Genomic DNA, 144,179 nt, shown 5'->3' on the forward strand with positions numbered 1-144,179 from the left:
AAAACAAATAAATTTTTAAAATAACTAGGGGGAAATGTATGCTACCATTGAAAGAAAAATAAGTCTAAAACCTTATTTTTAACTTAGCAAATAATAAGTAAAAGCCAGAGGCATAGAATAATTTCATAAATATATGGTGAAAAAAAATGTGCTTACCGAAAATGCTACATTCAGAAAAAAACAAACTTCAGGAATAAAAATGAGATGAATATTTTCAGACCAAACCCCACAAACACACACAAAATTAAAAAACAAACAAACAAACAGAAAACAGTCAATCAATTCAGTATATGAACAGGGGATCCACATTCAAGAATAAATGAATTTTCTTTTTGGTGGGGGCATGAGAAGGGCAGCGCAGAAACCCATGATTTCAGGTGGAAACTCAGGCATAGAGCAAAAATAAACAATAAAAGGTAAAAATTTGTGTAAATATAAATATTGGCCATGTAAACAATTGTAATAATGTCATTTTGAGTTTACAATTTAAAGATGAGTATACAATCTCATAATGCCATTCAGGAAGAAGGGAAATAGAATGGAAATGTTCTAAGTTAATTACATTCTCCTTGAAGGGGCAAAAGTAATAATTTATATTCCACTTCGAATATTTAAAGATGCATGTTTTCATCTCCAGGGCAATTACTATAATAAAAAATGTAAAATTGTTATAATATACAAAGAAATGTAATATTAAAATATATTCTAAGATGAGAAAAAATAACATGAAGAAAATTTACAAACCAGTTTATGACAGTAGTTTGTTCATTTAAAAGAAGTGGATGAATCTCTATAAAAATAATACTTCTCATCCTGAAAAAAAAGACTATAGGGTGCAAATTACTAGATTTATACTATTTAAAAATTCTATATGTAAATAAAATATTTTCCACAATTAAGCATACACATAAGATAGGTGCAAGCAGTTGCAATCTTGGGCATTTACCCCAGATAAATGAGTACTGTTTTTTAATGAAAAACTCCATACATGAATATTTACAGTAGATTCATTTCTAATTTTAAAAACTGAAAACAATAAAAATATACATTATCAGGTAAGTAGGTAAAGTGTGATAGATCAATACTGCAAATACTATTTAGCAATATAAAATAAAGACTTAAGTAATAATACATGAAACAATTTGTGTGTATTGTAAAGGCATTTTCCTCAGTGAAAAAAGCAAATTTCACTTTAAAAATATAAGTTCAACTTTCATTTTAGATGCAGAGGCTACATGTGTACGTTTTTACACAGATATGCTGTGTTATGATGAGATTTGGGATACAAATGATCCCCTGACTCAGGCAGTGAGCATAATACCCAACAGTTAGTATTTCAACCCTTACTCCCATCACTCCTTTCCCTCTCTAGTGGTATGTATTACAGTAATGTCTACTGTTGCCATTTTTATGTCCATGAGTACCCAGTAGTTATCTCCCACTTATAAGTGAAAATATGCAGTATTTGATGTTCTGTTCCTTCATTAATTTACGTAGAATAATGGCCCCCTGCTGCATCCATGTTGTTGCAAATGACATTATTCTATGATTTTTATTGCTGGGTAGTATTCCGTGGTGTATATGTACCATATATTCTTCATCCAATCCACCACTGATGAACATTTGGGTTGATTCCATGTCTTTGCTACTGTGAATAGAGCCTCAAAGAACTTATGAGTTGATGTGTCATTTTGGTAGAATAATTTATATTTTTTGGATATATGCCCAGCAACGGGACTGCTGAGTCAAATGATTGTTATGTTGTAAGATTTTTGAGAAATCTCCAAACCATTTTCCACAGAGGCTGAACTAATTTATATTCCATCGAAGAGTATATAAGCATTCCCTGTCTCCATAGTCTCTCCAGAGTCTGTTTTTTTGTTTGTTTGTTTTTGTTTTGTTTTGTTTTTTTTTTTGGCACTTTAGAAAGAGCTATTCTGTCTCTTGTGAGATGCTATCTCATTGTGGTTTTGATTTGCGTTTCTCTGATTGTTGATGTGGAGTATTGGTTTGTCGGCCATTTTTGTGTCTTATTTTAAGAGGTGTGTCTGTTTACATCTTTTGTCCATGCTATTTTAACTTTTATTTTAGGTTCAGAGGTACATGTGAAAGTTTGTTATATAGGTAAACTCATGTCATGGGGGTTTGTTGTACACATTATTTCATCACCCAGGTATCAAACCCAGTACCCAATAGTTATCTTGTCTACTCCTCTCTCTCCTCTTGCCCCCCTACCCTCAACTAGATCCCAGTGTCTGTTGTTTCTTTCTTTGTGTTCACAAGTTTTCATCATTTAGCTCCCACTTATAGTTGATAACATGTGGTATTTGGGTTTCTGTTCCTGCATTAGATTGCTGAGGATACTAGCCTCCAGCTACATCCATGTTCCCACAAAAGACATGATCCCATTCTTTTTAATGACTGCACAGTATTCCATGGTGTATATGTACCACATTTTTTAAATGCAACCTATCGTTGATGGACATTTAGGTTGATTCCATGTCTTTGCTATTGTAAATAGTGCTGCAATGAACATTTGTGTGCATATGTCTTTATGGTAGAATGATTTATATTCCTCTGGGTATATGCCCAGTAATGAGTTTGCTGGGTGGAATAGTACTTTTGCTTTCAGCTCTTTGAGGAATTACCATACTGTTTTCCACAATGGTTGAACTAATTTACATTTCACCCAACAATATATAAGTGCTCTCTTTTCTGTGTGACCTCTCCAGCATCTGTGATTTTTTGACTTTTTAATAATAGCTATTCTGACTTGTGTGAATTGGTATCTCATTGTGGTTTCGATTTGCATTTCTCTAATGATCAGTGATGTTGAACTTTTCTTCATATGCTTGTTGGTTGCATGTTTGTCTCTTTTTCAAAAGCCTTCGTGTCCTTTGTCCATTTTTAAGGGGTTGTTTCTCTTGTAAATTTGTTTATGTTTCTTACAGATGCTGGATATTAGACCTTTGTCAGATGTATAGTTTGCAAATATTTTCTCCCATTGTACAGGTTGTCTGTTTACTCTGTTGATAATTTCTTTTGCTATGCAGAAGGTATTAAGTTTATTAGATATCACTTGTCAGTTTTTACTTTTGTTGCTATTGCTTTTGGTATCTTTTTCATGAAATCTTTCCTCGTTCCTTTGTCCAAGATGGTATTGCCTTTGTTGTCACCCAGGGTTTTTATAGTTTGGGGTTTTACATTTAATTTTTTAATACATATTGTTCAAAATAGTATTGAAAGTCCTAGCCAGAGTAATCCGGCAAGAGAAAGAAATAAAGGGCATCCAAATAGAAAGAGAGGAGGTCAAACTATCTCTGTTTTCAGATAATGTAATTCTATATCTACAAAACTCCATAGTCTTGGCCCAAAGCTCCTTTAGCTGATAAACAACTTCAGCAAAGTTTCAGGATAAAAAAAATCAGCATACAAAAACCACTAGCATTCCTATACACCATCAACAGCAAAGCTGAGAGCCAAATCAGAAAAGCAATCCCATTCACAATTTCCACGAAAACAATGAAATATCTAGGAATACAGATAACAAGGGAGGTGAAAGATCTCTACAAGGAAAATTGCAAAACACTGCTCAGAAATCAGAGAAGACACAAATTGAAAAACATTCCATGCTCATGGATAGGAAGAATCAATATCATTAAAATATTCATACTGCCCAAAGCAATTTAGAGATTCAGTGTTCTTTCTATTAAACTATCAAGTGCATTCACAGAAGTAGAAAAAATGCTATTTTAAAATTCATATGGAATCAAAAAAGAGCCCAAATAACCAAGGCAATCCTAAGCATAAAGAACAGAGCTGGAGGCATCATGCTACCTGACCTCAAACTATATTACAGGGCTACAATAACCAAAACAGTATGGTACTGGTACAAAAACAGGCACTAGAGCAATGGAACAGAATAAAGGGCCCCAGATAAGGCTGCACACCTACGACCATCTGATCTTCCACAAAGCTGACAAAAGCAAGTAATGGGTAAAATATGTAATTTAATAATTGATGCTAAGATAACTGGCTAGCCATATGCAAAAGACTGAATCTGGACACCTTCCTTATACCATTTTTAATAGGGTTATTATTGTTATTATTTTGTTGTTGAATTAAGTTTCTGACAGATTCTAGATTATAGACCCATGTCAAGTGCATAGTTTGTGAATGTGTTCTCCCATTCTGTAGGTTTTCTGTTTATTCTGTTGATTTCTTTTTCTGTGTAGAAACTCCTTAGTTTAATTATGTCACATCTTATTCTTTAATGCAGCTTGAGTTAATTTTTGTTTAAATTTTGTTTTGGCTCTTTTTTGGTTCCATATGATAAAAAGCAGGAGTCCAGTTTCATTCTGCATATGGCTATACAGCTATTCAAGCACCATTAATTATTGAATAGGGAGTCATTTTTGTTGCTTATTTTTGTCGATTTTGTCAAAGATCAGATGGCTGTATGGATTTTTTTTCTAGGTTCTGTATTCTGTTTCATTAGTCTATGTGTCTGCTTTTGTATCAATGTCATGCAGTTTTGGTTACTGTAGCCTTATAGTATAGTTTGCAGTCAAGTAATGTGATGCTTTGGCTATGTTCTCTTCACTCAGAATTGCTTTGGTTATTCAGGTTCTTTTTGAGTTCATATGAATCTTAGAATAGTTTTTTTTTTCTAATTCTGTGAAAAATAACATTGGTAGTTTGATAGGAAATAGCATTGAATTAGTAGATTGCTTTGAGCAGTATAGCCATTTTAACAATATTGATTCCTCCAATCCATGAGCATGGAATATTTTTTCTTTTGTTTGTGTTATCTATGATTTTTTTCAGCAGTGTTTTGTAGTTCTTTTTACAGAGATTTTTCACCTCTTTTATTAGATACATTTCTACATACTTTATGTTTTGTGGCTACTGCAAATAAGGGTGCATTCTTGATTTGCTCCTCAGTTTGAATGTTTTTGGTGCATAGAAATTCTACTCATTTTGTACATCAATTTTGTATCCCAAAAGTTTACTGAAGTCATTCATCTGTTCCAGGAGCATTTGGTGGAGTCTTTCGAGTTTTCTATTCATGCATGTGTGTGTGTGCTTGTGTGCATGCACAGAACAATAAAATGGAAAAATGAATATGTAGAATCCACATTTTTAAAAACTATACATTTTTAACTAGGTTATTTTAAAAGCTATACCAAAGTTTATTAATAACCACACAACTAATTATCTCTAAATTATTTTAAGATAAATAGACTATTGACATTTGGGGCTTACTTTAAGTCTTTCCCCTAAGCACTCTGAGTATTCCTATATTCCTTGATCTTTTAAAAATTTTTCTCTCTTTTTAATATATACGCTTACGGCAGTGGTGCTCTAATTCTAACCACTTTGTTAGTTGTTTTCCTGGCAATTTGTACATTATATTCACCAATATCTTGGGTTACTAAACATTTTCCTGAAACATAAGTTTATTGTCAATTCAGAATAATGCTATTCTATGAGTTTATTTAATCAATATTTTGTCATTGATCAAATACAATCTGGACTTTTAAACATTATGTTAAAAATGTTTCCAATGATTTTTATATGTCTTTTCTATGATACTTAGTAATATATCTAACCAAGGAAGTGAAAGCTCTCTACAACAAGAACTACAAAACATATAGTTTTGGAAGTTCTTGGAACTTCCAAATTTCCATCTGGAAAAAATCATAGATGACATAAATAAATGAAAGAAAATATTCAATGCTCATGGATTGAAGTAATCAATATCATTAAATGGCCATACTGCCCAGCAATCAACAGATTCAATGCTATTTCTTTCACACTACCAGTTTTCATAGAATTCATTTATCACAGAATTAGCAAAACTATTCTAAAATTCATATGAAACATAAAAGAGCCCAAATAGTCAAAGCAATTCTAAGCAAAAATAACAAAGCTGAAAGCATAACATTGCCACAAGCAGATCGATAGTACAGAATAGAGAACCCAGAAATACAACTGCACATTTACAATCATTTGATCTTTGACAAAGTCAACAAAAATAAGCAATGTGAAAGGACTCCCTATTCAATAAGTGGTGCTGGGGTAGCTGGCTATTCATATGCAGAAGAATGAAACTGGACTCTGACTTTTCACCATATACAAAAATTAACCCAAGAGGGATCAAAGATTTAAATGTAAGACCTCAAACTATAAAAATACTGGAAGAAAACCTAGGAATATCATTCTGTACATCAGCCTTGACAAATAACTTATGGCTAAGACCTCAAAAGCCATTGCAACTAAAACAAAAATTGACAAGTGGGACCTAATTAAAGAGTCTCTGCACAGCCAAATAAACTATTAATACCAACAGATTACACAGACAGCATGCAGAATGGAAGAAAACATTTTCACACTATGTATTTGACAAAGGTCTACTATTCAGAATATCTGAGGAACTTAAACAATTCAAGAAGCAACAACAACAAAAAAAACATTAAAAAGTAGACAAAAGACCTTAACGAACATTTCTCAAATGAAGACATACAAGTGGTCAACAAACATATAAAAAAAAGCTCCACATCACTAATCATTGGATAAATGAAAATCAAAACCACAATGAGATACCATTTCACACCAGTCAGAATGGTTATTACTGAAAAGTCAAAAAATAACAGATCCTGGTAAGGTTGCAGAGAAAGGGGAAGATTATACAGTGTTGGTGAGAATGTAAATTAGTTCAGCCACTGTGAAAAGCAGTTTGGAGATTTCTCAAGGAATTTAAAGCAGAACTACCAAATGACCCAGCAATCCCATTACTGGGCATATACTCAAAGGAAAATAAATCACTATACTTTATTTATATACTAGATGTGTACTCGTATGTTTATTATAGCACTATTCACAATAGCAAAGGGATGGAATCAACCTATATGCCTATCAACAGTGAGTTGAATAAAGAAAATATAGTACACATACACCATGGAATACTACACAGCCATAGAAAAGAATAAAATCATGTTCTTTGCAGCAACATGGATGCAGCTAGAGCTCATTATTTTAAGTGAACTAACACAGGAACCAAAAACCAAATACCACATATTCTCATTTATAAGTGGGAGCTAAGTATTCAGTACACATGGATATGAAGATGGCAATAATAAACACTGGGGACTCTAACAGGGGAAGGTAGGGAGAAGAGTAAGGGTTAAAAACTACCTATTGGGTACTATGTTCACCACCTGTGTGATGGAATCATTCATACCCCAAACCTCAGGATCATGTGATATACTCATGTCACAAACCTACACATGTACCCCTTGAATCTAAAATAAAAGCTAAAATTATATATTAAAAAGTAATATTAAGAGCCTGGTACAATTTAAATGTGTATGCCACATTTCCTGTGTTGGAAACTTAATTTGAAAATGCATATGTTGATGGTATTTGGAAGTGGGACCTTGTGAAAGTAGGAACTTTGGAAGATAATTCTGGATTAGATAAGGTCAACAGTGTGTGGTTCACATGATGGGACTAGTGGCTTTAGAAGAAAAGAAAGAGAGACCTGAGGTGGCATGCTCTTGCCCTTTTGCCATGTGATGTTCTCCACCATGTTACGATTCAACAAGAAAGCCTTCACCAGATGCGGCCCTCGACTTAGGACTTCTCAGCTTCCAGACTGTAAGATATAAATTTCTTTTCCTTATAAATTACCCTGCCTGTGGTATTCTGTTATAGCAACAAAGATTAACTAAGATTTTAAAAAAAAAACCAAACTCCAATACTTTTAAATCTTGAATGGATTAATTAAAAAATTTTGTTTCAAACCTAAAATTTATGCATTTCATGTAGACAAAGATTTTCAAAGATTTAAGCAGCCTGAGTGATATTTAAACATAGATATTCAAACTATTTTGTTAATATTATGTATTCTCTCCAATTATGGTCCCTTCATATGGAAATTTTCCCTTGGAAAATAATGTGGATACTTTGGGTCATGTTCATTACAATAGTTTTACATTTAGGTAATTTAGGTATCTATAATTTGTGGTATTAAGTTGCTTAGCTAATTTGGTGTTTCTCTTTAAAGCATATTTTATATATTAGAAACATGATGCTCACAAATGAATATGTGCTTAGGCATTACAGATATTTGCTTTTAATATAAGATATTTCTCATATAGAGTGCTATATTTTATAGTATTTTATAAACATTGCTCGTCAACCTTAAAATGTACATAGGGAGAAACAAAACCTAAGAAAACCCAACAGTAGGATTCTGTGCTTTAGAGTCTCTAAGATGTACACCAAACTAGATAAAGAGTTTAAAGTTGCCCTACTTTACCATCATTATGAAGTCTCATCATTGTTTGAATCCTAAATAGATAGCAGGCAGCCATTATGTAGCATATGGGATTGCTATGGAAGTCCATATGCCTTGTAACAGTTGGTGTTCAAATGAAAATGTGTGAAGTCAAATAAGAATGTGGCCCAGACAACAAAACCTAATTACCGTCAGCAGCATCAAACTGCAGGCTTTCTTTCAAATTACCTATATCACTTTTTATGCTGCTTTCCAGAAATTTTCTTGGTAATGTAATTTTTCTACAAAACTATAGATTATAATAACACATTATTCTTTGATAAAGTAAAATGTGAGATTAGAAACATAGCTTTCATTCTAATTTTATACTTCAGATAAAAGAGATGGTTTCCTCTTGTCGAAAAACCACCCCAAAGCAACACCATATATAGAAAAACCCATAATCATCATCCATGAGACTAGGAGATGTCTGTATACCAAAGTTCACACACACACACACACACACACACACACACACACACACTATTTATGTCTATGTTCATATGGATATTTATCTATATGTATCTGTGTGTACATGTAGGTGCCTGGGAGCAAACTCTGATGGGAATTTTATGCCGAAATTTATAAAGTAAGGCTGACAAAATATTGTTTTTTAAAGTAAGTAGGCTCATCTGAAATTAAAATACAATAATCACACTTTGGAAACATACAAACATATATGCAGCCTAGCTGGGTGTATTTACTGAACCAAATTAAGTATGAATTCTTGAGAAGCAGGAAAAGTCAGCTTTTTGTTTTGTAAACAGAAAACCTTTGCCAGGACTTTTCTGATTGGAAAGAGATAAGGATAAAGAGACATTCTGCATTATGAGTAGTCTTTGTGAGTAATATTTGTTAAATGGAAAGACACAAATGTTAAAACAGCTCACAGTAAATAGTAGGTTACAAGAAGACATTTTATTCTGGAAGACATCCTTGTCTCTGCCCTGACATAAATATCTGGAAAATAACTTGTTCAGAAAACAATATCATGGCAATCAAATAAGAATTAGCCAAAGGACACAAGTAAATTTATCACTGCAGAGATGAATATTTTGACTGAACATACTGCCAGCGATTAAATAATAATGTGGAAACAATCTCTCCTATAAAGTAAGGAAGAAAAATGAATATAAAAATAGTCCTGGCTGTGTGTGTGTGTGTGTGTGTGTGTGTGTGTGTGAGAGACAGAGAGAGAGAGAGAGAGAGATAGCAAGAGAGAGATTGTGAAAAAACAGAGTTGGAAAAATACAGGCCTAAGAAGAAGGAAAGCAAACAGCAGAGAGACTTGAAAACATAGTAATGACTTAAACAACAGTGTTGAAGAAACAGTACATCGAGAGGGTAAACAAAAAAGTTCAACAGTTAATAATTAAGAGATCAAACTTGGTATGCATTCATCACCCATCAATTGTTTGTGAGGGTATTTTTCTATATGAATATTGTTTCATGTTTGGGAAAATAGTAGCAAAATATTTCATTGTCCCTCATCTGCAAAAGAAACATAATTCTTCTTTCTTTGCTTGTAATCATTAGATCATTGGTTTTATCTATATTGGCATTACTTCTGCCTTCTTCAAAGATCAGTAAGTTTTGTGAAATCACAATATATATCCTTTTATCTTGACATATTTGTAAAGTTGTATTGTAAATATAGTTTCTAATTATGGGTATAAAATTAAATGTAATTTTAATTTGAAAAATTCAGTAAAAGCACACTAATATAGAAAACAGCTTTAAAAATTTAATAATTTTGATATAAAAGCAGTGATATCCAAGATATACAGAACAGATAATTGCCTTGAAGTAATAAAACAATGAGACAATAAAAGAGTACAATTTATCAAAATTCAAAAATATTAACTCTTGAGTTTTAAAGTTTTTATACTATCTCAAGACAATTGATATGAAATTTTCAAAATACACACATATTTTAAGGTACACTTAGGCAAAGAAGTCAGAGTATTAAAAGAAATTAACAAATTCTGTGAGGTATGCGCATTTTTATACTAATATGTATTTATATTTTATTCGAGGAAATAAAATGTGGTTAATATTATTTAGACCCAATGTATATTTATCGAACCCAAGAAATTTACCACAGGAAATTAAACCTCATGAAATATTCATAACATTTCATCTTACTAAAATTACAAAAAATCTTAAATTATAGACAAAAATTAAAGTTACAGATAATTCTATTTGATCATAATAAAATAATATTTAAAATTAGTTTCGGAGAAAAAATCTGAAAGTGAAAAAATCTATCGTCTGGAAATTAAATGTGTCAATACATAAACAAACACACATTCTAAATTTCAAAATGAACTCAAAACTCAGATTGCAGAATATGTAAGGGAAAGAAGGTAGAGAAAGCACTATAAACAGAACCTAATAGCTATAGCTAAAGGAAATCTCAGACCCTTGAATATATATAATTAACTAAGACAGAATTGAAATACATGTTAATTATCCTCCTAAATAAATTTAAAAATGAAAGTCAAATCTGTAGAAAGTAGAAGAAAAAATTAAAGTCAAAAGAATAAAGCAAATCATAAAGTGGCTGATATGATCTTTTTCCTTGGCAGGGATTGGGTGGAGGCAAGAGAAGAATATTTAGAAGCAAAAGGGAAAGACATGAAACCTCAAACTAAGTGACAAAGTGAGCATAATCACTGTCAGAGGAGAATGTTAAGAAAACACAAAAGAGGTGAGAATGTTAAGAAAATACATAAGTAAACTATGCAATTAAATGATCTGCAAAAAAATGGACAATTTTAATAATGTATATAAATCAGCAAACAGCTATGTAGAAGAAATAGAGAAATTTACCAAAAGGTACCAGGTCAATCTATTTTTATTGTGCAATTCCACCATAACTTTAAGAAACAGGAAATTCTAATACTATTTAAACTTAGTTGAAAGAATGATTTTTTTCTAAACTTTATGGGGGTTATTTATGCCATGAATCTCTTTTATAATTTAGAGAGCGTATAAATTGTTTTAATTACAAAATAAAATTCATAAGATTACTAAAAAATCATGCCAAGGTACAAACGTATTTTTAAAGGTAATATTAAAAGTACATGTTTCTTTATTAACACATTATGAAAAAGTCTAACATATGGTTGGCTGGGCGCGGTGGCTCACGCCGGTAATCCCAGCACTTTGGGATGCTGAGGCGGGCGGATCACAAGGTCAGGAAATCGAGACGATGGTGAAACCCCGTCGCTACTAAAAATACAAAAAATTAGCCGGGCGCCGTGGCGGGCGCCTACAGTCCCAGCTACTCGGGAGGCTGAGGCAGGAGAATGGCGTGAACTCGGGAGGCGGAGCTTGCAGTGAGCGAAATCGCTCCACTGCACTCCAGCCTGGATGACAGAGTGAGACTCCGTCTCCAAAAAAAAAAAAAAAAAAAAAAAAATCTAACATACGGTTTAAAAATACTTATAATTTTAATGTAATAATGAGAGTCAACCATAATTCAAAATATCCACAATATCTGTAACCACACTTGAAAATATATCCAATATATGTTAGTGAACAAGTCACATTTACTTCTAACATTACTGCAGTTCATTGCCTACATTCATAATGAAATAGTGAATTTTAGATTAGTACAAATATAGGTGTAATTCTTTCCACTGAAGTTTATTGACTTCCTCATTTTCCTGATGTAAGTTACTTCAGATCATAGAAAGAAAATAAAGCTTTTTAGCATAAGAGTTGTAGATGGCACACATATAGGTGGCACACAAGTACAGTTATAGAATATCAATTAACGATCTAAGCATTACCTGTCATAAGGGCTATAATTAAAAACATGCATATATGTACTGATATGGGAAGATTGCTGTGATTTGCAGAACATTGAGTAGAATACGCTACCATATGTGTAAAACAATAGTGATGCAAACACACCCATATTCATATGTATATGAATAGCTCTCAAAAGGGACATATGATGAGGAAGAAGGTAACTGGGTGACCAGGGAGGACAAGGCTTGCGTTCACTGTTCACTATGTACCTTTCTTTCCTTTGTATGTTCTAAAATGTTCAATAATTATCTCTTTAAAATCAACAAAACAATTAAGAAGCAAACAAAGCCCTAATGAAAACATAAATACTATTCTCCATTTCAATAATAGGTTGTCTAAATGAGTGGAAATTATGAAGAGAATAATTTCGATATAAACATACCATTAAAACTGTTGGAGCATTTTCTTTGTGCCAAAATTTTAAACAGACATAATTCAGACATAAATCCCAAGCAAACTGACATACCAGGGCATGTAAGACAGACATATTTGAAATGGATAAGTAGCCTAGGAATTATTTAAAGTCCCTATCAACTGTGTATTTGGCAGTTAGATGATAGCAGAGAGTATGGCTTAGGGATATGTAAATATCTCCACGTGTCACTTTTCTGCAAGCCTGCAGACTTCAGGTTAGTGACAGTAGTAGGCAGCTGGACTTGTTGATAGCTTTCTGACAAAAATAAAACATGGCAAGGTACATATTTTTCCTGTGTCTGCTCTGCCAAAGTCCAGAGTGTCAATGGCAGAGGAAAGATACTTTATGGCATTGGATATTCTTCATAACCAGGAGCCTATAGGAGTCATGAATACAGCATTACAGTGAAAACCAGTGGAAGTAATAGCTCACACACATTGATTTTCTTCTGCTTAATAGAATATGAACTGTTTCAGCATGAGTTAAATTTCATTAAACATCCTTCTCTCTTTTAGCAGAAAAATATGCTAAGGAATCATTAGCCTCCTTTACTACCTGACACAGTGGCCTAGTCTAACAGCTTTGGTTTTATATCCCAACTATGCACTATGTAGGTGTCAGCCATTTCAAAAATTACAGGAACTCTCTAAGCTTCAGTAATCTCCTCTGTAAAATAAGGGTAATTATATATACATCATGTTGTGTTAATGAAAATTAAATGACATAATATATATATATAATCTACTTAATTTTGTAGCTGACACTTTGAGAGCTTTTGAGAAATGGCAGACATGTAGATAGAATAATACACTCTCCCCTTAGACTGGCTGATTTCGAACCCTTGCTTCACCAGTTACTACCTGCATCACCATGGTCCAGTTGGTTAACCTACCTCTTACTCAGATTACTTTTCTGGATTGAAAGGATAATAAGAGCATATTCCCCTTAGAATTGTTAAAGTAATTGAGATTACACACATTCATACAAACATAAACAGACACACACACTCACGAGCGCACACACACACACAAACATATGCCCAGAGTGATTAAAGCAAAATCTGACACACAGTAAATGCACACTAAATTCCATTACTTAAAATGCAATATTAAACTCTTAATATTTTCATTGTATGTAAATTTGATTCAAACCTTTGACTCTTCAGCTTAAATTTTTTTTGAGTTTTTGCCACTATTTAGGAATTTTTAAATAATTTTTCAATTATTGTTAAAATTGAAGAAAAAATAAATACATGGTACAGACAAAATATTAATGACTTGTAGGAATTGGAAATAAAATTTTTCAAAGCAATAGGTATTGCCAATATTGTGGCTCTTTTACAAAATATTTATCTGATAAATCCAGGCAATAAAACATCCTTCCAACCTCGGGTGCACCAAAGAGAAATAAAAATGGTGTAGTCCTACATCAGTAACTTATTAGTTTTCTGTAATACAGTCCTTTAATATATATTTTATAAACTGAAGTGTGATTATATGTAGTTTTCTTTATATTGCTGCTATTAATATAGTCTTATCACACAACATTTATATTATGATTATGGTAAAATTCCATATTATGCATAAATAAAGTACCTTGCATTTTTGTTTTTCATTATGAAGGACAATTATCTACTTTCAGAGATCCTATTTAAAGTTATCTTCCCTTATTTTAAAAATAAATAATTGCTTTGCAAAATTCCCAAAATAAGTATGACAAGAGAATAAGTTGTATTACAAACATATTATTTATATATTTTAAAATAACACAAAAATGAAAACCCTAAGCACAACAAGGCCCTCAGCTAATCTCCTGGCAGGGGTTTGGGGGTATGAAGCTGTGATTGTCCTCCAGTGTTATGCCAGATTGAGGAAGGGGGCCAGGCCTTTTAACCCTACACTTCCATGAGGAGTAAGTATTTAAACATGGGCTTTCCCTGGGTTATTTTATGTAAACTTAAATAAGGCAGTTCCCTTTGGAAAAGGTCAATTCCTAGGGAGGGACCCAGCCAACAACACACCTGACAGCTGAGAGAATGAGTGTGCAGGCATGAATCTGGAGGCACACAAACAACATTCACAGCATAGAATTCATCTGCTGAGCATATGGACTCTAACTGTGATTGACATTGGTTCCTGAAATGGTGCACTGCCAAAACAATTCTACAGGAGGTGGCATCAGTTTTGAGATTGGGCAGCAGGTGGTGAGGAAGCCATTAGAGGCTATACATTCATATCATTTAATGCTAAAACATGTGGCAAGATTTGATCTGCTCTAACTTATAAAGCATACGACTGTGGTTGTAGCTCTGAGGGAAAAGATTTGAAAAAACAGTAAAGAGTAGGTAAATGCTTTCTATTATTGGATGGTACTGGAAGATGTAAGAAAGACGAAAGGAGGAAAGCACTGGCCAGTTTGTAAGCAGGAGTTACAGATAATAGAGGTAATCTAGAATTTGGGGTCTTTACAATATCAAAAAAAATAAAATACAAATAAGCCTGGGTCTTAGAATCATAAGAGAAGGAATTACGGAAGGACTTTAACAGATTAAAACCTCTAACTAATTTAAGTGTTTCAGGGCAAAATTTAAATTAAGGGTATTATTGACACATAGGACAACATAGAACAACTAGATCAGAATCTATGTATTTTTGGAAAGAGTAGCATTGCCAATATTAACCAGATTAAAAATGCTGTAATTATTTAAGAAATAAAACAAGATTTTCCTATTCTATTTGAGCAGGAGTTCAGCTGCTTAATTAGGCCTAATTCCTAAGCTCCAGTAATAAGTGTATGATAGATAGATATTAGATAGATAGATAGATAGATAGATAGATAGATAGATAGATGATAGAGATAATTTTTATTGCAAATGTTGATGATAGAAGAATATTGTAAACAAACTGGTTAGATAAAATATGGTATATGCTTAAAAATTAAATTCTAGAAAGTGGTTAAAAAATAAAATCTTTAAGAAAACACATATAAATTAAATTTTCAATTAAAAAAACAAGTTGATATAGTTATATGCTACAGATAATCCTTTACTTTCTTCTCTAATCTTAAAAATATATTGGATAGCAAATTTTCAGGTCAGAGAACCCTACAATTCATGATTTAAATAAAACAATAATACAGTACTGCACATTCAAAAATTACATTAGTATTATTACTCTTGAAATGTATTTTACTTCATCTTTTTTTATTTCTACAAGTATATCATTAAACTGTGAGCCTGTAGCACATTTTATAAAATTGTCACCTATAAAAACAGTGATATAAACTGAAAAGATCATTTGATAAATCAAAATTGAGATCACAGTTCAGTTTTAGTATTTGAATGAGGACAGCTTGACTAAATCTCACTTTATTCTTCACAGCCGATTACTCTCATTGGTTTATAAAAGTAAGGTTTTAGCCTGAGGCAGGTATTAATACTGTTACACAGACATTAGAATTTTCTGCCACCAATACCATTTTTTATGCCAAGGATATGACCTCATCCCAAAGTACACACTAAGTTGCTCAAAGTGAGTAAATATGTTAAGAAATTGTGTAAGGCTGGTAGTCATGGGGCTGTTTTCCTGATTTCACCTAGTTAAGGGTCAATTTTTATCATTGTTGTAACAATTTTGTTTTCCCTTATCATTGACCCACAACTAGACTACTTTCCCAGCCTTACTTTAGTAAATGCAGGAATATGTCAAAATTTGAAATGGTGCAATATTAGCAGAGATCATGTAACCCACTTCATAAAATTGTCCTATGGATGATCTCTGTGCTCTTTTCTTGCCTCTGTATAGGTGCCGATCCACAAGACAAAAAGTGAGAAACACACTCACTCGTCCAAACCCAAAGAATGGATTTAGAGGCATGAAGAACAGCAAAAGTGAAACTATTAAATAATGATTTTGCAAGATCAGGTGTCTGGTGAGTAGGCACATCTGGAGAAGTCTCAACAGGTAGTTTATCTCCTATCATGCAAGTCCCTCCCCTAGTTCCTCATTGGTCAAGTACTGTGGGGTTACAATCTTCCTGGATGTTACCTAAGTTTCATTATCTCCCTTAGAAGGTTATATCCCATCTCCTTCCCTGCCTAAGTTTTGATCTCCCAACAACAAAACTTTCTTCCCTTTTATGGGCTGACCCCTCCTCTACATTCCATTTGTTTATTGTGACCTTCTAGGTGCATGAGCCGTGCAGTTTGTTACATTTGCAGGCTAGCTGCCCGTACTTAGATTTATCATGCCTTGAAAATGGACCATTTAAAATGTTTTCTCACGAAGGTGTATCTTCATTGACTGAACCATAAAAAGAAACTGGGTGCTCAAATTGCTGCTTGGAGAAGAAACAACCTCTGATTCAGAATACCAAATTGGGATTTTATTGGAGTAAGAGATAGACTCATCATTTCTGATTGATTATACATTTTAAAACTTGTTTTCTACCTTACAGTTTCTGGCTTAGTGCTGAATTAGGAAGCATATGAATGCATGTGATAACTTTTCCATTCTTTAATTGTATTCTGTTCTTAATTGACATAAAATTACAAATTCCTAGTTAATATATGAAGCTGGCAGTTAGATAACTACTGGAGTAATACGGTTTGGCTCTGTGTCCCCTCCAAAATCTCATACTGTGGCTCCCATAATTCATACATATTGTGGAAAAGACCGGGTGGAAGATGATTGAATCATGGGGATGATTTGTTCCCCTGCTCTTCTTATGATAGTGAATGGGTTTCATGAGATCTGATGGTTTTAAAAACTGGAGTTTCTCTGCACAAGCTCTTTTTTGCCTGCTGCCATCCACGTAAGATGTGACTTGCTCCTCCTTGCCTTCCACCATGATTTTGAGGCCTCCTCAGCCATGTGGAACTGTAAGTCCAATAAACCTCTTTATTTTGTAAATTGCCCAATCTCAGGAATGTCTTTATCAGCAGTGTGAAAATGGACTAATGGAGTAAATTGGTACCAGAAGAGTTGGGTGTTGCCGAAAAGATAACTGAAAATGTGGAAGCGACTTTGGAACTGAGTAGCAGGCAGAGGTTGGAACAGTTTGGAGGGCTCAGAAGAAGACAAGAAATGTGGAAAAGTTTGGAACTCCCTAGAGACTTGTTGAAAGGCTTTGACAAGAATACTGATAATGATATGGACAATGAAATCTGCACTGAGGTATTCTCAGATGGAGATTAGGAAGTTTTGGAGAACTGGAATAAAGGTGACTCTTTTTACGTTTTAGCAAAGAGGCTGGCAGCATTTTCCCCCTACCCTAGAGATTTGTGGAACTCTGAACTTGAGAGAGATAATTTAGGGTATCTGGCAGAATAAATTTCTAAGCAGCAAAGCATTCAAAAGTTGACTTGGGTGCTGTTAAAGGCATTTAGTTTTAAAAGGGAAACAGCATAAAAGTTTGGAAAATTTGCAGCCTGACATTGTGATAGAAAAAAAAATCAAATCCCATTTTCTGGGGATAAATTCAAGCGGGCTGCAGAAATTTGCATAAGTAACAAGGAGCCCAATGTTAATCCCCAACAAGACAGGAAAAATGTCTCCAGGGCATGTCAGAGACCACTGTGGCAGCCCCTCTCATCACAGACCTGGAGGCCTAGGAGGAAAAAGCAGTTTGATTTTGTGGGCTGGGCCAAGAGTCCCCACGCTCTATGCAGCCTAGGGAGTTGGTGCCCTGCATCTCAGCTGCTCTAGTTGTGACTAAAAGGGGCCAATGTAGAGCTCAGACTGTGGCTTCAGGGGGTGCAAGTCTCAAGTTGTGGCAGCTTCCATGTGGTGTTGCGCCTGCAAGTGAACAGAAGTCAAGAATTGGGGTTTGGGAACCTCTGCTTAGATTTCAGAAGACGTATGGAAATGCCTGGATGCCCAGGCAGAAGTTTGCTGCAGGGGCAGAGCCCTTATTGAGAACCTCTGCTAGGCAGAGCAGAAGGGAAATGTGGGGTTGGAGCCCCCACACAGAGTCCCTACTGGGGCACTTCCTAGTGGAGCTGTGAGAAGACGGGCACCATCCTCCAGACCCCAGAATGGTAGATCCACTGACAGCTTGCACCATGCACCTGGAAAAGCCACAGCCACTCAACACCAGCCAGTGAAAGCAGCCCAGTGGGAGGATGTACAAAGCACATCCTACAAAGCCACAGGGGTGGAGCTGCCCAAGACCATGGGAACCCACATCTTGCGTAAGAGTGACCTGGATGTGAGACACAGAGTCAAAGGAAATCATTCTGAAGCTTTAAGATGTGACTGCCCTGCTGGATTTTGGATTTGCATGGGGCCTATAGCCCCTTTGTTTTGGCCAATTTCTCCCATTTGGAATGGCTGTATTTACCAAATGCCTGTACCCCCATTGAATCTAGGAAGTAACTAACTTGCTTTCGATTTTATAGGCTCATAGGCAGAAGAGACTTGCCTTGTCTTGAATGAGACTTTGGATTGTGGACTTTTGAGTTAATGCTGAAATGAGTTGAGACTTTGGGGGACTATTGGGAAGGCGTGTTTGGTTTTGAAATGTGAAGATATTAAATTTGGGAGGGGAGAGTGGTGGGATAATATGGTTTGGCTCTGTGTCCCCACCAAAATCTCACATTTTAGCTTCCATAATTCTCACTTGTTGTGGGAGCGACCCCATGGGAGATGACTGAATCATGAGGTGGGGGGTCTTTCTTGTGCTGTTCTCATGATACTGAATGAGTCTCAAAAGATTTGATGGTTTTAGAAAAAGGAGCTTCTCTGCACAAGCTCTTTTTTTTGCCTGCAGCCATCCACATAAGGTGTGACTTGCTCCTCCTTGCTTTCCACCATGATTGTGAGACCTCCTCAGCCATGTGGAACTGTAAGTCAAATAAACCTTTTTCTTTTGTAAAATGCCCAGTCTCAGGTATGTCTTTATCAGCAGCATGAAAATGGACTAATACATGGACTCCCCCATTTAACCTAATTTGCTTTCAGAAGTTTCCATCTATAACTACAAAGATCATGCTCTGTAAAGTATCCTTCTATATTGTGACTTTAGAGACAAATGTTAACATGGCATTGCTTATGTCTGTTAAGAAATGAAAAATCAAATATTCTTCTAGATGTTATTTCATATCTGGCCTCAAAGACAAGGTACATATAATTTGGAGAGAAAAATGGAGAATTTTAAATGATTAAATAGGTCATGAGCAAAAAATGGTTAGTTTTAGTAATTTCAGAAGTCTTATATGTGAACTTAAATATGTAGTTCTCACTTTTAGTAGACAATTTAGCATTCATTTTTTCTTTCCTCTTTTCTAACAAAACCTTAAAGTTTTCATGTAATTCCCCACTTAAACTAAGGTCGTGTGATTTAGGGTGAGTGTAGACCAGACCTAGCAACAGAAAAACAGCTACTAACAGTATGCAAAATAATAACAGCTAATTAATTTTTAAGCACTTACTGTATGCCTAGACTACTCCTTCTATAGCAACTCAGGAGTGATTACTATTATATTCACTAAACTGAGTCCTCAAGATAATCTGCCAAGCAAAGTTCTGAATTGAATTGAGGTAGTCAAATACCAGATAATTTTTTTAATGTTGAAAATTTTAAAATTTTTATTCCATATCATTGTAAACAGTGTTTGAACACTTTCCAGGAAACAAGTCATAATATAACAGCAAGGATTCATAGCATGCATATAGTACTTATGTGACAGTCCTGTTTATAGAACTGTATGTGCATTAATTCATCTAATCCTCACAATAACTCTATGAGGTTAGGTCTTTTGCTCTTCAATTTTGTGCTGCATGGGCCAATTAAAATATTGTGATTACTTTTTCTATTATTTACTGCTATGGTTTCATATGGTTTGTTCTCTCTGAAACTCATATTGAAATTTGATGCCCAATGTGGCAGAGCTGGAAGTTGGGACCTAGGGGAAGTTGCTTGAGTCATGCGGAAGGATCCCTCTTGAATAGGTTAATACTCTCCCACTGGTGGAATAAATTAGTTTACTCAAGAGCTAACAGAAATAAGAGTCCTGCTTCCTTAGTTTCTCTTTCTTCCTTTCTCTCCTCCATATAATCTTTGTTCACATTTCCATTCACCTTCTGCTTTTTGTCATGAGTGGAGGCAGGATGAGACCCTCGCCAGATACACCTGCCCAATCTTGAAACTTCCAGCCACCAGAATCATGAGCCAAATAAACTTATTTTTTTGTTTATATTAATAATTTACCCAGTCTCAGGTATTCTGTTATAGCAACACAAAATGAACTAAGACATTTACTAATTTATTCCCATGATTGTTCTCAAACACTCTGATCTCAGGACACTTTTATACTCTTAATAATTAGTGTGGACCCCAACAACCTTTTGTTTTTGTGTCTTATATCTGTTGATATTTATCATATTAAAATATAAAACTTAAACAATTAAAAACAAAGATTTATTAATGCACGTAAAATAGCAATAACAAATTATTAAATGTGCTCCTAAGCACTTACAATACCATTTTTATTGCTTATTGCTTGGTCATCTAGTTCCTTTACTAAACTGCAAACACTTATGAAGGCAAGATATATTAGTCTGTTTTCACACTGCTGATGAAGACATACCCAAAACTGGGCAATTTACAAAAGAAAGATTTTTTGTTTGTTTGTTTTTTGTTTTTTTGAGACAGAGTCTCACTCTATCACCCAGGATGGAATGCAGTGCCTCGATCTTGGCTGACTGTAACCTCCATCTCCCAGGTCCAAGCGATTCTCTTGCCTCAGCCTCCTGAGTAGTTGGGATTACAGCCATGGGCCACCATGCCTGGCTAATTTTTGTATTTTCAGTAGAGATGGGGTTTCGCCATGTTGGCCAGGCTGGTCTCAAACTCCTGACCTCAAGTGATCCACCTGTCTCAGCCTCCCAAAGTGCTGGGATAACAAGCATGAGTCACTACGCCCTGCAAGAAAGAGGTTTAATGGACTCATGGTTCCGTAGCTGGGGAGGTCTTACAATCATGGTGGAAAGTGAAAGGCACGCCTCACATGGCGGCAGACAAGAGAAGAGAATGAGAGTCAGGCAAAAGGAGTTTCCCTTTATAAAACCATCAGATCTCATGAGACTTACTCACTACCAAGAAAACAGTATGGGGGAAACCGTCCCATGATTCAATTATCTTCCACTGGGTCTCTCCAACAACTTGAAGGAATTATGGGAGCTACAATTCAAGATGAGAGTTGGGTGGGGACACAGCCAAACCATATCACAAGGACTATATTTTGGCCACTTCTGTATTTACAGCACCTATCTGCTTTAAAAATTTTTAAATCTATTTTTAATAGAAAAGTAAAAATTATATACATAGCATGTGGTATACCAAATGAATATTTGAATAATATTATAATCTTGTTCAATTTTATTTTGGTCAGAATATTTTAAATAAAAAGTTTAAAAACAAAAAACAGAAATAACATTTTTGCAAAGAAAAAATTATTTTTGAAAACAAACAATGGAAAAGTGATGATTTTTAATGACTTTGCAAATCTTTAATTTCTGGCTTAATAACAGTAAATTTCTAAAATCTTCTTGTGCACTCAATCTTTTAAAATATGTTGTTTTGGTTTATTTACATGATGAAAACATAGCTTAATTCATATATCTACATAGAAAAGGAAGGAACATTTAATGGAGTTTTCAGATAATTGTGAATATTTTTCTTAGATAGTACACCAGAACTCAATAAGTGATATTTTTTACTTTTCTGTGATATGGAAACTGAAACCATATCAATGACAATATATAATCTGTTATACTGTAGTCTATTTGTCTATCTTGCACATTAAATTGATCTTTTATTCATATAACTTTGAAACATCATATTTTTATCACTTGGAAAATATTAGTTCAGACTGTTCTGTGGCTCTTCCACAAGTGTATGCAGGTCAGCATACAAATCAAAAATAACATTTATCAAGATCACCACCAATTTTTTCAGTATAGTCTTTAATTATCCAGAATCTCATAAGTTCATAGTAGCAGTTTTCAATTTTTTTTTTTTTTTTTTTTTTAGACGGAGTCTCTCTCTGTCACCCAGGCTGGAGTGCAGTGGCTTGCAATCTCGCACTGCAAGCTCCACCTCCCGGGTTCATGCCATTCTCCTGCCTCAGCCTCCCGAGTGGCTGGGACTACAGGCGCCTGCCACCACGCCAGACTAATTTTTTGTATTTTTAGTAGACATGGGGTTTCACTGTTTTAGCCAGGATGGTCTCGATTTCCTGACCTCCTGACCTGCCCGCCTCGGCCTCCCAAAGTGCTGGGATTACAGGCGTGAGCCGCCACGCCCAGCCTCAAATTTTTTTTAACTCAAGTTTTGCCTTTGGCGAAATGTACAGTCATTAATTATTTTTCTTAGAATAACAATTTATTCATTTGCAAAAACTGATCGCTTAATACCCAAGTCTGAACAACCATAGTTTGTCTGTCAGTGATTCTTTCAAGTAAAAATGATGTTCTATGTGAAGGACAGCTAGTTCTGTCGCAACTAAAGCAATCACAATAGTGCTTTTTCTTGAGACACCATGGTATTTTGGCATGACAGAAGTGCTATATGCAAACTTTCATTATATTAAACAAAATATTTAAACAAATATTGTGCTCAAGTTTATATAAAAAACCTCCTAATTCATAAGTCTAATATATAACAATTAAATAATTTCAATCATTTTCTCTAAGACACTTTGCTAAAATAATAATCCTAAAAATATATAATACAAAAGACGGTGATTTTTCAAGAAAATAATGCAACACAATTTTAAGTTGATACCTTTTTGTTAGTGTTGCCAAACATAAAATAGAATTTAAAGTACTTAAGCAATGAATTAATTATAATTAAGTCTATTTCACTTCTATAATTAACAGTTATTTCAGCTAAGATTTTTAAAGGACATAGTACATAGTAACATATTTTACTCTCTACAGAAAAAGAATAAATATTGCTACAATGTTTTGCTTGTTGAACAGATACGTAGAGAAAAGAAAAACAAAGTACAATTGCATATATGTGTCATATCAAATTAGAACATGTATATGAAAACCTGAGTAGTCCAATGTCATACAATATATGTAGTTATAGTTATATATTTACTTGAGGTATTTTAAGAAATATAGGAATTCTTATTTTGGGAATAGTAGGATTCATATTTTCCAAGACAATGTTCCATTTTAGACAAAACAAAATTTTCACACAGAGTGGTTAATAATATGACCCACAGTGACATTTTTTATCCTTAAATAAAATTGTTTAAAACAAAAATGAGTGTGTAAAACCAATGAGGGTGTAAAATGTGTAGCATTTTAATAATGTATCTCCATCATAAATTTATGCTTTTGTCAAATTCCAGTGGTCAAGCTTTAATATCATGACTATTGTATTTTAAATCTTTATATATAAATTTTGTTCATCTTACTTTAAGCATATACATGAATGTTTCATAAATGTAAAAGTAAGATCATAATTTAGTAAGGAGAGAAACATTCAAATCTTTATATAATCATTTCAAAAGTTATCAAAAAGATTAGAATTTCTTTCATATACTATGTTATAGGAAGCAATAGGCCAATGCTTTTGCTGAGCACTGGAAAAAGTAGGGGGACTTATTAAATTATATATTTAAAGCCATTAGCAACTTGTGAAAGATGCACTAAAATTTCACGGAGGGAAGTTCTAGTAAGAGATGAAATGATAACAGGTAGACATTCGTTTTTATTTGCTTTGTTTTCTGGGATCATTTGGCAATTCTTCCCCTGGGCTATGAACAGAAACTTGGCCAGCAAATAAAATGCTGCTAGAAGAAGTAAAGATATGAAGCCTATTAGAGGTTTGTAAGCCTAGAGTGATAAAAAAATACAAGTAGAAGTGTTTCAAATACACGAATGGTTTTTCAACAATACTTTTGTTGAATTCAAAGACTGTGCAGGACGCTAAAGAGCTAGAACCAAAGTTTCTATGAGGCACAAAATGGATTAAAAGACACAGTATTTCAACATGAAATGAGGAGTTAAAAATATATAGAATATTTTCAGCTCTCACATAGGAGTTAAGAGCATGTGGTATATCTATGCATGTAACACACTCACATACCCTCAAATATGTAAATTTATATATCAATAGACAAAAATATGTAAAATTTTTTAAAGCACCTAATAATTATACTAGAATTAAGTCAAATATCTAAAATTATAAACTCATTTTACAATTAATGTAAAAATGCAAAGATCGAGAAAATCCAAGAAAATAATGAAGACGAACAATAAATTTAGGGCTTAAAATAGAACTTGGCTGGGCTACCTCCTGTAATCCCAGCATTTTGGGAGTCCGAGGCAGGTAGATCACCTGAGGTCGGGAGTTGGAGACCAGTCTGACCAACATGGAGAAACCCCATCTCTTCTAAAAATACAAAATTAGCCGTATGTGGTGGTGCATGCCTGTAATCCCAGCTGCTAAGGAGGCTGAGGCAGGAGAATCGCTTGAACCCGGGAGGCGTATGTTGCGGTGAGCCTAGATCACGTCATTGCACTCCAGCCTGGGCAACAAGAGCGAAACTCTGTTTCTAAATAAATAAATAAATAGATAGATAGATAGATAGTAGAATGCAAGACCTATTTTTAAAATTCAGTAATGAAAACTGTATTTTGTTGCAAGGATAATAAATTCATAAATATATCATAATATGTAAGTTCAAAATACCTTCCTCCAACTCATCACCCTCACCTAACCATACACAGTACCAACTGATTTATTCCAAAGATGATAGAGCAGTATATTTAGGAAAAGATGGTCTTTTCCAACACAAGATATAGGATCAATTGTAAATAAAATAAATCTTAATTTCTGTCCCACACCATTAACAAAGCTCAATTTCAGACAGATTGAAATAATATTTTTAACAAAAATATACATATTCTTGACTTTGGAGTAAGCAAAGACTACAAATACACAAAAAACAGTATCTATTAAAAATGATACGTTGTACAGATTAATATTTAAAAACTTCCGTTCATCAAAGAAGAAAAAAAATAAAAACTCCAGAAACTATAATCATAGAGTGGGAGAAAACATTTGTAATATACATATCTGACAAAAAAAAAACTTGTCTCAGAGTACATTCCTAAGGCTAGGGAAAACGTGGAGAAGGATGGGAGAAATGAAAATATTGGCAAAAAATTAGAAAGACATTTTACAAAAATATATATACAGATAGACAATATATATAGGAAAAAGTGGTCAATTTTGTTAATTTTCAAGATGCAAATTAAAACACCAATGAGATACTTCTCTACACATACTATAATGGCTAAAATGAAAATGATGGAAAATAGCAAAAGCAGGCAAGGATATGAAATAAAATAATGTATAATGATAAAAACTAGTGCAATAGAACTTTTTAAGAGTACATTGGTAGCAGACTAGAAATTAGATATTTACAAATATAATATCTTTTTAGTGAATGACATAAAAATGATTAGGATATTGATATGAGGAACTTTTAAAAAATGCTATCTTCTTGAAATACAAAACATTCAAAAGGCTGGGGGTGGTGGCTCAGGCCTGTAATCCCAGCACTGTGGGAAGCTGAGGAGAGTGGATCACCTGAGGTCAGGAGTTCAAGGCCAGCCTGGCCAACATGGTGAACCCCATCTCTACTAAAAATACAAAAAATTAGCTGGGTGTGGTGACAGGTGCCTGTAATCCCAGCTACCTGGGAGGCTGAGACAGAAGAATAGCTTGAACCTGGGAGGTGGAGGTGGCAGTGAGCCAAGATGGTGCCATTGCACTCCAGCCTGGGCAACAAGAGCAAAACCCTGTCTCAAAAAAAAAAAAAAAAAATCAAGAAAAAAATATTTAAGTAAAAAATATATGGAGAAACAGAGCCATTTATGTTGAATCTGCCTTTCACAGATATAGAATGTTCTTAAGCATTTTTAACTTACTATTTTGAGACTCATTACCAATAAAGTATCCAGTGTCAAGTTTATCAGACTAGTATTTTTATTCAGAAATAAAAATTAGTATTTGAGGGTATGTTTAGTGTAAATACATTCCATCTGCACAATATTTCCTAAACTGTTTAACAATGTGACAAAACTTTTGAGTATCTAAGCACGTTTGTGTTATCAGATCAACAAACTATTTTCTACTAGAAAAATGATTCAGTGATAGAACACAAACCCAAATGATGTGAGAGTTTAGTTTTCTCTGCCCCTATTTTTATAACATTATTAATTGCTATTTTTAAAGTCATTTTTTAAACTTTCCTATAAATATTTTTAACTTAATATCTGCATTAAAACGCTGTGGGAATTTTAATGTATCATGTGGACTAAGCTTTTATAGCATCTTTATCAATATATAGCTAGAACTAACTACAGTCACAGCAAGTTTAGCTGGTAAAGTCTCTGATAGGGAGGATGTGGTAGAGCAAAAATTATACTTATTTACTAAATGCAGTTTGTCTCCAAATTAAAGATACCTGGAATCTAATCTTCTTTCTTTAGGTCAGTTTTCCCAGCTAGATTGTCTTGAAACCTTTCCTAATATTTCCCTTTTCTTCTTAGAAAATAAGAAAAGGGAAATATTATTTTCTTCTTTTCCCGCTTCCTGCTTTACACATCTATTTGGATTATAATCCTTCTTTTCTCTGTAACCTCTTTGCCCACTAATCACTTTATTCCCAAGTACTTCCTTAAGTAATTGATTCAAGATTGATGATAGGATGTCTTCTGGAGGCAGAACAGCCAGTGAAGAGAAAAAGAGCAGATAGTAAACAAACACAGAAGTTCCCCTCCCTACTTTATCTTTATCAAGTGACTGTTTCTGGGCAGTCTCACTTATTTGGTCTTATCACTTTCTATTATTATCATTTTCTTCTAAAACTCCAATAATAAAATCCTTAGAATAGCCTTCTATAATCAAGGAAAATGCTGTCAAGTGCCTGTATTTCCTCTGAAATTAGAATGACTGTATCAGTCCTTCTGTACACAACACTGGTTATTCAATATATAACTAATGGAGCTCTACCGTACACCTCCTACTGAAAAAAATACAAAATTAAGAATAAATAAGCAAAAAAATGTAAAGAAAAATGTATTCAGTGAGTAGGTAATTTTGGGGAAAATTTAAAAAGGTATATAAACATGTATAAACACGTATGGACATACATATACGCACATATACACATCCTGTATATGCACACACATACACATATATATACACACACATACATATATCTATATAGCTGTATCTGCCTATCTGTCTATCTAGCTAGCTAGCTATTCATCTAGCTATCAAGAGAAACATAATGATCTCTAGAATGGTTTAAAGAAGTTTAATGAGGATTCTACAGAAAGTGGCATAGAGTGAAATTACATAAAGGTGTACAATGTAAACTCGTTATCCTTTACTTTTTTAAATATAGAAAATATAAAACATATTTTTGGAATTAAAGAGAGAAGTTTTTGCATTTCCTCTCTTTCAATATAGTACTTAATTAGGTATATTTAAAGCATCTGTCTTATAATGAAGATAATTATGTAAATAGATAACTTCTGGTAGGCCACATAAAACAGCAAATAATTTAAAAAATATATAATGTGAAACAAATGGATCTTAAGCTAGAGGCCTGCATTTTTTATCATATCCTTCTATCAACCTTGGAAGGCCCTAAAATATGTTTATGTAAGCACATATTTTTGTTAAGTATACAAAAATAATATAATAGATCTGCAATTGGTTAAGACCATTGGGAGAAGGTTATGTAAAGAGTAATAGCAACAAAATGACTAAATTCTTATTATCAGAAATTTTACAAACTTGGAAATATGTTTAAAAAACAAATGTTTTCATGAGAAATGTTTAGATTATAAAAACAATATCATACTAAAATAAAGTTTAGTAGCAAATTAAACATTCTGTTCTATTTATTTTTAAAATATTTCACTGTCATTTTTGTAACATTTTGCTGAATGTACATTTTTAATTTGGCAGATTTTTGTTTATTTGTTTTACTTTTAACACTTTTGAGTATGGCATTCTATTGCCTATAATTTTACATAATTCCTAATGAGAAAAATGTAGTCATTTTGTCCATCTTGAATGTAGTCATTTTGTCTCTGTTGTTTTTAGTTTGTCTGTAAATTTCCACCTCATAGCTACTTTTCAGATGCTCCTCTTCTTGCTGGTTTTTAATAAGTTCATTGGTATATTTATAGCTTTCATCGTATTTGAAAAAAAACATTATCATTCAATATGTTTTTTGTTCTACCCCTTCTTTCCTCTTAGTTCTGCAATTGTACATGTTAGACCACTTGATAATTTTCCCAAGGTAGATGAGGCTGTGGCCATTTATTTTAGTCTTTTCTCTCTATGTTCTTCAATTTGGATAGTTTGTATTGATACATATTAAAGTTCATTGATCTTTATTTCTGCAGTGTCTATTCTTCCAATAATTCCATCTATTAAATAAAATATTTTGATACTATATAGTGAAAAAAATTATGAAAAAAATTATCCTAAAGCAGATCATAAACTAAACTAAAATATATATAATAGGCTAGGAACATATATACTTATATATATGTATATATAATAAATGGTTGTAAAGATTCTTACATAAAGTACTCCTTGAAATAAGTAAAGAAAGGGAGTATGAAAAAGCAATTCACAAAAAATGTGAAAATTATTTAAATCATTGTAGTAAGATAAATATAATTTAGAAGTATAATGAGATGACTGCTTTTAAATTATTTACACAGTGTACATTTAATAATATTTATTATGAAAATAAAAATACGTCCCAAAAGGCTACATTCATGGATTAATTTTGAGATAGCAAAATGTCAATCTTTTAGAAGGCAATTGATAACATATATAAAAATAATTTTACAATGTATACACTTGTCCCCAGAAATTCTACATCTACAGATACTCCCTACTGAAAGAGGCAGATAGTAAATGTGTTAGTAACATTCTTAGAAGTTGCAGGAAGTTAGAGTCAAAAGTGAATAAACACGTCTACTTTTCATAAAGGGAGGTAAAGTTGTTTCTTTGAGCCCAGAGAGGAGGGGGGACAGGGGAAGATTAGATATGTATCTGTATTGACAGTGATAAATTGAACATCTGAGATATGTGAGCTAACTTCTTCTGTGGATTCCTTTGCTCTTTCACTTTTTAGAAAAATCTTCAACGGGAATGTCATCTATTTTTTGGATCTTAGTCCTTTGTCAGATGTATAGATTGTGAAGATTTTCTCCCACTTTATGGGTTGTCTGTTTACTTTACTGACTGTTCCTTTTGCCCTACAAAAGCTCTTCAGTTTAATTAAGTCCCAGCTATTTATCTTTGCTTTTATTGCATTTGCTTTTGGGTTCTTGGTGATGAAATCCTTGCCTAAGCCAATATCTAGAAGGGTTTTTCCAATGTTATCTCCTAGAATTTTTATAATTTTAAATCTTAGATTTAGGTCCTTTATCCATATTGAGTTGATTTTTGTATAATGTGAGAGATGAGGATCCAGTTTCATTCTCTTACATGTGGCTTGCCAATTATCCCAGCACCATTTGTTAAAAGCGTGTCCTTTCCCCACTTTACATTTTTGTTTGCTTTGCCAAAGATCAGTTGGCTATAAGTATTTGGGTTTATTCTGGGGTTCTCTGCTCTGTTACATTAGTCTATGTGCCTATTTTTAGACCAGTACCATGCTGTTTTGGGGACTATGACCTTATAGTACAGCTTGAAATCAGGTAATGTGATGCCTCCAGATTTGTTCTTTTTGCTTAGTCTTGCTTTGGCTATGCGGGGTCTTTTTTGGATTCATATGAATTTTAGGATTTTTTTTTCTAGTTCTGTGAAGAATGGTAGTGGTACTTTGATGGGAATTGCATTGAATTTGTAGTTTGCTTTTGGCAGTATGGTTATTTTCACAATATTGATTCTACTCATTCATGAGCATGGGATGTGTTTTCATTTGTTTGTGTTGTCTATGATTTCTTTCAAACAAATTAACAACAACAACAACAACAACAAAAAACAAATAACCCCGTCAAAAAGTGGGTTAATAACATGACGTGACAATTCTCAAAAGAAGATATATAAATGGCCAACAAACATATGCAAAAAATGCTCAACATCATTAATGATCAGAGAAATGTAAATCAAAATCACAAAGTGATACTGCCTTACTCCTGCAAGAATGGCCATAATCAAAAAGTTTAAAAAAATAGATGTTGACATGAATTTGGTGAACAGGAAACAGTTCTACACTGCTGGTGGGAATGTAAACTAGTATAACGACTATAGAAAACCAGTGTGGAGATTCCTTAAATAACTAAAAGTAGAACTACCATTTGATCCAGCAATACCACTACTGGGTTCTACCCAGAGGATAAGAAGTCATCATATGAAAAAGATACTTGCAGACACATGTTTATGGCAGCACAGTTCACAATTGCAAAATGTGGAACCAACCCAAAGCCCATCAATCAACAAGTGGATAAAGAAACTGTGATATTTTATATACATATATATATGATATATATATGCATATACCTATATATGTGTGTGTGTGTATACACACACACACACACACAATAGAATACTACTCAGCCATAAAAAGGAATAAATTAATGGCATTCACAGCAACCTGGATGAGATTGGAGACTGCTATTGCAAGTGAAGTAACTCAAGAGGGGAAAACCAAATATTGTATGTTCTCATTCATAAGTGGGATCTAAGCTATGAGGATGCAAAGGCATAAGAATGACACAATGGACTTTGGGGACTCCAGTGAAAAGGGTAGGAAGTGGGTGAGAGACAAAAGACTACAAATTCGGTGCAGTGTATACTGTTCGGGTGATGGGTGCACCAAAATCTCACAAATCACCGCTAAAGAACTTACTCATGAAACCAAACACCACCTATTCCCCAATAACCTACAGAAATACATTTTTTTTAAAAAAGGAATGTCATCTACTTTCAATATTTATGTGTGTATATGTGTATCTGTGTGTTTGAATGTATCCTGCAAGTCTCTGATAGAAAACTATAAAAAATGCAAATATATCATTAGTTCTAGCACTCCCAAAAATTATTTATTTTGTGAAAATCTTTCATACCCACTGTTCACTGAATCAAGAAAAAAAAAACTCTCATGATGATGACTACTTGGACTCACAGTCTTCATGGAGTGATCTTGTGCCAAGGCTGAATGAAGGGGTAGAAGCAAAGCCATTCATCTCTGCTGCCCTCCCAGATAAAAAGGATAGATTAACATTCACTATGATATTCATCTATAGCCATGAAGATTCTTTGAGAACACCTGCCAACAGTGAGGAATGTCATCTTTTGTATTAACTATCTTTTATAATACACTACTTCAGAGCCCCATAGTAATCGTCATAAATGATGATCAAAATCTTTCAACTGTAGCAAGGTACAAACCCATTAGACAAATTTTATGAAAGAATTGCAGCTGGTTCCCTCTTCTGTAAAATTATTAATCACAATTCCTTCATTTTTGAACTGTTTTGATTCATTGTTCAACAAGTATGCAACAATAGTTGTATATACGATCATTCTACATTTCTGTTAATTGAAATCTTTATATTATACAAAACTTATATTTTGGTTTTGAAATACTTTTGTCACATAATGCCATTAAGTAAACATTAAAGTTTTCAATTTCATTTATTACATAGAGAACACTTTATATTGTTTCTAAGACACCTACCCAAAACATAAACATAACTAGGGCATATAAAACATTACAGTTTTTCATGTTTTCTTTTACTATCGCTACATTTCACCTCTGATTTCATGGAGTGATAAATTATTAAGGAACTAGAAAACATAATGTTTTGAAGAGTCATAGATTTATACAAGTACACCATTTTTCACTTTCTCCTTGGACATGTAGCTCCTTTATTCTTAACCCAACACTCAAAAAAATCAATTATATATTATGTAAATTATACTATCACATCACACAACTAACACATAGTTTCTTTGCCTTGAGAGTGTGTGTTAAGACCCACTCTTCTTTACATCTATTCAAATCATTCCCTGATCTCCTGAATCATAGCTTCAACCATGACCATCTTTCTTGCCCACTCCTCACATTTTGCTATGGTCTACAATCACATAAGTTTTTGATATCCAATATTATTCAGAAAAAACAAAGTCATATTCCCTATGTAAAATTAATGAATTTTCACATACAAGATCGACTGATTCTGCAGAATTCAACATATAATATCACAAAAATGATGGTGGCATCACACGTTATCATTTCTTGCTTTATGGTATTTTTGCCCACATGGAATTAGCTTAAATAGAATATATAGTAAACACAAGAGTCTGGAAATAAAACCATCATAGTATGGTAAAATAAGAGCACCCTGCAGTCCCAAACATTTCTAAGGTGATAAATGTGCAATGAAATACATGAACATAATGTTAGTTGCTGCCGGTGTTTCAATCATTTGAATCATTTCAACTCAACTACGTTTAAATCATTGTGATAAGAAAAATACAAATCAAACAAGTGCTTATTATCCTTAGGACTTTTAAAATGTAATATAAAACAATTATCTCATTTTCTTTTTGCTTAGTGTTGTTACCTATCTCAGACTGAATTTGTTTCTTCTGAATGATCCAGTTTGTTCAGACTATAACATGTAATTGACACCGGAGGGGGCAGGGAAGTGCTCCGTAGAGAAGAGAAGGGCTGGGTCCCTGGAGAGGGCTCCACCCTCGGGCCTGTGCCCAGGGACTTAAGTGAGAACAGGCACTCCCGTTTTCACTCCCGAATGTTGCATTTTCCAAGGCCACTCTAGCCTGACACGTCCCCCATCGTGTGCCCACATAAACCTGAGACCTTAGTGGACACAAAACACAAAAGCGGCAGAGAGCGGCGGCAAGCAGCAGAGAGGAGCAGGGCGCCACGCAGAGGAGAAAAGGGGCATCAGAACGTCATGAGGAGTTTGGCCCAGAACAGCCAAACTCCAGGGTAGGATTATCTCCCCCAACCCACCTTCCCACTCCAGCTCCCCATCTGGCTGAAAGCCATCTTCGCTGCTCAGTAAAGTCTCCGCATTCATCACCTTTCAAACAGTTCATATGACCTTATTAGTCCAGGACCGCGACAAGAATCTGGGGGTTAACAGTCAGCCATCCCCAGAAGGCAAGGCTAAAGGAGTACATTGTGTAACATACGCCTACTTGGGCTTCGGGAGTCGTAGCCACCCACCCCTAGACACTGCAGTGGGGCCGGAGCCCAAAAGCGTTCTCCCTGGCTCCTACACCTGCCAGTCTGCATGCTGCCCTTGTCCCATAACGGGTTTGAGATCTCAGTGGCCGAACAGAGAGCCACAGCCATGTTACACGTCCTGCGAGGGAGGTGGGCAGGGGACTCTCCTGTTTCATAATGTGCATGTGTATCACTGTGTATTTCCATGCATTTATGCTACAATTAAGCAGCATTGCCTTAAGTTTTGTAACCTACCCCACCCAAACTTATTATAATCTAACATTCAAGATACCTGGGATCTCCAGTTTATAATGAGCTCAATGTTTCCCATTTCTAGAAAATCTTACTACCAATCATTTTCTCTTTTATATCACATTCTTATTCTAACAAGTATGTACATTTTAAGGTAAATACAGTCCTCCCTCACCCTGAGGGATTGATTGCAGGACATCTCACAAATGCCAAAATTCATGGAGGCCCGAGTCCTTGATATAAAATAGTATAGTATTTATATAGACCCTATACACATATTCCCCTATACTTTATCTCCAGATTACTAATAACACTTAATATGCTGTAAATACTATGTAAAGAGTTGTTATACTGTATTAAGAAATAATGACAAGAAAAAAGTATATATATATATGTTTAGTACAAATGCAATTTTTTTGGAATATTTTAGATCTGTGGTTGGTTGAATATATGTAGGTGGAACCCACAAATACAGAGGGTTGACTATGTTTATTTTTATTTCTCAAAGTATGCATAGGTTACTCTATGTTAGAATAACCTGTACCTCTCACTATATCTCTCTGTTATATTGTATATTTACTTTAACACTTTATGCAGAATGATGTATTCTGAAATGCATCCTTGAAGAGAAGAGCTCTGTCTATATAGATTACTATATATACAAGAGAGTCCATTACATTATGGTGATGATTAATAACAAACACTTAAAAGTAAGGAAACCACAACCCTTTCTAAGGGCTCGGGACTTCATAAACACTGAGTAACATTAATATGCTATTAGTTTATAAACACCAGAATGTGTCAAATATAGTAATAAATCCAAAGCTCAATGAACAATAAATTAGGATTGATAATATTACATCAAGGAATATATCAAAGGAATATAAGGGAATCATTTTTTATTAGAATTCCAATAAAATTTGAAGCCCTTAAGATTTCTGCATAGTGCTTTGTAGAGATAAGTGCTTAATTTTTTTTTCTGTTGATTGAGCAGTTGCATTCCTCATAAATGCCTTCTGATCTTTTGATAACTGTCCTCATATAAAGGATGATTTCACTAATCACACATTTCATCATTTGAATTGCTCCTTATTTTCATTTTATGACTGAATTTTCGTGACCATGTATTTATATTTAATTACTTCTTATAAGCCCTATTCCATACTTGATAAGGCATTTTGCACAGTTAGTAAATAAATTCATTAACGTATAAATATCAACATGTAAAACATTTATTTAATATAAAACAAATGTGTAGACTCACTGAAAGAAGGTCTACACATTTAAAGTGTTTTCTTCCCAGTATTAACCAGGCTTATTTTCAGATTTTATCTCCTCGGTGATGCCCAAAGCAACCTGCCAACATGCAACTGTTTTTATTACCTGAGTAGTAGATATAGCAACTACTAGAAGTTGAAAAGAAAGCCCAGAAAATTTGAGAATAAAATGGTTTTTTTATTCAGTCCTAGCATAAGCACAAATAGTGCTATGTGAAACTTCTTACTTTGAAACTTAAGCAAGTCTGTTTCCAATGATAGCTCTGAATTATACTTTATCTTTCCATTCAGTAGGTTGTAACTCAGATATGTCTGGAAGACTAAACTGGTTTTTCTAATTTGTTCTGTTTCTAGCTCCTGAATTGGATAACAAGAGGTGATAGCTTTCTTCTGCCTTTTGTCTTGTATAACTGAGTTAGTTTTTTATTGTTGCCGTAAAAAGTTATCAAAAAATTAGCAGCTTAAAAGAACACTCATTGATTATCTCACAGTTCTGTAGATCAGAAGTCCAGCATGTGTCTCACAGGCCTCAAAATCAAGATGTTGGCCACATTGTCTGTTTTACTGAAGGCTCTGGGGATGAACCCAATCCCGAACTCATTGAGATTACTGGCAAAATCGAGCTTCTTGTAGTTAGAAAGCTAAGGTCTCTGTTCCTTGAGAGCTGTCAGCTAAGGATCAATCCTGGCTCCTTGAGGCCTCTCTCTGTGCTCTGCAAATGAACTCCTGCATCTAAGGGTCGATAATGGCACACTGAGTTCTCACGCTTGAAATCGTTCCGACTTTGCCTTCCGCAGCGTCCCTCTTCTGCCACATCCCTCTCTCTTTTTTTTTTTCGCTCTGTCGCCCAGGCTGGAATGCAGTGGCACGATCTTGGCTCACTGCAGCCTCCGCCTCCCGGGTTCAAGCGATTCTCCTGCCTCAGCCTCCTGAGTAGCTGGGACTACATACAGGTGCATGCCACCATGCCCGACTATTTTTTGTGTTTTTAGTAGAGACGGGGTTTCACCATGTTGGCCAGGATGGTCTCGATCTCCTGACCTCATGATCCACCTGCCTCGCCTCCCAAAGTGCTGGGATTACAAGCCTGAGCCACCACGCCTGGCCATATCTCTCTGTTTTTAAAGGGCATTGTGACTAGATTGATCCCAGCTGGATTATATAGTATTACCTTCCTAAACAAAGTCTATATCCTTAATGACTGCTGCAAAGTCCCTTTGTCATGTAATATTACATATTTACAAGTACCAGAGATTAAGACATGAACATCTTTTGGTGAATTCGAACTACCACAATAACATATTGTATTCACGTACTTTAAAATTTGTATCCATAGTGTGGAGAAATAAAATGTTAAACTATTGGTAGTATAAAAATTACATAATTATATCTTTACTAAGTATAGCTAGGACCAGGCATGCACTACCATGCCCACTAATTTAAAAAAAATTGTTTATAGAGGTGAAAGTTTCACTATGTTGCTAGTCTTGAACTCCTAGCCTCAAGGGATCCTCCTGCCTTGGCCTTCCAAAGCACCGGGATTACAGGCCTGAGCCACCATACTCAGGCTATAGTCATAATTTAATTAGTACAATCAGAACTTAAAATGCTACCATAATTTTATGTTGTTTGTATGAATGTGCCAATCTTTATTGCTTTATAAATAATTATCACAGTTTGTATATTTATCTTGTAAACAAACCTTATTAGAATTTATACTTTCTCTCCTTCCTGTGAGAATCTCATTTCTATTAGTTTCAAGGTTATCACTACCTGTGGGTTTACATTTCATGATCCTTACATACCAAATTCAGGCCACTCAGAGCCAATTCACATTTCTTCCAGGTCAGTACAATCATTTTATAATAAAATTTAATGTTTCTTACAATGGATAAATTATCACAATCTTTTCTCTAAAGTGATTTATGACTTCAAAAATGTCTTTGTCTAATCCTTTGCTAGGTAAAAACAATTTGTATTTTAATCACATTTCTTTATAGCTATTATATTTTTGATTAAATAACATTTTTCATGAAAATCCCTATATTAACATTATATGCCAGAAATCATTTTTATATTTATTAACCATGCTCCAATTTGTTAAATATATGTTATATATATGAGACAAAATTTTGAGTTAAACAAATACTTGAAATCAAGAGAAGATCCAGCATAATTGTCATTTTGAAAGTTCCGACTACATGCATTTCACTCAGATCTCATCTTACCACTGAAAATGATAGAAAATTATGGACACATTATATATTACATGTTATAAAATATATTGTTCTGTAAAACATATAATTTTGTATAATTTCAATGTACTCTCTTGATGCTTGCACTATTAAACAGTACCTGTGTTTCTCCCAGATTATTATACAGTGTTCTCTCAGTATCCATGGGGGATTTGCTCCAGGTGCTCCTGTGGGTACTTGAGCTGTGTATGCTCAAGTTTCTTATATGAAATGGTATAGTATTTGCATATAACCTATGTACATTGTCCCATATAGTTTAAATCATCTCAATATTACTTATAATACCTAATATAATGTAAATATGTAAACAGTTGTTATACAATTTTGTTTAGAAAATAATGGCAAAAAAAGATTTGACATCTTCATTATAGATGCTTATTATTATTATTATTATACTTTAAGTTCTAGGGTACATGTGCACAATGTGCAGGTTTGTTACATATGTATACATGTGCCATGTTGGTTTGCTGCACCAATTAACTCCTCATTTGCATTAGGTATTTCTCCTAATGCTATCCCTCCCCCTGCCCTCCGCCCCGTGAGAGGCCCCCGTGTGTGATGTACCCTGCTCTGTGTCCAAGTGTTCTCATTGTTCAGTTCCCATCTATGAGTGAGAACATGTGGTGTTTGGTTTTCTCTCCTTGTGATAGTTTGCTCAGAATGATGGTTTCCAGCTTCATCCATGTCCCTGCAAAGGACATGAACTCACCCTTTTTAATGGCTGCACAGTATTCCACGGTGTATATGTGCCACATTTTCTTAATCCAGTCTATTATTCATGGCCATTTGGGTTGTTTCCAAGTTTTTGCTATTGTGAGTAGTGCCACAATAAACACACGTGTGCATGAGTCTTTATAGTAGAATGATTTTTAATACTTTGGGTATATACCCAGTAATGGGATGGCTGGGTCAAATGGTATTTCTAGTTCTAGATCCTTGAGGAATCGCCACACTGTCTTCCACAATGGTTGAACTAGTTTACAGTCCCACCAACAGTGTAAAAGCGTTCCTATTTTTCCACATCCTCTCCATCATCTGTGGTGTCGACTTTTTAATGATCGGCATTCTAACTGGTGTGAGATGGTATCTCATTGTGGTTTTGATTTGCATTTCTCTGATGGCCAGTGATGATGAGCATTTTTTCATGTGTCTGTTGGCTGCATTAATGTCTTCTTTTGAGAAGTGTCTGTTCTTATCCTTTGCCTACTTTTTGATGAGGTTGTTTGTTTTTTTCTTGTAAATTTGTTTAAGTTCTTTGTAGATTCTGGATATTAGCCCTTTGTCAGATGGGTAGATTGCAAAAATTTTCTCCCTTTCTATAGGACGCCTGTTCACTCTGATGGTAGTTTCTTTTGCTGTGCAGAAACTCTTTAGCTTAATTAGATCCCAATTGTCTATTTTGGCTTTTGTTGCCATTGCTTTTGGTGTTTTAGTTATGAAGTCCTTGCCCCATGCCTATGTCCTGAGTGGTGTTGCCTAGGTTTTCTTCTAGGGTTTTTATGGTTCAGGTCTAACATTTAAGTCTTTAATGCATCTTGAGTTAATTTTTGTATAAGGTGTAAGGAAGGGATCCAGTTTCAGCTTCCTACATATGGCTAGCCAGTTTTCCCAGCACCATTTATTAAATAGGGAATCCTTTCCCCATTGCTTGTTTTTGTCAGGTTTGTCAAAGATCAGATGATTGTACATGTGTGGTGTTATTTCTGAGGCCTCTGTTCTGTTCCATTGATCTAGCTTCCTGTTTTGGTACCAGTACCATGCTGTTTTGGTTATTGTAGTCTTGTAGTATAGTTTGAATTCAGGTAACATGATGCCTCCAGCTTTGTTCTTTTTGCCTAGGATTGTCTTGAATACAGGCTCTTTTTAGGTTCCATATGAACTTTAAAGTAGTTTTTTCTGATTCTGTGAAGAAAGTTATTGGTAGCTTGATGGGGATGGCATTGAATCTATAAATTACCTTGGGCAGTATGGCCATTTTCACGATATTGATTCTTCCTATCCAAGAGCATGGAATGTTCTTCCATTTGTTTGCATCCTCTTTTATTTCATTGAGTGGTGGTTTGTAGTTCTCCTTGAAGAGGTCCTTCATATCCCTTGTAAGTTGGATTCCTAGGTATTTTATTCTCTTTGTAGCAATTGAGAATGGGAGCTCACTCATGATTTGGCTCTCTGTTTGTCTGTTATTGGTATGTAGGAATGCCTGGGATTTTTGCAATTGATTTTGTATCCTGAAACTTTGCTGAAGTTGCTTATCAGCTTAAGAAGATTTTGGGCTGAGGTGATGGGGTTTTCTAAATATACAGTCATGTCATCTGCAAACAGGGACAATCTGACTTCCTCTTTTCCTAACTGAATACCCTTTATTTCTTTCTCTTGCCTCATTGCCCTGGCCAGAACTTCCAACACTATGTTGAATAGGAGAAGCGACAGAGAGCATCCCTGTCTTATGCCCGTTTCCAAAGGGAATGCTTCCAGTTTTTGCCCATTCAGTATAATATTGGCTGTGGGTTTGTCATAAATAGTACTTATTATTTTGAGATACGTTCCATCAATACCGAGCTTATTGAGAGTTTTTATCATGAAGGGCTGTTGTATTTTGTCAAAGGCCTTTTCTGCATCTATTGAGATAATCATGTGGTTTTTGTCATCGGTTCTGTTTATGTGATGGATTACTTTTATTGGTTTGCATATGTTGAACCAGCCTTTCAACCCAGGGATGAAGCTGACTTGATCGTGGTGGATAAGCTTTTTGATGTGCTGCTGGATTCGGTTTGCCAGTATTTTATTGAGGATTTTCGCATTGATGTCCATCAGGGATATTAGTCTAAAATTGTCTTTTTTGTTTGTGTCTCTGCCAGGCTTTGGTATCAGGATGATACTGGCCTCATAAAAAGAGTTACGGAGGATTCCCTTTTTCTATTGATTGGAATAGTTTCAGAAGGAATGGTACCAGCTCTTCCTTGTACCTCTGGTAGAATTTGGCTGTGAATCCGTCTGGTCCTGGACTTTTTTTCGTTGGTAGGCTATTAATTATTGCCTCAATTTCAGAGCCTGTTATTGGTCTATTCAGAGATTCAACTTCTTCCTGGTTTAGTCTTGGGAGGGTGTATGTGTCCAGGAATTTATCCATTTCTTCTAGATTTTCTAGTTTATTTGTGTAGAGGTTTCCATAGTGTTCTCTGCTGGTAGTTTGTATTACTGTGGGATTGGTGGTGATATCCTCTTTATCATTTTTTATTGTGTCTATTTGATTCTTCTTTCTTTTCTTCTTTATTAGTCTTGCTAGCAGTCTATCAATTTTGTTGATCTTTTCAAAAACCAGCTCCTGGATTCATTGATTTTTTGAAGGTTTTTTGTGTCTCTATGTCCTTCAGTTCTGCTCTGATCTTAGTTATTTCTTGCCTTTTGCTAGCGTTTGAATGTGTTTGCTCTTGCTTCTCTAGTTCTTTTAATTATGAGGTTAAGGTGGCGATTTTAGATCTCTCCTGCTTTCTCTTGTGGGCATTTAGTGCTATAAATTTCCCTCTACACACTGCTTTAAATGTGTCCCAGGGATTCTGGTATGTTGTGTCTTTGTTCTCATTGGTTTCAAAGAACATCTTTATTTCTGCCTTCATTTCGTTATGTACCCAGTAGTCACTCTGGAGCAGGTTGTTCAGTTTCCATGTAGTTGTGCAGTTTTGAGTGAGTTTCTTAATCCTGAGTTCTAATTTGATTGCACTGTGGTCTGAAAGACAGTTTGTTGTGATTTCTGTTCTTTTACATTTGCTGAGGAGTGCTTTACTTCCAACTATGTGGTCAGTTTTGGAATAAGTGTGATGTGGTGTGGAGAAGAATGTATATTCTGTTGATTTCGGGTGGGGAGTTCTGTAGATGTTTATTAGGTCCACTTGGTGCAGAGCTGAGTTCAAGTCCTGGATATTCTTGTTAATCTTCTGTCTCGTTGATGTCTAATATTGACAGTGGAGTGAAAAGTCTCCCATTATTATTGTGTGGGAGTCTAAGTCTCTTTGTAGGTCTCTAAGGACTTGCTTTATGAATCTGGGTGCTCCTGTATTGGATGCATACATATTTAGGATAGTTAGTTCTTCTTGTTGAATTGATCCCTTTACCATTATGTAATGGCCTTCTTTGTCTCGTTTGATCTTTGTTGGTTTAAAGTCTGTTTTATCAGAGACTAGGATTGCAATCCCTGCATGGTTTTTTTTGTTTGTTTTTTTTTTGTTTTTTTTTTTTTTGCTTTCCGTTAGCTTGGTAGATCTTCCTCTGTCCCTTAATTTTGAGCCTATGTTTGTCTCTGCACATGAGATGGGTCTCCTGAATACAGCACACTGATGGGTCTTAACTCTTTATCCAATTTGCCAGTCTATGTCTTTTAATTGGGGCATTTAGCCCATTTACATTTAAGGTTAATATTGTTATATGTGAATTTGATCCTGTCATTATGATGTTAGCTGGTTATTTTGCCCGTTAGTTGATGCAGTTTCTTCCTAGCATCGATGGTCTTTACAATTTGGAATGCTTTTGCAGTGGTTGGTAGCAGTTGTTCCTTTCCATGTTTAGTGCTTCCTTCAGGAGCTCTTGAAAGGAAGGTCTGGTAGTGACAAAATCTCTCAGCATTTGCTTGTCTATAAAGGATTTTATTTCTCCTTCACTTATGAAGCTTAGTTTGGCTGGATATGAAATTCCGGGTTGAAAATTCTTTTCATTAAGAATGTTGAATATTGGCCCCCACTCCCTTCTGGCTTATAGAGTTTCTGCTGAGAGATCGGCTGTTAGCCTGATGGGTTTCCCTTTGTGGGTAACCTGACCTTTCTCTCTGGCTGCCCTTAACATTTTTTCCTTCATTTCAACCTTGGTAAATCTGACAACTATGTGTCTTGGGGTTGCTCTTCTTGAGGATTATCTTTGTGATGTTCTCTGTATTTCTGGAATTTGAATGTCTGCCTGCCTTGCTAGGTTGTGGAAGTTCTCCTGGATAATATCCTGAAGAGTGTTTTCTAACTTGTTTCCATTCTCCCCATCACTTTCAGGTACACCAATCAATCATAGATTTGTTCTTTTCTCATAGTCCCATATTTCTTGGAGGGTTTGTTCATTTCTTTTTACTCTTTTTTCTCTAAACCTCTCCTCTTACTTTATTTCATTAATTTGATGTTAAATCACTGATACCCTTTCTTCCACTTGATTGAATCAGCTATTAAAGCTTGTGCATGCATCATGTAGTTCTCATGCCATGGTTTTCAGCTCCATCAGGTCATTTAAGGTCCTTTCTACACTGTTTATTCTAGTTAGCCATACGGCTAATCTTTTTTCAAGGTTTTTAGCTTCCTTGAGATGGGTTCAAACATCCTCCTTTAGCTCAGAAAAGTTTGTTATTACTGACCTTCTGAAGCCTACTTCTGTCAGCTCGTCAAAGTCATTCTTCGTCCAGCTTTGTTCTATTGCTGGCAAGGAGCTGCAATCCTTTGGAAGAGAAGAGGTGCTCTGATTTTTAGAATTTTCAGCTTTTCTGGTCTGGTTTCTCCCCATCTTTGTGGTTTTATCTACCTTTGGTCTTTGATGCTGGTGACCTACAGATGGGGTTTTGGTGTGGATGTCCCTTTTGTTGATGATGATGCTATTCATTTCTGTTTGTTAGTCTTCATTCTAAGAGTCAGCTCCCTCAGCTACAGCTCTGTTGGGGTTTGCTGGAGGCCCACTCCAGACCCTGTTTGCCTGGGTATCACCAGCGGAGACTGCAGAACAGCAAATATTACAGAACAGCAAATATTGCTGACTGATCCTTCCTCTGGAAGCTTCATCCCAGAAGGGCACCCACTTGTATGAGGTGTCAGTCGGCCCCTACTGGTAGGTGTCTCCCAGTTAGGCTACACGGGGGTCAGGGACCCACTTGAGGAGGCAGTCTGTTCATTCTCAGAGTTCATTCAAACACGGTGCTGGGAGAACCACTGCCCTCTTCAGAGCTGTCAGACAGGGATGTTTAAGTCTGCAGAAGTTTCTGCTGCCTTTTGTTCAGCTATGCCCTGCCCCCAGAGGTGGGGTCTACAGAGGCAGCAGGCCTTGCAGAGCTGCCATGGGCTCCACCCAGTTCGAGCTTCCCTGGCTGCTTTGTTTACCTACCCAAGCCTCAGCAATGGCAGACGCCGCTCCCCCTGCCAGGCTGCTGCCTTGCAGGTAGATCTCAGATTGCTGTGCTAGCAGTGAGCAAGGCTTTCTGGGCGTGGGACCCACTGAGCCAGGCGCGGAATATAATCCCCTGGTGTGTCATTTGCTAAGACAGGAGATTGGAAAAGCACAGTATTTGGGCAGGAGTGTCCCAATTTTTCAGGTACCATCTGTCACGACTTCCGTTGGCTAGGAAAGGGAAATCCCCAAACCCTTGCACTTCCCGGGTAAGGTGATGCCCCGCTCTGCTTCAGCTCACCCTCCATGGGCTGCATCCACTGTCCAACTAGTCCCAGTGAGATGAACCAGGTACCTCAGTTGGAAATGCAGAAATCACCTGTCTTCTGCATGGATCACACAGGGAGCTGCAGATTAGAGCTGTTCCTATTCAGCCATCTTGGAACAGAATCACTTTTTTTTTTTTGGTTTTTTAACATTTTCAATTTCTGGTTAGTTAAGTCCATGGATGTGGAACTCATAGATACAAAATCTTAGCTATAATTTCTCTAAATATTTGAAAATATTACTAAATATTTAAAAATAGAATTTAATATTCTAAAAAATTAAGTTCTTAGAATACACACAATTACTAACATTCTCAGTAAAAATAAATGTTTATGCTATCAACCCAAAATTTCAAACAGAATATGACGATTATCCCAAATATAGGTATATATATAAAGATATATACATTTTTAATCACATAGCTTAAAATAAATAATATATATTATTTTACACACAATATAATATATATTATTTATCTTAATATATATTATATATATTTGGGATAATTATCTTGGGGTAATATATTCTCTTTGAGATAATATATATATTTTAATCACATAGCATATTAGGGGAGGAATCACGTTTTAAAACATTCAGACATTATAGACATAGCAAAAAAGAACAATAAAAATTTATTTTTATCCTAATTTTAAAATAATTGTATTATAACTAAGAAATTGTATAACCTTTTAGCATAATTATATTTTCATAATCATGTTGAATAATTATAATGAATTTTAGAATACAAATATAAGATTTGTATATATTGGTTAATTCAATGAAATAGAAATATTTATTTCTGAATGATTTTCTAATATATGTTCATTTATCTTCTTATTTATTTAAATTAAGAGTGCAGAAAAATATTACTTGATAGAGATCATTCTTTTAATTGTTAGAAATATTCTATGTATAGCAAACTTTATTTAAAAAAATAAAAACTGCATTCCTCACCACAAAAAGTAGTTTTTTTCCCTCTCAAATATATGCAACTGGACAATAACACTCATAACTTTCTATACATTTAATATTTTATATCATCCCTAATACACATTTACCTCTCCCTCAAACTACCAAAAAGAAGGTAAATAAATTTAAAAATACTGTGAAATTTTTAACTATCCAAGTATTATAATTAACAGATATTTTATTTGTTGACTATTTCTCCACAACATCCAACAGACAAGTACAATGATGTCTGCTCTCACCGCTTATATTAAACAATTTAACCATTGCTCTAAATTACAAAAGAGAAACTCAGTTCAAGTTAAAAGGAAGAAACAAAACTTTTATTCATACATGCTATTATCGCATACTTACAAAATCTTAAGGGGGAAAAAGTTACAACTAATAAGATTAAGTAAGATCCCAGACACTGATATGAATATGCACACACATACACACTCAAAAGTACCTGTTGTTAAAGCAAATATATAAAAATTTGAATTTTTTTGTTTTTGCTTTTGTTTTCAATTCGTTGGGGAGAGAACAGTTTGCTTAGTATAAAAATCATTTGTGAGGCAAAGAGTACAGATGAGGATGGCAAACACGGGATATATGCTCTCCTCAGTCTGGCCCTACGGAATGGGCATGTTCCCCTATCATCAATGGGGTGAGTAAGGGCAGAAATGTGCTGCTATAAGTAAAACATAGGCAGAAAATAAGTTTTTTATGCTATCTTGCTCACGGTCTTTATCTATATTGTATCCCAAATAGACTTTAATAGTTATTCGGCCGGGCGCGGTGGCTCACGCCTGTAATCCCAGCACTTTGGGAGGCCGAGGTGGGCGGATCACGAGGTCAGGAGATCGAGACCATCCTGGCTAACACGGTGAAACCCCGTCTCTACTAAAAATATAAAAAATTAGCCAGGCGTGGTGGCGGGCGCCTGTAGTCCCAGCTACTCAGGAGGCTGAGGCAGGAGAATGGCGTGAACCCGGGAGGCGGAGCTTGCAGTGAGCCGAGATCGTGCCACTGCACTCCAGCCTGGGCGACAGAGACTCCGTCTCAAAAAAAAAAAAAAAAAAAAAAAGTTATTCTTTGAACCATCTCATAGTCAAAAACTGCTGAGTTAACTAGAATTTAGAAGGAATTTTATGTATTATTTATGTTTTTCCTAATTTAAATCTTTACTAGCACTGTTATTTGGAAGTATAACTCTCTTTCTCTTCCTGTGTGTGTGTGTGTGTCTGTGTGTGTAGCAGTAGGCTTCTCCAAAGAGAAAGTGGTACCTGCCGGATCTCTTTAGTGTCTAGGCTCATACCTATCACAGCATCATTTCCACCACATTTCACATTTTATGTCCTGCAGGATTTTACTGAGAATAATAAAGTATAGAAGAGTGAGTAAAAGCAATGATGCTTGAAAATTGCTAAAAGAGTATATCTTAAATATTGTCACCATGAAAATAAGTATATGTAAATCAGCTTCATTTAATCATTTCATGATGTATAAATAAACCAAAATATCAAGAAAAAGAAAAGAGTAATGGTACTAGTATCAGACAAATATAGGTTTTGTCTTGGCTTTTTTACTCAAAGCTGAGTGATCCTGGATAATGCATTTAAAATCTCTAAGACTCATTTTTCTTTCTAATAAAATGGGAATTAAAATAGGTCATGTTAGAAGGAATTTGCATTGTTTCATTAATAGTGATTCAAATGTTAGAAAATATATCGTTATGTAATATATTTTATTTTAAAAGTCCTAAAATTAACCAACATCATCAAGAAAAGTTTTAGGGAGTTCACATTTTTTTTTCCATCAATTTGGTCTAAACTGAGAATGTGATTTTCCACATGTTAAGATGAGAACCATGTAATTAGTTATTTAAAATAAGGAAGTGGTTGGGGATACCTCAACTTTTATTACAGTAACCCATAAGATTTCAATTAGTCAGTGGTCAGCATTGTTATTTTATCTTGTAGGACTGAATCAAACAACATATGAAATGTCATTTATTTCGCAATTTGGACGTTTTTACTATAGTTTAAATCTGAATCAGGGAATCAGCCTAAGAGCACACATTGTATTGTGTTTCATTCAGGTATGTGAGTAAACACGTGTGTGTCATTCATATGTAAATATAAAAGTTGGAGACATTTAATATTTTGTCCCTGACATTCTACACATTTACCCTTAAATATTAGAGTACTTTCCCAAGAATATATAACCACACTACAATTATCAAAATCATTAATTAGTACAGTGTCACAGTTCTTTTTATGTGAATCAATTGTACATATTCAAATTTTATCTGTTGCTTTGTTATTGTCCTTATTAGCTATTTTTGTTTTTTCAATATAAGGTTCAATTCAATCCATGCATTACATTTATTTACCACATTACATTAGTCTTTTTTAATCTGTAAGACTTCCTTAGCCTTTCCTTGGCTTTCATGACCTTGACATTTTAAAAAAATTGCAGGAGACTTATTTTATGGAATGCTCCTCCATTTAGTTTTGACTCCTGCTTGCTAATGATTATATTTAAATGATGCACTTTTGATAGGAACATCTCAGAAGTGATGCTGTGTCTCCCTCAGTGCCTCATATTAGGAAGCACATGTGTCAGTTTGTCCCATTATTGCTGATGGTAACTTTGATTATTTACCTAAGGAGATAGCTGCTAGGTAAATCCACTATAAAATTATTGGTCCTTCTTGAAATATATATATATATATATATATATACACACACACACACATACACACATATATATACACACACATATATATACACACATATATACACACACAGATATATATATATATATATACACACACATATGTATATATATGTAGTTTGGAGTGAGTTACTTTGACAATATTCAAACATCCTGATCCTCATTAAACTTTTGCCTGCTAGTTTAGCTCATGCACTCGATTTTTGTCTTACTCGATTTTTATAATAGTTTCTAAGTGTTGTTGTTTCTAATGCTATCATTTTTTCTATCTATCAGTACTTGTAAAAGTTACTTTCAGCTAAACTAGAATAGCTCAATTCATATCTCCAGGGATGCCTGGAAGTTTGAAACTGACTCTTGGCCAAGAGAAGAGTGAAAGGACTAACAAATGATGTATAATATAGTGTTTAAAGTTTGAAACTTTCCTGGTGTCACCAGGCCAGTTTGCATATTCATGGATTATACCTGGTGTAACTGGTTATACAGGTTGGCTTGGCCATGTGACTAGAAGAGTATACAAGTTCCCACTGGGAATTTTTCGGAAGCTCTTTCAAAACCTAGATGCTTTGTACAAGTCATAGTGTTTTCTATTTCAAAGATGAAGCGCATCTTGTGGAATGTTCCCAACACAAGGAAATGATAAATGTTTGTAGGTGATGGATATCACAATTACATGGATTTTATCATTATACAGTGTATGCTTGTATCAAAATATCATATGTCCCATAAATGCACACAATTATATATCTATAAAAATTAAACGTAGATTTAACAAAAGAATAATTTTGCATCCAGACACAGTGGCTCATGCCTTTAATCCCAGCACTTTGGGAGGCTGAGACGGGGTATCACTTGAGGTCAGGAGTTCCAGGCCCGCTTGGCCAACACGGTGAAATCCTGTCTCTACTAAAAATAGAAAAATTAGCCGGGCATGCTGGCGGATGCCTGTAATTCCATCTACTCGGGAGGCTGAGGCAGGAGAATCACTCGAACCTGGGAGGCAGAGGTTGTAGTGAACAGGGATGGTGTCACTGCACTCCAGCCTGAGCGACAGAGTGAGACTCCGTCTCAAAGAAAAAAAGAATAATTCTGGGGAACTGTGCCTAGGAGTCTCTCAGGCTAATAATTCTTGTCTGTACACTCTTTCTTTTGCTGTGCTATATATTTTGCCTTTGTTGAATGTTTTTCACAAGTATGCTCTCTGAAGTCTTTTGTATCCTTTTTACTATCTGGTCCTGTGAAATACTATTATATCATAAGACGGGGCATTCCCTTTTCTCTCATTGATTCATTTATACATTCATTTTTGTCAATATGCACTCATAGTTTCTTGCTTAATTCCACAAAAATCCTGTTACTATCATTTCTTTGGATGTTAAAATTTCTAAGTTTTGACTATTGGGAGATCTTTCAAGTTGATTGTATTGTCTCGTTGACAGGTATAGAGAAAACAATTATATATCTTCCTTTACCCATTTTGGATTCATGGCTGAAGCCCCTATACCAAAAAACATATTGAAAAGATAAAAGCATACAAGTTTATTTAATGTCAGTTTTACCTGGCACAGGAGTCTTTACAAGAAAATGAAGACCCTGAAAAACAGTTAAGCCTTAGTGTTTTTTTATAGTGGGTTTAGTGGAAATTGCACAGTTGTGGAGAAGTCTAATAGGGCAAAAATGATATAATCTAGTGCTAATAAACTGGGGTGGGGGGGAACTCAGCAAGGCTTATTTGATCATATTCTTCTGAGTCCCTGTGTCTTCAGTGATAAGGATGCCTGTTTCCACCAGGTATGGGGAGGGCATCTGTCACATGAAACTCTACGACCTGCTTCAGCGGAAGGTAAGAGACGTCTTCCTAGATTTTGTGAACTGCTTCAGGGAAGAGATGAGAGGAAGTCAAAATGAACTTTCTCCTTCAGTCATTTTCTCAAATTCCTTCAGTTTAAAACATTCAATATGCCAAGAGACGTATTTAATAGTCACATATCCTAAAGCTATTTTACATGCATTTCTCTGCTTTAGTTTTGTATGACAGCAAGAGGTCCATGTGTGCATATACACACAGTATACCCTTTTCCACAGGTTGCCTTCTGTGATTTCAGTGATCTGTGGTCAAGCGCAGTCTGAAAATATTAAGTAGAACATTTCAGAAATAGACAATTTATAAATTTTAAGTGATTCACTGAGTAGCATGGTGAAATCTCCTGCTGCCCAGGGTGTGAATCATCCCTTTGTTCACCTTAACCAGGTAATTGGCTACTCTACTCCTTAGGCACATAGTTGCTGTCTTTGTTATTAGATCGACTGTGGCAGTATTGCAGTTCTTGCGTTCAAGTAACACTTATTTTAGTTGATACAGGCTACAAAGTGCAAGAGTACTGATGTTGGCAATTTGGATATGTCAAAGAGAAGCCATAAAATGCTTCCTTTAAGTGAAAAAGTACACCTTTTTTCTTAATAAGAAAAAAATATGCTGAAGGTGCTGAAATCTATGGTAAGAATGAATCTTCTAATCTCCAAATTGTGAAGAAGGAAAAAAAAATTCATGCTAGTTGTATTAGTCTGTTCTTACATACCAGACTGGGCAATTTACAGAGACACACCCGAGACTGGGCAATTTGTAAGAAAAAGAGGTTTAATGGACTCACAGTTTCACATGGCTGGGGAGGCCTCACAATCATGGCAGAAGGTGACAGAGGAGCAAAGTTATGTCTTACATAGTGACAGGCAAGAGATCTTGTGCGGGGGAACTCCAGTTTATAAAACCATCAGATCTCGTGAGACTTACTACCATAAAAACAGTATCAGGGAAATAGCCGCCATGATTCAATTATCTCCACCTGGCCTCATCCTGACGTGGGGATTATTACAACTAAAGGTGAGATTTGGGTGGGGACATAGCCAAACCATATCACTAGTTTTGCTGGAGCTCTTCAAACTGCAAAAATTAGGGCCAGTGTGTGATAAGTGCTTAGTTAAGATTGGAAAGGCATTAGAGCATGAAAGACATGAGCAGAAATATGTTCTGACAGATGATAATAGGGTTCAGTACTATCCTTAGTTTCAAGCATCAACAGGGGTTCTTGGACTATATCCCTGCAGATAAGAAAGGACTACTATATATATATATATATATATATAGTATATATATATATATGTGTATATATATATATACACACACACATATATATGTGTATATATATACACACACACACAAATATATATACACACACATGTATATATACATATGTATGTATATGTGTGTGTGTGTGTGTGTCTGTGTATTTACAAATATATACACACACATAGGTTTTTAATATCTCAATGCAGGACAAAAGGGTTAACTCTAGCCTAACTCATTTCTAATATTCCAATTTTCTTTCACTGGTGAGAACCAGCTTCCTATTATTCTCAATATAGTAATCATTTGCTCAATTTCAAAATACCTAGAAAGAATTTTTGTAATTGCTTGCCTACACCACTGTGAAAGTAAACTTTTAGCTAGACTTTTCTGTTTACTTAAACTCAATTTTTGATCTTTAGCCTAAGGCTATATAGGAAAGTGTTATGATTAAAACTTTGATTAGGTCTTTTTCCCTTTTAAAGTGCTTATGTTATTTATATGTTTTGGTTTGTACTCTTTCTCAGTACTTAGTCTTTCTTATTTATTTTTGAGATTAATAATATGGTTCTAACATTCAAAACTCTGTATAAAGATATACTAAAAGATATGTCACTCCTCCATCAATCTCTTCCATCTTGTTCACACCTACTCCCGTGTTATACCATTTTAAATTCCCAAGAGCCTATTTTCCCATAGCCTTGTCAACAGAGTTTATTAACTTTGGCAATTTTTGCTGATCTAGTAGTTGATAAATGATAGTTCTTTGTAGTTCTACTTTTCATTTCTCTCATTCTTAGTAAAGTTGAATGTTTTAAGTAGTTGAATAATCAGTATAATTTTGTACATTGTCTATTATTGGTTGTCAACTTATTTTATCAGGTTTTTGTTTTTTTCCTAAATTTTGAATTTTTTATATATGAAAGGTATCACATTTTAACTGTGATTTTTGTTGCAAACATGTTCTACAACTTTCCATTGTCTTTAGAATTATTTTATAATGTTTAGATTTTTTGTTACATAAAATGTGTAAATGTATTTGAATATATAAATGATTCCTTAAATTCCTTCAGGGTTTTGAGTCAGTTAGAACTTCTTTCTGTACATCTAGAATATATAAAACTTCACCAATGCTTTTTTTTTCCTCTACTTGAGTCTGTTTTGTTAGATATCTTAAATGTTTGGAGTTTATTGTGCATTATAATGCATGTTATCTTTTTCAGTGGGCTATGAAACCATCCCAACACAATTTATTAAAATATCTGCCTACACTCTAGTAACTTTACAGGTCATCTTTATAATACATTAAATGTACTGGATAGCTTACATAGATTTTTGGATTTTCTATTTTATTTCACTGGTCTGTTTTTGATTTTGCACTCTATCATACTGTTTTAAATAGAGTGGCTTTAAAGAGTGTTTAATAAAGTGTTCACATGCATGATTTCAGTTATCCTAGTTATCCTTACAAAATTGTAATAAGCTTTTCTACATCCCTAAAAGTTTATAGATATTTTATTGATAGTCTAATAAATTCATAGTTACTTAGGAAGAAGAGTCACCTTTGTGATGGTAATATTATTAAATAACAAAATATTTATATCCATTTGTTCAAACGTAATACGTCTCTTTCAGAGGTATTTTAAAGTTATCTTTATAAACAATTTCTATGTTTCTATGTTTCTATGTTTCTCTCTATCATTATGTCTTTGAACTAGTTGTTTTATATCTATGGTTATGTCCAACAGAAGCCATAAAGTGCTTCCTTTAAGTGAAAAAGTAAACCTTTTTTTCTTTTTTCTTTTTTATCTTAAAAAGGTTCTTGATTTTTTGTATTAATCGTCTTCTGCTACCTTAGTGAATTATTTTATTGTTGAGTCAAATTTGTTATTGATTCTAGGAAGGTTCTAGATATACTATCGTGTCATGGGCAAACAGAAATGATTGTACATCTAATTTTCCAATTTGTAGCAATAATTTATTTCTGTTGCAGATAGATATATCTAGTATAGTGTTCAATAGTAGAGGTTTTAGTCATATTTATTTTTGTCTGATGTTAGTGGCAATACTAATATTTCCACATTAAGCACAATACTAGCTTTGTAAATAATGTATTTGTTTTTATCATGTTAAGGAAGTATCTATCTAGGTATTTTCTTAGTTATATTTTTAAGAGGAGCAGTCATTTATTTTTGCCAAAGGATTCTTCATCAGCTTTGGAGATAAGCATAGAATGTTTCTTCTTCAATATATTAATGGTATATTATATTAATAGATTCCCTAATATTAAACCAAGCTTGCATTCCTGGAATAAATGCCTAATGGTATTGATGCATTATTTTCTTGAAGTGATATGAACACTATTGAGTACAATTTTCTTTAGGATTTTAATCACTATTAAATCATTCATTGTAAGTTTCTTTTTATGCTTATTTTTGGTGATTGGAGAAGGGATTTGTGAGCTTTGATAATTTTGCTATTATTTATTTATTTATCTATTTATTTATTTGCCTTTTTTTTTTTTTTTTGGAGAGCCCTCAATTTCCCACTTTTTCTTCCATTGCCGTAGTTACTGAATGTTAAAAAAGTCTCTCATTTTATTTTACCTTTCTCTTCTCCAGCAATGATGCCTCTCAAAGCTTAGCACAAAGAACTGTGCCCTCTTTTAATTCCTTTCTATGTTTAGTCATCTGAACAACCGCATTTCTTTAATTTCATACTCACGGTGGAATTTTTCTTGCTGGCAGTGACTACAGATAAGTCTTGGTGCTTGTTCTTTCTTCTCTTTGGCAAAATTTACCTGGAAGGCATTCCTTTCACAGAAGTGAGACCAGGGAGTGTGAGAAATAGCTTCACTAATATTTGGCTTATCTTTTTTATTCTTTTTGTTTAGTTAGAGAATCTGATTGTATTTTTTCTGCCTTCTAAATGTTCTGATTGTGAGGGTTCTGTGTAGTCACATGAGTTCTTATGGAGGAGCTGCATTGTCTTCTGAGAAACCATAAAGAGATACAGCTAGTGGTGACCACCATTTTCATTTTTTTGAGTATTTTTTGTATGATTGATTTTTTAATAAAAGTTGAAAGACATAAAAGAAATATGTATAATTTACTTAGAATAATGCCTAGCAACATAAGTACATATGACATAAAACAAAATTTATAAAATATATTATGAAAATCACAGCATTTAACCATGTCAAGTTCTTATTGTGTGCTGACTTCATTGGTGGGAACAGAAGCCTCAAACAAGCCTATTGGAATAGTAGGAGAGAGAGAGAGAGAGAGAGAAAAGAGAGAATTCTTATTTATGTTTGCCTATAGCCATCCCAGCTAAAATGCTCTCATATACACTGACTTCTACTATATAACAAAAGTCCCAAAATCTAGGTTCTGAGAACAATTATAGCAATATTAAAAGGTGAACATTTTTACTGTGATGTTAAAACAAAGGGCACAAAATTAAATTAACAGAACATCATTTGAGTTCTTACGAAAAAATATTCCAAAGCATATTCATTGAGGTTACCTCTGGGATTTCACCCAGATGTGCATTAAAATGGTGCGGATGGAGGAAACATGTTCCATGAAATCAATTCTCCCTCTCCAACTTTCCTGTTTTATTAAGATGACTACTACATTGAATATAGACATTGAATTCTTTTAGCCTAGCACATTTATTTATTTTTATTTATCATTTAAACCATTCTCCTGCCTCATCTACCTACTTATGCCTATACAGCACCTAAATGTTGAGAGCAATGACAACTATTTTCATAAACTCCAACTATGTATAAATGTATAAATAACCATTTAACCTTTAAATATTGGGATAATCACTCAGCAAGCCAAAGGCATAGATGTCACTAGTTTTAATGCACACACTGATTTGCTCTTGGATTTTATCACTTACAACCATTAAGAATTGAAAGGATAATTTATCTTGAAGGTTGAAACATGTGTCTTTTAACTAAGTGTTATCTAGGGACAAAAAAAAGGAACCATGAACAGATGGATTAGTTCTCTGTGCACTAAATCTAAAGGGTACTGAGCTGCATGATACGTTCTCTTTTGTTTTTATCTCTAGCTCAAGGTCACGATTGGAAAATAGTAGTCCTCTCTGAAAGCTTCATACCACAGGAAGGTACATTTTATTGTAACTATGTTCTCTTTATATTAATTGTTTTGTTTTTCTGCAATTAAGTTGAAAATCATATTAATTATATTGAGGTTAGTTTATTGCTTTTCCTATGCTTTATGTATTTTTGAAGAGTTACATGATTAAAATAAAATTCAAGAAAGCTAGGGAAATGTATATTGGTAGACTGAATAAAGAGCTAAATAGTAAAAAATAAGATTCTTAAGAAAATATTTTTTTATTTTTTTATTTTATTATTATTATACTTTAAGTTTTAGGGTACATGTGCACAATGTGCAGGTTAGTGGAACGCAGCTCCTCACCAGCAACGGAACAAAGCTGGACGGAGAATGACTTTGATGAGTTGAGAGAAGAAGGCTTCAGACGATCAAACTACTCCGAGCTACAGGAGGAAATTCAAACCAAAGGCAAAGAAGTTGAAACTTTGAAAAAAATTTAGACGAATGTATAACTGGAATAACCAATACAGAGAAGTGCTTAAAGGAGCTGATGGAGCTGAAAGCCAAGGCTCGAGAACTACGTGAAGAATGCAGAAGCCTCAGGAGCCGATGCGATCAAGAAAATATATTAACAGCTATTTACTTTAAATAAGAAGTCATTTAATACCTTTTTTACCCTAATAATTTAGATAATTTATGTCAATTTTACAGATGAGGAGATGGAGGCTAATCCTTTATGTAACTTTTATAAAGTCATAGTCTTTCTGTTAAGCAGAACAGCTCAGATTAAACACCAGGGTTATGTGACGTTTTCTATAGTTTAATACATAGTAGATTATTAAGGGATCCCAGTATTTCTAGAAATATAGTTATCATGTAATATAAACTGTTTTGAGGTTGTTATTGACAAATAGAAAGATACATGGATCAATGAAACAAAATAAAGAATCCAGAATAGACCACATATATGGCTAACAGATTGTTGACAAGGAGGTAAATTCAATGAATGAAGAATATCTTTTCAAAAATTGATGCTGGACAATTGGATGTCCACAAGCTAATAATGAAACTCAACCTCATATCTTATATAATAAGTCAAAAGAAATCATAAATTTAAATGCAAAATTATAAATCATTGAATGGAAAAAGGAGAAAAATATTTTGTTAACTGATGTTAGACAAAGTGCTTAAATGTAACAGTAAGCTACAAAGCGGGAATATTTGCCAATCACACTTCTGACAAAGTGCTTGTATTCAGAATATATAAAGAACTCTCAATATTTGACAGAAAGAAAACAAATACCCCAATTAAAAAAATAAATGAGTGCAAGACTTGAACAGACACTTCATCAAAAGGATATATAAAAGTTTAAAAGAACATTAAAATATGTTCAACATTACTAGTGAGTAAGAAAACGCAAATTAAAAGCTGCAATGAGATATCACTGTAACACTTTTTAGAATGAATAAATTGAAATGTATTGACAATTTCAAGTGATAGCAAGGAGGCAGTGCAACTGGAACTCTCGTGAATTGACTATTGTTATGGCACATTGCCTGACTACTCTGAAATAGTTTGACACTTTCTTATAAAGATAATTGCATACTTACTTTATGGCTCAGTAATCACACTCTTGTGTTTGTTCCAAAGAAAGCAACACTTATTTTCAAATAAAAATCTATACACAAGTGTTCACGTAATTTCACAAAACTAAAAACAACCCAGATTATCTTCAGCTTGGATGAATCTCAAAAACATTACACAAGTGAAAGAAGCCAGTCTCAGAAGTTCACATACAAGTTGAGCCCATTTATATGATATTCTCAAGAAGACAAATCTATAGTGACAGATGCCATCAATAGTTTCCAGAGACTAGTGGTAGAAGGACTCTGTGACTAAAGAAAAGGATATCATGAGGTCATGCTTTGTGGTAATGAATCCGTTCTGCACACTGATTGTTGTATAGTTACACATGATCTATGAAAGTGTTAAAATTCATAGAACTGTACACCAAAAAATATATTATCAAAATACTATTGTTGCTCTCAGAAGAGAGTCAATAGACAGCATCAATGGTTTCCAAGTTATAAACCATAAAATGCAATTTTGAATAATATTGCAAATTATTATATGAAAACATTCCATATGGGAAAGAACCATTCTCAGAAATACATCAGTGAATAGGCATTAGGGACACATAAACCTAAGAAACCGATTAAGAATATAAACAGAAACCAAGAGTAATAATTCTATTTATGTTAATTTTTCATACTTAATCAAAATAAAAATATTTCAATTTTGCTCTGACACATTCCATTTTCAAGGAAGTTTATTTTTCAAAGTAGTTTTAATTATACAAGCTTTTAAATAAGTCCAACATTATAATAAAATCGATTTGTTGGAAAATAAACAATTTTAAAATAATATATCATTTTCAATTCTTAGCACCTCCTTTAACTTTGAAACGAATCTTGGTTTGGATAGCATATTGTTTTCCCTATAATTAAATAAATGAATAGTAGTCTTATTTTTTTTACTATGACTCAGAACATTAGTTTATTTTTTCACACCTCATGCAATGTTTCTTCTCTCCTCTACATGTAGCTCAAGCTCTTTCTTCATTTAATAGAAATCCAGCTTCACCTTCTACTAGTCTTCCTTTTGGCTTTGCTTTGATTCCCTACAGACTTGGCTTGTCTGCCCGTGTTAGCAATGATCAGCTGTTGCTTAATACTGTTCCTTCCCATTATTTTTCTTATTATATAATTTCTTCAAAATGGGAAAATATATTTATGTCTCTTGCATAGAGGCACAGGATTTGCCTAGTATACTGTTATAGTCTACATAATGTTTGATGGAGTTATGGTGATTAACTAGGATAATATTATAATATCAACTTTTTGTCCATGGGGATGCCAACTAACAAATTTGAAATGTTATTAAACAAATTGTAGAGAAATTGCTGCTGTACTGATGATCAAAATGTGTATACCTCTTCAAAAATATGTTATATTTAAAAGAAACAGGTGAGCTTAGAAAGTTAAACTGCATGAGAGCTGACAGCTGTCCTGTCCTATTATAGAGAGATTTTCTCAACTTGCAAGAATAAACGCTGAGAGTCAGCAAACTGACTTGCTCCTGTCACAGAGTAAGAAGACAAGTGTCAAATTACAAGAGTATGCACATAGCACCTTTGGGCATCAAGTTTCCTGTTGTAAATAGAGGACAAACACCATGAAAACTAATGAGCAGTGGGCCATTTCTATACTTTTTTGATACAAATAGAGAATTTTTGCCAGGCACAGTGGCTTATGCTTACAATCCTGGCACTTTGGGAGGCCAAGGTGGAGGGATCACTTAAGGCCAGGAATGGAGACCAGCCTGGGCAATGTAGTGAGACCCCCATATGTGTATCTTTTTTAAAAAAAGAGAGAGAGAAAGTCTTTGGTGTGGGGGAGAGGAGACGTGTTTTTATATATAGGTAAGAAATCCCGTAAATCTCTAAGATTTAATTATATCATAAATATAATTACATCATAATTAATTACATTAAATTAACAGCTGTGTTTCCTAAGATATTCAGCCTCATTCCTACTTGAAAATGTATACCTTCTTTTAGTAGCCAGTTGATTTAGCAGTAGAGTTTACTGAGGCAAGGGAGAAAAGGTCTCCAGATTTTTGACATAAGAAGTAACATTACAGGCAAGGTATGGTTGCTCACACCTGTAATCCCAGCACTTTGGGAGGTCCAGGGATTCAAGACCGGCCTGGGCAGCACAGTAAAACCCTGTCTCTATAAAAAATATAAAAATTAGCCAGGCATGATGACATGTGCCTGCAGTCCCAGATAATCAGGGGGCTGAGGTAAGAGGATCACAGGAGTCCACAAGGTCAAGACTGCAATGAGCTGTCATCCTGCCACACTGCCCTCCAGCTTGGGAGACAGAACAAGACCCTGTCTCAAAAAAAAAAAGAAAAGAAGAGGAATATTAAATGCTAAGCTTCCTTGATAGTGATAATTATTCATGTCTGAACCTTACAATACCTTACAACATTATGTGAAGAATATATAATAAAAATTTTATTGAATGGATATTATATATATATAAAATATAATTTCCAGAAATATTAAGTTAGAAAGCATTTTAAGTATAAAAATTAATTTTAATTCTTGCTCTTCATATTGATATGGTTTGGCTGTGTCCCCACCCAAAATCTCATTTTGAATTGTAATCCCCATGATCCCCATAATCCCCACATGTCAAGGGAGAGACCAGGTGAAGGTAATTGAATCATGGAGGCAGTTTCCCCCATGCTGTTCTCATGATAGTAAGTTCTCACAAGATCTGATGGTTTATTTATTTATTTATTTATTTATTTTTGTTATACTTTAAATTCTAGGGTACATGTGCACAACGTGCAGGTTTGTTACATATATATATACATGTGCCATGTTGGTGTGTTGCAACCATTAACTCGTCATTTAGGTATATCTCCTAATGCTATCCCTCCCCCCTCCCCCCACCCCACAACAGGCCTGGGTGGGTGATGTTCCCCTTCCTGTGACCAAGTGTTCTCATTCTTCAATTCCCACCTATGAGTGAGAACATGCAGTGTTTGGTTTTTTGTCCTTGCGATAGTTTGCTGAGAATGATTGTTTTCCAGCTTCATCCATGTCCCTACAAAGGACATGAACTCATCCTTTTTATGGCTGCATAGTATTCCATGGTGTATATGTGCCACATTTTCTTAATCCAGTCTATCACTGATGGACATTTGGGTTGGTTCCAAGTCTTTGCTATTGTGAATAGTGCCACAATGAACATACGTGTGCATATGTCTTTATAGCAGCATGATTTATAATCCTTTGGGTATATACTCAGTAATGGGATGGCTGGGTCAAATAGTATTTCTAGTTCTAGATCCTTGAGGAATCACCACACTGTCTTCCACAATGGTTGAACTAGTTTACAGTCCCACCAACAGTGTAAAAGTGTTCCTGTTTCTCCACATCCTCTCCAGCGTCTGTGGTTTCCTGACTTTTTAATGATCGCCATTCTAACTGGTGTGAGATGGTATCTCATTGTGGTTTTGATTTGCATTTCTCTGATGGCCAGTGATGATGAGCATTTTTTCATGTGTCTTTTGGCTGCATAAATGTCTTCTTTTGAGAAGTGTCTGTTCATATCCTTTGCCCACTTTTTGATAGATTCCCTGTTTAATAAATGATGCTGGGAAAACTGGCTAGCCATATGTAGAAAGCTGAAACTTGAATTAATACAAAAATTAATTCAAGATGGATTAAAGACTTACATGTTAGACCTAAAACCGTAAAAACCCTAGAAGAAAACCTAGGCAATACCATTCAGGACATAGGCATGGGCAAGGACTTCATGTCTGAAACACCAAAAGCAATGGCAACAAAAGCCAAAATTGACAAATGAGATCTAATTAAACTAAAGAGCTTCTGCACAGCAAAAGAAACTACCACGAGAGTAAACAGGCAACTTACAGAATGGGAAAAAATTTTTGCAATCTACTCATCTGACAAAGGGCTAATATCCAGAATCTACAAAGAACTCAAACAAATTTACAAGATCTGATGGTTTATTAAGTGTTTGATAGTTACTCCTGTGTTAATTCTCCTTCCTGCCGCCTTGTGAAGAAGGTACCTTGCTTCTCCTTCACCTTCTGCCATGACTGTTAAGTTTCCTGAGGCCTTCTCAGCCATGCTGAACTGTGAGTCAATTAAACCCCTTTCCTTTTTTAGTTATACAGTCTCTGACACTTCCTTATAGCACTATGAAAATGGACTAATACAATTAGTATAATTGTATTATAAGTGTAATCACGTTCCAAGTTATCTGCTGCTCTAAGTTAGGTCTTAAAAGGTGGAAAACTATTAGTAGTTGGAATTAGGCAGAGTTTATGATGTAATAGCTTTTCATAACTAGATACCACAAAATAAGAGTTTTGAAAGGATACTTGAAGAGTTAGCTCTTAGATTTGGGATATGTGCATTCCTGGTGTTTAATAGTCATATTTTCCAGTACCAACTATTTCCTGGAGCAAATATTTTTACCTGGCATAAGATTATTCAATACAGAGACAGGAAAGCATGCCTGTTCAAAGTATTATTTAGCCTAGGGACAGGAAAATATGTTTGTTCTCAGTATTGGTACAGGTAGGGACAGGGGATTAGGTTGGCTTTACTTTTCATTATTATTTTTGTGTTGTTGTTTCTTATTCTTCTGCTCTGCACTTATTTTTGTATCTCCATTACACTTGTATTGAATTTCTTTTACCCATTCCCCTGTGTCTAACCTTTCACTTATCATCTTCTTCTGAGACTCATACTTGTGTTCTGAAAGGATTTCTTGTGCTAATACTCTCATTCAATATATCTATTTTGTACAGGATTCAATTTGTTATTTACTCTCACCACAGCATTTTTAACCCCTGTAATCAGGTTTTTGTTTTGTATTTTTGTTTTAATAATAAAACAATATTTCTTGATCTCAGACATTCTAACCTTTTGAATGAGAGGATCACTTAGTTAACCAAACTATATACTTTTCTATTAAGAATATCTTCTAAATATAATTATTCTAATACAAAATCATACCTGAATTTATAAGAACATAATACATTTAGGCTTATTAAAATGTTCCATTTTGATATTTATTAGTATTTACAATGCTACTTTTGAAAATCAAAGTTATAAAATGAAGATTTTGATTCTAAACTTTAGTTATGTGTGTACAAATAAATATTTGAAGGCAGTCTTTTTTTCCTGTAAAAACATTCATTTTTCCACAGGCAGAAAACTGAAAAGAAGGCAAATACAATGCTAGAGAATAAATAATCTATCCTGAATATTTTCCCAATAGGACAAAATGACAGTAATTTGAATTTATTTTAATATTGTATACAAAAATGCTATGTATAGAAGATTATGCTAAGATTTTGAAATGATTTATTAAATAACTTTAAAAAGTGTAACTGGTTTATTTATAAGTCAAAGGGTAAATGCTTGAGGGGATGGGCACCCCATTCTCCATGATGTGCTTATTTCACATTGCACACCTGTATCAAAACATCTTATGTACCCCATAAACATAACACCTACAGTGTACTCAGAAACATTTTAAAAAATAAACTAATAATTTGTATAAAACTAATAATTGCATTTTAAATGTGTTTCAAGTATTCCCAACATCACTGCTTTGAATTTTTGAATGCACTTTTAGCCTATAAATGCTGAAGGAAAACAAGTATTGTTCAGTTTGGCACTGTTACAATTCCATTGTACTGCATTGCAATATTTTACAGCTTTATTTTGTCCCAAAAGAGCACTTCATTTTATGGCAGGTGAAACCTGTGTCACTATTTCTTTCTACCCCTGATGCTGACTAGCCTTATAATGCAACATGTTCACACTCATGGGAAAGAGGACATATCTTAATTGCTTTACTGCTAAGGAAAGCAAACAAGACTTGTTTATTGAACTTACTCAATTGTTTGTAAAAACAAAACAAAAGGAACAATATCCTGATTTGTAACATAATATTCACAGAACTATCAGATCACAACTTTACTTGACTGGAAAGTTTCTGAAATAAAGCAATACCCAGATTGTTTCTCTTTTGTAAAATCTGCAAATGGTCCCATATTTAGTAAAATCTTATAGCAATAATTAGACACATATAAATTATAGGTTAAGGATCCCTTATCTAAAATGCTTGGGGCTAAAATTGTTTGGGATTTCAGATTTTTTCCGATTTTAGAATATTTGCATTATATCCACTTCAGCATCCCTAATCCAAAAATCCAAAATCTGAAATGCTATAATGAACATTTCCTTTGAGTGTCATCTCAGCGTTCAAACAATTTTAGATTTTGGAGCATTTCAGGTTTCTGTTTTTCTAATTAGGGATATTGAACCTGTAAATATATTAAAACTGAGTACCTAATGTTTTGAGAGGAAGAGGCAATTAAGCTTGGAGGGTGAAGTAAACGCAACTGAAACAAGATAAAATAAATGGTTTCGCACAAACAGACGATGACAGGTGCCATGGATTGAAGAGTCAGATCAGTTCAACTTGGGGCACAGGAGAACTTAATGGGAAATTCAAGTGAAGTGAAGTAATCACATTTGCTATTTTGAATTATCACTTTGACAATATGAACAGATTAAAATACAGCAAGAATAGAAATGAGAGACAAGAATTAAGTCTTTTTCAGTGACTCTCACAAAATATGATAAAGGGATTCACTAAGGTATGAACTAGTAAGAGATGAAATACAAACCTTAAATAAAAACTTTAGAATCGTTAGGACTCATAGTTGTTTAAGATGTAGAAGTAGGTTAGTGAAAGAGGTAAGGAATGGATCAGTGTTATAAATTGAAGAACTAGTGTTATTCTTGGAGAATAAACAAGTAGATTGAAGACAGAGGCTGGTGCAAAAGTAATTGCGGGTTTTGCATTACTTTTAATGGAAAAAAAAAACGCAAATACTTTTGCTCCAACCTAATATATTGAAACGGAAGTTTCTGTGGCCTATACAAAGTGATGTATCCAGTGGATAGTTGATACGTTGTCCAGTGGTTTATAGGTACAGGTCTTCAGGATGCTGAAATTAAATTAGATATGTCTGTCTTTCCTACTATAGGAAGACATTTCTTGACCCCGCTGAACAGATGGCATTTTTGCATAATGTTTAAAATAAATAATTGTAATATCTACTACCCACAATAGGTCATTATTTGTTTCAGAGTTCAATAAAAATATTACAAATTATCTTTGCCACTACCCTAGTTCTGTAGCTATATAAGTGGATTTGAAATAGATGTTGAAAATTATAGCGTGATTTCATAGATAAATACGTGAATAAATAGATTTTAAATGATTGTCAATTATTACCATGATTATACTCTGTTTTTTTAAAAAAAAGTTAGAGGTTATCTTATTGATTTGACAGTTCACTCCTCTGTTGTTTATACAGAGATGGGAAGACATTATGGTTAAACATATGGGCTCTGAAGTGCGACTTTTTAGGTCTAGCTTTTACCTTGAGCAAATTACATAAAGCCCTCGATTTTCATTTCCTCATTTTTAAAATGCAGCTTCTTTGGTACTTTGGGTAGCTTATCTCTAAAATGGTCACTATTGCTGCCTTCCTTCTCAATATCTACATTCCATTCTCTCACTTGAAAGATGAAATTTGTTCTTCCACTTCCTTGAAACTGAGATGGTCTGTGACTGCTTTGACTACAAAATTTTAAAGAGATGAGGTTATGGTCATTTCTAAAACCATGAAGTTATATCATTTTTAGCCTTTAAAAGGCATGACAGTTTCCACCTAACTATCTTGGAAGTTGTTCTGGTGAAAGGGAGTTGCAATGTAAGAAGTTCATGTTAAGATTGCCTTTTTATGGCAGCATAGTATTCCATGGTGTCTATGTACCACATTTTCTTTATTGAGTATATTGTTGATGGGCATTTAGGTGGATTCCATGTCGTTGCTATTATGAATAGTGCTACAATGAACATACATGTCTATGTGGGTTTATGATAGAATGATTTATTTTCCTTCGGGTATATACCCAACAATGGGATCACTGGGTTGAATAGTAGTACTATTTAGAGTTCTAGAAGAATCCTCACAAGGCTTTCCACAATGGCTGAACTAATTTTCACTGCCACCTACAGTGTATAAAGCATTCCCTTTTCCCTGCAACCTTGCCAGAATGTATTATTTTTTGACTTTTTAATAATAGCCATTCTTACTGATGTGAGATGGTATCTAACTGTGGTTTTAATTTGCATTTTTTCTAATAATTAGTGATGTTGAGCATTTTTCATATGTTTGTTGACTGCATGTATGTCTTGTTTTGAGATGTGTCTGTTCATGTCTTTTACCCACATTTTAATGGGTTTGTGTTTTGCTTACAAATTTGTTTCAGTTCCTTATGGATTGTGGATATTAAAGACCTTTGTCAGACGTATAGTTTTTAAATATTTTCTCCCATTCTTTAGGTTGTTTAATCTGTTGATAGTGTCTTTTGCTGTGCAGAAACTCTTTAGTTCAATTAGTTCCAATTTGTCCATGTTTACTTTTGTTGCAATTGCTTTTGACATCTTTGTAACAAAATATTTGCCACTTACTATATCCAGAATGATATTTCCTTTGTTATCTTCCAGAGTTTTTTATAGTTTTAGGTTTTACATTTACGTCTTTAATTAATCTTGTGTTTATTTTTATATATGGTGTAAGGAAGGGATCCAGTTTCAATCTTCTGCATATGGCTAGCCAGTTATCCCAGCAGCATTTATTGTATAGAGAATCTTTCCCCATTGCTTTTTTTGTGTGTGTCAGTTTTGTTCAAGATCAGATGGTTGCAGTTGTGCAAAATGAGGTTATGTCCTTTGCAAAAACTTGGATAGAGCTAGAGGCCATTATCCTAAGCAAACTAATTCAGGAACGGAAAGCTAAATATTGCATGTTCTCACTTATAAGAGGGAGCTAAGCAGCGAAAACACATGGGCATGAAGAGAACAACAGACCCTGGGGCCTACTTGAGGGTGAAGGGTGGGAGGAGGGAGAGGATCAGAAAAAATACCTATTGGACACTACACTTACTACCTGGGAGATGAAATAATCTGTAAATGAAACCCACAAGACATCAGTTTCCCTACATAACAAACCTGCACATGTACCCCGGAACCTTAAATAAAAGCTAAAAGAAAGAAAAATCAGAGAAATAATCTAGTATTTTTTTAAAAGCTATAATTATCCAAGTTGATGATTTAAAACCCTTCAAATACATATATAATTGTCCAGCAGAACCCAATATTAACATGAGGAGAGGAAAAGGAGACTAAAAAAATCGTTAACAGAATTCCTGAGTTTTACAGATGAAAGAATTTATGTGCAAGTTTTAACAACTATGAATACTAAAGTTAATAAATTTTCCTGGCAATAATATAACAGGAAGTGTCCTGAGTTGGCATGCTCTTGCCCTCTCACCACATGATGTCCTCTACCATGTTATGAATCAGCATGAAGGCTCTTCCTAGATGCCAGGCCTATGCTCTTGGACTTCCCAGTCTTTACAATCATAAGCTAAACAAGCTTATTTTTCTAAAAATAATACAAAAATCCACCCCCACCCCCCAGAAAAGAACCCACTGTCTGCTGCCTGCTGGGAGAGTGTTTAAGGTAGCTTTGTGGGAAGGTCACATTATTGCTTTACCTGTTTCTGTATTTTCTACTTTAAAGTATCCCTTGTCTTCAAAATCAACAGAACTTTCTATCTCTGGTCTCATTTTTTCTAACCAACTTTAACATGTCCTAGCAGCCCAGCACATATCATTTTACATCCTATTTTTATACATTTTCAGGAATTGCTACAGCAGCAGGTTCTTAATGCTGCATTGCAGTTTTCATAGGAAGAAGATTAAGTCCAGTAAATATAGAGGTTGACAAGGGATGGATGTTCACAATGAAAAGCAAACTTCTCTGTTCTACTAGCTATACATCTCATACTTCAGGAAGGTAGCTCAGTGCTCCTTATCTTTGAATTAGTAGAAACTTTACTCTTTTCCCATGAAAACTTTCTTCAAAACTTTCTTGTTGCAGAGGCCCAACCTAAAAAGACATTTTTCCCGTAATTGCTGGCTAGTGAATGTCATACAATGTCAAAAGCAGTTTATTAAAGGCTAAAATTCAAAGTATTATTTCATGTAGAAGATGTCAAGTAGTAACTCTGACTGCATTTTTACTGAGTCAGCTAAATTAACTTGAGAGTTTAGATGATTCAAATGCAGCAAAAGTGACATTAGTTCTTCCATTGGCAATTATTTTTGGCTAATTAAAATAAACCTCCCTCTATTTTTTTTTGTTAACAGACCTTCTAGTTAAAGCTTTAGTGATATCGATTTGTTGGAATAACTTACAATTTCTGTTATACGATGGCCTCTACAGTCAGGAGAATTAATTCATCAGCCACATTACATTTATTACTTTTGCTCTTCTCCTCCTTTTTTTTCTTGCTATCCTCTTCTTTCTCTTCTTTTTCCTCTCCTCACTCCTTATCGTATCATTTACTATCTGAACAATGTCTATTAATAACAGGTGTTACTATAAATGAATTTAAGAAAAATAAAATATATTCAATAGCATAAATTTTCATATTAATTTACCTTTGATCTATTTCAATATTACATTTGAAATCCAAAAATACAAAGTTCATGATTACTCTGAACTCTATGGTACTTATATCAAAGAGCCGACCCAGAAATACATGCATTCTTGCTAGGAAGAATGAAATCACTGGTCCTTTATTCAAAAAAATGTAATGCCTTTAGCTACAAAAAAGTTTTAAATAAGGAATATTGCTTATAAATATTCACAAATAAGGAATATTTATATATAAATAAGGGTTTATATACAAATAAATAAGTTATAAAAAAGGAATATTGCTTATAAATAAACAAAAACATAATTATGAAAGGTCTTTTGAGTACAGGCATACTTTATTTTATTGAGCTTCATTTTATTGTGCTTCATAGATATTGCAGTATTTACAAATTGAAGATTTGTGGCAAGCCTGCACCTAGCAAGTCAATAAGTGCCATTTTTCTAATAGCATGTGCTCACTTTGTGTCACATGTTGTTAATTCTTGCAATATTTCATACTTTTTTAGTATTATCATATCTGTTACGATGATCTGTGATCAGTGATCTTTCATGTTATTATTGTAATTTTGGGGGGTGCCAGGAACTGCATCTTTATAAGATGGTAAACTTAATTAATAAATGTGTGTGTTCTGACTGCTCCACTCACCAGCCATTCAACCATCTCTTGTCCTCACCTCAGGCTACCCTGTTACCTGAGACACAAAAATATTGAAATCAGGTCAATTAATAACCTTACAATAATCTCTAAGTGTTCAAGTGAAAGACAGACTCACTCACTTTAAATCAAAAGGTAGAAATGATTAAGTTTAGTGAGGGAAGCATGTCAGCACCTGAGATAGGCTGAAAGCTAGGCCTCTTGCACCAAGAGTTAGCTAAGCTGTGAATGCAAAGGAAATGTTCTTGGAGGAAATTAGAAGTTCCACTTCATGAATATATGAATGATAAGAAAGAGTAACAGCCTTATTGCTTATGGGGGAAAGTTTTAGTGGTCTAGATAGAGGATCAAACCAGCCACAGCATTCCGTTAAGCCAAAACCTAATCCAGAGCAAGGCTCTAAGCCCACCCCCTTTCAATTCAGTGAAGGCTTAACAAAAGTGAGGAAGCTGCAGAAGAAAAGTTGAAAGCCAGCAGAGGTTTGTTCATGAGGTTTATGGTAAAAAGCTGTCTCCAAAACATAAAAGTGCAAGCAGAAGCAGCGTGCTGTTGGAGAAGCTACAGCAAGTTATCCAGAAGAACTAGCTAAAATAATGGGTAAAGGTGGCTACACTCAAGAGCAGGTTTTCAATACAGATGAAACAGTCTTATATTGGAGGGAGATGCCACTTAGGACTTTCATCACTAGAAAGGATAAGTCAATGCCTGATTCAAAGCTTCAACAACAGGCTGACTCTCTTGGTAAGGTCTAATTCAACTGATGACTTTAAGTTGAAACTAATGCTCATTTACCATTCAAAAATTTATAGGGCTCTTAATAATTATGTTGAATTTTAGTCAAAACTGACTTCAAATTATACTACCAGGCTATGGTTACCAAAACATCATGGTACTCATATAAAAACAGGCACATAGACCAATGGAACATAATAGAGAACCCATAAATAAAGCCTAATACAGCCACAAAATCTTCTATAAAGCATACAAAAACGTAAATTGGGGAAAAGACAGTCTATTCAATAAATTGTGCTGGGGGAGACTGGAAAACTACATGTAGAAGAATGAAACTGGATCCTCATCTCTCACCTTATAAAAAAATCAACTCAACTTGAATCAAAGACTTAAATCTAAGACCTTAAATACCTAAAAGTAGGTCTACCATTTGATCCAGCAATCCCAGTCCTAGGTATCTACCCCCAAAAAAGTCATTATGTAAAAAAGCAACATACACATGCATGTTTACAGCAGCACAATTTGCAATTGCAAAGATATGGAACAAACCTAAGTGCCTATTGGCCAACAAGTGGATAAAGAAAATGTGCTGTTATATATACTTGGAATACTACTGAGCCATAAAAAGGAAAAAAATAGTATCTTTTGCAGCAACTAGGATGAGCTGGAGGCCATTATTCTAAGTGAAGTAACTCAGGAATGGAAAACCAAATACTGCATATACTGTTCTCACTTATAAGTGAGAGCTAAGCTATGAGGGTGTAAAAACATACTGAGTGACATAATGGACTTTGGGGACTTTACAGGGAGGGTGGGAGAGGGGTGGGAGGTAAAAGACTACATGTTGGGTAAGTGTATACTGCTTGGGTGATGGGTGCACTAAAATCTCAGAATTCACCACTGAAGAACTCATCCATGTAACTAAAAGTCACCTGTACCCCAAAAGGTTGTACCCCTGTACATTCATGTAACTAAAATCCACCTGTACCATGGATGTACCCCTGTACATCCATGTAACTAAAAGCCACCTGAATGCCAAAAACTATTGAAATAAAAAAGATAATAAAAAGCACACTTAAAAATAGTTATGCTAAATCTACTCTATGCTCCACAAATGGAGCAGCAAAGTCTAGATGATAGTGCATCTATTTAGAGAATGATTTACTGAATATTTTAAGCCTACTGCTGAGACCTACTTGTGAGGAAAAAAAAAGAAAGATTCCTTTCAAAATATTACTGCTCTTTGATAAGAACTCTGATAGAGATGTATAAGGGGATTCATGTTTCCAACACTATTGACACAACATCAATTTTTCAGCTCATGGATCAAGGATTAATTTTGACCTTTAAGCCTTATTATTTAAGAAATACATTTTGTAAGGCTATAGCTGCCATAGATAGTGATTCCTCTGATGGATCTGGGAAAAGTAAATTGAATACCTTCTAGAAAAGAACCACCATTCTAGATGCCATTAAAACATTTCTGATTCATGGGAGGAGGTCAAAATATCAACATCAACAGATGTTTGGAAGAAGTTGATTTCAATTCTCATGAATGGCTGAAGGGATTAAGACCTCAGTGAAGGCAGTAACTACAGATATAGTTAAAATAGTAAGAAAGCTAGAATTAAAAGTTGAGCCTGAAGAATGTGACTGAATTGGTGCTATCTCATGATCAAACATGAACAGATGAGGAGTCGCGTCTTATGGATGAACAAAGAAAGTTGTTTCTTGAGATGGAATCTACTTCTGAACAAGATGAAGTGAAAATTGTTGAAATGACAACAAATGATTTAGAAGCAGTGGCAGGTTTCCAGAGGATGGACTCCAGTTCTGAAAGAAGTTCTGCTGTAGGTAAATGCTATCAAATACATTGCATGCTATAGATAAATATTTCATGAAAGGAAGAGTCAATTGATGTGGCAAATTTCATTGTTGTCTTATTTTAAGAAATTGTCACAGGTACTCCAGCCTTCAGCAATCATCGTGCTGATGAGTCAGTAGTCAACAACATCAAGACAAGAATCTCAACCAGCATTAAAATTAACATTTGTTGGAGGTTCAGATGATTGTTAGACTTTTTTTTTTTACAATATTTTAAATTAAAGTATATGTATATTTTTTAGACTTTTTAGACTTCATGCGGTTGCACATTTAATAGACTCCAGCATAGTGTAAACATAACTTTTAAATGTACTTGAAATCCAAAAATGTAGTGTGACATTTTGTGATATCACTTTATTGCAACATTCATTTTATTGTGGTGATCTGGAACAGAACCTTCAATATCTCTGAGTTATGTCCGTGTTCTGAAGGTGCTAGTCATCAGATTGATTCTAAATAATTCATAATTTAATCCAGTGATCTTACCTCACTTTGAAATAAGTTTACATTCTTTTTCATTTTTTTAATATCTTTGAAGATATCAAATGCCCATCATAGGGGAATGACTATACATAGTCTCCTTCTCCATCTGTTATGTTGCTACAGAAATGAATAAATATAATATATATCAACAGACTTAGAAGAGTTTCCAAACATAATATTTACTGGAAGAAAGCAAGATGTAGAAACACATTTTTAATATAATCTAATTTTGTAAAATAAGTGACAGCAGAATCAGTTTGTATATGTGTTGATATATGCGCAAATCTGAAAAAGTATAGAAAAACGTGCATCATATTCTTACTATTAGTTTCTTGGTAGATAAAAAGAAAATGGTATTTTAAAAATAAACAAAATACCTTTAAAAGAACAAATATACCTATGATTTTAAAATAGCATTACAGCAGAATCTTATGCACAATAATGCACATATATTTATATTTATGAAAACGTAAAAAATAAGATCACTAAACATGTTAATGCTGGCTTTCTTATAATAAATACATTCAAGTGTATTAATTTTTAAAATTATCTTATATCCTATTTACTTAAGCATGAAATAAAAAGAACAATTTTATCTAATTTATTTTATTTATGTCCTTTCATTTAGAATCCTGACAGAAATTTTTTACAATGGTGATTTACAATATCATTTGACTTTGTGTCCCCACCCAAATTTCATCTTGAATTGTAATCCCATAATCTTCACGTGTCATTTACAATTATCAGACTTTTCAGAATAGATTACTTTTACCTATAAATATAACATTCTGATATAACATTTAGCTACATGATAAAGCTTTTCAGCACCTGGGTATCTAGTAAATGGATTGACAAGCACTACTCAATAACAAATCTAGATAGCCAAAACAAATCACTTACACCTCTAAAAGATAGACATGACATGGTTGCAAATAATTCACTCTGTTCTGGGACATCAATGAGTATTTCATGTATATGAAACATTATTTGTCTTTAAAACACAGTATTTCCATCTCTGAGAGTTTTATACTAAGAGCCTCACTTTCTCTCATAGCACAGTTTCCTTTTCACAACAAATAACACACTTATAGTGACTGTACAGTCATTTCGTGCATTGATTTATCTAGTAAGTCATTCAGTCTCTTTAAAGCAGATACTTGTTCTGTGCTTGACTCTCTACTATGAGCTGGGGGTGGGGTACATATAATTTATCTCTTTTTTTTCCTTGTAAAAGGTATATAAAATATACATCAATAGGAAGTTAAAAATTCCCTTTCCAACATTAGGGCCATTAGCCAAAAGTTATCCTGATACATCTGGAAAATTCTGGGCAGTAGAACTAAAATTATAATCGACCTTTTATAGAGAATCTGTGTACTGTGCCATCAGTACACAGATTCAGACAAAATTGTTTTGGCAAATTTAATTAATTACATTCTCCAGCACACAAAAGCATAGATTTATAGAGTATAGTACTTATTTTTCAGGCCCAGTGTTCCAGAAAATTAGTGACTTTAAGAAATGGCTGAGTACAGTAAATCTCTCAACTGAAGGTGCATTTGAATAAGTGAAAGCGCCTACTTAAAAGGGTTTCCCCACATCAGAAATGGAGAAAATAAAGAAGAAAATAATACTATATAAAGGGTATTTTACAGTATAAAAATATAATTATTTAACTGTGGGTATTTAACAAAGAAATATTTAATTGGCTTCCTTAGCCTGGGAAATAAATTTGAGATTGTAAATCTGTTCATCCTCTGTAAAAGAAGATAATGTAGTCAGTGATTTAAATACATAGCAGCAGGTAAAGGATGCTCAGAAACATGCCACGTTCATGGATCTATTCCTATCCTACTGAATTGAAATTTTTAAGTGAATTAGGAAGATGACCTTTTAAAACGATCTTATACTATAAATTTAGTTTAGAAACAGATATAAATAATCCTTGTACAAATAACAATGTGCTACAGTATGATTTAGTGACTACATATGGAGAAATTCTACAGTTTAAAACAATGCAGTCTTTTTTTTTTAACTTTCCTTTGTTTCCTAACAGTGAGAGAGATACAATATATTTAGATGAGGCAGCCTTCCTACACCTTTGATGTCTGTGAATGCTTGTATTAATTCCTGAAAACATTTAGTAGAGATTATTAGTGAGCAGAATTACTAGTGAGTGAGAATCGGGCAAGTTAAGCATCCCAGGGATGTTTTCTTTTGTTTTGTTTCTGTTTTTTTGTTTTTTGGGATGGCGTTTCGCTCTTGTTGCCCAGGCTGGAGTGCAGTGGTGCGATACCAGCTCACTGCAACCTCCGCCTCTCAGGTTCAAGCAATTCTCCTGCCTCAGCTTCCTGAGTAGCTGGGATTACAGGCGCCCGCCACCATGCCCGGCTAATTTTTGTATTATTTTTTTTTTGTAGAGATGGGGTTTCACCATGTTGGCCAGGCTGGTCCCGAACTCCTGACCTCAGGTGATCCGCTCACCTCGGCCTCTGGAAGTGCTGGGATTACAGGCATGAGCCACCGTGCCTGGCCCCAGGGATGGTTTTAATCAGAGCCAGCGCTACTGAACATCAGGGAGAGAAACAAGCTCAACACAGCATGGTTTACTCAGCGTTCATTTACATATATATTAAATATATATTACTGCTTGGTAGATAATCACAGTTTTCAGTATTTATAGTTTAGAATCAATGGCACTATCACTTGCTGTTTATGGCACCAGGGCAAAAACTGCTAATTAGGTGGAGTATTCTCAAATTAGTTTTATTTTACTGACTAGCTACAAGATAATTGGAATATGCATGTTAGACTGAAAATATCTATACTATGCGAGGCACCTAAAGTTGAAACACTGAATATAATAAATAAGCAGGGACAAAGGAATGACCTGCATCTTTATAGTGGCACAAGCCTATTGTGTACATCCACGGAGCACTAATTATTTAACGTTTACAGTGAAAGTACCATGATTTTATTTTGCCTCAACGTTACAAACACCCTGAAAGTAATGACTTTGTGCTAAAACCTGGGTTTAAATATTCTGCATTTAAATATTTTTCCCATCACTTACTAGATGGATAGTGTTGGAGAAGTTACCTCTTTCTCAATGCCTCAGTTACTTCATTTGTAAAATGGAGGTATCAGCACTACTTACTTCACCCGGTTGTTCTGAGAGCTAAATGAGCCAACCCCTACAGAGGATTTATAATTGAGCCTGGCAGATAGGAGGTCCTCAATTAATGTTATCTGTTAATGTTATGTTCTAAAGTACGTTCAATTTTATTTAAAGACTGTCTTATCACTGATTTTGTTTGTTTGTTTACACTGGTTCTCTAAAACTACAGTGATTTAATAAATAACAACAACAAAATAATAATCATCATGTACTATTAGTGAATTAGAAATACTTAGAAATTTATTTCATTTTTAAAATTTTATTATTATACTTTAAGTTTTAGGGTACATGTGCACAATGTGCAGGTTAGTTACGTATGTATACATGTGCCATGCTGGTGTGCTGCACCCATTAACTTGTCATTTAGCATTAGGTATATCTCCTAATGCTATCCCTCCCCCCTCCCCCCACCCCACAACAGGCCCTGGTGTGTGATGTTCCCCTTCCTGTGTCCATGTGTTCTCATTGTTCAATTCCCACCTATGAGTGAGAACATGCGGTGTTTGTTTTTTTGTCCTTGTGATAGTTTACTGAGACAAAACACTTAGAAATTTATTTCATAAATATTGTCATACTACTGTAAGCCTTTCAAATTTGTTAAAAGCTCTTTTTTCTGCATAATTTTAGAAATGTTATAAACAAGAAATATGGATTAGGCAAAAAACTGATGCAGCATACAGGAGAATTCAGCATATTTTTAGAAAAAATACTATATTATCTACTTTGGGCAGAAAGATAATTATATGCATATTTAATGGTAGTATAAAATTGGAGGAATGAGTTTTAGTACAGATCCCAGTGAGAAATGGTCTCTTTTTGCAAAAGGCACTTAAAAAATAACTTTATTCAGGTTTAGGAGAAAATGTGTATTTTGTTTAAAACCACAGAAAACAAACTGCACTTTTATTAAGGAGAGTCACAGAGCTGCAAAGCGGTACACAGGAAGTTCAACTCTGTAGGTAAGGTAAGCAGTAAGGTTTCCAATGCAGAGACCTATAGAGGAAGAAACCAAACACATGGAATCCTATAACAACTATTTGACAGTTGACCTCCTGGAAAGATAGGAGTATATGCACACAGCTCATTAGACGAGAGCATTTCATTCACTGTGAAGTCAAAGAACAGCCCAACCTTATACCACAAACTCTGAACAATAGCCGATAGATAATGAACATTCAACAATTCACGGAGATAGGAATTAATTCATAACAGTATGGAATTTGTATTTTATGATAAAGTAAAAGCCACAGGAAAATGGGGGGGGTCTGAAAGATTCTACTAAATATGTACAATGTGAAAGAAATAGAGCAGACCCCATCACAGAATGGGAAGAGTGCTTAGGAACTAGGTGGCTTTGGGCCATTTTCATTACAATCTGATAGCTTTCTTATTATAGATACCAACATCTAGAAATGAAGCTTAGCAGTAAAACAGTATATTTAAATAGAAATATAATGGCCAGTGCTATGGATCAATATTGACAACATTGAGTAATGTGCTAGAAATAAAAAATAAAAAACTCCTAGGCCAATACCATGCACAGACGTGAATTTTAAATGTATATTATTTACAACTTGAAAAGACTGCTATGTGAACAGTTTGGAAGCCATTAGGAAGCCATTAAAATGCCTAGAGTTCCTGGCAAACAAAGGAACTAAAACAGTCTTTGCCAATATTTTCAGAGAACTCTAGCACTGCTGTGTTTGCACATGTGCAAGTGCACGTGCTTGTGAAGTCCAGGAAGTAATAAAAACAAGTGACTATGATGAATAGGATGGAAATGCAGCCACAGATTTCTGCTAAGACTAGTATCAATCATTTTGCCAGTAAATAAGAAATCTTATATTCAATCAAATAAATTCTATAATACCATCCCATCTCTTATCAGATCATATACTCACATATTAATATTGATGTGAGATAAACATAAAACATTAAAAATAATGCATGACTATGACCAAATTTGAATCAGCTGCTTAAAATAAGCCTATACTAAAATAACTAGAACTAGAAGTTACAAGAAAATTTTTAAATTCCAATAGTGATCTATAAGAAACTAAATCAACTTTTCAAAGAGAAAAGTTGGGAGAGAGGCATGTACTTTGGTTTTAAAGAGATACAATAAATCTAACATTTAAGTCTTTAATCCATCTTGAATTAATTTTTGTATAAGGTGTAAGGAAAGGGTCCAGTTTCAGCTTTCTACATATGGCTAGCCAGTTTTCCCAGCACCATTTATTAAATAGGGAATCTTTTCCCCATTTCTTGTTTTTGTCAGGTTTGTCAAAGATCAGATAGTTGTCTATGTGAAGGAAACCTAGGCAATACCATTCAGGACATAGGCATGGGCAAGGACTTCATGTCTAAAACACCAAAAGCAATGGCAACAAAAGCCAAAATTGACAATTGGGATCTAATTAAACTAAAGAGCTTCTGCACAGCAAAAGAAACTACCACAAGAGTGAACAGGCAACCTGAAAATGGGAGAAAATTTTTGCTATCTACTCATCTGACAAAGGGCTAATATCCAGAATCTACAAAGAAGTCAAACAAATTTACAAGAAAAAAACAAACAACCCCATCAAAAAGTGGGTGAAGGATATGAACAGACAGTTCTCAAAAGAAGACATTTATGCAGCCAAAAGACACATGAAAAAAATGCTCATCATCACTGGCCATCAGAGAAATGCAAATCAAAACCACAATGAGATACCATCTCACACCAGTTAGAATGGTGATCATTAAAAAGTCAGGAAACCACAGGTGCTGGAGAGGATGTGGAGAAATAGGAACACTTTTACACTGTTGGTGGGACTGTAAACTAGTTCAACCATCGTGGAAGTCAGTGTGGCGATCCCTCAGGCGTCTAGAACTGGAAATACCATTTGACCCAGCCATCCCATTACTGGGTATATACCCAAAGGATTATAAATCATACTGCTATGAAGACACACGCACACATATGTTTATTGTGGCACTATTCACAATAGCAAAGACTTGGAACCAACCCAAATGTCCAACAATGGTAGACTGAATTAAGAAAATGTGGCACATATACACCATGGAATACTATGCAGCCATAAAACATGATGAGTTCATGTCCTTTGTAGGGACATGGATGAAGCTGGAAACCATCATTCTCAGCAAACTATCGCAAGGACAAAAAACCAAATACTGCATGTTCTCACTCATAGGTGGGAATTGAACAATGAGAACACTTGGACACAGGAAGGGGAACATCGCCCACCCGAGCCTGTTGTGGGGTGGGGGGAGGCGGGAGGGATAGCATTAGGAGATATACCTAATGTAAATGACGACTTAATGGGTGCAGCATGCCAACATGGCACATGTATACCTATGTAACAAACCTGCACATTGTGCACATGTACCCTAAAACTTAAAGCATAATAAAAAAGAGATACAATAAAAGCCTAGTAACAGATGTGAACAAAGAATGAAAAAAAATGACCAAGGAAATAAAATTGATAACTCAGAGAACAAACCCCCTTTTTTTTTTGTAGATGATTTAAAATAGATAAAGAATGTAATATTTTGTAGCTGGAGTTAGAGTACTCTTTCATATGGAAGAAAATAAAACTAGATGAAAACTTAAAATTTTTTAAGAGATATATAGATGAGAAGTCCAGATATATTAAAGATTTATGTTTGAAAGGTACAATTTTGTATTTATTAGTATTTGCTATGTAACTATTTAGAATCTATGTGACCTAGTGCCATTAAAATTTTTAATAGGGCTCCAGGAGAAGGCAAAATAAATAAATAAATAAACTAGCTAGCAAATAAATACAAACAATTAATTTGATTTCACTAAAATTATAGATTTCTGTGCAAAGAAGAATGTCTAAATAAAAATCAGCAGATGTTGACAGCTTGTAAATGTTATTTGTAATATATAAAACAAACAAAAACCAAAATCAAGATGATTAGAGAAACTCATGAATCTTCCAGAAAACAGTACAAATGCAAAGAATATGCATAGGTAACTCCCAAAGGTGAAACACTAAATGATAATATAGGTATGCAGATATCTCAAATCATTAGGGAAATGAGAAATAAAATTTAAAGGAGTAACAAGATGCCAGCTTCCTCCCATCATATTTGCAATATTTGAAAATTGGATGATGTCAGTCTTATATAATGTCATTATAGGAGTGACATTCCCTCATTTTGACCATATTCTATTGGTTAGAAGCCGATAAAGGATCTTCCCCACACTCAAGCGAGGGGATTATGCAATAATATGAATACCAGAAGGCCAGGAGTGTAAAGATCACCTTAGGATTTGTGTACCACAGTATGCCTTCTGGCTCCCAATGATTCAAGTCCCTTTCTCATGCAAACAGTATTAACTTCCTACCAAGATTCACAAGTGTGATGGTTAGCTTTATGAGTCAATTTGTGCAAGCTATTAGTCCCCAGTTAATAAAACACTAATACAAGTACTGGCTGAGGGCTTTTTGTAGATGTGAATAATGTCTAACATTAGTTGACTTTAAGTAAAAGAGATTATTGTAGATAATCTAGGTGGGCCTGATTCAACCAGTTGACAGACCTTAAAAGCAAAACTGAGGTTTCCTTGAGGAAGAAATTCTGACTGTGCACTGCAGTTTCAGCTGGCGCCTGAGGGTTCCATCCAGCCCTATGGATTGTGGATTTGTCTAGACAGCCCCCACAGTCGAAGAAGCCAATTCATTGCCATAATTACCTATCTATCATCATCTATCTACCTATCCATATACCTGTCTATCTATCTCCTATTAGTTCTGTTTCTTTGAATGACAGACCAATAATATTCTCATCACATTATAGCATCAGCTCAAAGATGAAAACTTCATTATCTAAATTACATCCTGGCTCCATGAGTCTTCTAGCTTTAATCTATTAAGTCTAACTCCTGGGACACAATTTTTTGTCACCTTTGGACTTGTGAAACAAAAGAAACAAGCCATCTGTTTTCAGTACATCCAACCTAAAATGGTTCAACAGACATTAAAATTAACTGTAGACGTTGTGGTTGGAAGTGAATGGCTGGGTATTTCCTCCTTTACTCTTTACTCTTTAACTGCAAAAATGATTATTTTTCTCTCCCTTTCAGATAAATCCTCTATTTTGGTGAACTGGTTTTTGTTTTTGTTTGTTTGTTTGTAGCTGGGCTTATCTTCTTATATTCTACATTGATCTTTGTTTCTCAGCAGCTTTTGTCCTGTTTTGGTTACAGATATATATTAGATTTATGTAAAACTAAATTGACTTTCTATTTCTCCTTTACCTTGGCAATCTGGGTTAGTTTCTGAGGCAGACAAAATTATAACTATATTTACATTTTTCTATAATAAAACCTCAAATTTCATTCTTAAACTCAGAAGAAAATATTTAAAAAGTGACAAGGTAAAGGTGGAAGGAAACAATATTCTCAGATGGCTTGCGGATCCAGGAGAAGTTCTACAAACACGATTAATAAACTAAAAATAAACAAAATAATGTAACACTATGCAAAATGTCTGCATCAATAATTTGTTTTAACAATTAAACAGGTTATAATACAATTAAATGTTCTTGAAAACTGACGTTGTTTTGCCAATTCAAGGGATACAAATGTTCCACCATAATCAATAAAGAATAAACACACTGCAGTTTGTTGTTGACAATTTGAACAGAGTTTATAGAAACCCATTTTAGTGAGAATGCTCTATAGAATTTTAACACATGAAGTTTTATTTTTCTCACATCTCAGAGTTTTAAAGAACTCCAGAAAGTGACTTTGGATAACTTTAAGAAGAAAAACCACTCTTGATTTAAGAACAGTATTTTGATTTGCACATAGGTGAGAAGTCACAGGGATATAAAAGACAAACCTGTTATCTTTGTAGTCTCTAGACTGGAGAAAATGAAGCTCTAGAAATTAAAGAATGATTAATTTTAGTATTTAATAATAATATGGAAAATATGACTAGTCCTGTTCTTTTCATTTTCTTGTGTTGTTTAAAAGTGCTTCCATCTTGCAATAATTTTTCCAGGAGAAAGACAGAGAGAAAGAGAATTAGAATAAATATATTTTTATTTCAAAGATGGAAAAGAAAAACAGAGAGTAATTAAAAGGTTCCATGGACTAGAATGGCATGAAGTCAAAACCAAAATTTGTCCAGTGTTTTGGGAACAGTTAGAATAGTTGAAAGGGGCCAGGCATGGTGGCTCACACCTGTAATCCCAGCAATTTGGGTAGCTGAGACGGGTGGATCACTTGAGGCCAGGAGTTCGAGAGAAGCCTGGCCAACATGGTGAAACCTAGTCTCAACTAAAAATACAAAGATTAGCTGGGTGTGGTGGTACACAGCTGTAATGCCAGCTACTTGGGAGGTTGAGGCGGGAGAATCGCTTGAACCCCGGAGGGGGAGGTTGCAGTGAGCTGAGATCACGCCAGTGCATTCCAGCCTGGAAGACCGTGAAACCCTGTCAAAAAAAATTAAAAAATAAATAAAATAAAATAAAATAAAGTAAAATAAAAAGTTAAAAGGATGAAAAAGACAAGGCTCTAGTCTCCTGAGGATCCCAGAAAGTGTCCGCAAAATCAAAATTGTCTTAGGGTGTGTGAGAGAGGTAGGAATTAACTGTATTTTCTCATGTTTCATTGCAAGAATAAGTACTTGATTATGAAGTTGATGAAATAAGAAATATGGGTTCATTCAGTATGTTCAAGGTTATTATTGGAATAAGAAAAAGAAATACATGTATTGTAAGTTGCTAGATGGGAAAAGAATTCACAAAGTCAAGAAAGCATCATGTAATAAATATTTCAAAATCAGGTGGTTTTACAAGACAATAGGAATAACAATGAGGGCATTAAGACTGTTGCTATATTCCTCTTCGATTTGTTGCCTTCACCTATTGTTTCTTAATGGCCAAAAACACTAAGCTGCTAGGAAAATTCTTGTATGAACAAGCGCAATATTTACTTCATATTATATCATTCTATTTTCAATTACACATTAGTTATGTTAATAACTCTATTTGTTCATTTGATATCAAATTATAATGTTTTCTATTTCTTTTCTTACTTATTATTATCTTTGTTTTGCAAGTAATAAATAAATGGCAGTCCCCTTAATACTTCTCCCAGTATTATTTCAACTCCCATAGAACACAACAATTAACAGTCCTTTTGGTATATTATTTTGGGCAATTGTCTGTTTTCAGAAGCATTGTTGTTAAAACAAACTACCACAACCTTGGTGGCTGAAGCAACATATTTACTATCTTACAGTCCTGTACATCAGAGTTCAGACATGGGTCTCACTGGCTAAAATAAATATGTCAGCAGGGCTGACTCTGTTCTGGAGAGTACAGGGGATAGTCTGTTTTCTTGCCTTTTTCACCTTCTGGCAGCTGCTTGCATATCGTGACTCATGGCCCCCTTCTTCTATCTTCGAACCCAGAATTAGTGGGTCTAATTTTTCTCACACAACCATCTTCTCCAGTTAAACAAACAAACAAACAAACAAAAACAGAGAAAGACCTTTCTTCCACTTTTAAGGATTCCAGTGACTAGATTAGGCACACAGGATTATCTAGAATAATTCCTAGATTTCAGATTTATTTAATTAGCAATCTCAATTGTGTCTATGGCCTTAATTCTTGTTTACTATGTAAAATAATATAATAACAGATTCCAGGGATTAAGTCATGAGCATCTTTGGGGAACCATCATTCTACCTACCACACTAGGTATACATAAACAATGTTTATTTGTTTTAGTTTTGTCCCAAAAAATAAGGTGTCACTATTTGAATTTCATATGTTTTGTTTCCCTTTAATAATAAATACATTTTGGAGGGCTTTCTGTTATCAGTACACACAGATTTAATTCATTATATTTCTAAACATAGTATTCCAGGGTATGGATATAGACTAATCTAATGAAACACCCCCTTCTACAACTGTTACCATTATAAGCAACGATGAAAGATAAACCTTGTGTCTATGTATTTATGCACATATGCTACTACATCTATATGATAAATTCATAATTACAGAATTTCTTTGTCACTAACAAATTTCTACCTAAAATTGGTTAAAAATAGTAGTTAAGCTAATGATTTACAGAGTTCCCATATCGCTGGACATTTATAAAAGTAGTTAATAAAAAATCATTTAATATTTGTTCATTTGATGGTTTAAAAAAACATTGTATTGCTTAATTTGTTTTTTGCCTGATTACTAATGTACAGAGATTTCCATTTCTGTCTTCTATTAATATAAACACTTTATCATGTGTTTATTAACTATTTATATTCTTTTTGGGGATATAACCATTTCAACCTTTGCTCGACTTAAAATTGAATGATTTTACATCTCATTAATCATTTATTATAATTAATTCATTTCAGCTTATCTCTTGTATTATAATTTAAGTTATGGAGCAGTGTGCCATATGTAAGAATTTAATTTTTAGGTTGTTAATTTTGTCAGTCTTTACTTTTACACTTTCTGAGTTTTGTGTCATTCTTAGGAAGCAATTTGTGTTTGTGTGTGTGTGTATACGTGTATTCACATGTGTGTCTGCTTTTTGTTAGTTTTGTTTTCCTACCTCAGAGTTAATAAGTATTGTCTTATATCATCTGATTGTTTTTGTTTTATTTTGTCTATTTTTTTTACTTTTCATGTTTTTTTTATTTAATACTTTAATTATGCTTATTCCCCTCAAATAGTGGTACCTACAGCATTATTTAGACGTCTAACTTTTTGGAAAAAATGACCAATTTCCTGAACCATATCAGTCAGTTCTGCTATAATGCAACGTATGCATTTCTAAAAATCATTATGCTATGCAAAAATGGCCCAATAAAAGTCATGGGTCTTATTAGAAAAATGGGGTTGAAAGAAATATACTAAAAAACCTAATTAGTGACACAGAGAAAACAAAAATGTAGGAACACAATGAAACACAGTGGCATAGTTTTATCCACGTTAAATGGTTCACAAACATGAATTCTACAGTTGATACGATACGTTACTTAGAAAAGAATTGAATTTTCTGGAGGTGAGTGTAGGAATGATTGCAGCTTATGTGTTATTGTGAAGTGATGGGAGGGGTGTCTCTGGAATCATATGGAAAGTTCTAATATTTAATGTGGATGGGTGTGGCTCTTAGCACACATGAACTAAAGTATCTAAAAATTGAAATGCATGAATATGTTTTCTGTATTTCTATGAGACTGTTCCGTGTGGTGCAGTTTGCTGCATTCATTTAATGCTTCTCTGGAAAGAAATAGCACGTAAGCAATCAGGAAATTTGCATTATACTCAAATTGTTCTGTAATATGTCAATTGCATAGGAATGAAGGCCTTTTTGTAAAAGCAAGTGTTGTGTAAGCACTGACTATAACTAGAAATGTGACCTGAATCATTGTTTATGCCTTTATGTATCCATGAGTCATTTTCTGTATTTTCTGTTTACTTCCTCTGATCTATTTGTTTCCTGAACAGTTATATGTCCAGTTTTTATATTCAATTGTATCAATTTTCTATTTTCTTTTTTAAGTATTTTTTTACCCTTTCATATATTTTATTTTTAACATACATTTTACAATTTTTATTTAAGTTCTACAAAGTCCTGGTGCACTCTCATTAAAATGGCACTAAATATATAAAGTGAGAGGATATATTTTTACAACATCATGATGCAGCTTCCCCAGCCCCTAAATTTCGTGGCATTTCTGACTTAATTCAGACTAGTAACCCTGAGATACCAGTGTCAGCTCTAGACTTACCCTATCAGAGCACAATTCCATCTGGCTTTGGAAAATTTTCATTTATCTTTTGTCACCGTAATAGGTAGAACTAGGCCATTCTAGCACATTTCTGAGAAAATACTGTGAGTTGGGTGGAACGGGAGGACAATATATTCTTGTCGTCCATTTCCCACATTCCTAGGCAGTGAGTGAGGGTTTCTGAAGAGACCCCAACTTAGGGTACAATTTAGGGTCTGATAGTTGTTTTTTTTTTTTAATCTTTGTTCCATGGCTTTAAAGTTAAAGACTCCAAAAATATTTTATTCCTTTTGAACTTAAACAAACATCAAATTATGATTAACAAAACAGAAAAAAGTACTATAATAAGGATATAGGTAAGGCGGTAAGTTAGAACAGGAAATGGAACTATTAAATCGAGCAAATGTAATTAAAAAATAATACAGGAGATTGACAATTGTGCCAAGTTAAATAGTGGGTTTTATTTGATAAACAGAAAAGTGAAATAAACATGACAGATTGAAAGAATATGGTAAATCAATGTTTTGAGTGATGGATCGTCATATGTGTCTATTTTTTGGAACATGGAGTCATCCAGAATAATTAGAGGGTCATGAGTTTAGAGGAAAGTATAGAGATAGGAGTCTGAAGTAGCAGAATGGACTTAGTAGACTATACACAAGCTTGCATTGAAAGGCACTAAGACACAATACATTAAAGCCACTAGAGGGAGGCCTAGGCGGGCGGATAACGAGGTCAAGAGATCCAGACCATCCTGGCTAACACGGTGAAACCCCGTCTCTACTAAAAATACAAAAAATTAGCCGGGCGTGGTGGCGGGCGCCTGTAGTCCCAGCTACTCGGGAGGCTGAGGCAGGAGAATGGCGTGAACCCGGGAGGCGGAGCTTTCAGTGAGCGAAATCGCTTCACTGCACTCCAGCCTGGATGACAGAGCGAGACTCCGTCTAAAAAAAAAAAAAAAAAAGCCACTAGAGATGTATGTCCAATTATGCAAATATTATGAATATGAGGAAGAGAAAGGAGGATTTACTCATGTGAAAACATTAAGGAAGTAAATTCTGTCCAATACAAAGGCAAAGAGACCTCATAAAGGACTTGTGAAACTAAGGTATAAAAACTTATGTATTTTGTTAGAGTGAGACTTTGCCCCAAACTTCCTAGGCTCAAAGTCAGCTCCAATATATCCCAGCTGTCAAGATCTTAAGTAAGTTAGGTAACATCACTATGCCTGTGTTTTTTCATCTTTAAAATGGGTTAAAGATAATAATACTTCATTGATTATTGTGAGGTTTCAAAACAGAATCAACACAAATAAAACAGGAATATTTCTGATACATAGAATGTGATTCATAAATATTAATTAGTATTTTTATTTTGATTATCATTGTTGCTGCTGCTGTTGTCATAACCTCATTCTAAGGAAGAGGGCAACAATGTCCCTTCTCTGTATTAGTGATCCACATTCATTTAAACCTCTTTGTACACCTCTTCTATTATATTTATAACTTACTATAATACTTTTTGCAATTTTATCTCATCACTTCAAGTCACCTGCTATTAATGCAGAGCACACTGATACAATGAGAATAATACCTATTTACTCATAAAGTTATAAAGATGCTCATTTAAAAATATTTTTATCTAGTCAGTTTTCTTCAATCAGAGTTCACTGTTGCTTGACATCCTAAAACCTAAGGAAATTCTCTGGAGTTTCTTTCCATATTGAATATAAAGCTCTTATTTATTTAATTCAAACTCAGTTTATGCTCAAATATGCTTTAATAATAGACCTATGTAATTTTTCCCAAATGTAATTCTCCTTCATTTCTCTAGTATATTTAAATGAAACAAAACTTTTAGGGACTAGCTTAAATAAACAAACTTTCTCAAAGCTATTTATCATAAATGTGTTGAACAAATAAAAATCTTTGCTCTGGTTGAAATGCACTGTGGTAATCAGGATAATGTTAAAATGACTGTCACAATCACATTTAGATGACCTATCTTTGTTTTCTCTTCCCGTACTCCCTCTCTCTCAGATTATCCACATGAAACCTTTCTTTGTATTCCAGTTAATCTTTTCCCCACCTGAATCGAAAATGCTATGTCTCCCATCACAACTGGCTTTTGAAAATAATAATAATAAAGTTACAAAGAAAGGATTAGGATAATAGGCTGAGAAAAAGAAACACACAGAAGAACCAGCAAGAATTAAAACTCCTGTTTATATTTGTGTGTTGGCAATAACAATCAGGAGACCAGCAAAAAGATAGATAGGAAACAGTTTAAGCAGAACACAGATAAATAAATAGAATGTTTTGAAAATTATATCCACATTGAATGCATTTGGAAATTTTCTATGGTGTGCCAACTTCTTTATAAAATATATATATATATTTAGATTTTCCTCTTAGAATTTAATCACATTAAATTTATCCACCCTTCAGGGAATATTTTATACATTTAAAGTTTGCCATTGGAGTAATCAATAAAAGACATGTTAGATTCTCTACTCTATTTTTTAAAATGTATTCATTATGTCTTTTATTTATTGTTTATGACATGCAAAACTACAAAAGTTGCATTCACGGAATTGTCTCACTTACATTAAAATTAATCAAATTCGGTAACAATTTTGTTCAGTTTTCATTGTGGGGGAAAATTTCCTGTATGTAAATGATGGTTTAATATAAATAAATGGGTAGAATATAATGGCATAAACATTATTTTTTGAAAGAGTTTTTGGTGAGTACGGAAGTGTTAAACTTATCCTGATTGGCTTTCAGTGGACATGGACAATTTTATTCAGAATCCAAACACTAAAACATTCCAAAATGGGTCAGAATTTTTACTGATATTGGAATCTCTCTATATATATCAGATGAGCAAATGAAAAATAGAATAGAATAAAATAGATGACTGTAGATCACAAACAAATGTAGTATTAGGTGACAAAAATATCCTTTCCAGGGAAAGATACCATGTTTAACAAAACTTTTGAATTATAATATACATGTATGTGCTATTAGCCTTACTCCATTTGTACACACACATGTGCACACATACACATACGTGCACACACACACACACATATCTGGCACAGATAGGAACTGGTTTAGAGGCAAGTAATTAGGAGTAAGAATAAATGTACGCTGCCTAACTATAGAAGATTTTACTGTGCTGTCCAATGGGATATATAATTGAGACAAGCATCCACTAAAAATTTTATAAGCTGTCTAAAAAAACTGCATAATTTTGACTGGGGGGGTCATTTCATGGGATGCATATGTATGTATATTTATCAAATTATATACTATAAATATTGGCATTTTATTAAGGTCTTTCTTAATAAAGCTCTTTTTTAAAAGAGTGAACAAAATAATGTCTAACAATGAACTTTATTCCAAGCTTGCCTAGTTATCAATCCAGTGGGAATAAATTCTGGTAAGCTCTTTCTCCATTTTATATAAAATGGCAGAAAGGGGGCAGATAAATTGGATTATAAACACATTTTTAAGGAAATATTTCACTTGTTTTTAAGATGACTAATAATCTGCTAATTGGTTTTACTCTAAGGTGAGCAAATCATTTAATTAGTTAATTCACACATTTATTTCACTTACAGATTCCTATCCTATGAGTGTTTATAAAGTAATAAATTGTTGTTTGTAGTTAGGTTGCCAAATCTTAGACTAGAAAAGTAAAAACTTAACCATGTTTAACCACATGGGACCCTAAGTATCAGGAATGGACAGGCTGAACCCCAACAGTAAGATGTTCAGAGAAGTAGTGAAAAATGAAAGAGTGGCCTAAACAGAAAATAATTTTAGAGTTTTATCTAAGTCAGTAATGACTTCTGCTCCAGGTTAAGCTTACCTAATTTTACTCTAAAAGCCATATGATTAAGTGTACCCAACAATAAAAGCAGAGTTTAGTCAAAAGGATTATTCCGCTATTCCATAACTATATATCAAGTTAATGACAAATAAAATTCATTTGTTACATGCACTACTTTCCTTCCACCAGGCAAGGGAGACAGCATGGTGTAGAGGCTAAGAATGCAGTGACTGGAGCCAATTAGGCTGGGTTGGAAACCTGTATCATTGCTTACTAACTGGGTAAACTTGGGCAGGTCACTAAGCATCTCTGATAATAATATTGACTTAAACCTAGGATTGTTACAAGAATAAATTGGTTAATATGTGTAAAGATCTTAGTACTAGACTCAGAATAAGTATCATATAAATATTACTGTTAATTATCACCATGAAAGCACAAGACTTACTGAGATTATATGATTAACTTACTCTGCAGTGGAGAGGAGAAGGGTAAACAGAAGGAGATTTGACCAACAGCTGCTGCCAAGCTTTATGACTTGGAGGAGATAAGGGTTGTAGATGTATTTATTATCTTCTGTGGAAAGAAAAATGATCTTCTGTGGCAAAATTCAATCAAATCTACATTATCTAATTGAAGCACATCCAAGGGACACATTTTGTTTTTAACAGAAACATGAATCTGAAAGCAGGCTTAATTTTTTAAATCAAAAGAGATTTGTAACAGGGATATGGCAAACAAAATTTATTTTCCTTATGGAATGTAAAAATAGTGTACTGTAAAATAATGTTATTTTGATTTGCACTATAGCAAAAGACAACAAATGCAATTTGCTAATTCCATTTTTCCTCTAACACTAAAATAGGTAATCATAAATTGTATAGTATTGAATTTGGCCAAGGTCGGTCAAAGCTCACATAGTCTTCTGATATTTTAATTTCCTAGGTGAAATGGTAAGTTTTCCTTTTTTAGAAAAATATATCTCCCATGACTCTCTATTTGGTAAAAGTTTATATATTTCTTATTATATATTTATCTTATAAATAATGAATAATACACCCATATCTCTAACATAGGGGGCTGATTTTAACTAAAACTTCTTTCAGAACTCAACTAAATTATTTTGGAACTAAAGACTTCAAATTTCAATTTATATTTGTTTGATTTATTCATTTTATTCAACTATTACTCACATCATACCCAAATTGGTATTTTCTGAAGTAGTCACATTTCCAACAAATGAAATCTACTTCATGGCAAACGATTTTTATCATAGGCTGAAATCATAAATACATTTGGTAAAGAAACAAATTACGAAGAAAACTTGCAATTTCACTATCAAACAAAAAAAATCTAACATATCGGCTCCTGTCAATATTTTTCTTTCATATCACACTGAAGTTTATTGTTTTGTTTAAAGCAGACATGCTAATTAAAAAATATTTTCTAACATAACAGTTTTACATTTTCAGAGAAGAATTACTTTATGACCAAAATTGTAGAGGTATGATTAACCTTAAAACATTTTAATACATATAAATGAATATTTTACACTTTGTATAAACCAATTTGAAAGTAGCATTGAAAAGCTTTTTGTTGTAATTTTTAGTTGAGGTATAATTTATATAATGTAAAATGCACAGAACTTAAGTGTTCACATTCACGAGGTTTGACAACTGTATTCCTCCAAATAGCTACCAACCAACACAAAATATAGAATATTTCCATCACCCAAAATGTTTCATCATTCCTCTTACCAGTCAATCTGAAGTACCACTCTCAGTGGTAGCTCCTTTATCTCAATATAATGTTTTTAAGATTTGTTCATTTTTTTGCCTGTATCAATAACTCATTTGTATTTCTGGATAGTATTCCATTGCAGGATATGTAACAATTTGATCTTTATTAATCTGTTGATGAACATTTGAGTTGCTCACAGTGTGCAGCTATTATGAATTAGGGTGTTAGAAATTTTCCTGTATAAGACTGTGGAAACCCATTTTGTTATTTTCATTTTTAAAATGCCTAGATTATGTTGTAACTGTAAATTAATATTAAGAATGAGTTAAACAATTATTAAAGTGGTACTATTTAACAATTCTACCAGCAGTGTGTGGGAGATGCAGTTTCACATTCTTGCCAGCACATTTTATTGTCAATTTGAAACATATATCAATATAATTAATTTTAGTATAAAAATAAATAATCTAAAATACTTAAAAATCAACCAAAATTTTGTAGAATTAATTCTCATTATATGTAGCTTTAAAATATATTTTCAAGTAATATTATTATTAACCCTTATATATTAGTATTTTAATTGTATCTTAGTATTAGCTAAACATTATTCTTTCTTCTCCTCAAAAGCTTTATTCATTAGAGGATATGATGCTCATCTTGAATTAAATTTTGGCAATTTTCACCATGTCTTTTTCTATCAAAAATATTTTACATTTGGTTATTTATTACATCTATTAATAATGAATAGATAATTGAATAGTAAATGCAATAATTAGCTTACATTAGATACAGGAGATTCATGATAGTGCTGCTTAAATATTTCTCAAGAAATTAAAATTAAACTGCATCTTAATTATATTATATAATAATATTATTTCAGAATATTACAAGTAAATTTTTAGAGATCAAGTCATACAGCTGGATGTTTAGGATCCTAAACATTCTTTCATTGTTAAAGATATTCTTCAATATTATTAGAGGGTCAATTTGATTAAATAATAATTAAGGCATATCGTGTGTAATATCTATTTGAGCTGATCTCAATTACTTCACCACTATTATACATGCAATAGGAGAAATAAACACCACATGTGTCTTTCTGTAAGTGGCAGGAAAGGGGAAAAATATGACATAAGATGAACAGAGGCTTAAGAAGCCTATTATTATTTACAAACCAAGCTTTTGTGTCTAACATAGGATTATTAGTCAATTTAGAGCTGGCCAAAAACTTGAAATAGATATAAAAATGTCCTCTTTGTTATTTTAAAAGCAATGCACCCCTCCAAAATAATCTCTTTTCCATTTTACTATTCGTACGTTTTAAAGCTTAAAGTAGTATTTGTCCTGCTCCCCACGATCAGATTGGCCTCTCCCATGGGCATACTATCTAATTCTACCTTCTTCTCCATCAAATTTGTACTCTACCTTTAGGATTCATCTCCTTAAGCCACATATCTTACGTTAATCCTTCCCCAAAGTAAGGTTCCATCTCTCTCCTCTAAATGTATATAACATAACTTTCTATAATATATTTAATTCATTTTGCTGCCTTTTAGTATTTACCATCAATTTATTTATATTTACCTTGTTACCCCATATTTTTTGTTATTCTCTTTGTATGCCTTGTAGTAATTAGCTCAGGGCCTTACATGTGTGGGTAAAAACACACTCATTTTGTTAAGAAAATATAGACCAATTAAACCCACTTTTGCTCTGAAAAGACAAAACAGAAACATTCCTTGAGAGACATATGTTAAAACCAGCTTTGGGCATGTCTATATGTAGAAAATAAAGAGCCAGAAGAAAAAGATTTAAAGGGCAGATGAAAGTGCAAATGATATTTAGACGATTGCCAGAATGAAACTTGAAAAATTGACAAGTTCTAATGGAGAATTTTGCTGAAACAAGAGTTCTCTAATAATCAGACGTACTCGAAATATAGAACAGGTAGTCTCACTGTACTAAAAACAATTGGAATTCAGGGGACACTTTTTAAAAATTAAAACCACTTAACAATGAGAACACATGGACACAGGAAAGGGAACATCACACTCTGGGGACTGTTGTGGGGTGGGGGGAGGGGGGAGGGATAGCATTAGGAGTTACACCTAATGCTAAATGACGAGTTAATGGGTGCAGTACACCAACATGGCACATGTATACATATGTAACAAACCTGCACATTGTGCACATGTACCCTAAAACTTTAAGTATAATAATAATAAAATAAAATAAAAATAAAAAAATTAACACATTCAATAAAGCCAAGTGAAATCTTTGGCTCACAGTAAAAAAAAAAAAAAAAATTAAAACCACTAAGGAAAACAATTATAAATTGAATTGACGTTTCTGAGTTAAAATTTTCAGGTTAGCATTATTGTGCTGCCTAGATTTCTTAATTCTCATTAAGGAAGAAAATTGTTCTCAAACTCCTCTCCAGATCTGAGGACATTTATTTATATGTAGGATTGTCATATAAATTTAGACCACATGAGGACCTCTAAATATGATTTAGCTATCTCAAGGAATCAGTAGATAATTATTCTATATCAGCCAATATCCATGTTCTAAACATATAAAGAGAAAGCCTACCATGATATTAAAAAAATTATTTTGTTTTACCTGCTTAATGCTATTTACTATAGAAAACAATATGATGTAAAGGTGTTTTATGGGTATTCCAGCCATAAGCATTCAGATATTAAAGAACCTCATTTTAGGACAATTTTACTTACTGGATCTTGCTGGCAGTACTCTAGGGAGGCTTTGACCTATAGAATTTTACAAAATATAAAGTTTTTTATCTCATAAATTAATCTCCTTTCAGGAAGAAACAACTTTTCATATCATGGATATAGAGAAACATTTATTTTCATGAGTGTGTTAGGGTTCTCCAGAGAAACAGAACAGTAGGAGATATGTGATTATAGAGGCTCAGTCCTAAAAGCTGCCATTTACCAGCTGAAGAACCAGGAAGGCCAGTGGAAGTCCTGATATTCTGAGAGGCAATGCTGGAGATCCCAGTCCCAGACTGAAGGCCTGAGAACCAGGAGCACTGAGGGCAGTAGAATATAATTGCCCTAGCTCAGCTGGTCAGGCAGAGAAGGAATTCGGTCTTCCTCCGTCCTTCTTTGTACTATTCATTGTCTTTGGAAACACTCTCACAGGCACATTCAGAAACTATGTTTAACCAGCTATCTGATTATCCATTGCCCCGGTCAAGCTGACACGTGAAATTAACCATCACAATGTTTCCAAGGGGATGCTAACCATGGTGTGTGTGTGTGTGTGTGTGTGTGTGTGTGTGTGTGTGTGTGTATATATATATATGTATGTATATAAAGAGCTCTCTTGTCCTCAAGCTTTAGAATCAAGCCACCTTGTTTATCTTATCAACATTTGTCTTGATATCATTTATTAACATAAAGTGTCCACAAGTCATTCATGTTGGTTTCAGAATTACAGTATTAGATTTAGCTAGAGATCCCTAATCAATGTATTAAGTATTTAACTATCTATCCTGCCCCACTTCCACTCCCTCCAAATAGGTCATGAAACAGGTCTCTCCCATATATGACAAAAACTTATGAACCAGTTCAATGAACAAATCATCAATGTGTTCCATCCAAATTTACAAACTTTATTTCAACGAATTCCTTGTTAATTATTACTGACTGAGCTATTTGACATTAAAATTTTTTCCTGAGAATACCTCTGTCATATAAATGAAAATTGATTATCTAAGTCAGGATGCACACCCACACACAGACATGCACGTGCACACATACATGCAATCTCATTAAAGGTAAACTATACATTTAATATGCTTGTATCAATATGTAATTTTACATCTTAATGGCATAAATCAATAAAATATATAAATATAATATAATATATAAATGTAAACTCAGTTTTGACCACCATTGACCTTGAAAGTTATTTACAGGTAAAACAACAGCTACCAGTTTCAATTTTATAGTCTTAATTAATTGCTTACCATTTTAACCTATTTGATCTTTTGATTTCCTTTTTTTTTTTTTTTAAACAGAGTCTCACTCTGTCACTCAGACAGGAGTACAGTGGTGCAATCTCAGCTCACTGCAACCTCTGCTTCCTGGGTTCAAGCGATTCTTCGGCCTCAGCCTTCTGAGTAGCTGGGACTACAGGCATGCACCACCATGCCTGGCTAATTTTTGTATTTTTAGTAGAGATGGGGTTTCATCATGTTGGCCAAGCTGATATCGAACTCCTGACCTCAGGGGATCTGCCCACCTCAGCCTCCCAAAGTGCTGGGATTATAGGCGTGATCCACCACACCCAGCCCTTTTGATTTACTTTTGTCTTGTGTCATTGTCAACTATGTGCCTCAGAAATTTTACAGCCTTTCTCTGAATTGATGCCTTGATAAATAACATGTCTACTGCATCATTCCTGACCTTTCTGTAAATTTTTATAATAACTCATTCTTCTGCACTCTATTCTGTGGAATATTATAGCATAGAGGCTGAGTTCAGGCTCTGAAATCAGAATTCATGTAATGAAACCTCAGATTCATCCATTTAGTACCTCTATGATTCTGCCATAAAATGGCACAATAAAAAACAGAATAAAGGAAGAAATTAATAAACATATGCAAGAGAGTAAGAGATGATCACATGATCTTTAAAGAAAATGTGTTAGTGGTAGTTCTCCACCAGAATATTTTATTCGCTAATTTTCATATGCTTGTTTCATATTCTGTTGTGTAGCTAATTAAATTATTGAAAGAAATGATTGACATTTCTATCTCACTCTGAATTTTCACCAGTAACTGTTCTTTCTCAGAGAAAGAAATATTAGTACCTAATCTAAATTAAAATTATCAGCCTAAACTTTTAAAATTTAAGTAGATTTTGAAATCAGTTTTAAAATATAGCAATTTGGCTTTCATTTCTCAACTACAAATTGAACCTTTTACATTATATCTTGAACATGAAATTCTGTAGGGCTGCTATTAATTCAGATTGGTTACCTTGGAAACAGGAGCTTTTTCTTTTTAGCCCATCACTAGTGTCATTCATGTTTTTAAAATAAAAAATTTAAGATGGAATTTTAAAAAGGTAAACTATGTTTTTTCCCATTTTCCATTTAGGAGACTAGGTAAAGAATAATATATAGCAGCAAAATAACGTTCATTAATAAAAAATATAGCTGGTTATAAATGACATCTGTCATCTACCTCTGGGGCTCCAATAATACAATCTTCTTGATACATCTCAATTATTCCTAAAATCTCAAGAAGACAATACCTTTTTTTGGTAAAAAAAAAAAAAAAAGGCACAGCATACATTGCTATGCTATAGCTGTAGCAATGTAGCTACATTGTATGCACAAAGTAGCTAATGTATGCACTGTAAAATCAAAAATGTATACTAATATGCACTGGCAAACTTGAAAGGTGTATGTACTATATGCACTTTGCTAATGGAACTGAACCTAAGTACAAACAAAATGCCTATGATGGTATTACCGAATAAATACTAAGTAGTGGTGCAGTTCCACATTAACCACTACCATTAAAAATCTTTGAATAGAAGTTAACAATTATGAAGAAACAAATGAGTTTCTTTTTCACCACAGATTTTAAGTAGCCATTTCAGTGGTAAATACTAGATGCAAACTGGTTGCCACTTGACCCAAATGATAAAATAAAATCCCTGGAGATATTACGTCAAAAAATCACGAATAAATTAAAGTTATTATTATTGCCCATTTATACTTAAAAAGGTAAGTTTGTTAAAGTAAAAAAGCAAAATCACTAGAGTTTACTAAAATTTTAGGTGTTTTAAGTTGATTTACCTGTAAAGTACATTACTAAGCATACTATTATATATAAATTATTTAATAAAATGGCAAATCTTTATAGTTAACAAACAGAAGCCAATATTTGGTGTCAGAAACTGTAATTCACTGTCAACTTTCTTACAAACAAACGTGAGTCCTTGGGAAATGGCTTTTAAGCTTGCTAACATTAAATTTTGTTTTTATAATTTATGGGAATAGGCCCTACCAAATAAAATTATTGTTTTATATGGAATTTGGTAATATATGTAAAAAAGATACTGTAGAAAAATTAGGTTCAAACAAAACCTGCACACAGATGTTTATTACAGCTTTATTCATAAATGTCAAAACTTGGAGGCAACCAACAGGCCCTGCAGTATGTGAATGGATAAACACACTATACTCTGTCCAGACAATGGAATACTATTCAGCACTAAATTGAAATGAGCTATCAAGCCATGAAAAGACATGAAGAAACTTAAATGCATAGTGAACAAAGCCAATCTGAAAGGCTACATACTGTATGATTCCAACCATATGAAATTCTGGAAAAGGCAAAACCGTGGAGAGAATATAAAGTCTAGTGGTTTCCAGGGGTTAGGAAGAGAATGGGTGAAAAGGGGCACACAGGATTATTAGGTTGATGAAACTACTCTGTGTGATACTGTAATGGCAGATACATGTTGCTGTACATTTGCCCAAATCTATAAAATGTACAATACCAAGAGTGAACCTTAGTGTAGTCTTTGAGTGATAATGATTCATTCATGTAAGTTTATCAGTTGTAATCAATGTACCACTCTGATAGGGGATGTGGAGAGTAGGGAAATCTATGCATGTGTCGGGGCAGGGGCTATATGGGAATTAACTATACATATCCCTCAGTTTTGCTATGAACTTAAAATTGCTATAAGAAATAAAGTCTATCAAAAATATATTGTACAATATGAAAAATATATACATGTAAGCAAATGTAAAATTATACATATATCTGCTGTCAAGGGTCACTAGTTTATATAAATAATTTCAGTGATGTGACACTCAGAAAGATACTGATTAAAATCTTCATTAATATCAGCAAGCTGTTAGGAGATCATCTGTTCTTATGTTCCCACAACAATAATAATTCTGTACACATCTACAGCTAAGACTCTGTGGAAATCTTCAGATGTGGCAGGAGGTTGTGAAATGGAGCCCAAGACCTAGGAGAGTCATTTTGAGAGTGCCAGTGAATACTTAAGTGGCAAACCTGCCAGTCATGCTCTGGGGTTCAAACTTGGCTATCGACCTCTTTGGTCTTGAGCCTGTGACTGAAACCATGTGCCAGGGGGTCCAAGATAAATTATGCTCACCAGAGCCTTGGCAGTCTGGTCTGCCCACTGACATCAGTCTTAGCAGTGGATCAAAAAGTTACCCTGTACTGAAATAAGAGATTGATGCCCACTTTCACCACTTCTATTTAACATAGTACTGGAAGTGCTAGCCAGAGAAATCAAGCAAGAAAAAGAAATAAAAGGCATCTGAATAGGAAAAGAATAAATAAAAGTATTACTACTTATGGATGATATGATTCTATACCTAGAAAATCCAAAAGACTTCACCAAAAGGCTCCTGGAACTGATAAACAACTTCAGTAAAATTTTGGGATACAAAAATCAATGTACAAAAATTAGTAGTATTTCCATTTACCAATAATGTTCAAGCTAAGAGCTAAAATAAGAGTGCAATTGCATTAAAAATAGCCACACACACATACACACACACACACACACCCAATAAAATATGTAGGGGTACATCTAACCAAAGAGGTGAAAGATCTCTACAAATAAAATTACAAAACATTGCTGTAAAAAATTAGAGATGACACAAACAAATGGAAAAATATTCCATGCCCATGGATTGAAAGAATCAATATTGTTAAAGATGGCCATACTGCCCAAAGCAATCTACAAATTCAGTGCTACTCCTATCAAACACCAAAATCATTTTTCACAGAATTGGAAAAAAAAAGTTATTCTAAAATTTATGTGGAACCAAACAACAGCCTGAATAGACAAGGCACTCCTAAGCAAAAAGAACAAAGCTGGAGGCTCCTGTTACCTGACCTCAAACTGTAAGATAAGGCTACAGTAACTGAAACAGCAAGGGACAGGTACAAGAACAGACACATAATCAAATGGAACAAAATAGAAAATCCGGGAATAAAGCAGCACATCTTCAGCCATCTGGTCTTCAACAAAGTCAATAAAAAATAATAAATAAGGAAAAGGCTCCCTATTAAATAAATGATGCTTGGATTACTGCCTAGCTATATGCAGAAGAATGAAACTGGACCTCTACCTTTCACCATATATAAAAATCAAGATGGATTAAGATTTAAATGTAAGAACTCACACTATGAAGTTTCAAGAAGAAAAACTAAAAAACACCATTCTGGAAATTGGCCTTAGAAAAAAAATTATGAATAAGTTCTCAAAAGCAATTGCAACGAAAACAAAAATGGACAAGTGAGAACTAATGAAACTAAAGAGCTTCTGCACAGCAAAATAAACTGTCAACAGATTAAACAGACATTATACAGCATGGGAGAAAATATTCACAAAGTATGCATCTGACAAAGGTCTAATATCCAGGATCTGTAAGGAACTTAAATAATTCGACATGTAAAAATCAAATAAACTAACTTAAAATGGGCAAAAGACATGAAAAGACACTTCTCAAAAGAAGACAATACAAGCAGCCAGCAAACATGTGAAAAAAGTTTCATATCACTCATCATTAGAGAAATGCAAATCAAAACTACAACGAGATACCATTTCACACCAGTCAGAATGACTGTTAAAATGTCAAAGAAACAACAGATGTTGGCAAGGCTGCAGAGAAAGAGAAATGCTTACACACTGTTGGTGGAAATAGAAATTAGTTCAGCCACTGTGGAAAGCAGTTTATAGTTTTCTCAAGGAATTTAAAACACAACTACCATTCAAACCAGCAATCCCATTACTGGGTATACATCTAAAAAACAAACAAAAATATGTGTTCTACCAAAAAGACACAGACACTTATACATTCATTGCAGCGCTATTCAGAGTAGCGAAGACATGGAATCAACCAATATTCCCATCAACAGTGGACTGGGTAAAGAGAATGTGGTACATATACACCATGAGATACTACACAACCATAAATAAGAATGAAATCACATCCTTTGCAGCAATGTGGATGCAGCTGGAGGCCATTATCCTAAGTTATTTAACACAGGAACAGAAAAGCAATTACCACATGTTCTCACTTATAAGTGAGATCTAAACATTGGGTACTCGTGAACATAAAGATGGCAATAAGAGACACTAGGCTACTAGAAGTACTACTAGAGGGGAGAAGGACGAAGGGAGTCAAGGTTTGAAAACATTAACTGTTGAGTACTATGCTTACCATTTAGGTGACAAGATCGTTAGTACCCCAAACCTTAGCATCACGCATTATACCCAGGTAAAAAAACCTGCACATGTATCCCTTGAATGTAAAATGAAAGCTGAAAAAAAAGAATGTATGCTTATAGACAAGCAGCTTATAATGCAATGCACATTTAAATCAGTAATTGCTAAATTTATTTTTAAAGTGTTGACATTGAACATAAAAATAAATAATAATAAAATTAAATTAAAAATAGAAAAAAAAACAAAAACGGAGATATTATAACTTCTACCACAGAAATACACAAGGTCATCTGAGACTACTATGAATGAACACCTCTATGCACACAAAACAGAAATCTAGAGGAAATGAATAAATTTAATGTAACACACAATCCCCCAAGCTTGAATTAGGAAGAAATAGAAATCCTTAAACAGACCAATAACGATTGAGATTGAATCAGTAATAAAATTTTTTTAACAAAAAAACCCAGTACCAGACAGTGTCACAGCTGAATTCTATGAAGGTAATATTATCCTGATACCCAAACCAGGAAAGTCTCCACCACAAAGCAAACTAGAAATCAGCATCTCTTATGAATATAGATGTAAAAATTCTCAACAAAATTCTAGCAAACTGAATCCAACAGCACATCTAAAAGATAATTCACCATGATCAAGTAGGTTTCATCCAAGGGATGTAAGCATTGTTCAACATATGCAATCAATAAATATAATTCACCACATAACATAAACATAATTAAAAACAAAAACTGTATGATTATTTTAATAGGTGAAAAAAAAGCATTTTTTAAATCTAGCATTGTTTTATATAAAAACCCTAAACAAACTGTGCATAGAAAGACTATTCCTCAAAATAATAAAAGCCATGTTTGAGAAATCCATACTGAATGGGGAAAATTTGAAGGCATTACCACAACAACTGGAACAAGTCAAGGATGAGCATTTTCACCACTTCTATTCAACATATAGTGGAAATCCTAGCCAAAGCAACCAGTCAAGAGAAAAATAAAAGGCACCTCAATTGGAAAAGAGCAAGTCAAATTACCTCTTGTGGCTGATGACATGATCTTATATCAAGAAAATCCTGGCCGGGCGCTGTGGCTCACACCTGTAATCCCAGCACTTTGGGAGGCCGAGGCGGGTGGATCACGAGGTCAGGAGATCGAGACCATCCTGGCTAACACGGTGAAACCCCGTCTCTACTAAAAATACAAAAAATTAGCCGGGCGAGGTGACTGGCGCCTGTAGTCCCAGCTATGTGGGAGGCTGAGGCAGGAGAATGGCGTGAACCCGGGAGGCGGAGCTTGCAGTGAGCTGAGGTGGCGCCACTGCACTCCAGCCTGGGCAACAGCGAGACTCCATCTCAAAAAAAAAAAAAAAAAAAGGAAAAAAAGAAAATCCTAAAGACTCCTCCCAAAGACTTGTAGATTTGATAAATAAATTCAGTAAAGTCTCAGGTTACAAAACCAATTTACACAAATTAGTAGCACTGCTGTGTACCAATAATGATCAAGCTGAGAATCAAAGAAAAAACTCAGTCTTATTTACAATATTCACAAAAAATAATACCCAGGTATTTTATCTAACTTCAAGTTATATTACAAGGCTATAGTAACCAAAACAGCATGGCACTTGTATAAAAGTAGACACATAGACAAAAAGAACATAATATAGAACTCAGAAATAAAGCCAAATACCTAAAACCAACTGATCTTCATCAATCAGACAAAAGCATACACAGGGGAAAGAGCTTCCTATTCAATAAATGGTGCTGGGAAAATTATACAATCACATGTAGAAGAATGAACAGGAGCCCTGTATTTCATGATATACAAAAATTAACTCAAGATATATTAAAGACTTAAATCTAAGACCTGTAACCATAAAAATCCTAGAAGAAAATCTAACATAAACTCTTGTGGAATTTGGTCTAGGCAAAGAATTTATAACTAAGACCTCAAAAGCAAATGCAACAAAATAAAAATAAATAAATAGGACCTAGTTAAACTTAAAAAAACCTTCTGCACAGCAAAAGAAATAATCAACAGAGTAAACAGACAACCTACAGAACGGGAGAAAATATTTGCAAAATATGCATCTGACAAAGGTCTATAAGGAACTTAAACCAATTTACAAGGAAAAAACAACCCTATTAAAAAGTGGGCAAAATACATGAACAGACATTTCTCAAAAGATATGGCCAATAAACATATGAAAAAAAACGCTCAACATCACTAATCACTGGAGAAATGCAAATTAAATTTACGATGAGATACCACCACCTTACTCCAGCCAGAATGGCAATCATTAAAAAGTCATAAAAAACAATACCTGTTGGTGTGAACGTGATGGAAAGGGAACATTTATACTTTGTTGGTAGAAATGTAAATTAGTACAACCTTTATAGAAAAAACAGTATGGAGATTTCACAAAAAACTAAAAGTAGATCTACCATTTGACCTAGCAATCCTACTACTGGTATCTATGCAAAGGAAAACAAGTCATTATATCCAAAAGACACCTGTATACTATACATACGTTTATCACAGCACAATTCACAATTCCAAAGACATGGAATTCATCAGTGCCCAACTACTGATGAATGGATAAAGAAAATATGATATATTTATACCATGCAATATGACTCAGCCATTAAAAAAGAATGAAATTATGTCTTTTGCAGGAATTCTGATGGAACTGGAGGCCATTGTCCTAAGTGAAGTAACTGGGGAATGGAAAACCAAATACTATGTGTTCTCACTTATTAGTGGCAGCTAAGCTATGGATACACAAAGTCATACAGAATGGTATAATGAACATTGGAGACTCAGAAGGGGAAAGGTTGGGAAGGAAAGTGAGAGTTGAAAAATTATGTTGGATACAATGTACACTATTCAGCTGATGGGTACCCTAAAAACCCAGACTTCCCCACTATACAAGTCATCCATGTAACCAAAAACCACTTGTACCCTAAAAAGTGTAGAGATAAAAAATAAAATACTAAAGTTACCCTGTAACTGGGCTCCAGTCGCTCTAGCTGTTGTGCTTAGCATTACTCATGCAAGGATCCAAAGGGAGACTTGCCTATCTGAGCATTTGTGAAAGGCTTGTCATTCTCCATCCCACAGAGGGATTCGGAAGGGCCCTGTCTTGGATCCAGTCCCTCTCTCACAGCCACCAAGCTATCCTGCCTATACACAAAACTGCTAGGAGATGCATCTTTTTGTGCCAACTGCAAAACCTTGCCAGCTTCTATTTCAAAGCTGATCCTAAAGGGGCAGTCTCACTAGGCTGCAGCCCCTTTCTGCCACAGCCCAGGAGTTGCTAGGCCAGTTTAAGAAACTCCTGAGAGAGATTCCTGGACAGGCTCGCATGTGTCTATCTCACAGAAGTTCCAAAAAAAAAAAAAAAAATCTGAATGTCAGCTCCAGCCTCTCTCAGCTGCAGTATGTAACGAATGCTGCCCACATAGAGAAGCATTGGGAGTCTTTCCTATTGGTGCCACCATGTTGGGCTTCCAACATCAGTCTGACTGAAGATTCTGAATTAGCACTGAAACTCAATTTTCACCTCTCCCAGCTATGGTTTGGGGGCAGTTCTACCCAGTCAGGGTCTTGCCAGGAAGCTTGCCCATCTGAGTCTCTGTAGCAGGCTTGCTAACCTGTGGTCCTCAGTGGCTCTCGAAACAGGCCTAGATCTTGGTCCTGTCCCCTCTTGTCTATAGACTGAGAGTAGTTCTGCCTGCCTGAGTACCTGGAGGGAAGCACATCCAGTAGTGGCCCTGCAGGCTGATGTCCTGACCTCAGTCACGTTGTGGATCTTGAATAGCAATAGCCATATAAGTTGTTGGTGGTGTGTTTTTTTTGTTTTTTGTTTTTGTTTTTGTTTTTTTTTGAGACGGAGTCTCGCTCTATCACCAGGCTAGAGTGCTGTGGCTCGATCTTGGCTCACTGCAACCTCCACCTCCCAGGTTCAAGTGATTCTTCCGCCTCAGCCTCCCAAGTAGCTGGGACTACAGGCAAGCGCCACCATGTCCAGCTAATTTTTTTTGTATTTTTAGTAGAGACGGGGTTTCACTGTGTTAGCCAGGATGTCTTGATCTCCTGACCTCGTGATCCGCCCGCCTTGGCCTCCCAAAGTGCTGGGATTACAAGCGTGAGCCACTGCGCCCGGCCTGTTTTTAGCCCTTCTCAACCCCACTCTGAGAGCAGGCCTGCTCACTCACTAACCCAACAGGAGACACACCTATTTATCACTCCAAAGACAGGCCTAAAGATCTTGGTCTTGGGCGCAGGCATAAAACTCTCAATTCCAGCCCATCTTAGCCACAGACTCAAGCAGTACTGCCAGCCCAGGGACCCATCTAGTGATTCAACAGGAGCCCTTTCAGAGATCTGGAGGAAGCAACAGCCATCAGCATACCTAGTATGAGGCCTCCTATCTGTGAATGCTTGGGATGATTCTCATCTCAGTGCCAGCCCCACAGATCAATGTCCTAGTGACAGTACAGTCCACCTAGAAACCAACCAGCACCCACATCCACTAAAGCCCCTGGAAGTAAGCCTGCTAGCTGCTTTCTCCATTGTTGACTCAGCATCAGCCTCAGGACTTCAATCCAATTCCATTCAACTGTAATCCTTGAGACAATATCATCAGCCAACAGATCTAACAGGGCAATATTTTAACTTATCAAAAACAGTCTGTAAGATTGAAAGAGGGATTTGCTCATTTAAATGAAAATATACTAATGCAAGGATATAAAGAATAACAAAAAATATAAAGATAACAAAGAATCAAGCAAAGGTGACACTGCCAAAGGAATCTTGTAAAGTTCCATTGACCCCCAAAGAAATAAAAATGTAAGAAATGCCTGAAAAGTTTAGCCTAAAGCTGCCTCCTTACATATTTTAAGTTAGACCTAAAGGTTTCTCTCTACATAGTGAACTGTAACTTACCTTTCTGCCAATCAATGAGTTTCAGGCCAATCAGAGGTGTCCAACAGTTCAAACCGTGTTCGAATAAAGCAAATGCCAGAGCTGTAACCATGGCAGTTTCTGTGCCTCATGTCCATTATCTGTATGTCACTTTTCTTTCTCTGTCTGTAAATCTTTGACCACATGGAATCATGGCACTCTCTGAACTTATTCTGGCTCTGGGGCTGCCAGGTTTGCCATTCATTCTTCAGTCAATTAATCTGTTAAATTTGTCTAAGGATTTTCTTGTAACAAATCTTTAGTGATCTGTCGCATAGAATAGTGACAATAATAAATAATAATGCATTGTATATTTCAAACTTGCTGAAAGAGTAAACTTCAAATGTTTTCACCACCAAAAATGATAAGCATATGAGGTGAAATATTTGTTAATAGCTTGATTTAATCATTCCACATTATAAACATACATCAAAACATCATACTGCCCTCCACATTAACAAGTAGCATTTGCCATGAAAAGTAAAATTAAATGATAATACAAAAGCAGCTTCAAATATAGAACTTTTATTGATTGATTAAAATTAACCATTTAGTTATAAAATTCCAGTATGTACATCATTTGAATCCCTGTATTTTTAATTATCAAAAGGTAATATTTTCTGATATAAATTTGAGTGGGAATAAGAATGTTAATTTAGTTTATGCATACTTCATTTGTTATAGGGCCTGATGTGCTGTTATATTTTATTAATTAACATTTATTACTGTAATTATGGAGACACAAAGGTAAATGTAAATTAATTGCATGACAATATATTTATTAGCAAAGCATAAAGTGTATATATTTTTTATTTCCTATGTAACAAAATCTATTGCATTCATCATAGTCCAATAAAATTCCATTTACAAATGTACTTATTATGTTTCCAAAAGCAAAATTGATTGTCTGAAAACATTTTGGCTAGAAAATGATTCTATCAATCATGTTGAAGTCCCTATGGCTATCAACAAAATTACTATAAATATTATATAATTTATTTATGTTATGGAGCTAACAATCATTTATAAGGTTATTTCTACTGCAAAATAAATTCTGAGTTGCAGCACAGATTGTAGATGATTCATTTCACTTTGCCTCAGCAAATGGAGGGGAGGTAGAGACAGTTATTTTGTAGCTACAATATTTAGAGATTTCCAAATGAGGTATAAGTCACAGAAATGTAAGTCATTCAGAACTCAATGTATTCATCATTTAGAGTTACTATGAGTAGAAAAACTACTAAGCTAAATTGAAGCCGTTTTATATATATATATGTATATATATGACCTATAATATATATGAAGGCTAATTTATTATTTATTTGAGGCAAAGATACATATAACACAGGTATGCATAAAAATCTCATTGTTAATGAGGAAAAATCAATAATATAAAACAGCAATTTGGATTTCTATAGTGTGGTGAAGTAATTATTCTTTAAAGTTCCTTCTACAAACAAATAAATACATATGTAAATAAAGAAGGACAGCGGGAGAGAGAGAGAAATCTATTAAGGTTCTGTGATAGTTAATACTGAGTGCCAACTTGACTGGATTGAAGGATGAAAAGTATTGATTCTGGCTATTTCTGTGAGGATGCTGCCAAAGGAGATTAACATTTGTTTGGGGACCTTTTGATCATGTGAGTTAATACTTAATAATGTATATGTATATATACATACACATATACATATATATGAAGGAGAGAATCAAACAAAGGCAACACTACCAAAGGAACCTCATAAGTTCCACTGACCACGAAAGAAATAAAAATGTAAGAAATGCATGAAAAGTTTAGCCTAAAGCTACATATATATACACATATATATACATGCATATGTGTATATATAATATAGACACATATATGTATGTATACATATACATATACATATGCATATGTATACATACATATGTCTCAAAACAAAAGGTTTAGTATATATGTATATATACATATATCTCACAACAAATGTTATTCTCCTTTGGCAACATCCTCACAGACACAGCCAGGATCAACACTTTGCATCCTTCAATCCAGTCAAGTTGGCACTCAGTATTAACCATCACAGAACCTTAATAGATTTCTCCTTCTCTCTCCCGCTGTCCTTCTTTATTTACATATGTATTTATTTGTTTGTAGAAGGAACTTTTTAAAGAATAATTACTTCACCACACACACACACACACACACACACACACACACACATATATATATATATATATATATATATATATATATATATCCTATTAGTTCTGTCTCGCTAGAGAACCCTGACTAATACAGATTTTGGTACCAGGAGTGGTTCTAGAGGAACAGAATATTAAGGATGATGGAGTTCTTTTGTTGGTTTGGGGATTTCTGGAGTTGGCTGCTTAACATGATTAGACCCAAAAATGCTAAGGACTCTACTTCTAATAGTGTGAAGCACACTGAGAGTCCTTGGCATGAACTGTTTAGAGATTTATGCAAATAAATGCATTTGACATTCCGGACTCACCACTTGTGAGAGGCAAAGAGATTAGTGACTCTATACGTAATACCTTCGACCATATGTGGAGAACCAAAGAACTATGAAGCTGGTTAGTTGCTTCTAAGTTCAGTGGACTCAGTGATCCAAGACAATTATGAACTCAGAGATTCTAACTCCTGGCTTCAGAAGCAGATACTGAGCCTCAAATCTGCTAAGGTTAATGAGAGTCTTATCTACTGAAGCGAAAGAGCTAAAATTGTGGAAAAACAGACACAAGCTCTTATCGTGTGAGTGGCTGACCTGCAACAAAAGGTACATGCACAGCCTTGCCAGGTGTCTACTATTAAAATGAGGGCACTGATTGGAGAAGAATGAGACCCTGCACCTTATAATAGGGATGTGTGGGAGGAACCTGATGAAGCTGAGGACACTGAGTTTGTAAACTCTGATGAATATTTTTTGCCAAAAGAAACAGCTTCCCTATCCCCAGTAGTGGAGGCATCCCCTCCCTGATCCATGCTGCCATCAGCCTTTCCACTTTGTCTGAGGAGATAAACCTTTTGCTTCCTGAGGCAACAGTGATGGCCTCCTTGAGAAAGTTGCCAGGCAAGTCATGTTGATTCTCTTCAAGAGCCACCCCCAACACCCCTGTTTGCTTCTAGACCTATAACCAGACTAAAGTTGTGGCAGGCCCCTAGAGGTGAGGCTGAACATGTGACCTATGAGGAGGTGCACTACACTCAAAAAGAACTGCTTGAGTTTTCTAATTTATATAAGCAGAAATCTGGAGAACAAGCATGGGAATGGATATTAAGGGTGTGGGATAATGGTGGAAGCAACGTAGAGTTGGATCAGGCTGAATTTATTGATTTTGGCCCCCTAAGTAGGGACTATGCATTAAAAAAAGGTTCTCATAGTGTATTTTCTTGGTTAGCCGAACTATGGATTAAAAGATGGCCCACTGTGAGTGAGCTGGAAATGCCTGTTCTCACTTGGTTTAATGTAGTGGAAGGGATCTAAAGGCTTAGGAGAATGGGATGGTGGAGTGGATTAGTCACTTTAGACCTACTCATCCCAGCTTGGAGGGTCCAGAAGATATACCTTTGACCAATGCCTTGCAAAATAGATTTGTGAAGGCAGCACCTGCATCTTTGAAGAGCCCTGTAATTGCTCCTCTCTGTATATCAGATCTAACAGTGGGAACTGCAGTCACTCAATTACAAAATTTAAATACTATGGGAATAGTTAGATCCTGGGTGGAAGAGGCCAAGTGGTCACATTCAACTGTCAAAGGCAAGGTGGGTGCAGCTACCATAATGAACAGCAGAGGCAAAGCAGCAGTCAGAATAGTCTGACTCATAGAGAGCTCTAGCATTGACTAATTAATCGCAGTGTTCCCACAAGTGAAATTGATAAGAAGCCTACTGCATTCCTACTTAATTTGTATAAGCAGAAAATGTCTAGGTTAAATGGAAAAAAGACTAATTTGAATTATAAAAACAGAATCACAGTCCCTCAATCAATTTCCAGACTTGAGCCAGTTTACAGAACCAGAGCCCTTTGAATGAAAGGGAGGCCAGTTTCCCTTGAGGAAGGACCCAACTATGCTGCTGACAATTTATGCTGTTAATCTTTCTCCCACTCTTCCCCAAGGAGACCTCCGGCCTTTTACCGGGGTAACTGTGCACTGAGGAAGGGGAAATGATCAGACAATTTGGGGACTACCATAAACTAGCTCTGAGCTGACATTGATTCCAGATGAACCAAAACGTCATTGTGGTGCTCCAGTTAAAGTAGGGGCTTATGGAGATCAGGTAACTAATGGAGTTTTAGCTCAGGTCCATCTTACACTGGGTCCAGTAGGTCCCCGGACTCATCCTGTGGTCGGTTCCCCAGTGCCAGAATGCATAATTGGCATAGACACACTTAGCAGCTGGCAGAACCCCCACACTGGCTCCCTGACTGGTAGGGTTAGGGCTACTATGGTGGGAAAGGGCAAATGGGAGCCAATAGAGCTGCCTCTCTCTAGAAGAATTGTAAATCAAAAACAATATTTCATCCCTGGAGGGATTGCGGACATTAGTGCCACCATCAAGGACTTGAAAGATGCCGGGGTGGTGATTCCCACCACATCCCCGTTCAACTCTCTCATTTGGCCTGTGAAGAAGGCAGGTGGATCTTAGAGAATGACAGTGGATTATAATAAGCTTAACCAAGTGGTGACTCCAATTGCAGCTGCTGTACCAGATGTGGTTTCATTGCTTGAGCAAATTAACATATCTCCTGGTAACTGGTATGCAGCCATTAACTTGACAAATGCCTATTTCTCCATTCCTGTCTATAAGGCCCACCAGAAGCAATTTGCCTTCAGCTGGCAAGGCCAGGAATATGCCTTTATTGTCTTACCTTAGGAATATATCAACTTTCTAGCTTTGTGTCATAATCTAATTTGGAGAGACCTTGATCACTTTCACTTCAAGATATCACACTTGTCCATTACATTGATGACATTATGCTGATTGTGTCCAGTGAGCAAGAAGTAGCAAACACACTGGACTTATTGGTGAGAAATTTGTGTGCCAGAGGATGGGAAATACATTGAACTAAAATTCAGGAAACTTCTACTTCAGCAAAATTTCTGAGGGTCCAGTGATGTAGGGCCTGTCAAGATATTCGTTCTAAAATGAAGGATAAGTTGTTACATTTGGCCCCTCCTACAATCAAAGAAAGAGGCACAAGGCCTAGTGGCCCTGTTTGGATTTTGGAGGCAACACATTCCTGATTTGGATGTGTTACTCTAGCCCATTTATCAAGTGACCAGAAAGGTAGCCAGTTTTGAATGGGGTCCAGAACAGGAGAAGGCTCTGCAACAGGTCCAGGCTGCTGTGCAAGCTGCTCTGCCACTTGGGCCATGTGACCCAGCAGATCCAATGGTGCTTGAGGTGTCAGTGGCAGATAGGGATGCTGTTTGGAGCCTATGGCAAGGCCCCATGCATGAACTGCAGTGGAGTCCTCTAGGATTTTGGAGCAAGGCCCTGCCATCTTCTACAGATAACTACTCTCCTTTTGAGAGACAGCACTTGGCCTGTTACTGGGTTTTGGTGGAAACAGAACATTTGATATGGGTCATCAAGTCACCATGAGACCTGAACTGCCTATCATGAACTGGGTGTTTCTGACCCATCTAGCCATGAAGTGGGTGGTGCAGAGCAGAATACCATCATCAAATGGAAGTGGTATATATATGATTGGTTTTGAGCAGGTCCTGAAGGGACAAGTAAGTTACATGAGGAAGTGGCTCAAATGCCCATGGTCTCCACTGCTGCCACTCTGCCTTCTCTTCCATAGCCTGCACCAATGGCCTCATGGGGAGTCCCCTATGATCAGTTGATAGAGGAAGAGAAGACTAGGGCCTGGTTCACAGATGGTTCTACATGATATGCAGGCACCACCAGAAAGTGGACAGCTGCAGCACTACAGCTTGTTTCTAGGACATCCCTGAAGGACAGTGGTGAAGGGAAATCTTCCCAGTCAGCAGAACTTCGAGCAGTGCACCTGGATGTGCACTTTGCATGCAAGGAGAAATGGCCAAATGTGTGATTATATACTGATTCATGGGCTGTAGCCAATGGTTTGGCTGGATAGTCAGGGACTTGGAAGATGCATGATTGGAAAATTGGTGACAAATTTAGGAAAGAGATATGTGGATGGACCTTTCTGAGTGATGAAAACTGTGAAGATATTTGTATCCCACGTGAGTACCTACCAATGGGTCACCTCAGCAGAGGAGTTTAATAATCAAGTGGATAGGATGACCTGCTCTGTGGACAACACTCAGCCTCTTTTCCCAGTCATCCCTGTCATCACCCAATGGACTCAGCAACATGGACTTCCACTCACCAAGACTGACCTGGCTCCAGGCACTGGTGAGTGCCCAATTTGCCAGCAGCAGCAGAGACCAACACTGAGCCCTCGATATGGCGCCATTTCTAGGAGTGATCATCCAGCTACCTGGTGGCAGGTTGATTATATTGGACCTATTGGACCTATTGGACCTCTTCTGTCATGAAAAGAGCAGTGGTTTGTCCTCACTGGAATAGACACTTACTCCTGATATGGGTTTACCTATCCTGCATATAATGCTTCTGCCAAGACTACCATCCAGGGACTGACGGAATGCCTTATCCACTGTAACAGTATTCCACACATCATTGCCTCTTACCAAGGCACTCACTTTACAGCTAAAAAAGTGTGACAGTGGGCTCATGATCATGAAATTCACTGGTCTTACGATGTTTCCCATCATCCTAAAGCAGCTGGATTGACAGAATGGTGGAATGGCCTTTTGAAGCCACAATTACAATGCCAACTAGGTGACAATACTTTGCAGGACTCAGGCAAAGTTCTCCAGAAGGCTGTGTATGCTCTGAATCAGCATCCAATATATGGTACTGTATCTCCTATAGCTAGGATTCACAGGTCCAGGAATCAAGGGGTGGAAGGGGAAGTTTCACTACTCACCAACATCCCTAGTGATCCACTGGCAAAATCTTTGCTTCCTGTTCCTGCGACATTACATTCAGCTGGCCTAGAGGTCTTAGTTTCAGAGGGACGAATGCTGCCAGCAGGAGACACAACAATTATTCCATTAAACTGGAAGTTAAGATTGACACCTGGACACTTTGGGTTTTTCCTACCTCGAAGTCAACAGGCTAACAAGGGAGTTACAGAATTGGCTGGAGTGACTGACCTGGAGCATCAAGGTGAAATCAGTCTAGTACTCCACAGTAGAGGTAAGGAAGATTAGCATAGAATACAGGAGATCCATTAGAGTATCTCTTAATATTACTATGCCCTGTGATTAAAGTCAATGAGAAACTAAAACAGTCCAATCCAGGCAGAACCATAAATGGCCCAGACCCTTCAGGAATGAAGATTTGAGTCACTCCACCAGGAAAAAAATATCGACCTGCTGAGGTGCTTGCTGAAGGCAAAGTGAGTACAGAATGGGTAGTAGAAGAAGGTAGTCATCAATACCAGCTATGACCATGTGACCTATTGCAGAAATAACGACTACAATTGTCATAAGTATTTCCTCCTTCTTTTGTTAAAAACATATTTGTGCATGTATTCACTTGTACTAATAAAATATCTTTTTATTTCCTTTTTTCTTTATCATGTGACCTAAGATTTTTTTTTTTAATTTTTTAATTTTATTATTATTATACCTTAAGTTTTAGGGTACATGTGCACAACGTGCAGGTTTGTTACATATGTATACATGTGCCATGTTGGGGTGCTGCACCCATTAACTCGTCATTTAGCATTAGGTATATCTCCTAATGCTATCCCTCACCCCTCTCCCCACCTCACAACAGACCCCGGTGTGTGATGTTCCCCTTCCTGTGTCCATGTATTCTCATTGTTCAATTCCCACCTATGAGTGAGAACATGCAGTGTTTGGTTTTCTGTCCTTGCGATAGTTTGCTGAGAATGATGGTTTCCAGTTTCATCCATGTCCCTACAAAGGACATGAACTCATCATTTTTTATGGCTGCGTAGCATTCCATGGTGTATATGTGACCTAAGATTTATTGACTTCATATCAATACTTAAGTATTGTTAACTTTATGTAATAGTATTTGGGTTGGGGATTGGTGCATTTCTGGTTGTACGAAGGACAGTTGTATTATATTAGGCATAATTATGGCTTTATTATTGTCTTTATTTGAAGATTATGTATGGTCTCAGGAGATGTGTATGGGTTCAAGTTGACAAGGGGTGGACTTGTGATGGTTAATATTGAGTGCCAACTTGATTGGATTGAAGGATGCAAAGTATTGTTCCTGGGTGTGCCTGTTAAGGTGTTGTCATAGGAGATTAACATTTGAATCAGTAGGCTGGGAAAGGCAGACCCACCCTTAATGTGGGTAGGCACCATCTAATCAGCTGCCAGTATGGCTAGAATATAAAGCAGGCAGAAAAATGTGAGAAGACGAGACTGGCCTAGGCTGCCATCCTACATGTTTCTCCTGTGCTGGACCCTTCCTGCTGTGGAATATCGGACTCCAAGTTCCTCAGTTTTGGAACTCAGACTGGCTTTCCTTCTCCTCAGTGTGCAGATGGCCTATTGTGGGACCTTGTGATTGTGTGAGTTAATGCTTAATAAGCTCCCTTTTATATACATATCTATCCTATTAGTTCTGTTCCTCTAGAGAACCCTGACTAATACAGGTTCCTTCTGTAAGTAAGGAATTGAATAAAGAAATACCCTCCAAGATTGTGACTAAAACCTCCAAGAGAAGGACATGAGCTAATGATATAAACTAAAATCTGTTCAGGGTCCTCACACAAAATTTGAAACCTAGTATTTTCATGCGGCACACAAAATATGTAAAACAAGCTAACACTAGGGATCTAGCAGAAATAAGGAGATGGATCCCTGAGGAATTCACATTTTAAATTATTAGATGCAGAATATAAAATAACATGTATTAATATTAAGGCTTAAAGAAATAAAGCATAGAATAATAATAATTATCAAGAAAGGGACAGTATTAAAGTATATGGCAGAGGAAAAGAAACAGTATATGAAATTATACAACTTTACACCTCAGTGAATGGGTTCACCAACTGATGAAACACCTCTTATGGAAGTGTGGGAATTGCATACACAGCAGGACAACAAGTCAGAAACTTTACCAGGATGAAGTCCAGAGGCCTGAAAATTAGACTATACAAAATAGAGATAAAGAGGCAAAGGTGATAGAAAAAAGACTTAAGAAAACACACATTTATTTCCTTGCAAGTCTGAATTCAAGGTACTGGCAGGGCCAAGCTCCCTCTGAAGGCTATTGAGAAAAAAATCTTTGCATTCTCTACTTCTTAGTGCTCCCTGAAATTTCTCAGCTTGTGACAGTATATGTCCAATCTCTGTTTCTATCCTCACATGTCTTCTTCCTCCCTGTCTCTGTGTCCTCTCCTCTTCTTATAAGAATATCAGTCAGTGGATTTAGGAGCTGCCCTATATCCAGGATAATAATTATATCAGGATCCTTAATTAATTACATTCACAAAGACCTATTTGCAAATAAAGTTACATTCTGAAGGGCACCTTATTCAACCCACTATAGAAACCAAGCAAATAGCCACTATAAGAAGGATGGAAACATAAAATTTGATTTGGTCACAAAACAAAATATTACACACTGGTGAAAATGAATTAACCAGAGATGCATGGGTAATAACATGGGTAAATCTTACATACATAATTTGAGTGAAAAAAGACAAGGTCCCTAATAAAGCATACCATTTATATAAATTCAAAACTAAATCTATATGTGTAGTCACATATAAATATGCTAAGTCATCTTTTGATAAAGGAAAGCAAATACTAATAAAAATCACACAGGATAGTGTTTATGTTTGAATGAGGGGATGAAGGGGAGGGAGGATGAAATTAGAAATGAGTACACAGGTTAGCTTTAGCAATTTTCTAGTTCTTAGGTTGGGAGGTGGGTTCACAAGGATAAAAGTGTGTGTATATGTGTGTGTATGTACGTGTCTGTAAAACATATAATTAATTACTTTTAAAAACTGAAAAAGAAAGTCACAAATATGAGAACAGGAGATCCAAATTTAAATAAGAAATAAGGTACTGAGTAGACTTAGCTACATGATATGTAAAAGCAAGAAAGAGGAGAGAAAACATGACTATTAAGTAAGCATGAAGAAAGTGCATATAAAATAATTCTGTTTTAATTTTAGACTTGTATCATATGTTAATGTGTGCAAAATCATGGAAATAAATAGATCTACATTTTTCCTATGAAAATGGTTGCAGTAAAAAAGATGAAAGTTATATTTTTAATAATTTTAAAAGCAGTATGAAAATATTTTATGCATATTCCCTTCTCATGAATTCGTATATAAATATGATTATGATGCTTTATATCACAGTTGAATTCTGATCCACTTTTTATATAGGACATGTGGGAAAATCTATTCAACAAAATAAAAGATGATTTTGAGTTAGATTTTACATAATGATAATAAAAATATAAAAAACATATTAAAAAATAAAAAATGAACCATAAATAGGGACAGTTCATATAAATGTATCGTTCTTCTCACCCGTGTTAACCAGCTACATAATTTAATTAGGAAAAATAGTGTTCTATGGCATGGTTTGAATCAATAGTGGTCACCTTGATGTATTATATTAGGAACGCATTTTGAAATGTGTAGATAAATGACAGGAGCCATTTATTAAGTCACGTGCTGTTTGTCATATTTAATAACATTAAAAATTTATTGAGCTGTATACGATAAACAACAGTTTGAGATTTTTATGACTTATCCATCTTTTACTAAGAATTGATTTTAATGGGATTTATGAGTAAAAATTAAAAACCAGAATTTTTGGTGTTCTACCAGGCATATTCCCGAAAACCTTCATTTTTTTTAGTCTTCGTAGCACTGTTTCATTTGCAGAGAAGCTCAAATAAATTCTTAAACCCCCAATGGTTTCTTCCTTTATGATTAATGTTTAGTTATTTTTGAAGATTTTCCCCATCCACTAGTTTGAAAGCTGTACTTACATGTGGCTTGCTTTCTGACACATTTGTCTTTTCTTTTCTCTCTCAGTCTAAACACCCAGGAGCAAAGTACCCTCAGATATCTTTGGAAGTTGCTGAAGAGTTCACTCAACGTGTTGTATGCTCAAGATACCTAAAATCAAATATCTTTTATTTTTATCAGCCCTAATTTAAGAAGATTTTTCTTCCCATATTTCAGACTATGAGTCTTCTCTAAGAAAACAGAGCTCCATCTAACTATACCACAGAGTCAATTATTAATTGAAATATTAAAATAATAAATACATGAAATACAGATCTTTGAAGAATTTTTGCGGGTTTTGGCTTCATATACAAAAGTCAAATATAAATTCAGTAGTTAATTTCTCTTTTTTTCTTATTTTGGAAGTATCGTAGTGATGTGTTACACTATTTACATGAAGCTAAGACTCGACATTCCATCTGTATTATTTACTTTTCCTTATAAGAAGAGGTGATAATACTAGGCCTTATAGAGTTACAAAAATAATGCAATAGAAGGGTCAAAAACACTTTTCCACTGAAATTAAAAGGCACATTTATCTAATTTTCCTGCTTTTAAAAATAATAAAAAGGTTGTCTGTCTATAACTATGTCCATAGAAAATAGACATAAATGGCTAGGGAACAAGCTACTATTTCTGATTTCCTAGTCTGGTTTGTTCTGCTTTTCTAACCTGTCTTTCATTCACATTTATGTCTTAGGTTCACACCATTTTGACATTGCACCCAAGTAAAGCTATTATCGCCTGTCTGTGGAAGATCGTTGAGGGTCTAATGGTGGCATGAGTAAAAGTACATTGGACTAGCTCTCAGGAAACTTTTTGGAAGTGTAATCATACTTCTGGTATTTTTCTCTCATGTAGTTCTTCAAATAGACGGAAGATGTTCATAGGATCACTGTGAAGAAGAAATTAGATGTTTCATAATAACTACAGTATGATGAAAATCCTGACTTGTTACAGCATTGTAAGTTATTTGAATAACATGCAATCTTTCTTCAGAAAATATCTGTCTCCTATTAGCGCAGTGTTTCAAAAATGCTTATATTTCATGGACCTAGACATTGTTTTATTTTCCACAAATAGTTTCCAGGTTAATTAAGGGAGACAGCTTGACTGACTTCAAATGTATGTTTTCCTTATACAGCAACCCTCTTTTGATTTAGTTTCTCTTGGTAAAGTAGAAAGTACCAACCCCTATTAACCTGAAACTCAGTGCATTCTTCCAAATTATTCACTTAACTATTCCCTTTTAAGAGAAGTTAATCAGGAAAACAAAGCCTTGCCAATAATTACCTACAATTTTGTTCTCATAATATACTTAAATATTTATATTTCTACTCCTACATTAAGCTAATCAAATGAGAAATGCTGCTAAAAATTCTTATAAATAAAAGCTGTCCAGAAAGATGATAATCTACTTTCCTATGCCTCTGTAATTTTCTATCCAAATAGGTTTCATTGTGTTGCAAAATACTAGTAGATTACCAGTGACATGAAAAATGTGTCAGCACATACAAATGCAGGCTGATACTAATAACTATTATTCATTATGTTATTGACTCCCCAAAGATTCTGTTTACAGAAGAAAATGTTTGAACCAAAGATAAGTAATATGCTTGAGAAATATAAAACTTTCTTTACTCTTCATTAATTTTAGTCTTTTTATTTAAAAAAAAACTAATTGTATTTAAAACAACCAATATTAGCTTGAATTGTATAGGTACATAATGACAAATTTGAAAATATGATTTAATTAGGTAAACATTTAATCGCTTTTTTACAAATTCTAAATGATAATGAAAGCTAATATTATTACATACACTCTTATTTTAGGATAAAGTTCATCCTAGAATATTCAGAGGTGATTTAGGAAATAATATATTTTTATAATTGTTTGAAATGACACTAGTTGTAACCAAAAATTGAATAACTTATAGGTGTTTCTTCTTCATATGTCTTGTTTTCTACAGACGTGATTGAAAAGCAACCACTAATATATATATAAAATATACATACATAAAACACACACCTGTGCACACACATCATATTCATATATACGATATTTAAATGCAAGCTTTCAGATGATCCCCCAAACCTATTCATACTTATAAGTTATCAGATATAAAAATATTCAGAAGATATACAGCATAGTATCTTACAGGCAAACTACTCACCTGACTTTCTTCTATTTAATTTAAAATAAGTGTTGCAGGATAAGTTTAATTGATTAAGTAATTAAAACAAAAATCTATATCATCCTTATATTCACTTAAGGAAATGTATTTTTTTTCTAAACAGAATTTGAGGTGGAAAAACAGTCACTTGAATTTTCATACAAAAGCAATAGATGCCAAAATTAGTGATGAGCATCAATAAGCCTAATACCAAGAAGGAAAAGTGATAAAAATTAATATCTAGAAATTTATAAAACACATTAAAAACAGTGACCCATATTGTTCGTTTAGTTTTTGTTTTTATTGATTTAACTTTAAAATGCTACATGCATATTTCTTTTTAGGAAAGGAAAGTTACCTGCCTAGATCATGTATTTTGATAAGCATACTGGGCACCCTGATCATCACATAATGTGAGTAGAGGACATAAAAATATTTACACTATACAAACAACACATTCATTTCTGTGTTTACTGAAAGTTATTATGACAGGAAATTTGAATGCAATGTTGCATTAGTTTTCTCTTCAGAAAGGAAATTTTAGGTTTAAGCATCAAAAGAAATTATAGAATTACATATTAGAAAAGATAGATGAGTTAATTCGCTGGCTTGCTTTTTTATAGTATATATACACTATAATGTTTCCATAGTAACATAGTTCCTTGTGGATTTTTCCCCCTTTATGTTAACCGTTTTTCTACACATTTTTTTTAAATAGCTTGTGTGCTTGCCTTAATAAGACAGCTACCACATTGCTGTTTCTCTTCTGTAACAATTTCCAAGCTTTCTGAAGCCACAAGATACAGATTATAACTTGTAATAGAGCAGATCATTCCAGAATCTTAAACTTACATTGTCAAATATGTACAATATGTGCTTATCTGAAAATACTGTATCTCAAAAATAGATAAAAAAAAGTAAAAATAAATTCTGGATTTCTAATGTAACAGAGTGTATCTATCCATTTGTTCTAAAGTAGCCAGAAGCTCTCCAAAAGTATACATACGCCACCTGACCTCTAAAGGTAATTTAACCTTGTCATAAAGATCCTTGGGAGGTAAGATCCTTAGAAAGACATCTCTGGTTCTGCCACAGGTCCCCATTGTCTCAACTACAGATCATCACTACCTCCAGCACGTTTTGTTTAAGTAAATACCTGAGGAGTACATTAAAAAATACCTGAAATATTATCATCCACTTATCTTCCTTTTAGTCTCCAGTGTATGAAGTTCCTGCCATAAAATCTGCCTATAATTTTAAGAAGTTGAGTGTGCCAAGGTTATAAAGCTAGATTGTAGCAGAATAGATTCCTTACTGCTAAAGAATTGTTACAGCATTCATAATCATATATTGCTAAGGATTTTCTCTCTTTTATAGGATTTTTATATAAGAAAAGAAGTTATAAAATTAATCATGTAACATAAATTTTGTGTATTATTTTTAAATTAGTAGGCCGAATACCCAATTTTCTAATCTGTACTAATTAACTAAAAAGAAAAGCTTCATTTAATATGTTGGTTATAGAGCCTAGAGTACTCAAATTTATTAATCTAAGTAGTAAAATGTCATCTTTTACCTAAACAGTAAAAAGCCACTATATAGAAGATAACATGCATAAATATGTAATTCAAATAAACCTTTCTATAATCACAAAGAACACTACTCTTCTGAAAATTTTCTCTAGTAAACATACATCCTCCTTGAAAACATAGAATGCCTATTTCCTTTTTTCTATATGACAGTACTTTTCTGTTTATTGTTGTGATCCCCTTTCTTATTTTGACTCTGAGGTGGTACAAGAGGTATTCACTCAGCATATTTGGTGAGAAAAATCTTTTAATTTATATACTTTTGTCTCTATAAAAACAGCACTCAAGTGAAAATAACTACTGTTATTAAGGTCTACAGAAATAACAGTAGTTACTACATTGTGAGAACATGATAAATATTATAAGCAGTAAGGCGTTATAATCACCTTATCAATTAAATTGAAGCACTCAAGAATTTTTTATATCCATACTACCAATAACTTCCAAAAATATAAACAAAATGCAGAAATTTAATCAATATAAAATGAATGTCAAGAGATTATTACTGGCATATTCAGAAACTCTTAGATTATTATAAAACATGTTTTAGTTATAATTAAAATGCTGAACTTAAAAGTTGAAAGAAAAATGATCCCAAACATATGCCATTAACTTGGCCATGCTACTGATTTATGTCTAATATAATTTATGTGGTTGAAAAACTGCATATGGTAGCTGTCATTCAGAATAAGATGAAATATGTATATTTGATTTCAAACAAATACTCTCTAATTTACAATCAAAATGATTTTAGTGGAAATATAAGCAGATACTCTTTGTACTTTGAATAAGTTTCTGTTAACAAAAATTGAAGTGACTCTTCAGAAAAATTGTTCTCCCTGCTTTATTTTACTCATACTTCATAAAATCAGTAATTTTCAGCAGGAAATGAATCATACTTCCTAAAGATGAGTGAAGGAAATATCATTTTTTGACAAATTTGAGAAGGAAAACATAATTATTGTGGCACTAGTTCTAAGTAATCAATATATTTGTAAATTATTCAGACTATGAGATGGCTCACAGATACTGAGAGATTGAACTATAAAGAACAATTTTAAATTCTGAGATCAAATAGAATTTTTTCAGAATCATTGTTCAAAAATTAAAATATAAAGATGCCTTTCTAATTATGTGAGCAGGAGTTAAGCTAATCATAACCATTTTATTACTGTTCTGGACTGAATTGTGTCCCACAGCTCCAAATTCATCTGTTGAAATCTTAACCTTCAATGTGAGTGTATTTGGAGAGAGGTTCTTGAAGAAGAATATACAGGTTAAATAAGGTCATAAGGGAGGGCCGCTAACACAGTAGGACTGGTGTCCTAAGAAGAGACAGACATACCAGCATGAGCGCAAACGGAGAAAATACCACATGAGGACACAGTGAGAAGGCAGCCATTTGATGAAAAAGGAAAGGAGCCTCTGGAGAAGATAGCCTTATCAGCTCTTTGATCTTAGACTTTTGGCCTCCAGAACTGTGACAAAACAATTTTCTTTTATTTAAGCCACCCAGTCTATGATATTTTGTTATGGCAGCCCTAGCTGACTAATAGTTACTTAAATTGGGTAAGTATTTTCTGTCATTTTGGAGATTAAAAATTGACATTGAAATTGTGTGTCAATACACATGAGCTAACATTACCCATTGATAGAACAAGGTATGTCATGAATCAATACCATATTTAAACAGAGATGGATGACCAGTTCTCCAAAGATTTCAAAAATAGATGTTTATGTAGGTTGGGACACAAAATTACCTAACCTCCAATGCTCTTTTTCTGTTTGATTTGTTTTATTTTGTTTTTTGAGATGGAGTCTCCCTCTGTCGCCAGACTGGAGTGCAGTGGTGCAATCTTGGCTCACTGAAATCTCCACTTCCCGGATTTCAAGCTGCCTCAATCTCCCAAGTAGCTGGGACTACAGGCACATGCCACCATGCCCAGCTAATTTTTGTATTTTTGGTAGAGACGATGGGGTTTCACCATGCTTGTCTAGATCTCTTGATCATGATCCACCTGCCTCACCCTCCCAAAGTGTTGCTCTTTTTACCTTTCAAAAGTCTGGGATAATCTTCAGAGTATCACATAAGATAAATGTGCTCTACCATCTTCTACATTCAAACATTAAAATATAATCATAGAATAAAGAGAACTCATTAAATAAAGGTGAACAGAGCACAATTTCTTCCATTAAAGAGTTCAGAGTATGGGAGAGAGTAGTGACAAGCTATGAACCAAGTTATTAAAGAGGCACGATTCAACTACAAATGACTTCTGAATGAGGAACTATGGGAACACTGAGGAAAAATGAATGAACTTTGCCCGGAACAGTGTTACTCAAGTTGAAGTCCTTGGGTAGGATCTAGAAAAATTTTAAAGTTCCTGAAATACATGCAAGTTTTTGTGATTATGTGTGTATAATTTTTTTAAGTCAGGTATAAATTAAGGAATTTTAATTCAAATTAGCTAATACACATAGAGTATGTTGTGGACACCAGTGCAGTTTACATAATGAAAGACTGAACACTCAACCCACCAGAAAGGCAAGAATACACCTAAACCCTAGGAACCACTAAAACAAGGATTCATGTTTCCATAATTTCCTTTCCATCATTCATTCATTGCTTTATATGTTATTTTCTTTTATTGCAGAATGTCATCCAGAAAATGATGGAAAACTAACAGCTCAAGAGTTTTTAATGTTGGGTAAGAAAATACACTCTTTTTTGCTCTCATTAGAACCAACTTCAAAAATTATTTGGAAGACTTTGAATACTGCAGCCTGTAATACTGAACTAGGATTTTGATCAATCTGTTTTTAAAATAGACACATGAAAAGAATAATAAGAAGAAGAGGGGCTGAACATAGAACAACCATTGGTATAAATCCAAGACTAAAGCTTTCAACTAATTTTAATTAATCTTAATAAAAGTGAACCAAAAAGAGCAGTAGGAAAAGCACTTCAGGCTGATAAAACTACAAATGAAACTAAAAGTAAGTATTATATGTGGTATATAGTAAAAGGAAGGTACAAAGTAACATAAATCTGAATCATAAAGAGTAACATGTGCCATCTAATTTGTGCTATAACTGTTACTGCTACTGGCTTTTAGCATTAGTAAGGTATTTGATATTGGTTTCAAAATTTAATTCCAAGGAGCCCTAAGGATTCCTAGAGGGCAGTTTATGGTATATAATCAGATTGGGGTTAAAGCACAAGGTCAACGAAAAAAAATCTGCATCTCTATCAGCAATCAGGTAGATGTATTTATTTTATGCATTATAGTTGTTTGCATGTCTATGGAATATACGAAATTTAAAAAGTTTAAAAATTGAATTGGAGAGTCATGGAAATAATGTAAGCAAAACAAAAAAAGATGAAGTGTTACTTAGAATCAAACTATCTTGCGTCTCATCGAGAAATGAGAGGAGATGATGGAACTTGAAACATTAATCCAGTATAAAGATGGAGGAGGCAGCATTTCAAAATAAAAGATAAAGCCCTACATAAATGAAGCAACAATGGTTATCATAAGAAGGAAAAAGATTCAAGACATATTAAGTGAGAGAAAATGATATGTTTTTGCAAACTGCAGTATAGGAAGGCATAGGAAGCAACTAGAGGACAGTGAACGGAAGGTGGTATACAGAATTAAACACAAATTTTGGGCTTAGTGATTGTACAAATATGGGCAAAATAGTAGGAATAACTAAAATGGGAAAAGTCCCCTTGTCCCCCTCACAGAACGAGCGATGGGGGTGCAGCTCTCTTCTTCAATGCCCTGATGCTCAAACTTCTAGGGAGCAGACAGACCGGCAGGCTATGGGGCTCCGACCCCATGGCAATGTCTAGGGATGAATGCTTACAGCTCCTGAAGTCCCAATGCGCGTGTGTTACAGGGTGCTCTTTTAGTTTTGTCCCCTATAGGTGGCTTGTGTTAACCAGCCCTCTACTTTGTCTTAAGGAAAGAGGGCTTTCTGTATCCCTGGTTCTTGCCTTGATGTACTGGAAGAATTGGATCATACCTGGGCTTGGAGAGTTAAGTGCAAGGTTTTATTGAGGGGAGGTAGCTCTCAGCAGATGGGTGAAGCCAGAAGGGGATGGATTGGGAAGGTTTTCCCCTGGAGTTGGGCAGCTCAGTAGCCCAGGCTCTCTTCTGACTGCTCCAGCCAAACTTCGCTTTGTTCTGCTGGTCAGTGGCCTGCCAGCATGCCCAGTGCCGGTCACTGGCCTGCCAGCATGCCCAGTGCCGGTCACTGTGTTCCTCTCGACGTCTAACCGCTTGTGTGTTTCTCTGCGATGTGCTCCTCTTGACGTCCAGCAGCTTGTGTTATCTGCCTGCTACGGTCTCGGGGGTTTTTATAGGCACAGGATGGGGGCATGGCAGGCCAGGCTGGTCTTGGGAAATGCAACATTTGGGCAGGAAATGCTTGTCCTCACCAAGGTTCGTGGGGATGGAGGCCTAGCCAGGGGCCACACCCTCCTCTACCCAGCACTTCCCTTCCCCACTTTCAGATCGTTTAGAGACCACGCTCTTCCCTTCCCAGCACTTCCATATCATAATGAAAGTAAGCTGCCTCAGGGCATAAACAATATCCTTTAGATAGTAAGAAATTTTAATCTGAAGCTCATAGAAAACATGAAACCTGAACAGTCTTTAGGGGATGGTTAAAGACCATAGACTTCGTCAGGTTGCCTAATAGCAATGCTTGATGAGAGAAAGACTGCTAAAGATAAAACCCTAAAAACCATTAGTATTTAGAGTATTAGTATTTAGAGTATTGGAAAAGCTTCAAAGAGAATGAGAGTCCAAGAAGTTAGGTGATTGTCCAAAGGTAAATTATGCCCCGGAAGTCAAAGAAGGGGGAGCTCAAAGAGGAAGAATCAAATATTGTGAAAGTATGAATAAGATGAGGTTTAAAATATTGATTACACTTGTGAGTAAGAAGGCTCTTAGGTAGCTTAGTTAGAGAAGTTTCATTTTGGATGTCAGAGTGCAAACTAGATTACAACCATTTTAGAAGCAAAGGAAAGTAAGAAGGAATAAAAACTAATATAACTCTTCATAAAAGCCTAATAATGAAAAGAGGAGTTATATAACAGAGATAGGACTTTACTCTTTGAACACTCAACTGATTTGTTGTTTTACAGATCTTAGAATGAGTTGAACTTAACCAACATTTGTATCAGTTAGGATGAACTAAGTTAGAATGCAGTGATAAAATATGTACAAATCTCAGTGCCTTAAAAAAACACAAATACAGCTATCATTCAAAGTATGGTAAGCATTGCAGACACACAGACTGGCAGAAATTCTATCTTGCTGCATGAGTCCGTGATTGTTAACGCAGGGGAAAAAGGCATGAGTGCACAACACAGGCTCTTCAGGTTCTTCCCGACACTAATATTTCGTTGGTCAAATTAAGTAGCATAGTCTTGAATAACTATTAAAAAAGAATACCCACATAGAGAGGAGCCATATATATTTGCTGAATAATGTCTAAAATGTATAAACCTGTTTTCTGTTTTACTAGAGTAATTTTACCAGAGGTCACTACAATATATCTTCCCCTGCTAACACTCAACTCCTTCTCCCTACTCCCCTGAAAATTATTCTATCTAATTTCAATCAAACGCTGATACTATTTCAAATGAGTCTAAAACTGTTACCTAAAAGTGGAAGGACCATTAGATTATGCAGTTTAGAGCATGCATGTCTAAAAGAAAAGTCAGTTCTTCTCTTGATGTAAACACCAGAATCCACACCAGATTTGTTGTGATTCCAACATTAGAGGTCAACGTTGTGCTGTTGAGCCAAGTTTTTCCCCTATTGTGTATTTCAGTCTTTAAATGATTACAGACATTATTGTAGCCTGTTAGAAACACCCTAAGTGTATATATCCTTCAGGTGTTAATTAATCTTTCTAAGGCTGTTTTGAAAAGTTGAAGTATTTCTTATAGAAAGCCTGGAGACATTCTCCTATTGTCTTTACTAGTTACATTGGGGTAGCAGTATCTTCAGTGAAATTGAACATAATAATAACCTTTAATCTTGGAAATGGGTATGAATGAATGGAATTTTTGCTTAGAGTTGGGATGGAAAATAGGTTGAGATGAAGTTAAGAGGAAGAAAGCCTTTAGAAGCCATCACAGTAACATAGAAATAAAGTATAGATTCATTCATAGCTACACAAATACCTCCACTCCATTACTGTGATTCAAGATAAAAATTCTTCAGAAGTATTTACATTATATAATGTATTTTCGCTGAAGAATAAAAATACGTTATAGTGAAATTGTTAATAAAGCATCAAACATTTGTATAATGATTTATACTTTTCCATAGCTTTCAAATTCAAAACCTCATGATACACAATAAAATAAATCATAAAACTTCAAATAATATGTGACTACATGTAACTTGTTAAATAAATAAAACCAGAACTGGTGATTAAGATAATCATTCAGAAAAATACAAAACAAACTGATAAATAAGATACTCTGCTCTATTAAAGCTTATACTTAATTCAAGGACTACATTTAAGGAGTGATTTATTGTTGTAGACATATTCACTACAAGGAACTTCAGAGAAGTAAAATTACAGAACATAGCAAAGGTCAAATCCATCATGTCAGTTAAAAATAGATGGATAAATGCAGTAAGGTTTGGCACTAGATCGATAGCCTTAGAGACTGGGCAATTCTAGGAGAAATGTTCCCAGTAATCACAAGCTTTGAACATGAATACAAACTGATCAGTATTGGGATCATAGTTCTGTATACAAGAATGTACTTAGAATTCTTCTGAATGCAATATGAATTGAATATACATTATAATGTTTATAAATTTAATGAGAGCTCTTGACTAGTGAATTATATAGAATCATTCAGCAAACAATATGAAGAAATGATTTTCCATTAAATAATTTGATTACTTTCATGTCAATACTTTATCTTTAAAACTGGATGACTGGATTGACTGACAGTAACATTGCTATTAAGAGATGGCAAATGAGCTGGCTGACTTCTCCAGAGACTTTCAGGTAGGCAATTCCTGCTTGCAGTCATTGAAAATTGAGACCTAGTTCTTGGCTCTAATATCCCTGAATATCAATATTATCACATAAGTAACTTCATAGATTAATGTTGATATGAATATATAATATATTCACTGATTTATAGTGATATATAAAATGTCAGAAAGTCCATTAATACTATTTAAAAGTTTATTATTTTAACTGTAAGAATGTCTAAATAAAAAATAATTATGAGAATTTAGAATGTTATCACACTAAAAGCTTAGGAGTTTGAAGCTATTCATTGGACTCCGCAAATCTTCTCTTGCTACTCTATTCAAGATAATCTTTTCCAAATGCAGATTTGACTATAATCATTTGCTAAAAATCCTTCAAAATTCTCTATTGCTTTAAAAAATATTGGCCAAAATCATTGACAGTTGGACAAGCAAAGCTGAGTTTTTTGGACTTAGCATCTTCGTAGAGAAAGTCACATTGAGCAAATAGTAGTTTTGTCTCATTATCAGAATTTATACAATAATATCCATATGATTTTATGAGCCGCCCTTAGTAATTTTAAGACAGCTCATCCAAGGTAGAGGACTGGTTGAAATGAAGCAGTTTTTATGCAAAATAGCTTTGTATTTTTGGGAAGTCCTTAACGAGCAAAATGTTAGTATGGGAAAATAATCTAATTTAATTTTTTCATAGTCCAGGCTTCCAGGAACAAATATGTCCTAAAGTGAGCAATTCCGTTATTTTACCAATTACAAGTATTATTTAGCTTAGAAGCAGTAAAGTTCATTTGGTCTCAGAATTGTTTAGCACAGACAGGAAATATAGTTGGTCCAAAAATTGTTTAGCATATTGGTTGAAATTCTCAGTCCTCTTTTGGTCATTCTTTAGCATAAGCTGAATCATTTAATTACAGGATATGATCAATAGACATGCATATATATATATATACACATATATATCATTGTTGGATGTTTAAGAGTCCGTGTGTAGTTTTTGACAGTGCTTCTTCCAACCTCTGTGTCAGATTTTCTTGTTTTTCCATGGAAGAAAACCATTGTATCAGTGAGAGAATAGTGACTGTACAGCAGCAAGAAAGATTCTGGAGAGCACACATTTGAGCACTACAACATACACATATATAAAGAGAAAGATTATAATTAGAGTTCACCATTGATTTCCAAACAGGGAACAGAGACTACGAAACTTAAATCAATAGAATTTATTCAATTCCTAACCTAATGAGCTGTAGATTAGATACAGTGATTTTTTTTTTCTAACTGTTTGGTCTGTGGGAATGTTTGACATATAAAAAGTAACTTTGTCATTGAACTACTCAGGTAAACAAATCATTTCTTACGAGAAAGTAATAGAAAAGGAAACTGAGTTGCCCCTCAAAAACTACAAACTCAATGACCGGTTGGTTCCGTTGTATGGCTTAGACAATAATAAGGACATTATAGCTAGTATTGCACTGATACGAAACAATGACATTGAATGTAAAAAGCAATATTAAGGCTGGGCACAGTGGCTCATGCCTGTAATCCCAGCACTTTGGGAGGCCAAGGCGGGTGGATTGCTTGAGCCCAGGAGTTCAAGACCAGCCTAGGCAACAAGACGAAACCTCATCTCTACAAAAAAATAGAAGAATTACCCAGGTGTGGTAGGGCACACCTATTGTACCAGCTACTAGAGAGTCTGAGGTGGGAGGATCACCTGAGCCCAAGGAAGTTGAGGCTGCAGTGAGCCACTATTATGCCACTGCACTCCAGCCTGGGCCACACAGTGAGACACTGTCTCAGTAAATAAATAAATAAGTAAATAAATAAGCAAGCAATATTAAGACTAAGGATATAATTGGTGTCACAGTTCAGTAGTAATTAATCCAGATATCTTAACCAGCTGACTCAGAAAAGTGAAAAAGAAAAGCATAAAAATTAATACGTTACAATTTGTATTTCATGTGGATCTCATTCTTTGTTGTTTGAGTCATTGCTGTCTACTTCTTAATACCCTTCCGATTAAAAATCTTGCGGTATATATCAGTTTGCTAGGGCTGCCATAACAAAGTGCCACAGAATGGGTGGATTAAATGACAGAAGTTCATTTTCTCACAGTTCTTGAGTTCAGAAGTCTGAGATCATGGCATCAGCAGGGTTGGTTTCTACTGAGAGCCGTGAGTAAAGACGGACTCAGGCTTCTCTCCTTTGCTGGTAAATGAAGGTCTTCTTGCTGTGTCTTCACATTGTCTTCCCTCTCTGGTGTCTATGTGCAAATTTCTTCTCCTTATGAGGACACCAGTCATACTGGATCAGTGCCCACCCTAATGGCCTCATTTTAACTTAGTCACCTCTGTAAATACCTTATTTCTATTCTGAGTCATTTGAGGAACTAGGGGTTAAGTCTTCAACACATGAATTTTGGGGTCTTGAGAATAATCATCTTTGGCTTGAGGCTATGTCTTCTGAGCTCACCGTGCTGGCAGCCTTACTCCCACCCCCAGCCCTGGTTGGTGTCTCCATCCCATATCAGAGCTGGAACAATGAGTAAAAATGCAAAGTATCTGAGGTGCCAAGAATGGACTTCTTCTTGGTTATGGTTCATGTTATCCTGCTTTTTGCATGTCTATTATTTTTGTTACATGCTGGTTATTATACATTCTAACATTGTTAAGTGACCAATTATATCTTTCTTTGAAGAGCTTTGAACAATTTTTGGCAGTATTTCTGTATCCAGCATCATATAATCTTATGCATACAAAGTTTAATATTCAACAGTTTCCTCAGTGGGGACCTTATACAGGATTTAGGCCATATTTTCTGCACATCTAGCTCTCCTTTGGTCTCTTTCTTATGAAATTTAGCTATTTCAGACTTCTAGAACTCCAGCATTTTTCTCAACTTAGAAAACCTGCAAAATCCTGCCTAAATTGCCCCTCTTTTTACTGTGGTCTGGAAATTCTTCCAGAAGGAAAGATAGTGTCATCTTTCAGTTTATCTCCTTTCTTCTCTTTCTGTCAGAAATCACAGTTCTCTACTGCCTTTGTTCAATTTCTAAAGATAGTTATTTACATATTTCATGAGGCTGTCTAGTTATAGTCAGTGGGAACTTCACTCCATAGATTTTCATCCACCTATCCTCACAGTCTCATTAGAGGAAGATGGAAATCACTTTAGGCAAGTCAAAACCCCTCCCTGTTTTTCTCAATTCATCTTTGAAGACCTTCTGCACTGTCTTTATTTTACTCATTAGGTCACCTCCATCAATAAGTTTGAGTATCTGCAAATATATGAGAAGGCATTGATTGTCCCAAGTAAAGATAGTAGAGTTCCAAGATTAGCACCTTTCACATGCTTTTCCATAATTAAGCCAGAGGTTCCCTGCTCAGGGTTGGTACAACGTTTACCTATACTACTTCAAGAGAATTCTCCAACACTGCGGTTGTCTCACTGACTTCTTATCTTGATCCCCACCTCCTGTGTCTTCCCACTTCTGTAGTTTCTCTGGGACCTCAGCAAAATGAGCCAGCAATGTATTCTATTTCAGTATCTTAGTAGAAGCCTGAGACAAAACTGAATTAATAAATGAGAAGTTGCTTATTGAAGCTAGAGAGAATGAAAGAAACTAATGCCTTTTATTATTAAGCTGTAATATTCTGATGTGCTCAATCAATCAGGCAGAGGCACACTTTGCTCCGAGGGTGCTCAAGGTAGTCACTGTTACAGATTTTCATTCATTCTCAAATTAATAACCATTCATCAGTCATAAAATAAACTTCATGTCTGATTGTCACGAGCTTTTCTTTTGTCTACCTCCCAATTTTCTTTCCAAAGTTAAAATCTCCTTAACTTGTTTTGTTAAAAACGCTACAAATTTTATCTTAGGGTTGATTTAGACAAGTGACTGATCTCAGTCAGTAAGGTTTCAAGTTTTTTGGCATATTTCCCTTACATATGTTCAAAACAAGGCCATATATTTGTCCTCTTGTTAAATTTCATTGATGTATAAAAGAGAAATTTGCTCACCTGAATTTGGTTCTCAGGCACTGCTTTTTTGGACATGTCTTTCTGCATGCTGTGCTTATTTTTTTCAGTTAGCACCTTCCATACCTTAGGTGCACCACATTTCCTCCTTGACTGCTCTGTGCCCAAGAGCTTTACCCTCAGACACTGCATTTCTTGTGCCCCTAGGTCAGCTAGTATGCCACTGGGTTTCGCCAATGAGAGATACTGACAGGAGTTGAGAAAGTAAAAAACAAAGAAAGAATGGGATATTCATTTCCCTTTTTTTCTGTTTTGTACTATGTTTAGGCAGTGACTGAATCTCTCCCTTTGCCATATTTTTTTCCTTATGGCCAATACTCAAGGTTTCTAGCTCTCCTTGGATTTCAAGAACATAATATCCCCACTTTATCTCTTTTGTCCTAGGAGTAATAACAACTTTCAGCTATTGCTAGTATCTGGATATCTGATATTCCTTTTTGAGCCACATGGATTGCCGATATGAAAGTTTTACCTTCATGATACTCTCTTGAATTGTTTGTATTATATTCCATTTTCTACCAAACCCTGACAGATGAATATCCAAGATGTAAGATTGTAAGATTCTTTCTTTTTTTTTTTTTTTTGAGACAGAGTTTCGCTCTTTTGCTCTTTTTACCCAGGCTAGAGTGCAGTGGCACAATTTCAGTCACTGCAACCTCTGCCTCCTGGGTTCAACTGATTCCCCTGCCTCAACCTCCCAAGCAGCTGGGATTACAGTCATGTACCACTACGCCCAGCTAATTTTTGTATTTTTAGTAGAGATGGGGTTTCACCATGTTGGCCAGCCTGGTCTTGAACTCCTGACCTCAGGTGATCCACCCACCTCGGCCTCCCAAAGTGCTGGGATTAAAGGCATGAGCCACTGCACCCAGCCAAGATTCTATTTTTAAAGGGGTTAAGAAAGCAAGAGTTTGTTTGCTTGCTTTTGGTGGAATTAGAGAACGGAACCTGGCAGGGAGCCATTGTACCAGGTCCTGTATTTAGCTGCTTCTTTGAGTGATTTTGAAGTTCTGGTCACAGGGTTCACTCAAATCCTTTTCGGGTATTTGTTTTTAACGAAAAACATTTATTCACTCATCAGGGGCTTTGTATTAGCTGTTTCCTTTACCTCAGCAAGCCACATTTTCTCTAGTTCTTTTTTTGTGGTTAACTCCTTTTCATTCGTTAGGTTTCAGGTCATGTTATTTTCTTAGGGAGGTCTTCCCTGATCCTCTCATGTAAAAAAGCATCTACCTCTGTCATTTTGCCTGGTCATTTCCTTATTTAATTTATAGTTTTCCTCCTTTTCAGTTGATGTCCCCTCCTTTACTGTTTGTCTCTTATTATCTTCCTCTGATCTGTAGATGATGAGAGCAGAGTCTTTGATTTTCTTATTCATCATTTAAATTCCTAGCATCTAAAATATAGATCCTGCCACATAGCCAGTGTTTAATTTTTTTAAAAAAGCAGCATTACTTAAGAATGCAAGAAAATACAGTGTTTGAAGAAAGGAAGTTCTTTCTAATCCATACTTACATTTTGGAGCAAATCTTCTGTAGAAAGCACCAGAAAACCATTAATTCCCTCAAATTTAGTGATGGGATGTTTCTTAAAGTGGCAAAGAGGAAAAGAATCTGTATTCTGAAAAAACAAGGAAATCTGCTATTGAGATCAACATTATTTTAGCATCGTTTATACTGACAAACTGATGAGATATGAAGGCATGAATTGCACATCATTAAAAGTAATTTTGGTATCTAATTTAAATAAAAATAAGATAACTTTATAATGTTAATAGATTATAACAGAAATGATATAATAACCCCTATTATATCATGTATTCTGCCCATCCTATAATATTCAAAAATCATATATATGTTTTAGATTGCATTATTAAAGTGAATTTTTGCTTGTTAGAACTCTGATAAAATACTTAAGGTTCTCTTTCTCAGAAGAAGTAATGAGTAGAATATGAAATGCCTCTTTGTGCTTCCAAACACAGATGAATTAGTCTCTCTGTTATGTAGTCCCTAAGCGCCATTTAAAATGATCAAATGTACTTATAATCACAGAAAATCTCCAATGAAGTTTTGTAGTCCATCAGTGCACAAAATCAGCATTTTTTCAATTAGTGTAAAAGACTGAGTGGCTGCATAAATTTATCTAGTAAGGAGAAGATGACTGAATTAGTAAGAAAGCTGGTCTCTAGTGGGGAAGCCAGATCAGCGAATGATATTAGCTTCCTTTTTTCTTTTTCATATCACTGCATAGTGAATTGAATAATAAATGAATTGAGATATTGAAACAAAACAGTACCAAATGTATTTGCCTTATGAAATTTAAAAGTGGAATGTATCTGAATAATATTTGTATTCTTTCTCTCACCTTGAATATACTGCAGTATGGGCTGTGCCTCCATACACTATATTAAGAAGTAAGATATAGTAAGAAAAGTGCCACAGGATTTAGAATAAGGTATACCTGAGTTTGCTCTATTATCATGGCCGGATCAATATAGTTACACTGTGCATGCAATCCTGGTAGTCTTACCAGGACATTTTAATGATTCCATCTTAAATGTTATATACAGAATAATTTATAAATAATTCTAAAACTGTGGCCTCTGTAATATGGCCATAACTTACATTCATATAGGAGTTTAGAAACTGTTATCCTAAATAGCTGCCTTTTAGAAAATAGCATCTATGATAGTTTTGTTTCCTCAGTCTTCCTCTTTGAACAAGTAGTAAAATTCACAGTCAGCTTTCTGTTTATGTACTGTCATTAATGCCCTCTAGGTTGCGTATTGAATCCTCATTTGTCTCCTTCTTTGCTTCCACAATACCCAAAAATATTTATCTTTCAAGAGATTCTCACCATTTATCTTTCTAAGCTCCATATATTATTGCCCCACTAAGAAATAAAATATATATAAATATTATTATTTATTTATTATTGCCCCACTAAGAAGTTATATATATGAAGACTATAAAGTAAGTCTGGCAGCAGAAAGTCACATAGGCTTTGGAAGATGAACCGTCAATGAGAATTTATAGTATAGGAGGAAACTGGAAATTTCAGCAGATACATGGGTCAAGAAGTCATGATAATACCATAGGAGCTCACTTGAATGAATAGGAGTTAACACTTGAGAGATCCTTTAGGAGGTATAATGACTCAATTACGACATCTGGATATAGAATTAATGCTGGGTATAGAATTAATGCTGTATGTATAAGGTACGTAATGAAATCAAGTTAAAAAAGAGGTCAGGTGTTTAAGGGAAGATATGACACATTTCGGTTTTTGAATAAAAAGACAATGTAAAGCCTAAAGAATAAGGAATAAAATATTTTTGGCAGTAACTGGAGCTCAATGTGAGGGTAATATAATATGCAAATCTGAGCAAATTTGCTGAATTCATGAGTTACTCATATAAGGCTTCTCAAGCCGTGATGAATAAATCAAGGATTGGTCCAAGAATACAATTTTCTAACAATTATTTCGGCCCCCATGTTTTTCTGTCTCTTTAACTGTGGTAATTCCAACACATCCCTCTTATAAATTATCCTTATACAGGTAAATCCATATCTAAAGCTCCTTATGTGGAATTATATAACTTTTTTCTGAAATTACCATAACACTTTTCATAGTACTTAAAACATGGTCTACGTAGTAGTCTGTTCTCATGCTGCTATGAAGAAATACTGAGATCGAGTAATTTATAAAGAAAAGGGGTTTGATTGACTCACAGTTCTGCATTGCTAGGGAGGCCTCAGGAAACTTACAATAATGGTGGAAAGCAAAGGAGAAGCAGGCACCTTCTTCACAAGGCAACAGAATGGAACGAATGCAAGCAAGGGAAATGCCAGATGGCTATAAAACCATCAGATCTCATGAGAACTCACTATCACAAGAACAGCATGGTGGAAACCACCTCCATGATCTAAATACCTCTGCCCAGTCCTGCCCTTGATACATGGGGATTACAGGGATTGCAAATTGAGGTGAGATTTGGGTGGGGACACAGAGCCAAATCATATCATTCTGCCCCAGGTCCCTCCCAAACCTCATGTCTTTTCACATTTCAAAACCAGTCATGCCTTCCAAACAGCTCCCAAAGGCTTAACTCTTTTCAGCATTAACTCAAAAGTCCACAGACAAAAGTCTCCTCTCAGACAAGGCAAGTCCCTTCCACCTATGAGCCTGTTGAATCAAAAGCAAGTTAGTTACTTCCTAGATACAATGGGGGTGCAGGCATTGGATAAATGCTCCCATTCCAAATGAAAGAAATTGATCAAAACAAAGGGGCTACAGGCCCATGCAAGTTTGAAATCCAGTAGGGCAGTCATTAAACCTTAAAGCCAAGATGATCTCCTTTGACTCCACATCTCAAATCCAAGGCATGCTGATGCAAGAGGTGGGCTCCCACGGCCTTGGGGAGCTCCACTCCTGTGGCTCTAGAGAGTACAAGCCACCTCCCAGCTGCTTTCATGGGCTGGCATTCAGTGTCTGAGGCTTTTCCAGGTGCACAGTGCAAGCTGTCAGTGGAGCTACCATTCTGGAATCTGGAGGACAGTGGCCCTCTTCTCTCAGCTCCCCTATGCAATGCCCCAGGAGACTGTGTGGGGGCTCCAACCCCACATTTCCCTTCCACACTGCCATAGCAGAGATTCTCCCTTAGGGTCTCGCCCCTGAAGCAAACTTTTGCCTAGACATCCAGACATTTCCATACATCCTCTGAAATCCAGGCAGAGGTTCCCAAAACTCAGTTCTTGACTTCTGTGAACCCTTGAGAAGTGAGGCCAGCTGGAATTCCTAAGTCGAGTGGGGACTTGGGGAACTTTCCTGTCTCACAAGAATATTGTAAAATGCACCAATCAGTGCTCTGTAAAACGCACCAATCAGTGCTCTGTAAAACAACCAATCAGTAGGATTTTAAAAGTAGCCAATCTTGGGGAGGATTGAAAAACGGGCACTCTGACAGGGGAGAAATGGAACATGGGAGGGGACAATAAGGGAATAAAAGCTGGCCACCCCAACCAGCAGCAGCAACCCACTGAGGTCACCTTCTACACTCTGGAAGCTTTGTCCTGTTGCTCTTCACAACAAACCTTGCTACCACTCACTCTTTGGGTCCATGCCATCTTTAAGAGCTATAACACTCACCACAAAGGTTCATGGCTTCATTCTTGAAGTCAGCGAGACCATGAACCCACCAGCAGGAACCAACTCCGGACACATCCTCAACTTCAACACCACATGGAAGCCACCAAGGCCTGGGGCTTGCATCCTCTGAAGCTAGAGCCTAAGCTGTACCTTGGCCCTTTTTATCCAGGGCCAGAGTGGCTGCAATGCAAGGCACCAAGTCCCAAGGCAGCACATAGCAGCTGGGCCCTTGGCCCAACCCACAAAACCATTTTCCATCCTAAGCCTCTAGGCTTGTGATGGGAAGGGCTGCAGTAAAGGTTTCTGATATGCCCTGGAAACGTTTTCTCCATTGTCTTGGCGATTAACATTTGGTTCCTCATTATTTATTTAAATTTCTGCAACCAGCTTGAATTTCTCCACAGAAAATGAATTTTTATTTTCTATTCCCTGGTCAGGCTGCAAATTTTCCAAACTTTTGTAATCTATCACTTCTTGAATGCTTTGCTGCTTAGAAATTTCTTTCTCCAGATACCCTAAATCATTTCTCACAAGTTGAAAGTTCCACAGATCTCTAGAACAGGAGTAAAATGCCACCAGTCTCTTTGCTAAAGCACAGCAACAGTCACCTTTGCTCCAGTTCCCAAGAAGTTCTTCATCTCCATCTGAGACCACCTCAGCCTGGACTTCATTGTCCATATGACTATCAGCATTTTCATCAAAACCATTCAACAAGTCTCTAGGAAGTTCCACACTTTCACATATCTTCCTATCTTCTTCTGAGCTCTCCAAACTGTTCCAAGCTCTACCTATTACCCAGTTCCAAAGTCACTTCTGCATTTTTGGGTAACTTTACTGCAATGCCCCACTCTCTGTGGTATGAATGTACTGTATTAATCCGTTCTCACACTGCTAACAAGACATACCTGAGACGGGTAATTTTGTAAAGGAAAGAGGTTTAATTGACTCACAGTTCTGCACGGATGAGGAGGCTTAGGTGAGGCAGGAAAATAGGGTCTGGAGGAAGGGAATATAAGGCCGATTTACACTTCAGCTATAACAGGAAATATACTCTCCATAGTACATATGCTGTAAATGACTTTGTAACTTCACTTCATCCTCTTCATTTACATAGGGCATGCTTCAAGTAACCAATAGAATCCTCTATGGGGTATTTAAACTCCCCAAAATTTTCTAACAGGGCCTTTGAGCCCCTATGCTCAGGCCAGCTCCCACACTATGGAGCATAGTTTCATTTTCAACAAATCCCTTCCTTCCTTCCTTGCTTTGTTTGTGTGTTTTGTCCAATTCTTTGTTCAAGATTCCAGGAACCTGGACACTCTCCACCATTAATATAAGGAAACTTACAGTCACAGCAGATGGCAAAGGAGAAGCAGGCACCTTCTTCACAGGGTGGCAGGACGGAGTGAGTGCAAGTAGGGGGAAATGCCAGATGCTTATAAAACCATCAGATCTCATGAGAAGTCACTCACTATCACAGGAATACCATGGAGGAAACTGCACCCATGTTCCAATTACCTCCACCTGGTTCTGCCCTTGACACATGGGGATCATGGAGACTACCATTTGAGTTGAGATTTGGGTGGGGACACAGAGCCAAACCATATCAGTCTATGTTAGTGGCATTCTCCACTATATGAAGGAGGAAGAAAGCTGCAATAAATTGAGTCCACAGCTGAAGTTGAATGGTCCAGTTTAGAAATGAAAAATAATTCCTAAAAAAAAAAAAAAGAAACTAGTATCCAAGCATTTTAGAAGATTTTATTATTATAGAGAGAAAGGAAACATACATAGGTTAAAAAATGGCAAAATAGAAAAGATTTCATTTATTATTGTTATATTCTCTCTTAGATCTTGATCTCAGTCATTTTTCCTGTTGTTTTCTCCAGGTCAAGTTCTGTATTAGGCTAGGTTTTGTTTCAAGATGAAGAAACTACTTAAATTATTTTAGCAAAAAGTTATTTTACCTATAGATTGGGTTATTTCAAAATTACTAAATGAATTGAAGAAAGTTGAGCCACCCCAAATTTCTCAGAATTTTACCTTGTATTTTCTGAGACAATCAATAAGGGAATAAAGAATGAAGGAGGGTTGGTACAATGTGTTAGCGACAGTTCACTTAGAAAAATAGAAACTACACTAGCTATTTCAGCAAAGAGCATTTAACACAAAAAATGAGATGTCGGAAAGCTCACCTGGCAAAACAAAAACAAACAAAGTAAGGCAGAGGTAGTAGATAAGGATATGGGTGTTGCCTTTAAAGTTGGGGAAAAAGTAAAATGTTCAGGGTTTTCAGATTTTAGAGGCCAAGAGTAGGATCCCCATAGAGTTGGGAATCAAACATTTGAGGAGGGAGTGGCAGACATGTAGTATGGAAACCCAGGAGCAGAAAGGAGGGGTCTTATAAACTATAACTTACACCTCAGGACAAGAAATGGCACTTACTATTTCAGGAGCTTAAAGTAAGCATCTCATAAGCTCTGGGGTGAGGCCTCTCAGGAGGTGGCATGGTCTGTTGGTGCTGATATCACATTTATTTAGAGAAGAGATCTAAAGCCCCTCATAAAGCTAGAAGTCAGCCGAGTCCTGGTAATCTTTTAGGGTAGGAGGTGATCAGGATTGTTGTGAAAGAACCAAAATAAGTGGGAAATTGGAAACCACTACTGCAGTCACAATGTAGCAACACTGATGAAGTAACACTGACAGGAACAACAAGGGAATTGAGCTAAACAAGTCACTTCTTTCTTCCTCTCAAATTTCAGTCTCCCTCCAGTGCCTGTACTAGAAAAGCATAAAATAAATCCACTTGATAAAGAATTGTAGGCTTAAAGAACCCTCACACCAGCATGAAAAAGCAAAGTATAGAAGTATGGATTTAAAGCTGAGAGTCAAATAGTTCACAACCAGCACTAATAAGACTCATAGTTTCAAACTCTAATTAGGACTCCTAACCATGAGAAATGTCTTAACTTTATGGCTCAGCGTGTGAAAGAGATAAAGCAACATTTGGCTACATAGCTGCAGAGAGAGTAAACTAAGAACTGATAATTAGGCACTAAATAACCTTATATAATAATGGACTTACATGGCTTTACTGTGAGTTATTTTGTATGCCCACCTTTATAACCTGCCCTCCCTAAAAAGATGTGGGAGATAGATGGAAGGCAAATTCTAAAAACTGAGGAGCGATATTGTGGTATGTTAAGGATAGCTATATCCTTAATTGTTGCTACTCCTCTCATTGAGAGGTAGGTTTTAATTTCTCTCCCTAGAATTTGTGTTTCTATGCTGCCCTCAATAATTTGACCAATCAAACAGACCAATAATTATATTCTAGGACATCTGAAGCAAGAACATAAAAATCTCGTCTTTCATCTAGGAGTTTTAGAACACTCAGGGAGGTCTGAACTGTCATATAAGAAGTCTATCTACAACACTGTTGACACTTCTTTTAGGTACTCTGATCAACATTCCCATTTGAGCCCAGCCTTCTAACTCTCCCTGCCAAGACAAAAAAAAAAAACATGTAAGGGAGGCTATCTTGGATGGTTCAGACCAGCCTCTCTGCCAAATAAAAAATACTCTGTGACATCTATTGACATGTGGAATGGAACAGTCAGCATGCCTGAATTCATGGTTGACAAACTGATCAGATACATTAAAATGATGATTGTTTTATGCCACTAAGATTTGGGGTAGTTTGTTATGCAGCAAAAGATAATGGAACAGATACATATAAAGGTCAGAGATATGCAGAATTTCTGTGAGTTTTTTGAGGCAACATATAAAATGTAGGGCACTATTTTTTTCCAGTTTAAACTATCTTTTTTAAACATTATTAAATGTTTAAAATTATTAAACTTTTTAAAACATTATTCTTGAAAGACTAGCAGACTCTAAGATGAAAGAAAAGGATAGAAAAAAAGTAACATACAATAAATAAACCAAAAGAAAAAAGTTACATAAATGAAATAAAGGAAAATAGTTCTTAACCTCTCCAGAGAAAAATGGACTCAAGAAAAAGAGAAATATGAGGTAATAAAATGACAGAAAGAATACGAAAAGTGGCATAAAAAGTGAGAAATATATAATATTTTTAGATTAAAAAATTAAGGGACACTGATTTATTGTGGGATTAAAAAAATTGTTGGAGACCAATACTTCTGGAAGAAACAACTTCAACAATGAAATAATGTTTTTTTAAAAATATGTGTAGTCGTATCAGAAATTGGGAACCAACAAGGAGTAGAGTGGTGAAAATTATATGAAGCAAATAATTTAGGAGAGTGCAGCTAATGATATGTACTCTTTTAACCTGAAAACAATTTGTGATGCAGAAGCTGTGCAAGACCGGATATTTAATATGTAAGTTTAAAAACTCTGTAGAAAATAGAGGAAGGATTTTTTTTTTCAGTCTCATCATTTTAGGAAGAAATATTAAAATATAGGACATTCCCAGAGAGGGTCTCTGGTGAAACATCAGATTCTTTTTCTTTTTTCTTTTCTTTTCTTTTTCTTTCTTTTTTTTTTTTTTTGAGACGGAGTGTTTACTATTGTTGCCCAGGCTGGAGTGCAATGGTGCAATCTTGGCTCACTGCAACAACCACCTCCCTGGTTCAAGCGATTCTCCTGCCTCAGCCTCCCAAGTAGCTTGGATTACAGGCGTCCGCTAATGGTAGCTAACGCTAATTTTTTAGCCCGGCTAATTTTTTGTATTTAGTAGAGATGGGGTTTCACCATGTTGGTCAGGTTGGACTTGAACTCCTGACCTCAGGTGATCCACCCACCTTGACCTCCCAAAGTGCTAGGAGTAACAGGCGTGAGCCACCTCGCCCAGCCAAAACATTAGACTCTTAACTGAATGCCCTAAAACTACACACTGGGACAGGCACAAACCAATGTAAAATGAGCCTTACATTAAATGCAATCCAGCTTTAACTCACCCTAATCTCTACCTGAATTAAAACAACCAGTTCCCCCACTTTTCTCTGGGCAGCAGCAAAATGAATAAGCCCTCTCTGGAGACGGATGACATCATATTATGAAAAGTCATTAAAAATATACTTCAATCTCATTCTGGCTAACATGGTGAAACCCTGTCTCTACTAAAAATACAAAAAATTAGCCGGGCATAGTGGCGGGCGCCTGTAGTCCCAGCTACTCGGGAGGCTGAGGCGGGAGACTGGCGTGAACCCCGGAGGCGGAGGTTGCAGTGAGCCGAGATCGTGCCACTGCACTCCAGCGACAGAGCGAGACTCGGAGACTCTGTCTCAAAAAAAAAAAAAAAAAAAAAAAAAAAAAAAAAAAAAAAAAAGGCCGGCGCAGTGGCTCACGCCTATAATCATAGCACTTTGGGAGGCCGAGGCGGGGGAATAACGAGGTCAAGGATCGAGACCACCCTGGCTAACATGGTGAAACCCCGTCTCTACTAAAAATACAAAAATTAGCTGGGCGTGGTGGCGAGCGCCTGTAGTCCCAGCTACTAGGGAAACTGAGGCAGGAGAACCGCTTGAACTAGGGAGGCGGAGGTTGCAGTGAGCCGAGATTGTGCCACTGCACTCCAGCCCTGGTGACAGAGTGAGACTGTGTCCCAAAATAAAATAAAATAACATTATATATATATATATATATGTATATATATATTTCAATCTATGTACCTAACTATTTTTGTAGGAATTCTTGGTTTTATGAATTCAGCCTCAAAATTCCTGCTCTAGTTGCCACCTGTAGATGGCAGACTATAAGGCAACCACCCATATTCCCTTTCTTATGGTGATCACACCTTTGTATAATCCTCTTCCCTTGCTGGAACTGTCACTTTCCTCAACTTACAGAATATTTCAAAATTGATGGTGTGTTGCTCCCTTGACTGTGTTATGTTAAATAAACTCTGTCTTGCCAGCAGATTCACTCTAGAAACTCTCCTTGCTGGTCCAATGAGGTAACCTGCCATTGGCAAGGAATGCAAGAACCTCCAGAAGCTGAGAGCAACCTCCAGGTAGCAAGAAGCTATAGTCCTCAGTTCTGCAGCCACTCATACAAACAATAATTCTGCCAACAATCTGAATGAGTTTAGAGATGGTTATGTTTCCAGTTGAGCCTCCCAATAAGAATCCAGCTCTGGAAAATACCTAGATTTTAAACCATGCAGAGGACCCATCTCAGCCATGGGTCAAACTCTTGACACACCGACACCTTGAGTTAATAAATGTGTGTATTTTTATTCTGCTAAGTATTTGATAATTTGTTGTGCAGTAATTTGAAACTAATGAATACTCTTACATATTCTCATTTATGTTCTCACTTTACTCACTCAGCAATTCTTTCTTAAAGCATGTTCTTCACTTCACTTCTACATACTACACAAATAGTTAGTACATGGCCTACCATTCTTAATCATTCTTGCTAGATCTTCCTCTTCCTCTTTAAATGTGGAAGTGCACCAGAGTTTAGCACATTATACTACTCCCATTTACATTAACTTCCTGGTGATCACTTCTAGTTTCAAGGCTTAACATTTCCATCAGTACCGTAATGATGACTTCCATATTTTAATTCCATTGCATATATTCTTCAAAATCAAAATTTATATGTTCAATCTCATATTCAGTTTATCAATTTTGATGCCTTAAAAGTATGTTAAATTGAAAATATTTAAAACAAAACTTTTGCTTTCCTCCCACCTTATCTGCTTCCTCCCCGGTGTTGCGTTTGCAGCAAGTGATAGCACAGTTCACTAGTTGCTAAACAAAAATCCAGAAATCTTTCTTGACTCCTCTTTTACTTATAGCCACTTTATCAGATTATATTGTAGACAGTACCATCAAATTATATCTAAAATCCACCAAATTCTCACTAACTCCACCCTACTGCTCTGGCTTTTTCTCTCTGCATGTTATATTGAACGTTCCCTTGCTAAATATCTTTAATTCATCCCCTAGTGATATCAATTTCACTCATTCTGATTTTGTGTAGTCTGTATAGGTGAATCCCTTCTTTCATTCATAGATTTCTTCAAATATCACGTCTCTATAATGGTGCTTTCATTCATTTTTTACTCTCTGTACATTTATCATGCTTTATTTTTCTATATAGCACTTTATACAATTGATATTATAATATATATATTTATGACTTTTCCTAACTTGACTATATGTTTCACAAGAGCATATAATTCACAGGGGTATACAATTCATAAACGTAAAATATTTTTTATTGTGTGTCTAGCTCAGAGGTGACTTAAAAGATTATAACTTTTAGTTTATTACATAGCTATTAAATGAACAAAAAATATTGAGGACCTCAGTAGTGAAACAGGAGGAGTTCCCTTATCCCCCCAGTAGGGCTTACAACAAGGGTGTGGCTCGCTACTTTGGTGCCCCACTGCTCAAACCCCTAGGGGGAGCATGCGGATGGGCAGGTTACTGGGAGCGTTTTATAGCTCCAACCCCCATGGCACCGTCTAGGGTTGAGTGTTTACAGCTCAGGAAGCCCAAGTGGGTGTGTGTTACAGTGTGCTCTTTCAGTTTTGCTGTCTGCAGGTGGCTTGTGTTAATCAGCTCAACTAGACTCTCTGCCTTATCGCAAGGACAGAGGGCTTTCTGTATCCCAGGTTCTTGCCCTAGGATACCGGAAAAATCGGATCACACATGGACTTGGAGGATGGGTGCAAGGTTTCATGGAGTGGCAGAAGAAGCTGTCGGTGAGATGGATGGGGAGGCCAGTAGCGGGACGGATGGGGAGGCCAGTAGCGGGTTGGAGAGAGAAGGTGGTCTTCCCCTGGAGTAGGGCCGCCCAGCGGCTGCACTCTCCTCTGACCGCCATGGACTGAATTCCACGTCATCCTGCTGTCAGTGGCCTGCCAGCATCTGCTGGTGTCTGTCGGTGTGCTCTTCTGCTCCTCTCAGTGTCCAGCCACTTGTTTGTGTGCCTGCTAAGGCCTGTCGGGTCTATGTGGGCACAGAATAACGGGCATGGCGGGCGAAAAGTCAACTTTTGGGGCTTGAAAACAGAAATGCTTGTCCTCACTTAGGTCCATGTGCACAGGGCCGAGGGGGGAGCCCTCACCAGGGACCCTGCCCTTCTCTGTCCATCACTTCCCTGCCCCCCTCCCATATCAGTAGGAATATATACATATATATATTTATTAAAACATTTTTTCATTAAAAATGAAGCTGTTTCATTAAAACTTTTTACATATATACATATGTTTCATAAAATATATTTTTGAATAGTCACTATCTCTAAGTTTTACTAAGATCTAATGTACAAATATAAATATTAAATGATTGAAATGTTAATGAATTAAAAGGTAACAATATGTGTTTTAAATGTAAAAACTCAGCTAAATTGAGATGATTCTATTTCAGGTTTAAAAGTTGTAATGTATTGAAAATGACTGTTCATGCTTTGCTTACGATTTCTATTAGGCACAAATGTTTAAGGTAATATCTAGAAATGCTTTTTACATATTTTCTTGGTATTAACACATCATTCAATTTAATGATCAATGACAGATAACCCATAAGGCACTGTTTCAAATTTACAAAAATAAAATAACAAATTAATAACAATGAAGTCAATATCGTACTCCATATTTTTTGTTGCCACCTAAATTACTAGATATGAGTTACATATTTTCCTGAACACATCATGTTTAGTACTTTTGTTTCCATTTAATTCATAACAAGTTTATTTTTCATTTAATACATATTTTACCAGTTAGATTGTAAGATCCCTGAGGACAAATAACAATCTGTTCTAATCATCCCAAATTCCTAACTACTAGATTCTCATCTAGTAAAAATGTTTCTTGATTGCATGAGGAGAATGTACTTTTGCTCAAAGGTATTTCACATATATTTTTTCATTTATTATATTTTTAAATGAAAAATACAAATTGCATATAGGTATTATGTACAACATATTTTGAAATATGTATAGATTGTGGAATGGCTCAATCCAGCTAATTAACATACGCATTTTTTATATTTTTGTGGCAAAGACAATTAAGATTTACTTTCTTAGCTTTTTCAACGCATAATACGTTGTTATTAACTATAGTCACCATGTTGTACAATGGGTGTCTTGAACTTACTCTTCCTAACTGAAATTCTGTATCCTTCAACCATTTCCTCACCTTTCACCTACCAGCCTCTTGTAACCACCATTCTACTCTTTACTTGTGAGTTCAACATCTTTAGATTCCACATATGAGATCCTGAGGCATCTGTCTTTCTGTGCCTGTCTTATTCATTGAACATAATACCATTCAGGTTCAACTGTTTTATTGCAAATATTGGAATTTCTTTTATTAAGGCTGAATAATATTTCACTGTGTATACATACCACATTTTTTTCTTACTTAATTCTCACAAAACCCAGTG

General features: G+C 35.0%; 1 pseudogene; it reads left to right on the forward strand.

Annotated features, from left to right (window-relative positions):
* Positions 1–33,707: 33,707 nt before the first annotated feature.
* Positions 33,708–112,063, forward strand: LOC134730556 (uncharacterized; annotated as a pseudogene).
* The last annotated feature ends 32,116 nt before the right edge of the window (positions 112,064–144,179 follow it).

Source organism: Pan paniscus, chromosome 5 (genome assembly GCF_029289425.2).
Source record: "Pan paniscus chromosome 5, NHGRI_mPanPan1-v2.0_pri, whole genome shotgun sequence".
NCBI classification, from domain to species: domain Eukaryota; kingdom Metazoa; phylum Chordata; class Mammalia; order Primates; family Hominidae; genus Pan; species Pan paniscus.